The sequence below is a fragment of the Oncorhynchus gorbuscha genome, linkage group LG24 (genome assembly GCF_021184085.1).
Source record: "Oncorhynchus gorbuscha isolate QuinsamMale2020 ecotype Even-year linkage group LG24, OgorEven_v1.0, whole genome shotgun sequence".
Taxonomy (NCBI): Eukaryota; Metazoa; Chordata; class Actinopteri; order Salmoniformes; family Salmonidae; genus Oncorhynchus; species Oncorhynchus gorbuscha.
In genome coordinates, this window is record NC_060196.1 from 31979699 (window position 1) to 32121163 (window position 141465).

General features: G+C 43.0%; 10 protein-coding genes across 20 annotated transcripts in view; 3 read left to right on the forward strand and 7 right to left on the reverse strand.

Moving 5' to 3' along the window:
* Positions 1-24874: 24874 nt before the first annotated feature.
* On the forward strand, positions 24875-26648 carry LOC124012029 (cocaine- and amphetamine-regulated transcript protein-like). The gene is made up of 3 exons (XM_046325378.1): positions 24875-25199; positions 26049-26138; positions 26364-26648. Exons 1-3 carry the CDS (start codon positions 25053-25055, stop codon positions 26469-26471), a joined length of 345 nt encoding a protein of 114 aa, XP_046181334.1. The 5' UTR covers positions 24875-25052; the 3' UTR covers positions 26472-26648.
* A 3602-nt stretch (positions 26649-30250) lies between these two features.
* Positions 30251-35066, reverse strand: LOC124013166 (protein JTB-like). 4 transcript variants are annotated; one of them, XM_046327377.1, is made up of 6 exons: positions 34865-35066; positions 33727-33914; positions 33598-33638; positions 33155-33240; positions 32581-32657; positions 30251-32258 (listed from the first exon to the last, which is right to left on the reverse strand). In XM_046327377.1, the coding sequence occupies exons 2-6, from the start codon at positions 33822-33824 to the stop codon at positions 32102-32104; spliced, it is 459 nt and encodes a 152-aa protein (XP_046183333.1). In that variant the 5' UTR covers positions 33825-33914; positions 34865-35066; the 3' UTR covers positions 30251-32101. The 4 variants fall into 4 exon arrangements, with proteins under 4 accessions (XP_046183333.1, XP_046183334.1, XP_046183331.1 ...); XM_046327375.1 differs by having other exon boundaries at positions 30252-32258; positions 32581-32660; positions 34865-35065; XM_046327376.1 differs by having other exon boundaries at positions 30252-32258; positions 32581-32660; positions 34915-35063.
* Positions 35067-36241: 1175 nt separating this feature from the next.
* LOC124012340 (CREB-regulated transcription coactivator 2-like) lies at positions 36242-49811 on the forward strand. Of its 3 annotated transcripts, none has more exons than XM_046325842.1 (14): positions 36242-36501; positions 40284-40385; positions 42159-42272; positions 44515-44576; positions 44663-44725; positions 44808-44911; positions 45061-45134; positions 45296-45345; positions 45443-45654; positions 45752-46203; positions 46316-47317; positions 48195-48281; positions 48419-48575; positions 49029-49811. In XM_046325842.1, exons 1-14 carry the CDS (start codon positions 36328-36330, stop codon positions 49208-49210), a joined length of 2835 nt encoding a protein of 944 aa, XP_046181798.1. In that variant the 5' UTR covers positions 36242-36327; the 3' UTR covers positions 49211-49811. The 3 variants fall into 3 exon arrangements, with proteins under 3 accessions (XP_046181798.1, XP_046181800.1, XP_046181799.1); XM_046325844.1 differs by having other exon boundaries at positions 46349-47317; XM_046325843.1 differs by having other exon boundaries at positions 45076-45134.
* LOC124012341 (glycosylated lysosomal membrane protein-like) lies at positions 49576-56519 on the reverse strand. Its single transcript, XM_046325845.1, has 6 exons — positions 56380-56519; positions 53082-53357; positions 52543-52737; positions 52053-52271; positions 51596-51861; positions 49576-51377 (listed from the first exon to the last, which is right to left on the reverse strand). Exons 1-6 carry the CDS (start codon positions 56485-56487, stop codon positions 51179-51181), a joined length of 1263 nt encoding a protein of 420 aa, XP_046181801.1. The 5' UTR covers positions 56488-56519; the 3' UTR covers positions 49576-51178.
* Positions 56520-58655: 2136 nt separating this feature from the next.
* On the reverse strand, positions 58656-68078 carry LOC124013113 (T-complex protein 1 subunit gamma). Its single transcript, XM_046327279.1, has 13 exons — positions 67954-68078; positions 67018-67079; positions 66502-66552; positions 66331-66393; positions 66125-66221; positions 64820-64937; positions 63439-63625; positions 63068-63350; positions 62884-62965; positions 62508-62688; positions 62013-62258; positions 61717-61848; positions 58656-59516 (listed from the first exon to the last, which is right to left on the reverse strand). The coding sequence occupies exons 1-13, from the start codon at positions 67979-67981 to the stop codon at positions 59424-59426; spliced, it is 1623 nt and encodes a 540-aa protein (XP_046183235.1). The 5' UTR covers positions 67982-68078; the 3' UTR covers positions 58656-59423.
* Positions 68079-69382: 1304 nt separating this feature from the next.
* LOC124013068 (protein disulfide-isomerase A3-like) lies at positions 69383-77610 on the reverse strand. Its single transcript, XM_046327212.1, has 13 exons — positions 77333-77610; positions 76840-76918; positions 75896-76013; positions 75711-75818; positions 75369-75498; positions 74910-75023; positions 74609-74734; positions 74061-74243; positions 72376-72484; positions 72108-72236; positions 71810-71889; positions 71618-71675; positions 69383-71187 (listed from the first exon to the last, which is right to left on the reverse strand). The coding sequence occupies exons 1-13, from the start codon at positions 77491-77493 to the stop codon at positions 71098-71100; spliced, it is 1485 nt and encodes a 494-aa protein (XP_046183168.1). The 5' UTR covers positions 77494-77610; the 3' UTR covers positions 69383-71097.
* A 298-nt stretch (positions 77611-77908) lies between these two features.
* On the reverse strand, positions 77909-96456 carry LOC124012980 (GON-4-like protein). Its single transcript, XM_046327080.1, has 28 exons — positions 96315-96456; positions 95377-95660; positions 95132-95233; positions 94691-94896; positions 94414-94488; positions 94238-94288; positions 94088-94138; positions 93630-93725; positions 92852-92968; positions 92494-92691; positions 91753-91951; positions 89881-89982; positions 89715-89755; positions 89471-89589; positions 88799-89009; positions 86841-86927; positions 86495-86672; positions 86156-86306; positions 85767-85917; positions 83956-84072; positions 82450-83688; positions 82245-82329; positions 81697-81878; positions 80344-80541; positions 79985-80128; positions 79462-79790; positions 79214-79316; positions 77909-78960 (listed from the first exon to the last, which is right to left on the reverse strand). The coding sequence occupies exons 2-28, from the start codon at positions 95645-95647 to the stop codon at positions 78838-78840; spliced, it is 4926 nt and encodes a 1641-aa protein (XP_046183036.1). The 5' UTR covers positions 95648-95660; positions 96315-96456; the 3' UTR covers positions 77909-78837.
* Positions 96457-102716: 6260 nt separating this feature from the next.
* On the forward strand, positions 102717-106063 carry LOC124013127 (tripartite motif-containing protein 16-like). Of its 2 annotated transcripts, XM_046327309.1 has the most exons (7): positions 102717-103343; positions 104199-104289; positions 104484-104722; positions 104916-105017; positions 105320-105473; positions 105624-105683; positions 105897-106063. In XM_046327309.1, the coding sequence occupies exons 1-7, from the start codon at positions 102756-102758 to the stop codon at positions 105971-105973; spliced, it is 1311 nt and encodes a 436-aa protein (XP_046183265.1). In that variant the 5' UTR covers positions 102717-102755; the 3' UTR covers positions 105974-106063. The 2 variants fall into 2 exon arrangements, with proteins under 2 accessions (XP_046183265.1, XP_046183266.1); XM_046327310.1 differs by lacking the exon at positions 104916-105017.
* Positions 106064-109958: 3895 nt separating this feature from the next.
* LOC124013126 (tyrosinase-like) lies at positions 109959-114974 on the reverse strand. The gene is made up of 5 exons (XM_046327308.1): positions 114009-114974; positions 112347-112563; positions 111880-112027; positions 111564-111745; positions 109959-111392 (listed from the first exon to the last, which is right to left on the reverse strand). Exons 1-5 carry the CDS (start codon positions 114834-114836, stop codon positions 111139-111141), a joined length of 1629 nt encoding a protein of 542 aa, XP_046183264.1. The 5' UTR covers positions 114837-114974; the 3' UTR covers positions 109959-111138.
* Positions 114975-126598: 11624 nt separating this feature from the next.
* The window catches only part of LOC124013124 (integrator complex subunit 3), a 26904-nt gene continuing 12037 nt past the window's right edge, over positions 126599-141465 (reverse strand). For all 5 annotated transcript variants that reach the window (XM_046327302.1, XM_046327299.1, XM_046327301.1 and 2 more), the window contains exons 17-29: positions 141461-141465; positions 140686-140789; positions 140422-140586; positions 139915-140068; positions 136822-136890; positions 136640-136715; positions 136366-136479; positions 130483-130531; positions 130218-130385; positions 128373-128473; positions 128134-128206; positions 127837-127993; positions 126599-127612 (exon numbers count right to left, since the gene is read on the reverse strand). The exon at positions 141461-141465 is cut by the window's right edge and continues 50 nt beyond it. In XM_046327302.1, the coding sequence (XP_046183258.1) occupies positions 127535-127612; positions 127837-127993; positions 128134-128206; positions 128373-128473; positions 130218-130385; positions 130483-130531; positions 136366-136479; positions 136640-136715; positions 136822-136890; positions 139915-140068; positions 140422-140586; positions 140686-140789; positions 141461-141465 (1313 nt within the window). In that variant the 3' untranslated portion in view covers positions 126599-127534. The remainder of the gene's footprint in view (positions 127613-127836; positions 127994-128133; positions 128207-128372; positions 128474-130217; positions 130386-130482; positions 130532-136365; positions 136480-136639; positions 136716-136821; positions 136891-139914; positions 140069-140421; positions 140587-140685; positions 140790-141460) is intronic.

Consider the following 141465-nt stretch of genomic DNA (forward strand, 5'->3'; position numbering starts at 1 on the left):
CTGCTGGTAAAAAATTGGTCAAACTGATTTAAATTTGGCTGCATTAAAGTCCCCGGCCACTAGGAGCGCCGCTCCCCATCAGTCCAACTCAGTGAATGCCCTACTCCTTGAAGTTTGAAGTTGTGTCTAAAACACACTACTTTGTCCCCCAAAAAAATCTTTACCCTTTAGTGTGTGTGCTGTACTGTATTTATACTTGCGATTAAAAACATTGATGGAGGACGTCTTTAAGCTGATGCCTAATTAAAATCTCAGACACACTTGTAGGACTGTCAAATGTTTGCCTGCTGACAGTATTTAGCACCTCTGAACAGACCCCTATGGAAAAAGATTGCAGTCAGAGTGCAGTACACTGCAGTAATTCTGCAATTACTGCGTCCAAAATACCCGTCGACTGCAGTTACTGCACTTTTACTGCAGCTACAATGCTGCAATCTTTTTTTTTGTAAGGGGAGTGTTGGCAGTCAATCTCTTTTGTGTTCACAGAGCAAAGACCTTGGAAGTCGTCAGTCATTCAGCCTTATTAAAATACTCCAAACCAGAAGGTGGCAGTAGCGTTGTTTGGCAATGCATATCCGTGCATATTGCTTATGGTCTAGATTCCAAGCTATCTGCGCTAATGTTGCTATTTTGTAGAAACCCCTTGTTGGTACTAGCTAGATGGCCACAGCTGGATAACTACTTAGCAAGATGACGAAGAAACAATTAAATTCACCCTCCATAATCCCATAATGCCAGTGCAAGGCCAAAGCCAAATGTTTAACTAGCTAGCTAACGTTAGCATATTCGCTAGCTAGCACAACACTCGGCAGCTAACACAGGCAGTAGTTTCATGGAAACTCACTAGTCCATTGTAATTTAATTATAATGTCAACACTAAATACAGTGGTTAACTGGCTTGGAGGGAGTATTAAGTGTTGTGTGCATTGTGTCTACCATCCCATAGCCTACATTACATATGAAGTGTGACAGAGAAAATGCTCTACTTTTTTTATTTCAAAAATTGTTGGCTCCCAGTGTTTCATGCGAGGCAACATTTTGAGTGACTTCATTAATGTTCCCTGTTGGAGGGAGACATGAAAGGACCACTCCTTTAATAATAGGGTGTGTGAAAACGGTCCTTCCAGACCTTACTGTCTGTTTGCTAATATATTTTCCCCTACGGGCTTAGCATGTGATGTGGTAGGTATTCTGAACTTGTATCTAGTTTGGTATCAGAGCCCACTAGGTGAATCAGCTGAACCTGCAGCATGCAAAGCAGCAGGAGTGAGATTCTCTTCCCACAGTTCTTTCCCTGTACAACACATACAGTGACCACAATGGGACCGTGTCTTCCTAAACTGGAGGGCATGGTTAAAACAAGCAGCCTGTCTTCTCAGATGAAGCACAGTTCCACTTATACTCACTATTTACAGGGTTGTGTCACTCGTGGTTGTGTATGGGAGGGTTTTTCAACACTTGTTCATTGACTTTCATAGAGGTAGCATAAATCTCAGTCCTGAGAGGAGACTGCGACTCACAAGCATTGTGGAGGGATTGAATATAGAGGACAGGAGGCCACACACTGCCTCATTAATGATGCATGTGAGCTTCAACGTAGTTAGCCTTGACCCGAGATTCAACGGTTTTCTTAAGTGGTCCACACAATGGCAATGATACTAGTGCATTGATGTTTAGCTCCGCGTAGCACTCCGCTGCCAGTGGCGTGTTTAAGGAGAATGGGATTGTATATCTGAAGTCACGATGGCAGCCTGCCACAAGCTAAGGAGTATGGTTCATCTCTGGGTTCAACTTTTTTTCTTTTTTTTTAAGTTTCAAAAAGAGAAGCTAGAATCAAAGCCCATCTGATACTATTTCTTTGGTAATAACATTTCCCACGTGTATCTTATCGTTTTACACTGACCCTCCCCATCAGTCATTGTAATGTAGGCTATCTCTTATACTTTAAGGCAGTCATTATGACTTCACCAGAAACAGATGATCTGGGAGCGGGACTGGTGCATGATTTATTGGGGTCGGCTCAAGTAGACAAATTGAAGCAGGAGGATGTTTGGGGCAGTGGTTGCATGTGGGAAACTGGAATGAGGAGGGAAATTAGCACAGAAAAAAATGACCCATGATGATCATGATAAGTCTCACTGATGTAGAGAGCAATTGAACACATCTGGAAAAAAAGTTGATGTAAACTTCATAGCAGGGAGTCCCAGTTCAAGCACAGAGGCAGGCAGACACAGTATATATTGTGTCCTTGGGAAATGCACTCGACTCACAGTGAAACGAATACAGCTGTATAAATGAATCACGTGCAACTGGTGGATCCCTATTTACATAGACATTTTTTGGGGACAAGGAAGTGGGGGGGTCAGTTCAGTTCCCATCGTCTGTTCTTCAGAACCTCCGAAACACCAGAGGAGGGTCCAGAGCTTCTGTGAGTTCTAATAGTCCCAGAACCACCACAGCGTTGGCGGGTAGGGTGGCCCCTGTCCTGAGGTCTCCCATATCTCTCATGCGGGACAGCCTGGAGTTTTTTTAATTGTATTTTTAGAAGCAGCCAATCATGTCTTCTTTTCCTGAACTCTAGCCCTGGTTCGCATGGCCTAAGTGATGTGTGACCTTCCTAACCGTTTGATGACGAGATGTCCTCTGGCTGCCATCGTCTTTCCCTGATGTCCAGGTGACTGGATGGAAGTCCTGCAGCTTGAATGCCTGAGTGCTTGAGGAAGTTAGGGGTCCCAGTAACTTTGAGGTGGACAGATCGCTGGTGAAAAATGTTGGTGCAGTAAAGAAAAGTGTTTCAAAGTGTCACTTATTTAATTCCAATGTTTCGGCCTTACAATCTTCGTCAGACCTACAAAGGTAAACTAATCATACAAAATACTCTCAACTGAGCGAGACCGATTCGTAACTGTTTCAACACAACATTTGGGGATGCAGTGAAATGAATGACAGACGGATATTCTAACAAAACAATTATGTCAATACTTATATTGGGGTAGTACATTATTTCCTTGAGTGACATCAGTGCTGTCCAGATAAAAGCTGACTTCCTGTAACCCTTTTGCCACGTGTCCACCATCATGACTGACTGATAGAACCAGCTTTGCTGTGGCTTTTGTTGTCGCTTCCTTATTTATTTACCTGACCCACCTTAATAACCTGAGTTTGTCTCAAATATTGCCTTACCCGATAAGCTGTTCTAAATCAAGTTTGAGCAACAGCTGACAGAACATTTTATGAAACCACTGCTTTTAACTGTAAAAGATGCACAGATTTTTACATGTACGTACATTTTAGTAATTTAGCAGATGCTCTTATCCAGAGCGACATACAATTAGAGATGGCATTCAACACCCGGTATATTTAGGACATATCGTGAGAGAGAGAAATTTCCCTCACAGAAACGTCTGTTGGCCAGGCACGATTCATGGATCCCATGCTAAGCTCCCCACACACCACACTGCTTGTGTGACAAAACTAAGCATGATTTCCCTTGAGTCAGCTTCTGTTTTTGAGTCGATCAGCTTTGTTTAGCGCTGGATTCTACATACACGAATCGTCGTAAATTATTACGGCTGTCATTAACGTTCAACAGCCTCTGCTGAATCTTTACTGACCAAATGGCATTAGATTATTCAAAATATAAAGGTTCATCACATAATTTTAGTAGTGTTAATGGGGTGACTGTAAATACCGATTAAAACACTTTAATAATGCTTGACGATTAAAGAGCTCAGGGAATTTAGACAGAGGGCGAGATGGATTAACCCATTTTAAAGGTTTACTGAGATTTAGGATTGGCACCATGATCTATCCCCCCCCCCTTTTTTTTACTGTCCATTTGGGATCATTTACTCTAAAATCACTGTTTGCGAGACATTTTCAGACCTCTGAAGTCCCAAGCTATCGGTTGTATATATACAGCTATATGCCTCAACCCTAAATGAATATAAGATAAGCCCTGTCTAATTTACTGATTTTATTTGGCGCCTATCATTCTCATTCTTTTGGAATTGAGGCATATACAGTGGAGAGAACAAGTATTTGATACACTGCTGACTTTGCAGGTTTTCCTACTTACAAAGCATGTAGTGGTCTGTAATTTTTAGCATAGGTACACTTCAACCGTGAGAGGCGGAATCTAAAACAAAAATCCAGAAAATCACATTGTATGATTTTTAAGTAATTCATTTGCATTTTATTGCATGACATAAGTATTTGATTACCTACCAACCAGTAAGAATTCCGGCTCTCACCGATCTGTTAGTTTTTCTTTAAGAAGCCCTCCTGTTCTCCACTCATTACCTGTATTAACTGCATCTGTTTGAACTCGTTACCTGTATAAAAGACACCTGTCCACACACTCAATCAAACAGACCCCAACCTCTCCACAATGGCCAAGACCAGAGAGCTGTGTAAGGACATCAGGGATAAAATTGTAGACCTGCACAAGGCTGGGATGGGCTACAGGACAATGGGCAAGCAGCTTGGTGAGAAGGCAACAACTGTTGGCGCAATTATTAGAAAATTGAAGAAGTTCAAGTTGACGGTCTATCACCCTCGGTCTGGGGCTCCATGCAAGATCTCACTTCGTGGGGCATCAATGATCATGAGGAAGGTGAGGGATCAGCCCAGAACTACACGGCAGGACCTGGTCAATGACCTGGAGAGAGCTGGGACCACAGTCTCAAAGAAAACCATTAGTACATACTACGCCGTCATGGATTAAAATCCCACAGCGCACGCAAGGTCCCCCTGCTCAAGCCAGCGCATGTCCAGGCCCGTCTGAAGTTTGCCAATGACCATCTGGATGATCCAGAGGAGGAATGGGAGAAGGTCATGTGGTCTGATGAGACAAAAATAGAGCTTTTTGGTCTAAACTCCACTCGCCGTGTTTGGAGGAAGAAGAAGGATGAGTACAACCCCAAGAACACCATCCCAACCGTGAAGCATGGAGGTGGAAACATCATTCTTTGGGGATGCTGTTCTGCAAAGGGGACAGGACGACTGCACCGTATTGAGTGGAGGATGGATGGGGCCATGTATCGCGAGATCTTGGCCAACAACCTCCTTCCCTCAGTAAGAGCATTGAAGATAGGTCCTGGCTGGGTCTTCCAGCATGACAATGACCCGAAACACACAGCCAGGGCAACTAAGGAGTGGCTCCGTAAGAAGCATCTCAAGGTCCTGGAGTGGCCTAGCCAGTCTCCAGACCTGAAGCCAATAGAAAATCTTTGGAGGGAGCTGAAAGTCCGTATTGCCCAGCGACAGCCCCGAAACCTGAAGGATCTGGAGAAGGTCTGTATGGAGGAGTGGGTCAAAATCTCTGCTGCAGTGTGTGCAAACCTGGTCAAGAACTACAGGAAACATCTGATCTCTGTAATTGCAAATAAAGGTTTCTGTACCAAATATTAAGTTCTGCTTTTCTGATGTATCAAATACTCATGTCATGCAATAAAATGCAAATTAATTACTTAAAAATCATACAATATGATTCTCTGGATTGTTGTTTTAGATTCCATCTCTCATAGTTGAAGTGTACCAATGATAGAAATTACAGACCTCTACATGCTTTGTAAGTAGGAAAACCTGCAAAATCGGCAGTGTATCAAATACTTGTTCTCCCCACTGTAGCTGTATCTATACAACCGATAGCTTGGGACTCGTCTTAACATTAGACCACTTTTTAGGTCTGGAAATATCTGATAAACTTTGCATTTTGAGGGAACTAACCCTTTAAGCAATGCTGACGCTAGCCGTGTGCCAGTCAGCACATGGGAAATAAAACATTGTAGGTCAGCTTTCCCCCTCTCATCTTTGACCTTGATTTTCGTTAAATCTTTTTATTTATTCTTTTTTTTTAGACCCAAACACAATCTGTTCTTGACTCACCGCAATGACATAACCTTCTGTTTCTGCTCCTTCCCTACAGGCCAAAATGAATATGATGACTACGGTGACACAACGCCGACACCGGACTACGACTACAATGCCACCTTTGAATACACATTTTTCAGTATGTTAAAACATTTACTTTTATACATTTTGACCGATGTGTTTATCCCCGTTGGGGGCAACATAATTACAACAACAATCTTTCATCTGCTTCTTTGTGTTTGTGTTTAATTCTTTTGAAATACAGTAAGTACTGGAAAGTTACCTCACAAATAAAATGTTGTTCACTAGGTAACACTAGTACTGAGGACCTGGACAAGTTTCTAAGTGGGAGTGAAGAGGAGGATGATGAGGGAGAAGATATGGAGGAAGAGGAAGACACAACCTTCTCGACCACTTTGTCGACCACAGACAGCAGCATAGTCATGGCGAAGGTATCCCATCATATTGCTGTAGTCGCTTGTGTCTGATTAGACTCCCTTTTTTTATCTCCCAAATGAAATGGTTGACCTTTGAGTCATATATCTTTTAAGATGGAGGCTTAAACCAAAACCACATACCTCTGCCCTGAGAACACTAATGTCACACTGACCTGTTCCATGCCTGCGGACGTTACGAGGATGATCACTTGTGTTCTACATGGGTGTGTGGATTACCCAGGGGAAAACCAGCACTGGGGAGATTTGATGGGTTCATTCGGAACAATACATTTACTTGGAATCACAGCAATTTTTGGAGCCGCTTCTCCTGCTATTTCCACCACAGCACTTTGTTTTTGTTCATTTCAAATAAACAGCATTTCTACATCCAAATCTTAACTGACAGCAAGAACAAACTATGGCAACCCACTTTTGTTGAGTTAACCTGGTCCTATTTCAAAATGAGTGGATAGCTTTACCAAACTGATAACTGTACTTGATTATTGAACATGTTAAGTCCTCAGACAGGCATACTTTCCCCGGAAAGACAATACAACTTAATGATGACATCTGATACATATTGCTTTGAGGGTACTTATTTTAGAAGTACAAAATTCAGCCCATTTCAGTGGCTTAGTCAAGATCTCAACAGGTGGATCCTATTATCGATACGGGTCTGTCTGAAAGCCCCATCCGCTTTATATCTGTAAACTCAAGTCCAGGAAACCCTTATTAACAAACACCCTGGGATTTGTCCAAAGCCTCCCAACCATGAGAAAGCAGGAGGACCTTCTGCCAAAAAGCAATATCAATCCCCAACAGTCAGTGTGTGTGTGTGTGTGTGTGTGTGTGTGTGTGTGTGTGTGTGTGTGTGTGTGTGTGTGTGTGTGTGTGTGTGTGTGTGTGTGTGTGTGTGTGTGTGTGTGTGTGTGTGTGTGTGTGTGTGTGTGTGTGTGTGTGTTACTACTTTGTCACTATTTTATGTTGGTCCTCTTGTAATTCCTTTACCATTCATACAAACATAAATTCCAATAATAATAGTGATAAAAATACTAAAACTCCTTAGAGTTTACATTAAGAGATACCACAAACGTTTATGTGTAAGTTATTACAGCTGGTCAAGCACATTCACGCGCACTTATAACATCAATAAGATGTGATCACGTTATTGGTCAATTGCACACGGGGTCCAACCAAAATTTGACTTCCGCTTATAACCCAACCCCTCCGAAAGGGGAGGCACCCAGTGTGGTAGTACAGCCTGTCTAAAACCTGGTATATGTACGTGTATGTGTGTCTTTCGGAGGGAAGTCATATTTTGGTTGGACCCCGTGTGCAATTGACCAATAAAGTGATCACATCTTACTGATGTTATAAGTGCGCGTAAATGTGCGTGACCAGCTGTAACACCTTACACATAAACGTTTGTGGTATCTCTTAATGTAAACTCTAGGGGGTTTTAGTCTTGACATTTAAACAAACACTAGTATCATTGGAATTCATGTTTAGATAGAAACTCTTTCTGTGTCTGTGCAAGAATAAAGAGAGTGTGGGATGGCCACCTTGCTCAAGGCTCATACAGGACCTTTCCAAGAATTGTCTAGTATATATAACACTAAGGTTAAGTAACAATCCAGCGCCATTCTTTAGTGGGTGTGTGATTAAATCATTTGAGCGTTGCACATTCATATAGAGTTAGCACTGAAGATGCAGACTGCAATACACAGAATATAGACACTGAGTATACAAAATATTAAGAACACCTGCATTGGAGTCAACATTAGCCAGAATCCCTGTGGAAAGCTTTCAACACCTATGCCCCGATGAATTGAGGCTGTTCTGAGGGGAAAACGGGGAAGGGGTGCAACTCAATATTAGGCAGGTGTTCCTAATGTTTGGTGTACTCAGTGTATTGTATACATAGTAAAGTGTTATGTATGTACATACATGCAAACACATTCACATAACTGTATGAATGTTAAAGGCAACTGTTATTATTGCCTTCTAGCCCAACCAAAAACATACTGCATTTATAAGACAGACTTGAACCATACATCTCTCCCACAGTAGATTACGTCGAACCTTTCAGCTGAACATTCAGCTGTTCATGGCACTGGTGGACGTTGGTGGCAGTGGTTGCATCTCACTCCGTTCTCATCTGGTCACCTTGCCACTCCTCAGTTTATAACTCTCTTGCACGGTTATCTTCTGTTTTTATCCTTGGCAGGACTATTTTATCTTGTTACGGTTGAGAATGACTTACATTGGTGTTGTGTATTGGTTTGTCCAGGGCTCCAGGACCGCTCGTCCTTGTTTGCTGCTGGCCGTGGGCTTAACCGTGCACCACCTGGGCCAGCTCCTATGAGCGGGTCGGGACCAATGACGTTATAGGACACACACTTAGGAGGTGGGTCTGACCCATGCTAAAATACATGTACTGAATGCAAACCTGAACATACAGCATGTATACACATTGGCGGGTCAAGGACACTAATGCATAATAGTGCATACTACAGATTTAAGTGTGAAAGGTTCTAATAAGCGTGTTCTACATTTATAATAATAATAACATGGTAGGTAGATGTAGTGATACTTTTGATAAAGTTGATGGTGCTTTCTGCACACTAAATGTGGTGAATAGGTCTGATTGCTACAGAGCTATTTGCAACCTACGTGTTGATTATGAAGTGGACGCCATTAGTAGCATGCTTCTTTCTCAACCTATGTGCATTACACATTACATTGTGTATAGGGTGATGAGTTCATTCTTATTTGGCGGGAAAAAAACATGACTGTTTTTCCCTCGAACATTTCAGATATCCATGGATCGAAGCATGAAGGCAAGAGCGTGAAAGGACAGCAGTGACTCTGGGGGTCATTTCACCTAAATACTGTGAACTCAAACATTCGTATGTAAAAGAACCCCCCAGTCTATGACTGCGCCCCCCTCAGGACCTGAAGCCCAAACCGGGGACTCAAACCACTGCTCCCACTGGACATGTCACTGCAACACATCACCCGTAGTATTCTATAGCAGTCAAGAGACGAAAACCACTACATAGGATAAATCACTTCACATCCTGTTGTTTTTATGTCTTAAGACGCACGCAACACTGCTTAAGTAGCAAACGCTACCACCGCACGATATTCATATGGTTTTGCATCATTCAGGGAGGTAGCTGATCTGTGAAGTTGGTACAGCCAATATGAAGCTGATAGAAAGAAATGCCCAACGACGATGTATTAAAGGGAAGCAGGTCGTAGAAGAGAAAGGAGGCTAGGTTAATGAGAGGATATTAAAGTGTTGCTCGAAAAGTAAGAAACAGATTGGAAATATCTACAATATCGAAGCAACCTGCTACGCGCTTTGCCCATCAGGATGTTCAATCGTATTTTTCTTCTGTTTTGGAACTACTTTGCTTCACGTGGCTTTGTGTTGAGAAAATGTGTCATTCTGTTAACGAGAAGCTCCCAAAAGACCCGTTTGAAAAGATTGTGAATCTCGATACCATGAGCACAAATATATCTGATGTTCCGTTTTACACGTGTTCATTCCGAGATTCACTACTTCCCGTGTGTGGCGCATTTACCCTGGTTTGTCTGTGTTTAGGATGTAAGAAGCATCACACACAAACATGGCACAGCATCCTAATCTGAGCCATGCTGTTGACCACACACACAGGCACTTTCCTTAGAAAATGGCACTTCTGCATCACCAGTCACCCCCTCATAAGGGGCCGGTGACCCTCTGCAGCACACTCTTATTACCATGTTGTGTTTTCTATCATTCTTACAAGTGTTTTATAAGTGTTTTATAGACAGTGAATAAATGAACTCTACAGAGGCGGTCATACCGACTCCTCAAATGCACACAGGGTTAATCATGTCAACTGGTTAATGGTTTTGTCAATGTAGTGTATGCATTTATACATATTGTTTATATTTCATCATGAATATTTTTGAATACATTTGTTCTCCTTTTTAATGATTGTTATGTGTCTGATGGACCTATTCATTTTCACATTATATAATGCATTTTTGTGTATTCAAAAGATTAAACTCTGTGAAATTCCACAAAGATGTGTTAAATTCTGACTTCCTACATTGAGTAATCCACCCGGGTTTCATGTATTTGTTAAGGGAAGCATTTGTGAATTTCTCAACTGATACATTCAGCAAATTTCAGCGCCTGGGTACACTTGTGCACTCCACTCATGACAGCTTTCTTGAAGAAAAGTGGCAAATAATTGTTTGTCTTGACTTTGTTTTTATGAACATCAGTTTGTGCAATCATGTTCCATTTCTTCCCTTGACTATTCCACCAAACTATTGCACCATGAATGGTGTCTGAGGGGAGGGAGACTTGGTCAGGCTGTGCTGGGTAGAACTACAGGTCAAAAGTTTGGACACACCTACTCATTCAAGGGTTTTTCTTTATTTTTACTATTTTCCACATTGTAGAATAATAGTGAAGACATCAAAACTATGAAAAAACACATTGAATCATGTAGTAACCAAAAAAAAGTGTTAAACAAATCAAAATATATTTTATAATCGAGATTCTTCAGTCGCCTCCCTTTGCCTTGATGACGTCTTTGCACACTCTTGACATTCTCTCAACCAGCTTTCATGAGGTAGTCACCTGAAAAACATACAAATTAACGGGTGTGCCTTGTTAAAAGGTAATTTGTGGAATTTCTGTCCCTCTTAATGCGTTTGAGCCAATCAGTTGTGTTGTGACATGGTAGGGGTAGTATACAGAAGATAGCCCTATTTGTTGAAAGACCAAGTTCATATTATGTGAACAGCTCAAATAAGCAAAAAGAAACGACAGTCCATCATTACTTTAAGACATGAAGGTCAGTCAATACGGAACATTTTAAGAACTTTGAAAGTTTCTTCAAGTGCAGTCACAAAAACCATCAAGCGGTATGATGAAACTGGCTCTCATGAGGACCGCTGCAGAGGATAAGTTCATAATTTCAGCAAAACTGAAAGCGCAAATCACCGCATTTAACCATGGCAAGGTGACTGGAAATATGGCCCAATACAAACAGTGTAGTTATTCCCTCCATATGGCAATCATACAGGCAAAACATCAGTACAGAGACAAAGTGGAGTCGCAATTCAATGGCTCAGACACGAGACGAATGTGGCAGGGACAACAGACAATCACACATTACAAAGGGAAAGCCAGCCACGTCGCGGACACTGACGTCTTACTTCCTGACAAGCTAGACACCTTCTTCACCCGCATTGAGGATAAAAAGTGCCACCGACGCGGCCCGCTACCAAGAACTGTGGGCTCTATTTCTCTGTGGCCGACATGAGTAAGACATTTAAGCGTGTTAACCCTCGAAAGGCTGCCGGCCCAGATGGCATCTCTTGTCACGTCCTCAGAGCATGCGCAGACCAGCTGTCTGGAGTGTTTACAGACATATTCAATCTCTCCCTATCCCAGGCTGCTGATTCCACTTGCTTCAAGATGTCCACCATTGTTCCTGTACCCAAGAAAGCAAAGGTAACTGAACTAAATGACTAGGGCACTGTAGCACTCACTTCTGTCATCATGAAGTGCTTTGAGAGGCTAGTTAAGGATCGTATCACCTCTACCTTACCTGACATCCTAGACCCACTTAAATTTTCTTACTGCCACAACAGATGCACAGACAATGCAATTGCCATTGCACTGCACACTGCCCAATCCCAACTGGACAAGAGGAATACCTATGTAAGAATGCTGTTCATTGACAATACAGTGGGGCAAAAAAGTATTTAGTCAGCCAACAATTGTGCAAGTTCTCCCTCTTAAAAAGATGAGAGAGGCCTGTAATTTTCATCATAGGTACACTTCAACTATCACAGACAAAATGAGAAAAAAAATCCAGAAAATCACATTGTAGGATTTTTTATGAATTTACTTGCAAATTGTGCTGGAAAATAAGTATTTGGTCAATAACAAAAGTTTATCTCAATACTTTGTTATATACCCTTTGTTGGCAATGACAGAGGTCAAACGTTTTCTGTAAGTCTTCACAAGGTTTTCACACACTGTTGCTGGTATTTTGGCCCATTCCTCCATGCAGATCTCCTCTAGAGCAGTGATGTTTTGGGGCTGTTGCTGGGCAACACGTACTTTCAACTCCCTCCAAAGATTTTCTATGGGGTTGAGATCTGGAGACTGGCTAGGCCACTCCAGGACCTTGAAATGCTTCTTACGAAGCCACTCCTTAGTTGCCTGGGCGGTGTGTTTGGGATCATTGTAATGCTGAAAGACCCAGCCAAGTTTCATCTTCAATGCCCTTGCTGATAGTAGGCTTTGTTACTTTGGTCCCAGCTCTCTGCAGGTCATTCACTAGGTCCCCCCGTGTGGTTCTGGGATTTTTGTTCACCGTTCTTGTGATCATTTTGACCCCACGGGATGAGATCGAGCCCCAGATCGAGGGAGATTATCAGTGGTCTTGTATGTCTTCCATTTCCTAATAATTGCTCCCACAGTTGATTTCTTCAAACCAAGCTGCTTACCTATTGCAGATTCAGTCTTCCCAGCCTGGTGCAGGTCTACAATTTTGTTTCTGGTGTCCTTTGACAGCTCTTTGGTCTTGGCCATAGTGGAGTTTGGAGTGTGACTGTTTGAGGTTGTGGGCAGGTGTCTTTTATACTGATAACAAGTTCAATCAGGTGCCATTAATACAGGTAACGAGTGGAGGACAGAGGAGCCTCTTAAAGAAGAAGTTACAGGTCTGTGAGAGCCAGAAATCTTGCTTGTTTGTAGGTGTCCAAATACTTATTTTCCACCATAATTTGCAAATAAATAAATTAAAAATCCTACAATGTGATTTTCTGGAATTTTTTTTCTCATTATGTCTGTCATAGTTGAAGTGTACCTATGATGAAGATTACAGGCCTCTCTCATCTTTTTAAGTAGGAGAACTTGCACAATTGGTGGCTGACTAAATACTTTTTTGCCCCACTGTATCTCAGCATTCAACACCAAAGTACCCTCCAAGCTCATCATTAAGCTCTGGGCCCTGGGTCTGTCCCCTGCACTGTGTAACTGGGTCCTGGACTTCCTGACGGGCCACCCCCAGGTGATGAAGGTAGGAAACACTTTGCTGATCCTCAACACAGGGAACCCCTAAATGGTGCGCGCTTAGCCCCTCCTGTACACACGCCTCCAACCGAATCATCCAGTTTGTAGATGACGCAACAGTAGTAGGCAGCATACAGGGAGGAGGTGAGGGCCCGGGAAAATAACTGGACCAGGGAAAATAACCTCTCACTCAACGTCAACAAAACAAAGGAGATGATCGTGGACTTCAGCAGAGGGATGGGACCGCAGTGGAGAAGGTGAAAGCTTCATGTTCCTTGGCGTACACATCACTGACGATCTTAAATGGTCCACCCACACAGACAGTGTGGTGAAGAAGGTGCAACAGCTCCTCTTCAACCTCAGGAGGCTGAGGAAATGTGGCTTGGCCCCTAAAACCCTCACAAACGTTTACAGGTGTACAATTGAGAGCATCCTGCTACTTAGAGACTGCTACATAGGGCAGCAGTCTCTAAGGCTCAACTACATCGCCCGCAACTGTAGGGCTCTCCAGAGGGTGGTGCGGTCTGCCCAACGCATCACTGTGGGAAAAATACCTGCCCTCCAGGACACCTACAGCACCCAATGTCACAGGAAGGCCAAAAAGATCATCAAGGACATTAACCACCCAAGCCATGGCCTGTTCACACCGCTATCATACAGAAGGTCGAGGTCAGTACAGGTGCATCAAAGCTGGGACCGAGAGACTGAAAAACTGTTATGCAGGTGAATGAGGACCCAAAAGCGACTTAACAGAAACAGAGTTTATTCCAGTCTTTAACAAAAACGATAATCCTGGATACTATCACAGGTAAAGTCAAAACAGGAAAACTGAAACCCTCTAGTCAGTAGAGGGGAACAACTGGAGATGCGACCACAGACTGCAGGTCGCTTCGGGAAGGCGCAGGCCGTAGCTGATATAGACAGGTGTGAAAGAGTAAATGAGGTAGTTAGGAGAATGAGGAACAGCTGGGAGCAGGAACGGAACGATAGAGAGAGAGAGAGAGAGAGGGAGGGGGAGAGAGAGGGATAGAAAGAGGGAAAGAACCTAATAAGACCAGCAGGAGGAAACGAATAGAAGAGGAAGCACAAGGACAAGACATGACAATCTATGACAAAACATGACAGTACCCCCCCACTCACCGAGCGCCTCCTGGCGCACTCGAGGAGGAACCCTGGCGGCAACGGAGGAAATCATCAATCAACGAACGGTCCAGCACGTCCCGAGATGGAACCCAACTCCTCTCCTCAGGACCGTAACCCTCCCAATCCACTAAGTACTGGTGACCACGTCCCCGAGAACGCATGTCCATGATCTTCCATACCCTGTAAATAGGTGCGCCCTCGACAAGGACAGGGGGGAGGGAAGACGAAGGGGGGCGCGAAGAAAAGGCTTGACACAGGAGACATGGAAGACTGGGTGGACGCGACGAAGATGTCGCGGAAGAAGCAGTCGCACTGCGACAGGATTGACGACCTGAGAAACACGGAACGGACCAATGAACCGCGGAGTCAACTTGCGAGAAGCTGTCGTAAGGGGAAGGTTACGAGTGGAAAGCCACACTCTCTGACCGCGACAATACCTAGGACTCTTAATCCTACGATTATTGGCGGCTCTCACAGTCTGCGCCCTATAACGGCAAAGTGCAGACCTGACCCTCCTCCAGGTGCGCTCACAACATTGGACAAAAGCCTGAGCGGAGGGAACGCTGGACTCTGCGAGCTGGGACGAGAACAGAGGAGGCTGGTACCCAAGACTACTCCGTTCCCTCTCCTTAGTCGAGATGCGAATACCTCCCAGCTGCATGGGCTCAATCTCTGAGCCAGTGGGAGGAGATGGTTGAGATGCGGAGAGGGGGAACACCGTTAACGCGAGCTCTCTTCCACGAGCTCGGTGACGAAGATCTACCCGTCGTTCTATGCGGATGGCGAGTGCAATCAAAGAATCCACGCTGGAAGGAACCTCCCGGGAGAGAATCTCATCCTTAACCTCAGCGTGGAGTCCCTCCAGAAAACGAGCGAGCAACGCCGGCTCGTTCCAGTCACTGGAGGCAGCAAGAGTGCGAAACTCTATAGAGTAATCCGTTATGGATCGATCACCTTGACATAGGGAAGCCAGGGCCCTGGAAGCCTCCCTCCCAAAAACTGAACGATCAAAAACCCGTATCATCTCCTCTTTAAAGTTCTGATACTCGTTAGTACACTCAGCCCTTGCCTCCCAGATAGCTGTGCCCCACTCCCGAGCCCGTCCAGTAAGGAGTGATATGACGTAGGCGATCCGAGCTCTCTCTCTAGAGTATGTGTTGGGCTGGAGAGAGAACACAATATCACACTGGGTGAGAAAGGAGCGGCACTCAGTGGGCTGCCCAGAGTAACATGGTGGGTTATTAACCCTAGGTTCCGGAGACTCGGAAGACCAGGAAGTAGCTGGTGGCTCGAGACGGAGAGTCTGAAACTGTCTTGAGAGGTCGGAGACCTGAGCGGCCAGGGTCTCAACGGCATGACGAGCAGCAGACAATTCCTGCTCGTGTCTGCCGAGCATCGCTCCCTGGATCTCGACGGCTGAGTTGCGAGAATCCGTAGTCGCTGGGTCCATTCTTGGTCGGATCCTTCTGTTATGCAGGTGAATGAGGACCCAAAAGCGACTTAACAGAAACAGAGTTTATTCCAGTCTTTAACAAAAACGATAATCCTGGATACTATCACAGGTAAAGTCAAAACAGGAAAACTGAAACCCTCTAGTCAGTAGAGGGGAACAACTGGAGATGCGACCACAGACTGCAGGTCGCTTCGGGAAGGCGCAGGCCGTAGCTGATATAGACACCTGCTCACACGCAGCATCTGAAGAAGGCAAAAACACGACAGGACGGAACAAGGACACAGAACAGCAAACAAGGATCCGACAAGGACAGAAGCGAAAACAGAGAGAGAAATAGGGACTTAATCAGAGGGCAAAATAGGGAACAGGTGTGAAAGAGTAAATGAGGTAGTTAGGAGAATGAGGAACAGCTGGGAGCAGGAACGGAACGATAGAGAGAGAGAGAGAGAGGGAGGGGGAGAGAGAGGGATAGAAAGAGGGAAAGAACCTAATAAGACCAGCAGGGGGAAACGAATAGAAGAGGAAGCACAAGGACAAGACATGACAATCTATGACAAAACATGACAAAAACAGCTTCTATCTCAAGGCCATCAGACTGTTAAACAGCCATCTTCCACCCGGTTACGCAACCCTGCACCTTAGAGACTGCTGCCCTATGTACATAGACTTGGAATCCCTGGCCACTTTAACAACGGAACACTAGACACTTTAATAATATTTAAATAATGTTTACTCATCTCATATGGATATACTGTATTCTTTTGTACTATATTTTAGTCAATGCCACTCCGACATTCCTCAATCTAATGTTTATATATTTCTTAATTACATTCTTTTACTTTTAGATTTGTGTGTATTGTTGTGAATTGTTTTTAGATACTACTGCAATGATATATACTACTGCTACTGTTGGAGCTAGGAACACAAGCATTTCTCTACATCCGCAATAACTTCTGCTAAATATGTGTATGTGACTAATTCAATTTGATTTGATTTGGAGATAACTGCAATCTGAAATAAATGCTTCACAGAATTCAAGTAACACATCTCAACATCAACTATTCAGAGGAGACTGCATGTATCAGGCCTTCATGGTTGAATTGCTGCAAAGAAACCAAGAAACACAAGCAATGGACACTAGACCGGTGGAAATCTGTCCTTTTGGTCTGGTGAGTCCAAATTCCCGATTTTTGGTTCCAACCACTGTTTCTTTGTGAGGCGCAGAGTAGGTGAATCGATGATCTCTGCATGTGTGGTTACCACCGTGAAGCATGGAGGAGGAGGTGTGATGGTGCTTTGCTAGAGGCACTGTCAGGGATTTATTTAGAATTCAAGGCACACTCAACCAGCATGGCTACCACAGCATTCTGCAGTGTTATGCCATCCCATCTGGTTTGTGCTTAGTGGGATTATCTTTTGTTTTTCAACAGGAAAATGACCCAAAACACACCTCCAGGCTGCGTAAGGGCTAGTTAACCAAGGAGAGTGAGTGTAGTGCTATATCAGATGACCTGGCCTCCATAATCACCCGACCTCAACCCAATTGAGATGGTTTGGGATGAGTTGGATCACAGATTGAAGGAAAAGCAGGCAACAAGTCCTCAGCATATGTGGGAATTCCTTCAAGACTGTTGGAAAAGCATTCCAGATAAAGCTGGTTGAGAGAATGCCAAGAGTGTGCAAAGCTGTCATCAAGGCAAAGGGTGGCGACTTTGAAGAATATATTTTGATTTGTTTAACCCTTTTTTGGTTACTACATGACTACATATGTGTTATTTCATAGTTTTAATGTATTCACTATTATTCTACAATGTAGAAAATAGTCAAAATAAAGAAAAACCCTCGAACGAGTAGGCGTGTCCAAACGTTTGACTGGTACTGTATGTCTAAAGAAAAGCACACACACACATCACCTTTGACCGGCTAAAAACAGTCAGTGGCCTGAGCAACTGTCTGCCAAAATGGACATGAAAAGTCACACTGGAGAGAATGCCTGACATTGGTCACTTAGAAAATGACCTAGATACAGGCAGCAATTATAATCATTTCCCCAGCTTGGCTTTTTAATCTTCACTTTGCATGCTGCCTGTTGTCTGACCTGAACTTTCAAGCCAGGGGAACACACTGTGCTACCGGTGCCATAAAGAAATGACTCATCTTATGAATTTGTAGCAGTCTCACACTAACACGAGGTTTTGCCCATCTTATTTATTGTGGAATAAAGTTGCCCCATCTGAATTCTGTTATACACTAAAAGACGCCTCCAGGGCACACATCGACTCTTCAGTATTCAGAAACACGCCATTTTTGGGGGGGACTATTTCCAAGACAAACACCTAAATGTGGTTGAAGCGCTTGTTTTCAGGGCACGTTCACCATGACGTCTATGGAACTAGTCAGTCAACATGGTCTAATTAGTCAAACCTGAGAAGCTATTTAAATCATCTCTTTGCCTGATGGTAGGTTGTACATGTAAAAACAGCCACTACGGTGCATCAACTCACTGTCATAACGTCTATCTTTCTATATATTGTACTATAGTACATAGCTAGTTGCTGCCACGCCAGCTTCTACCCCCAAGCCATAAGACTGCTGAACAATTCATCAAATGGCCACCCAGACTACTTACATCGACACCCCCCCTGTTTTTACACTGCTGCTACTCACTGTTCATTATCTATGCATAATCCCTTTACCCCTACCTACATGTACAAATGACCTCAACTAACCTGTACCCCTACACATTGACTCGGTACCGGTACCCCCTGAATATAGCCTCGTTATTGTTCTTTTGTTACTTTTTATTTTATTTTTTACTTTAGTTTATTTACTAAATATCTTATCTTTCTTGAACTACATTGTTGGTTAAGAGCTCGTCAGTAAGCATTTCCTGTATTCGGCGCATGTGACAAATAAAGTTGGATTTGATCAGATAATTAAGAAACAAAACAAATGGGGAAATGGGCATTGAAACTGTACCGCTGCTTCGGAAATCGTGCGTCAGATACTTTCATTTGGGAGAGCATAATATTCATGACGCCCGCACTGGACTGGAGAAGCAGCGTCGGTGTCAATAGGTCAGAGAGAGAATAGCGGTGTCAGAGAGAGAATAGAGGTGTCAGAAGGCATTTAGAAACAAAAGCACACGGTAAGGTCAGCAGAGATGTACCTGGCCGGCTCGTTGATGTGGAGGAGAGATAACACGGGTCAGCCGGAAGCGTTTATTAATCAGCTCTTTTCAGCTGGATTCCTCTGAAATCTGAACATCGTGACAAAGCATTGTGCAAATAACTCAATATAAGCTCTATTACATCATTCATCTGGAGCTACACCATGTCCACATTAAGAAGAAGAAGAACCAAGCAAGACCTCTGGGTTTACAGAGAAATGTATTGCAGTCATGCTTTGCCCAAACCTAATTGTTGGGCAGAACACTGGACCCCAACTGAAGCGAAATGACTTTCAGTGTCCCCTCACATTGTCTCATTCATCTCAAGTCTCTCATACAAATATTTGGTTGTCTTATCTGCGGTCTGCAATTCCACTTTTGACACCAATGTTACAAGGGGCTCGTCTTGAAACCAGCAACCTCATTAATTTCCTATTTGAGAAACAATAGTGTAACATAATCTGTTGGTCCTTTTCATTGCCCTGAATGAATTGTCGTATTCCCTAGAACAATTGAGCACGTACTAAAAAAACTAAAACAAAATAGGTACAGAGTGGGCTGTTCTTTGGAGATAAATTAGTCTTTGTCTATAGTAGAACATCTAGACGTCTTTACTTACGGTAGACACCTATGGTAGAGATGCTAGCCCACAACAGATGTAGAACCTTCCCCCTTTATTTTCACACATGCTAATCATGTCATTATCGATCCACTTTCAGCAGAAAACCTCCCACACACACACATTGGAAACGGCAACATGACATGGCAGAGCATAAATTAACATTCGTATGCCATGGCATTCAAACTACAGTACAGGACTATGTTCCTCCATTTCCATGACATTTTTAGAATGCATCTCTACTCAAAAGAACATCTTTTAAGTTACTATCATTAGCTACTGGCTGATAGTGTGAAGAAATTCATTGTAGTTGTCCAACTGCCTTAAGTCAGGCTCCATCAACATTGAATACTCTCAGCTAAAACAGTACATGCGAGTGAACCAACAGAGACATGGAGATGTCCCTCTGATATACTTTTGTCTCTATTCACAGCTCCCAGACCAAGGTCATTCCTGAGGCAAGTTCTGGCCAGACAAAACAATACCTAGCATTTACAATAACAGTACAAGGAGGACTGTCAACAAAATGTTTATAATCATCGATACTGCCCACTGTACACTTCCAAAATAACTACTGCCACTACAGTAAACAATGGAATGAGTATTTCCGAATGTTGTTTATAATGAATAATAAGTGCCTAGAATTGATCCCTGTGGTACACCTGAAGGCAGGTGTAAAATGTCTGACTCATGGCCACTTGCTGATACAATGATTTTAATCAATAAGCCCAGGCTTGTTAAAAGAGACCGTCTTTGAGTTGGGTAATAAATCCCACCCACTAAGCACACGTAAATATAGGCTTGTTTACAATAGAATGCTATACGATTCAGAGTGATATCATCTCATGCCCTTGAATTACACAACCCGAACTGTTCATGTAGATGTGTCTCGTCAGATTACACAGTTCTTTAGGATTTTTCTTTGAAAACAAATAGCATTTAATCCACATTTCACTAGCTTCTGTTAGAATGCTGTACTGTATTTCTAGAGTCCGGAATTAAGGATACATATATTGAGACATGCTTGTGCCAGCTTTCAGCAGCTTTAAATCCCCACCGACTACATGTTAGTGTGGTGATGTGCAGACTAAATGGCTATGGCAACTCAGAAGTGAAGTGTAGTAAAACTCATAAGTCCTTGGTGGACAATTGCAGACTTGTTGGGTCAGTTAGTACTTCATAGAACCCAGTCCAGAGTGCAACTCCTTCCTATGTGAGAGGTCCTTGAGAGGCTTCGCACGATGCCAGTGACGCACTGCCTTTACATATTTCAGAGTGTTTGTTCCTCTGTGAGTGTGTTTCACAAGGTTATTGCGATAATCAGGTGAGGGAATGAAAAATGACCTGACATCTTGTAGACGGGGGACATGGCAGACCCCACACCTCTGAATAATGCAGGGCTGTCTGTCAAGGGCTCACACTCACACATATGTGCACATACAGACATGTAAAAAATCAAAATCGACCAATATATGTTGCCAAGTTTTAATTTACACTATGGTCTTGGTGAACAATCTTCTTTCTGCTCTTTGCCTAAATGATTCTCTTAGTGATCTTCGACTGCAAACATTTTCAGTAATATCTTCCAAATAGTTCAGCCAATTGCTCGGTGGCATGTTTTCTTTTCTTCCAGTGTTGCATTTCGACAGGACTGCATCACTGAAATTGAGTAGTTCATTTGTAAGATGGGTCACTCCAAAAAAAACGAGGGAGAGTGAGTCATCTAGTCAGTACAATTGTAAGTCATTTAATAATCAATAAAATGCTGGGGGAGCGGATCCATCTCTATTCCCTATACACGAGGATGCACTGCAGGCTAAAGACCAACTGTCCATTCCTATAGTATTATAATGAGCGGTAGTAAGGGTGGACCAAGAATTTACCTGGGAATCATTATTAGAAACTGGTTTGAACTGGCCAGCAAGGCCCTGGCCATTCCACATTCAGGGGAAGGAGAGATGTGGTTAGGAATTGTGATAGAGAGGTCAGAATGAACTCACAGACTGCCAACATGGGCCAGCATCCATGTGGAAAGCTTTCAACACCTTGCATGACGAATTGAGGCTGTTCTGAGGGCAACTCAATATTGGTGAGGTGTTCTTAATGTTTTGTACATTCAGTGTATATTGGGTGTTTGAAATGCAGAATTTTAGATTCGATTACACGTTGGTTATTTGACTTTGTTTCAATGTTGATAGCAAAATGGTATATTTTAATCATCGTTATTGTTTTAATGTCATTCTGTCAGCCTCAGCGACAATTATTAGAATAATTCAATGGATGTTTTGTGCACAAATGTGATGACTGAAGTGTCTTATTATAGGAGATTGTCTTTCTGGGCCCGGCGTCAGTTAAGCTGCAGTACCGAAGCAAGACTGTAGGAGCAGTCAAAAACGTGCTCCAAGACTGGATCCCTGGCCCCTTGGTCCAAACTCTGGCTCAACCCAAGCCCTAATTATGAGTCTTTTGTTCAACTCTGGCTCAACCCTTACCCTCACCCCTCTTAAACTCCCCCACATCCAAATACCCAATATAATCCCAAATTACTACATCAAGAACCACTGTGATGAGGCCAAGCGGTTCATTACTTACAACTTTACTTGACCTGTCAATTAGTCAACAATGGATAGCAGCAGCCCGAAGGTGACCAAATGTGAAAGTCCACATCACTTGCACAACAACATGTGCCTTTCTACTCAGCAAGTGCTAATTGCATGTCACCTGTAGCCACTTTCCCAATGGACGTCCATCATGGCTCAACACTGCAGTCCAGTTTCCACCTCCACTTGTCTGTGGCTGGGGAGTGTCAGGAAAGTAGGAACTTAATTACGCCTTGGTGATGGAGAGGGATCCTTGAGCTAAACCTTCTGCAGTGAATTATAATGAGACGACAGTGATGACAGCTGTTGAACTACAGTGGCAAGAAAAAGTATGTGGAAATTACCTGGATTTCTGCATAAATTGGTCATCAGATTTGATCTGATCTCCATCTGTCACAACAATAGACAAACATAGTGTGCTTAAACTAATAACACACAAATGATTGTATTTTTCTTGTCTATATGAACCAAGAAAGGATAATATGCTACTTTTGACAAAGACCTGGAGGCGAATATTGAGGACGAGTCTGTAGATGCCTTTATAACTTCTAGGTCTAATATAGGACGTATCAAGACCCACGTGGTGCGCACCATAGAGGCCTGAGGCTCCATGCACTTTGAGGTCCACGAAGCGCAAGCTGCTTTCTGACTCATCAAAGTCCTGATGCGAAGAGAGGCCAGTGCATGCTTGGTCCCGTTTAACGCTCCTCGGGAGTCCAATCCCAACGCGCCTTACTAAATTTGAGAAACGCACAACTTGCCCTCATTCTCTGAAACAAGCTGTGCACCTGACACCGGTGCTCTTCCTTCCAGATTTACATTGACGAAGGACAAAAATCAGTATTGACTGTAGGCAAGTTGTTTACGGACCAGAAATTGCTCAGACGTTACCTAGGCCTAGGATATATCTGCTGGATACCATAGATTGAGTCATTTGACATTTATGGTGGACCTATTCTCTAACCGTAGACTTGATTGCCCTTACACACTAGCAGATACTTATTGGATTCAATCACACTAGAATAACATTAAAGAGAGGAAATTCCACAGAGGCAATAATTCAAGCCTCAAAGCCTAGAGTGATGTCACCCTCATGCATGAAGTATCCCAGCAAATTACATATGTACCATTTGCTTAGGTACTTTCGGCACTGTAGGCAGAGTCATTCACACAACATTGAGAAACATCCATAAACCCATTTAGGCCTAGATATTGAAGAGCAATACGGCATTTGATTTAATCACACCAGTTAAGCCAATAGTAAAGGTGACTGTGGGGAAAGGGGAAAGGGGGATACCTAGTCAATTGTACAACTGAATGCATTCAACTGGAATGTGTCTTCCGCTTTTTACCCAACCCTTCTGAATCACAGAGGCGCCCGGGAACTGTGGTGTAGTGTAGGTCATTTTTGACTGACAATGAGATGATCAGTAATCTCACATTAGGCTACATTACATAATCTTGTCCTATTCGTGACGGTATTAGAAGGCACTTTATGTCCAAGTGATCCATAAATGAATTCACGTAATTCACCAAAATGAAACAATTGCAAAGGAAGTTGTGCTTGATATGCATTTGAACAAGGCATGTTGTAGTTTCCTTCCTTCGGACTGTTGCGTATTGAAGAAATGAGAACAACATCAATCATAAAGCATTATACAGAATGTTGACTTTTCTTATTTGATGTAGCACCATAGCAATATGGTAACATGACACCTTTCAACCTGGACTCGGGGATAGATGTAACAAAGTAAATATAAATCTCCCTCCATTTAGTATGATATGTTACATTTCCGTATGATATGTTACGAATTGCAATTCGTACAATATGTTTTAAAAAAGTGCAATACGTATGATATGTTATGAATTCCAATTTGTTGTGGCTAACGTTAGCTAGGTGGCTAACATTAGCTAGGCTAGGGTTAGAGGTTAAGGTTAGGTGTTAAGGTTAGAAGTTAGGGGAAAGGGTTGGCTAACATGCTAAGTAGTTGCAAAGTAGCTAAAAAGTAGTAAGTAGCTGCAAAGTAGCTAATTAGCTAAAATGCTAAAGTTGTCTGTGATGGGATTTGAACACGCAACCTTTGGGTTGCTCGACGTTTGCTTTACATGGCGTCCATCCTCCCCGACCAACCTCCCTCTTTTAGTTTTAGCATAAGTAACCCTCTGTCTTATGTAACTATAACAAAGTAACATATCATACTAATTTGAGTGTCACAGATTTACATGTACTATGTTACGTCTAATCTGAGGTCAGGCTGCAACTTTGGAGGCACAATATAAACATCATGGTAATATATGGATAGGCTCCTAAAGTTTCACCCTGGTCGATGAATTCCTTGGTGTCGCGTGAATGTTTAATATCATTGACAGAGATATCCATCTCACCCAATCCATGCAACAACAAAAAAAGTCTGAGGAGACGACGGTGTGACGTTTGAGCGAAACGGGAGCAGCACTGGGTTGGTTCTGTATAAATAGCCATCAAAAGTTTCCAAGCAACAACAGAAGCAAGTGCAGTACCCACGAGAAGAAAGAGTGAGGACCTGAGCTGTGAAATAGAAAGGGAGAGAATAATACAAAAGACACGGATAGTTGCCAAGAGAAATTAGCTGCAATTCGACTTGTTTCGCATTCTCTCAGTTCAAGCGCAAGATTTTGAGCACCATGGACAGCATCAGGGTTCGAGCGCTCTTCTACCTGGGCGTCTGTCTGTCTGTCTTCAGTGTTGTTTGCCAGGGGCAGATGTCAGATGACAACAGACTCTCTTCACAAGAGGAACAATTTCCACTGGGATATGTCACCAGAGATTTGGTAAGTCACTTTACTAATTCACTTGGTTTTGTCCTTTTTGAGGATTTTAGGATAAAGCAGTTTGTTTCGATTCAAACCAATCCAGAAATTGTTCAAGTTTGATCTATTGATCTATTATTTACCATCAACTGATGTGTGACTATTCTTTGATAGAGATGGAGGATAGTCTACTTTTACCTTACTTATTCAAATGAGCTATGTAGGCTATATGTTATCTACATCAGTGGTTCTCAACTGGTTTTGCCTAATTACCCACATTGAACCAGGTTGTCTCAGTAGTGGCCCAATATTCGCATAACGAAAAAGCATCGGCAAAATACAACCTGGAAAATAAATAAAAAATATATATATTATATTGATATTACCTCTTTCATTGTCAATAATAAAATTTGGCCCATATTCTTGGTGAAGAATGTTAGGAAACTCGCTGGTTTGAGACCACAAAATCAACCAAAATAGTGCTGCTCTATATTGACAATACTGTGATTGAAGAATTATTTTCAGAGAATACATTATTTAAAAATTACGTTAATTATAATTTCTACACACTTGAATTTTAGTCGTTTAACTTCAGACTGTAGTATTTTTTCAAGAAAAAAAAACAAGTTGTTTTACTCAGACACCAATGACCCATTCAAAACTTCACTCGACCCAAATGTGGGTCATGACCCACCAGTTGAGAATCACAGATCTACATGATACATTTGTACCCATTCTTTCCCAATGTAAAGTAGCCGATTCTATCGTCCCAACTTCAAGCTAATGTCGAAAAATCGATGAAATGCAATATTTATTTAGTCTGATAATGAAGATGGTTCTAATAATCTTTATTGGGGACTTTTTTTTCAGGCTAATGCGCTCGAGAGGCTTCTGGAAGGGGTACAGCAAGACGACAGGATAGGTCTATCAGTGGAGAAAAAAGCAAGTCTCATTCCAAGGGTAAGTAAATTAAGTCAAGAACCTTCGTTCTTTCACATCTACCTCATATCTCTCATTTCCAAAACGCAACAGGTTGTACAAGAGCCATCTATTTGGAGAGCCAGCATAGCCTATGGTGCTGTGAGAAGTTGTCTGTTACATTGAAGATGCTTTGATTTGGGAACAGAAATGTGCAAGTAGGACCTAATGAATTTAGGGAATTTCTCTCTTCTCTCATATATACAGTGTGATGTTGGAGAGCGGTGCGCTATGAAGCACGGGCCGCGCATTGGAAGGCTTTGTGACTGTCTGCGAGGCACCGCGTGCAACACATTTTTCTTGCGTTGTTACTGACCCGGGTCACATACCTATACAACGTTTCCGAGACCCAGGCTTGTGATACTCCCATGCACGCATGCCATTACCAATGTAAATGTCAGTCTGCATGTATGACTGTCATGAGTTAATTTGTCTTCTCGAAGTATAAGTAAATGTATTTCTTTGTTTATTAAAACGTCTTCTTAAGCTCCACGCGTCCTCTTGCATTGCAGAGTTCTAACCATTTGATGACCCATTGAAAAAAACAGTTCACTTACTATTTTCCTATTGCATTTGTAGCCCTACACCTACATTTGAATCAGTTTTGGTTAAACTCCAAATGGGTTGCTTATAATGACATTGACAATTGAAACATTGGATTAAGTTTCATCCATCAGAAATACTGTCAAAAATGCTATTTTTTTTTGGCCTACAGTTTTTTTAGGTCGGAATTTTGAACACATTTTAGTTCATGGATAAAAGACCAAGGTGATAACTGCATGTTTGGAAGTAATTTTACATTGTTGCAATAGATCCTAGGCCTTAATCTTGCCCGAGAGATGCATTCACGGCTGTCTTGCTGCAGATGTCTTCGCTCCATAATGACTAGGCCTATGACTAATTGTGCTACCATCATAAGACTTTTACAATCAAATATGAATCAAGCTCTCAAGAATTGAGTTGACCTGGATGGACAAGTGTTGATCTTTAATACCAGATGGATTTGGAGTCTGTCTCAGTCATTGGTTAATGGGCCAGTGTACATACAAACATTTCTATGATGCACATTTCTATCACCAATAGTTTATATCAACTTGTCTGACCTTTTGGCTGAGATAATATGAAAATAATGTAATAATGCGTGAGATATGAAGATGACCTATGGCCTTTTCAACTAGCAGATTTCAGATATTAAAGGCCAGGTGTCTTCAAAAATGTGATTCTCATGTATTATATATATCTACTTCCACACTATAAGGTTGGAATAATACTGTGAAATTGTTAAAATTATGATAATGCCCTTTAAGTGTAAGAGCTGTTGGAAAAGACCAACTGAAATATCAGCCTGTTTTGGTGGGATGGCGTTTTGGCCTGCCTGGTGACATCACCAGGAGGTAAATTAGTGGATAGACCAATAAGAAAGAGAGTTCCAAACCTCTCTACCAATAACAGCTAGTTTTCAGTTTCCCCTCCACTCTCAGACCACTCTGGCCAAATTCTTTCTAGAGAAATAGCTTATTTCTAAGAAGTTATTTTTTACCATTTTAATTGAAAACAATCATAGGAACCATGTATCCTTCAAATCTTTTTATGAAAATAAAATAGTGCCTTCAGAAAGTATTCATACCCCTTGACTTAATCCCATTTTGTGTGTTACAGCCTGAATTCAAAATGGATTAAATAGATGTTTTTATCATGACTCAGTATATGACCCAGATGCAGACACGAGAGGCGGATAGTTCGATTCTCAGAACATTTATTATAACAAAGAGGCAGGCAAAAGGCAGATCCAGGGCAGGCAGAGGTTTGTAAACCAGGTCAGAGTCAGACAGATACAGGACGGAAGGCAGACTCAGGGTTAGGACAGGCAGAAATGACAGAACCGGGAAGACTAGATAACAATTACTTGGGAACAGGAAAAACGCTGGTATGACCTAACAAGGCGAACTGGCAACAGACAGAAAACGCAGGTGTAAATACACAGGGGATAATGTGGAAAATGGGAGACACCTGGTGGGGGGTGGAGACAAGCACAAGACAGGTGAAACAGATCAGAGTGTGGCAGTTTTTCATAATATAATATAATAATAATATATGCCATTTAGCAGACGCTTTTATCCAAATCGACTTACAGTCATGTGTGCATACATTCTACGTATGGGTGGTCCCAGGGATCGAACCCACTACCCTGGCGTTACAAGCGCCATGCTCTACCAACTGAGCTACAGAAGGACCACAATCGCACCTATCTTCACACAATGCCCCATAATGACAAAATGAAAACATGTTTGACATTTTTGCAAATGTATTGAAAATTAAATACAGATATATCTCATTTACACTAGTATGACACTCCAAATTGAGCCTAGGTGCATCCTGTTTCCATTTATCATCCTTGAGATGCCACTACAACTTGATTGGAGTCTATCTGTGACCAATTCAATTGTTTGGACATTTAGAAATGAACACACCTGTATATATATATATATATATATATATATATATATATATATGGTCCTAAAGCTAACATTGCATGTCAGGGCAGAGACTATACCATGAAGTCTAATTTACTATCTGTAGAGCTCCAATATATACTTGTGATGAGGCATATACAGTATCTGGGGAACGGTATAAAAACAATTTGTAGATTGTTGAAAGTTTCCAAGCGCACAGTTGTCTCCACGTTGGGAAATTGAAAAAATATTAAAGTACCCAGACTCTGCCTAGAGCTGGCCGTCTGACCAAACTGAGCAACCGGGAAAGAAGGACCTTGGTCAGGGAGGTGACAAAGAACCCAAAGAACAGAGTTCCTTGGCTGAGACTGCAGAACCTGCCAGAAGGACATCAGTCTCTACAGCACTTCACCAATCAGGGCTTCATGGGAGAGTGACCAGATAGAAGCCACACTTGAGAAAAAGGCACATGACAGCAATTCTGGAGTTTGCAAAAAGATGTGAAAGGCTCAGAGCATGAGGCCAAAAGATTCTGGGGTCTAATGATACAAAAATGTAACTCTTTGGCCTGAATGCAAATCTATATGTCTGGAGAAAACCAGGCACAGCTCAGGGTAGCCTCAGGGTAGCCTGACTTGCCTAGTTAAATAAAGGTAAAATAAAAAATTAGCTTTCCTCCAGTTTTGGAACACAGTTTATCCCATCTTAAATTTGATTATTTACATTAAAAAATACCTAAAGTTGTTTGAAATGTTTGGACAAAGATTACGGGTAATTTATGAGATATTTTGTGGTCATGTTGCGTGAGTTAGAACCAGTATTTTTCTGGATCACACGCGCCAAATAAATTGACATTTTGGATATAGAACGACAGAATTATCGAATAAAAGGACCATTTGTGATGTTTATGGGACATATTGGAGTGCCAACAGAAGAAGCTCATCAAAGGTAAAGCATGAATTATATCTTTATTTCTGAGTTTCGTGTTGAGCCTGGTGGATTAAATTATGATTGTCTGTGTTTGTTTGGTGGGGTGCTGTCCTCGGATAATCGCATGGTTTGCTTTCGACGTAAAGCCTTTTTGAAATCTGACACATTGGCTGGATTAACAAGTGTAGCTTTAATTTGGTGTATTGCATGTGTGATTTCATGAAAGTTGAATATTTATAATTAAATTTTGGTGCTCTGCCATTTCACCAGATGTTGTCAAATCGATCCCGTTAACGGGATTTGAGCCATAAGAATCAGGAAGATTACTGTGCATCGAGGACAGTAATCGTGTCAGTAATCGACGTCGAGACAAATATTGTTTGGGGACAACGGCGTCAAACGACTCACCATTTGACCAGGAATCCGCTCAGCACCTTGGAGTTCTCGCGCATTGTGAATCGCGTGGCATGTACAGATCAGCAGCGCAACTGCCTGACCACTGTGGAAATTACCGTGAAATTCATCAGTGTATCGTTTCTGCTGTGTTGTGCACTTTCTGTCTGTTGGAGTAGAGGCAAGATTACCAGACGTCCTGTCGTTGAAAACGCGTGACTCACACGAGCATAAACTGGTAAATTAGGTTAGGTATCCTGGCTATGATTCAAACAGCATAGTCATTTGATAAGGCTAAGAGAATAACTTAATGCTACGAATCAATTGTCTAGTATAATTGTTTAATGGTAAGAGTATGATGATTTTTATCTGCTTCACAGAGCTGCTTTTTTGTTGAGCTGTTTAAAAAAAATAAAAAATTAAATATGCAGTTGGACAACTTGTTTTCAGTAGCCTAATCCTGTCTCCTTTCCTAATTTTTGTATTTTATAAACCAAGGGCCCAATCAAAACCTTTAACCAGCTTCCTGGGATATCCCAGTTAGGCCTACCAGCTTTGAGTAGGGCTCCAAGTTTCTCTAGTTGCCTTCAGTTTGATTCTGTGGTACTAGAGCAACATCTAGTGGTTACTCAGAAACCTACACCAACTTCAGTGCCCTTGTTTGGTTATTTCAATCGCTCACAAACAAAATCAACTTTGTCATTTACTTTTCTCTTTTAGTGCAATTCCAACATGAGCAAGTACTGTTCTGTCAAAGATGAAGCTCAACATGGCCACATTTTCTGCTGTACAAGAGCATCAAAAGAGGCTGTGGAGCTCAATCTAGATTGCCCATGTCAGTTGTGATGTTTTGTCTCCCTCCAACTGTATTGATTACAAAACTGCACATTTTCAAGTGAAAAATACAATGAATGCTTTCCTGGTACATCAAAGTGTATTGATACGAATACTGTAGGCCAAGTTGACTCCGGGAAGCATCTTTTTCATATTCTACTTGTGTTGTCGATTATATCCCTGAAAAGTGGACTTAATTACAACAAAAACCCAGATTTTTCCAGATTCCCCCCCCCATTTATTTTGTAATCTGTCAGCTGCTGAGGTTTGAAAACATCTTACACATTTCCTAAAAATACATTATTCACAGTTGAAATGTAAATATATGATAATCATTACTTTGAACAAATCTGGGAAATCACTAAGCTCAGAGACCAACATTAAAAAAGAGAGTCAATCAGTGGAAATCCAACAGTTTTTAAAATGAATGTGTGTCGTGTATATTGGAAACTCTATAGCCTATCAAAAACACTAGTAGTCAAACGTTAGTGTTTGCATTTAGAACCATGTCTGCAATGGAATCTCCAAACACACAAGATTTCACAACATAGTGATTGTAGACTTTCAGTAGAACACCAATACTGAAACTTGGAAATATGAAACCCACGAAGGTGAAAACAGCATTGCAGCATGACACTCTTACTCCAGTACATGGTAACACTATGCAAACCCACCCTCTATTTTTTTATGTAACCTTTATTTAACTAGGCAAGTTAGTTAAGAACAAACTCTTATTTATGCCCCCATAAGACTGATTTTTGATCCATTCGAGTCACAGACCTAGTTATTAGTCCATGTTTCCAAGTGAGACAGGGCATTTGACACGATATTATATTCTTGGTTCTCTCAGAGAACAGAAACATGCGCCAGAAACTTGTTCGGCATTTGTCAGACAATTCTGTATACAGGCAAAAAATAAATAAATACAAACGTAATTAAAGAACCATGTATGTGGCTTGAACGAATCCATCAATTGTCCTCTACTTAGAATGCAGCCAGTTCCCAACGTTCATCAATTTCACAGACTTTGTCAGAAGAGCCATTCCCTTTAGGGATAATAATTCCATTGACAAAACGCCAGACACTGTTCATCATTTGTCCGTTGGCAGGTTATAATTAGGGCTGGAGTTTCATTCTCAATCTTGATTTCATTTTCATTTCTTCAATAACAAAATTTAGAAACCGTTTTCCAGTAAGCCTGGCCCATTGTCGGATATACCGTTCTCCAGACCTCCATGCTGTTGAAATTCGGTGGCTCTGTTCATTCTTAAGAGTTTGAAATGAGCTGAGCAACTATGTTGAGGTCTATTAGTCTCTTCACTCTGGTGTACTGTGCTAGATGGACTCAATCTGCCTGCGGACTTTCTCGGAGGCAAGACGGTCCAGCGAACGTTGCCTAGCGACCACTACGAGGGCGAACAGTATGGTAAGGCCCAACATGGCTCCCTCAAACTTCCAGAAAAGGTGTTCCTCCATCAGGGTAGAGCGGCAGCTATGTGCAGGAGGGAAACAAGAATCTTTATTATGGAAATATTAGCTTGACTGAATAGTATTTCTGATATGTTAAAATCATAAATAGATCTTCATTCAAACTTAAATCAGTCTGTGTAGTAGTCTAAACATTTGAGTTTGTCTTCTGTAAACTATGATGAAAAAGTGCTTTAGAGCGTACTTTATATTATTAGTCAACTGTTTACGCAGGTTAATTACATCCAATTCACACAAGATCTGGATCCAACCTGTCAAATCAAGAGATCGCTTGGCATCACAGCAACGATCACAAAGAAATGTCAATAGCAGCTGTAGGGACTCACCTCTTGTACTCGTCTTTATTAGACTTGGTGCAGTTGATCCTCTCCACGTATCCCGTCTGAGTACATGCTGCCCATGACTTCTAGAGTGAGGACAGGATGGTTAAGGGTGCCTAGTCTACCAACTGACAAATGATGCATCAACAAACACAAAACAATGTTTTAATTACAGTAATGTGTTGGTGGAAGGTGCAAGGCAATTTAATGGGTTTACACCGAATTTACAAGTCCAACAGAAAAGTTGGGGAGAGGGTTCTATTTTGGCTGGGAAGCATCCTAAGCCAGATAACAATACCAGTCTTCTCTTTCACTGAGCTATCTCAAAACCCGTCCACTTTAAAATCAGATATGAGTATCTAAGTTTCTCTATAGTTAACAGTTAAAAGGCCTTGTTGCAGCTTGAAATCCACTGTCATAAGCAACCATTTGGACTGTGAGGTGGCATAAACCATGACTACATTCATGGCATACATTCACATCACCCAACAATAAACCATTAAGCAGAGAACTATCGGAGGATGAAAGGAAAAGTTGGCAGAAGTGTGGGGAGGGAGATGGACAAAGAGAGAGATCTCACCGACTGGAAAGCGGTACACTGGGAGCATTCCACCGCAACCACAAACTCCTCTATCTGCCAACAGGGGGTGGTTACCGGCCTGGCCACTAGAAGACAGGCAAAACAAAAAGCCTTGAATCAGTATCTGAAAAGGGCTGAGAATAGTTTTGACAGAAATTGTACTTAATGACAGAAATTGTGCTTAATGACACGAACAGAGGCACACATTTTCTTATCCTGACAGGAGTCAAGCAAACTGGAGCTTCTACTGGAACATTGATATATGTTGCAAATAGTAGATGCACATATCAGCCCCACGCACAAACATTTGCTTCTCCGTGAAACATGTTGCTAACTTGCTATACTAAAAATGTATGAGCACTCTCATTTGTGTTTGCAGCACCACATCAATCCTGTACTCAAGTTCTCTAACTCATTCTTAAATACAGATAAAAGTATAGTACCTGTGGTCTTCTCCTCACTCAGCAGAGCTGCACCAAACACTCTGAAAGAGACAGTAATGACAGTTAAGTTCTGAAGCAATGCAGAGCATAAAGCATTATCAGCAAGAAGTACAACACCAGTACACTCACCTGAGAGACACCAAACCCCAGAAGAGTGCATGCAAAGCCAGGACTCTGGGCCTCAAGCACAACATGGGGATTCTGCAATCGCTCTCCATCCTCCCCATGCAGGTGTGTGAGATGTGTGCCACAATTAGAATCAAGGCTGGAAGCTTGTCATAGTGGAATTATCCTCTATGGTCCAAAATGGCTGATACCTGTCACACAATCAAATGACCACTAAGAGACAAACAATGGGCAAGGGTGATGCTGATGTCCTACAACTAAACACCTCTTTATCCCTTTTATAATTAGCAACCACTAAGACACTGTTTAAAGGTCAAAGAAGCTTATCTAGTTGCCACTGTTAATCTCATTACATGTCCAATTGAATCATGCTGGTTCAAGTTCAACTGTGTCTAGAGCTGGACCTCAGACCTCTGTCTTCCAGTCATTTAAAACGACCCCCCCCCCCCAACAGTAACAGCGTAGGTCGACTGTGGACACCTAACGTTACTTCTGTGGGGAAGGTCTGCTGCTAAACAGCTGTAACCGACTTCATGATGAATACATTAGCCAGGTGTGATTTATCCAGCAATTTATCTCTGAACTCACCAGTGAATGAGACAATGCAGTAAATATTTCAAAAGTCAACTGGACTTCAACCCTGATCTCATCTTTCCAATAGCGATATTAGGTAGCTCCTTAACCTTGTGAGCAAAGCAGATAACGCGGGTCGCTTTTAGGGAGTGCAGTTGTGGCCAACTAACGTTAGCTGGCTAACAGCTGGAAACAGTTACAACGCTAGCTAAGTTAGTTAACTATTATCAGTTATATAGTGAGAAGATGGCGTACTAGCACACTTACCAAAAGCCCTTATACAAATGCTTAAAGCATTTAACGTAAAAACCACGCCTGACCAATGTATGCATCACAAAGCTAGCTAGCTACATGTTAGCTAGGTAACGTCAATAGTAAGCTGGCTTCTCTTTTTTTGACAACGTGAAGGTTAGGCACTAACTAACCAAGTTAGCTACATGACATACCAAACCAGATGATTAGCAGCTGGCTAGTTTGTTCCAAATAGTCTCGCTAGGTTAACTACTTACTCTACGTTAGCTAGTAACAACGTTATATAGTGAGAAGATAGCTGGCCAGCATAACTCACCAAAAGCCCTTCTCATACACATGCGGAAAGAATTTAACATAAAAATGTACCCTTAGATTACGATATTATTCGTTGAAAAACAAACATTAACAGATGTCGAACAAATTGTTGGTGTGATTAGGTTGCTTTTTCTTTCAGTTCCGGAGTAGGCGTCCAGTGGAGAAGAGCACAGCCATTTTGAGTCATGTTGTAAACGCTGATGAATACGCACGTCATCAAATGCGTTGCACCCGTTCCCAGTACCGACAGCGCCCCCTAGCACTCTTCTTGAAAGCAGGCCTTTAATAAACTGTGTCTAGGTCTGCTGCTAGTGAAAGAACTGGAAAACAATTTATATGACAAATGATGTTGGATAACTGAAATGACTAGGGGCCGGTCTGCCCAGATGATAACCAACTCCACTCTATTACACTTTCATTCAAAGGTATATTCTGGGCATACATTGGCCTTATATATAATATTGCTCTGTAGTATCTAACTTGATATTTTATCATGTAAGATCAAATGTAGGCCTACTTCATTTCCAGTTGACCGTAGCCAACGCACGTCCCCAATACCTGCCCTTATGAAAAAAATATATTGCTGTCGGGGTGCAGTATAACTAGAGTACACTGTAGTATAACTGTATTGAGAGTGCAGTGTAACTGCAGTATGCTTCAAATACTGCTTCCAAAAGAACAGTTTTTTTTACTGCATTAATTTTTCAGTGTGTCTGCAGTCACAGTGCACCATAACTGCTGTTCAACTGCAGTTATTCTGAGATTACTGCATCCAAAATACCACAGTTGACAGCAGATACTGCACTTTTAACTGAAGTTTCAAAACTGCCATCTTTTTTTGTAAGGGTGATACATAAGCAGGTACAGCAGATTATTGGAGATACAGGTCCACTGTGTCTCCAATAATGTTATATACTGCTAGACCATGGCTGTGTCTATTCATAAACAATGGTAGATACTATAATGGTAGATATAATATATAACTATAATGGTAGAAACAATGGTATATACTAGATTCTATAATACAATTATACCAGGTTGGTTGTGGCCAATGATTTGGAAATAAACTCACAAAAGAGAGGACTAAGTGATAAAAAAAGGAAAATTGTTCTATGGTGAGGTTGATATATAAATCTATAATAAATTAGCCATAGTTAACCTGTAAGAAACTATAAACAGGCACTATGTAACATCAATGTAATTACAACGTCGTCACAATGTCATGGGACACAACACTCAAAACCACATATCCCATATCCACAAAGTTGTTTTTGTCTGTGATGAAAGAACTAAGCATGGGTCTTGTAGTTTAATTTTGTTGTTTACACGCCTCCCGCTTCTATTAAAGAACAACATATCCCACAAAGCGCTTCGAAATTACGTGAATAAAGTCGTCCTTCTCGGCTTGGAACTTGTTCTCTGGGGGCTTGTGTAAAGTTAATTGTACACTAATTGTGATCCATTATGTTTATGGCAGGTACAGGTAACGGGGGCTGCGGGGTAGGCCAGGGGCCAGGCTCTAGTTCGGGGTCCTGCAATCCGCGAAAGTTTAGCGAGAAGATAGCACTCCTCACCCAGCGGCAAGCTGAGGACACCGCAGCCTTCCAGGAGGTTATGATGGACATCACTTCCACCAGGGTGAGTCAAGAGTACAGGCCTACGCGCTTTGTGTTGATAAAACTTGAGTAACCACAAAGCCGTGAAAAAAAATCAAACGTCAGTGATGTTGACCACCAGACAGTCAGGGGACTTTGTTTTTACTTTTCAGAGACGCAATAAATTCCAGGCCATATTAAGCAGCGCGCTCGATTTTGCAATATAGACTATCACCGCAAATAGTCTATACCCTGGTTGACAAATCTCAGTTTAATCCAAAGTGTCGATATAATTTAACTTCAAAACACTCTAACTGTAATCTTTAAACATAATATATGCTTTATATATACTTATACCACATTTATTGCTTTCTTATAACACCTGTTGATTTGCCATAGAGCTGCATGGAGTGCAGGCTTCCCACAACCTCCAAGGCAAGACTTACAAATTGCAATCTTGGGGTAGCCTGCATAGTAGATTTGAACAATGTAAATATGTTAAGAGTTATGGGCTATGTCCTCACGTCGCTATTCATGGGGGTGTCTATTAGGCTAGGAGTGTGCTGATTTGTTATTGTGTCAATATTAAATATAATTACTATTCTATTTCTATGGGAGTGTGTGTCATTGTCCCAGTACACAGTTGGAGTGCTACAACCTCAGAGTTCAGTGAGTGTATTAAGTAGTGGTTAATATGATACTTTATGTTATCGTTTTGGAATCTAATTGCCTTCTGTGAATTTGACTCCAGCTTTTTGCTGGGGGTGTAATAAATATATGTTTGAAACATGGTAAACGTATGTGTAAAGTGCGCAAGTTTGCGTTCCCCTATTCTGCGTTATAGAGCGCACTGTCCATGTTATAGCTGCGCTACATTGCACCTCAATCTTCAATGTTGTGAACACAATGCAAAATCCTATTGAATAAGCCTCTGGTGTCGCAACCTGGTCTCAGAGCATTTTGTATTATTCTGTATGTAAATCCGGGACACTCCATTTAGTATGATATGTTACGTTATTAATTTCTGGATGTCCATCACCTATTTCGTATGACATGATACAAATTACAATTGGTATGATATGTTAGGAATTTGCAAAACGTACAATATGTTATGAATTTGCAAAACCTACAATATGTTACGAATTTGGGAAACGTATGATATGTTACGAATTCAGGCTAGGTGGCAAACGTTAACTAGCTGGCTAACATGAGCTAGGCTAAGGGTTAAGGTTAGGTAAAAAAATAAAAAAACATTTCACCTTTATTTAACCAGGTAGGCTAGTTGAGAACAAGTTCTCATTTGCAACTGCGACCTGGCCAAGATAAAGCATAGCAGTGTGAGCAGACAACACAGAGTTACACATGGAGTAAACAATTAACAAGTCAATAACACAGTAGGAAGAAAAAGGGGAGTCTATATACATTGTGTGCAAAAATGGGTGGGCTATTTGCCGATAGACTATGTACAGCTGCAGCGATCGGTTAGCTGCTCAGATAGCAGATGTTTGAAGTTGGTGAGGGAGATAAAAGTCTCCAACTTCAGCGATTTTTGCAATTCGTTCCAGTCACAGGCAGCAGAGAACTGGAACGAAAGGCGGCCAAATGAGGTGTTGGCTTTAGGGATGATCAGTGAGATACACCTGCTGGAGCGCGTGCTACGGATGGGTGTTGCCATCGTGACCAGTGAACTGAGATAAGGCGGAGCTTTACCTAGCATGGACTTGTAGATGACCTGGAGCCAGTGGGTCTGGCGACGAATATGTAGCGAGGGCCAGCCGACTAGAGCGTACAAGTCGCAGTGGTGGGTGGTATAAGGTGCTTTAGTGACAAAACGGATGGCACTGTGATAAACTGCATCCAGTTTGCTGAGTAGAGTGTTGGAAGCAATTTTGTAGATTACATTGCCGATGTCGAGGATCGGTAGGATAGTCAGTTTTACTAGGGTAAGTTTGGCGGCGTGAGTGAAGGAGGCTTTGTTGCTGAATAGAAAGCCGACTCTTGATTTGATTTTCGATTGGAGATGTTTGATATGAGTCTGGAAGGAGAGTTTACAGTCTAGCCAGACACCTAGGTACTTATAGATGTCCACATATTCAAGGTTGGAACCATCCAGGGTGGTGATGCTGGTCAGGCGTGCGGGTGCAGGCTGCGAACGGTTGAAAAGCATGAATTTGGTTTTACTAGTGTTTAAGAGCAGTTGGAGGCCACGGAAGGAGTGTTGTATGGCATTGAAGCTCGTTTGGAGGTTAGATAGCACAGTGTCCAAGGACGGGCCGGAAGTATATAGAATGGTGTCGTCTGCGTAGAGGTGGATCAGGGAATCGCCCGCAGCAAGAGCAACATCATTGATATATACAGAAATAAAAAAAGGGTTACGCTTAGTGTTAGCTAAAAGGGTTAAGGTTAGCGTCAGGGTAAGGGTTAGCTAACATGCTAAGTAGTTGCAAAGTAGCTAAAAAGAACAATGGTAAAAAGGTATACCCAAATGCGCTTCGGCACAGCTTAAACAAAAAAGGGGGGGATCAGGTGCTTGACTGAAGGACTTGAAAATGCAAAAAACATCCCTTACCCTATGGGAGAATAAAGAGCACTCTGTTGCTGCATAAACCGGATCGATTTATTGACGGGACAAACAAACAATAGGCCTACGTTTTGGCGTGAATTGCCTTCATCAGAGTGGCCGATGAAGGTGAACCATGCCGAAAGCATAAGCGATTCATGCAAAAACGTAAGCCTATTGTTTGTTTGTCCCGTCAAAAAATGTATTAGATTTACACAGCAACTGAATGCTCCTTTTTCTTTATTCTTTTGGATAGTCACCAGTTGAAGTATCCTGGGATAAGGAAAGTTTTTGGATAAAAATAAGTAAGTAGCTGAAAAGTTGCTAATTAGCTCAAATGCTAAAAGTTGTCCGTGATGAGATTAAAACACGTAAGCTTTCGGTTGCTAGATATTCGGGTTCCACCCAAGTTTTGTTTTTTCCTTAAGTAACCATCTGTCTTATGTAACCATACCAAATGGAAAAAACGTATCATACACATTTGAGTGTCCTGGATTTACATTTACTATGTTACGTTTAGTCAATGAGACCAGGCTGGGTGTCAGGTGCAATGAGTTGCAGCCCACTGCTCTGGCTTGAAATGGAGGAGCCTAGACTTCATGGCACTTGTTTTAATGTAGATCTTTGACCTCTTGCATAGCCTACACTTTACATATCATTAATACCCTAATTCGACATGTTACCTAACCACCATGCAACACTATCCTTAAAATAGAAGACGGTAGTCAGCTACACTTATTTTTTTTATTTTTTTAACCCTTATTTTACTAGGCAAGTTAGTTAAGAACAAATTCTTATTTTCAATGACAGCCTAGGAACAGTGGGTTAACTGCCTGTTCAGGGGTAGAATGACAGATTTGTACCTTGTCAGCTCAGGGATTTGAACATGCATCCTTTCGGTTACTAGTCCAACACTCTAACCACTAGGCTACCCTGCCGCTGGTTTATTACACATTGGCGTTTGAAGTATGCCAGGGTATTTCTCCTGCAGTATCTGATTTCCATGTTCATGCCAAGGGTTGGCAGTCAGGGGGTATTCTTTCCGAGACTGAGCCAACAGTAACCTTGACTCACTCTTATAGTGTCACTATATACGGAATATACTTTGTCTCAGTTTTACAATTACCAGTAATTCCATTATACAAGTGAGACTATTATACGATTGACTGTAAATGCCATTAGCTTTTTCTGGTAATTAACCAAATGAAACTAGTTGTTGTCTTTATTCACTCCTCCTTTATCGGCCAACTCTTTCCGGGTCTCAGATTCAGGTCCAGAGAGCGCGGCAGGCCAGAAGCTTTGGCACCTATTACGGAGGCTCCCTTCCCAATGTCAACCAGATTGGGAGAAGCACCTCAGATGTACAGGTGAGAGTTATTACTAACATATGACTTTTAACTACATGACTTACTATTTACAACCATTTGTCTATTTATTAGCCTATTAACATATATGTAGGCTATAGCAATGGTTATATGATGTACAGTTGAAGTCGGGAAGTTTACATACACCTTAGCCAAATACATTTAAACTCAGTTTTTCACAATTCCTGACATTTAATCCTAGTAAAAATTATCTTTCTTAGGTCAGTTAGGATCACCACTTTATTTTAAGACTGTGAAATGTCAGAATAATAGTAGAGAGAATGATTTATTTCATATTTTATTTCTTTCATCACATTCCCAGTGGGTCAGAAGTTTACATACACCCAATTAGTATTTAACAGCATTAACTTTAAATTGTTTAACTTGGGTCAAACTTTTTGGGTAGCCTTCCACAAGCTTTCCACAATAAGTTGGGTGTAACTGAGTCAGGTTTGTAGGCCTCAAACTTCGCACACGCTTTTTCAGTTCTGCCCACAAATTTTCTATAGGATGGAGGTCAGGGCTTTGTGATGGCCACTCCATTACCTTGACTTTGTTGTCCTTAAGCCATTTTGCCACAACTTTGGAAGCATGCTTGGGGTCATTGTCCATTTGGAAGACCCATTTGCGACCAAGCTTTAACTTCCTGACAGTTGTCTTGAGATGTTGCATCAATATATCCACAGAATGTTCCTTTCTCATGATGATATCTATTTTGTGAAGTGCACCAGTCCCTCCTGCAGCAAAGCACCCCCACAACATGATGAGGCCACTCCCGTACTTCACGGTTGGGATGGTGTTCTTCTGCTTGCAAGCCTCCCCCTTTTTCCTCCAAACATAGCAATGGTCATTATGGCCAAACAGTTCTATTTTTATTTCATCAGACCAGAGGACATTTCTCCAAAAAACCATCTTTGTCCCCATGTGCAGTTGCAAACCGTAGTCTGGCTTTTTTATGGCGGTTTTGGAGCAGTGCCTTCTTCCTTGCTGAGTGGCCTTTCAGGTTATGTCGATATAGGACTCGTTTTACTGTGGATATAGATACTTTTGCACTTGTTTCCTCCAGCATCTTCACAAGGTCCCTTGCTGTTGTTCTGGGATTGATTTGCACTTTTCGCACCAAAGTACATTCATCTCTAGGAGACAGAATGTGTCTCCCTCCTGAGTGGTATGATGGCTGTGTGGTCCCATGGTGTTTATACTTGCGTACTATTGTTTGTACAGATGAACGTGGTTCCTTCAGGTGTTTGGAAATTGCTCCCAAGGATGAACCAGACTTGTGGAGGTCTACAATTTTTTTTCTGAGGTCTTGGCTGATTTCTTTTGATTTTCCCATGTTGTCAAGCAGAGAGGCATTGAGTTTGAAGGTAGGCCTTGAAATACATCCACAGGTACACCTCCAATTGATTGACTCAAATTATGTCAATTAGCCTATCAGAAGCTTTTAAATTCATGACATAATTTTCTGGAATTTTCCTAACTGTTTAAACGCACAGTCAACTTTATGTATATAAACTTCTGACCCACTGGAATTGTGATACAGTGAATTATAAGTGAAATAATCTGTCTGCATAAACAATTGTTGGACAAATTACTTGTGTCATGCACAAAGTAGATGTCCTAACCGACTTGCCAAAACTATAGTTTGTTAACACAAAATTTATGGAGTGGTTGAAAAATGAGTTTTAATGACTCTAACCTAAGTGTATGTAAACTTCCGACTTCAACTGTAGGCTACTGAAAGTCAAATGAACCATTGATCTGTCTGACTGTTAGGTTCAGCTCCCCTGTAGTCCAGACAATGGCTGCCCCATAAGACTTCACCCAATGGCAGAGCGGACACAAGGAGAGGGGCGGCTCAGTTTCCCAGTCAGGCAAAACAGGAGACATGTATCCTTTATGCTCAGTCAAGGGCAGGCAGTGACGGGTCACTTAAAGTGACAAAGTGAAGTGAAGTCACTGCTAGTGTAACAATGTCTGTATTGCTTAGTTGATCCCATAGGACAGTGGTCACCAACCAGTCCAGCCAGTCCTAGTCAATCACCAAACATTTAATTAAAAAAACAACGATAAAGCCTTTCGTTCCTATTTTCGTATTTGTTTCGTGCTGTTGACGGTAGGTGCACTTGATTCAGCAGCATCTATGGAAGGTAGAACTCCGCCTACCCGGCAGGCCCAGCCTGCATAGTAGATAGCAAATCAAATGCACCTATAGGCCAATCAGATAGCTCAGATCACTGTGTCCCAAAAGTTTCCTCGTGCCATAGACTGTAAAAAGAAGCCTCAAACGCACAGCGAAGTTGATCATGTGAAATTTCAAAGCTTTTAAAACCATGACTAGAGAGAGAATCAATGAATATAGCAAAGAGCTGCTGTTTTCATGAGTAAGTTCATGTTTATGTTGTTATTCAGCACTGTAAACACTTTGTTCAAAAGTTTAATAAGCCATAAAATGTTTGTTTCGATAAAATTGCGTTATTATTTGCGGCTTGTGTCTTTTTTAATATCGAGGAATATTTCACTTTCTCTGGTCATAGGACTAACAACATGAATTGGTGCACAAGGCAGAAGTAATGCAGTTCGACTTAAGTTTCGCCATCAGCTGGAGGACTGTGTCCCTTTTCTCAGCGGAGGGAGAGAGAAGGGACAGGGAGTCCCCTAATTGACCTAGATAGTTTGTGTGTATGCATCGATATGTAGGCTACGTGTGCCTTTTTAAAAATGTATGTAGTTCTGTCCTTGAGCTGTTCTTGTCTAATGATGTTCTGTATTGTGTCATTCTGTATTATGTTTCATGTATTGTGTGGACCCCAGGAAGACTAGCTGCTGCTTTTGCAACAGCTAATGGGGATCCTAATAAAATACCAAATGCCAATACCTCCCCTCAGACTGAGCATCAGATGCAGGCCTTCGGTCCAGTAAAAAAACTGTTTTTCACAAGTAATACATTAAGTGATATATTACCAGTGTGATCATGTACCTTATATACCATTTATTTGAAATATAACTTCAAAAGGGTCTGAGAAGGACAACATTGGCAGGGAAATTCAAGCGTCACCAATATGCAGTGATAAGGTATTGGGCCTATAGCCTAATGCACAAACCTCATTGATACATAACTGTTTTCAATGGGTTAATGTTGTATAGGTTTATGTTTTTTAAGTCATGTTTTTATTTATTTTTTACATTTTTGTATTTTATTTAAATCTGAGTGGTAGATCTCGGCTTGCATTTTGACTTAGAAAGTGATCTTGACTAAGAAAAGATTGGTGAACACTAACATAGGACTGGCAGTGATTCATAGTTGGCTAAAGCACAAACAGAAGCTATTAAGGGTTTTCTAATGGTCAATGCTAACATTAGCCATTTTCTACTCTCGTAAAGTAAGCACACAGAAATTATGTTCGTCCTCCATGCACTTCAGATATCTGAAGTGCATGGAGGACGACAGTGCTTGACTTGGACTAAAATAGGGGCCTGTGCTCATTTTGGGTGCCAGCACTGTGTACATTTAGGTGCAGGATCTCCACAATACTTTTGAGCTAATATTCTAGAAGAGGAACAGGAGCTCAAACAGTAGTAAAATGGTGGTGCCAGTACTCAGCTCCGGTGAGCTCCTGCCCAAGTCAAGCACTGGAGGACGACCATAAAAGTGGATGTAAAGCAATAGTTATATATTGCAATAAAGGGGTGAACTATTGCCTTAAATCCACAGTAGCCTACTTCCTGCCTATTGCAAGATGACCAAACATCTATTGTGTATAAAAGCGGGCTGGGGTCAAATGCCACACTACAGTTCTTCGGCTCTCCCCATTTTGGTTCCAGGTAGAACCCTTTTTGGGTTCCATGTAGAACTCTCTGTGGAAATGGTTCCACCTGGAACCAAAAAGGGTTATTCAAAGGGTTCTCCTATGGGGACAGCCGAAAGAACCCTTTTCGGTTCTAGACAGCACCTTTTTTTCTAAGAGGTTCAAAGTTGACCCACTTAAGAAACCGATGGAGGGGATTAATCATGCACACAGCACAGTGCAGACAATGCCCTGTCAACTTTTCGTACCATTGTTTGCCAACAGTAGGTCTATGCCTAGGTTTTTCTAAGGACACTGTGTGTAGCCTTAACACTCCGAAACAGACTGACAACTCTCCCTACCGCTCAGTTCATCTGTCTCCACCACCCGAGCCCAGCTGGAGAAGGTAACGGATCCAAACTGATATATTTAGTTCACTTCGTAATAAATATCTTAATACATATTTTGACTCTGATTCTGTCACACGAAAAGGAACTGGTCAAGCACAGTGGACAAAAGCCAACAGATGCACCTTCCCATCACAGCACTTAATAGGTGAGCAATGTATCCATGGTGTTTCTCTGCTGTTCTTCTACGCTCTTGCTTTCCCCTCTAAGATGTGTGCTCTCCTCCCCAGAACTAACTCAGACTCGGCCCTGCACACCAGTGTGAGGAACACCCACACAGGGGACCATTTGAGCCCCAACCAGCAGGCTTTAACCTCACGGAACAGACGTGGTGGTAAGTCCACAATGCCTCCGGTCGTATTGAAATAGTCATAGCATTGTGTTCGGGGTTCTTGCGTTAGTCCTTAGTTAATTATAGCGAATGCCTTTATTTTCTATGCCATGCGTTAATCCAATTTGATGGTTTCCTCTTTGTCAACTCAGTTTTTCCATATCCAGTGCCTCCGATTGAGGAGAATGTCCTAGAAGAGGGAAAACCATTAAGAAATACCAAGAAGGTATTATTCTCCTTTTTCCTGCCAATGTAACCATCCACAATGCTTCATATTTCCTATGCGAACGAACGGGTGCGATATTTCTCTATTGAGTCTAGCAGATGCGTGACTATTTTCCCCATTGATGTAGCTGATGTTTCCTTGCTAATTGTTTCTCATCCTAGTGTCCTGCACTGCCCACTGGAATCGAATCACGTAAATTCCCTGGTGTAAAGTAAGTTCCGCTTTTCCAAATAAATATGGTAAAAAGGAAAGTCAACCCCTGGGCCCTAGCTGAATCTCCCATCTTTCCCTCTTGTGGTTTTCCCCAGCATCCTGTCCTCGCCAGATCAGCAGTTCAGTGCTCTCAACGTCCCGTCCGCTCTCAATGTGAGTGGCTCCTTGCCCGACCTCTCCAGCCTGCACCTCCCCTCCCCACAGCCAGTAGGTGTGGACCCAGACAAACCCACAGCCTGCAGCACTGGCCACCTACCTGGAACTCCCTCTCACCTTGGAGCCAGGGACCATGAATTTCCCTTGCCAGGTGTGTTTGTCTGTGTGCTAAGTTCTTACTGTATGTCGGTGCCAGTTGAGGTATGTTCACATGGTGATGATGGTGTCCATTTATTCTGTATTCTCAGGTTTGTCGTTGTCTCTCCAAGGCTCATACAGTAACCCATTGCTCCAGTCCTCCCACAGCATCCCCAATATCCAATCCTCTCTCAGCAGCCACTCCCTTTCCAGCTCTCTGAGCTCCACCTCCTTGAACTTCTCACTCAGCAACACTTCCCTGCAGTCATCCCCTAGCAACCAATCCCTCCAGTCCTTCCTCAGCAGTTCTTCCCTAAGCGGCCTATCCCTGCAATCCACAACTAGCCACTGTAGCTACAGCAGTGGGATTGGTGGATCCCGCTCTTGCTCCTCCTCTTCGCTATCCTGCTCCCCACGTCCAACGAGCCAGACGCAGGTGCCGCCGTCAAGGAGGCGGACTCCCCTCAGCCCACTGGTCGTTCCCACTGGCGGAGAGTCTCGCTGGCTCCAATCTAAACAGTTTTCACCGGTTGGGTCTCCAAAGTTATCTTCTATAACTCAGGTATCTCCAGAAAACTGGAATTTAAGTGACATCATTGTGTTCGTTAATACGATTATTTCATATAATTCCATATTAAGACAGTTTGATGTATTGCTCTTATTTAAATTCCAAGGGAGTTCTCCTGAACACCAACCAATTACCACAGGAATCAAGGCCACCAGGGTATCGTCACTGCCAACCTCAACACGAGGGTACTCCAGCAGCTCAGCAGCCCATGCATAGAGGCCTGCCACAGCGGCAGCATTCTCTGACAGAGGGGCAGCAGCAACCCAGGCAGGAACCGCAGAAAACGCCACCACCCCAGGAGAAATCCAGGGATCTACAACAACGAGGTGTACATCAGCAGCAGCAGCAACAACAACATCCTCAACAACACCCACAGCAACAGCTCCCACAGACACACAATCTCCAACGAGTGCAATATCACCATCAACAACAGTACCAACACCCAAATCAAGTATATCAATGCCAGATCCAGCATGTCCAGACAGAAGGTCAGGACCTGGACACAAAACAGCAACGTCAAAGTGGGTCAAACCAGTGTGAGAACTTACAGCAACAACACTTACATAAATTACAAAAGGAACAGCATCAACGACACCAAGAGCACCAGCAACAACAGAAACAAGTGTACCAAAACCTCCCACAGCAACAGCAAGAGAAGCAAAGGCAACAATACCAGCTGCACCCGCAACACCCACACCAGCAGAACCCACATCAGCAACAGTATCAACAACAAGCATGCCAAAGACAACCTCAGCAACACCAAGCACTTCGACAAGATGAGGTGCTACAGCAGCAACAGCAGCTCCAGCAGTTTCAACCATACCAACAGCAGCAGCGGCAAAATGGCAACCAGCAGCAGCAACAGCAGCAACATCAGTGGCATCTCCAGTGTGCATACCCGCCATCTCAGAGCCTCAACTTGAGTGGGCAGAACATGTCAAACCCACAAAAAGTACCAACGATGCAGATGACTCGTAAGCATCAGACCCAAGTCCAGGGAAGGAGCTGGGCACATCAAAAGGTGCAAGGTCAGAAGGACCAGATTCAGTCGACCAAACTCTCCTCACAGATGAACTCCTTCATGGACAACAATCCGGACCTCTACAATGTGAGAATAACCCCATCTGTTTTCACTCGTTTGAGTTTGTTTATTTTGACTTTGTGTCCGTGTACATTTTGCACTTTTATCAGCCTCTTTGTTTTGTCTGTGATGTAGGCTATGTTTAGGGTCAGTTTAGGCTATGTTTATGGTCAGTTTAGGCTATGTTTAGGATCAGTAAGAGGCTATTTGATGTTTGGTCTATCAGTAAGGGATGGTAATGTAGGGCCACACAATATGGGCAAAAAATGGAATTGCAATTTTTTTAATCCAATTTTGCAGTTTGATGTGCGATATAGATCAAAACACTTTGGTGAACTGTTGGAATAGAATGTAGAAGAAAAGTGGAAAACAGCATCGCTCTTGTTTGGAACAATCAGTTGAATGCATTTGACCTAACATAACTGCAGGCAAATTTAGATGTAGGATCTTAATTTGATAACCCTGTTGCAGGAGAACGTACCTGTAAAACTTGTATTGTATTTTAGGTTTAAAAAGGCATTTGAAGTTTGTAATTTCCACTTTGAAATTTCAGACTTGATTTTCCCTTACCATAAATGTATCAACCCCTACAAACATGTCCATTAATTATAATCCACACAATAATTCAAATGTCCTGTTGATGCAGGATTATTCTCCTACTGTAGCAAACTGACTCAAATCTGTATAGTGAATCTAACTGGGGAACTGTGCTGCTAGAGTGACAGGGTGCGGGCTTGTTGTGTGAGGGAAGCAGCCGCAAGATAGAAAAAACAAGTCAACTATCAAAACGGATGTATTGCATGCGATATCGATCTCTTGCGATATGGGTATTGCACACGTCAATATTGCAATTTCAATGTGCAGCCCTATTAATGGTTCACTCGCCCCCTTTCTGCTTTCTTAGGCCTCTTCCATACTGGATCATTTCCAGAATGAGTCCTACATGGGCCTACACCTCACACCCAGCCAGACTCAGGCGCTTTCCCAGCAGGTAACCTAAGACCTAAAACTGTAAATAATCTAACAGTATTGAAAGGACAACTCTATTTTACCTGTCGATTCATTCAGTGTCCATACTTTTCATCTAACGGTCTCTAATCTTTGTTGGTTGTCCACAACTCTGCCCAGCTGGGACAACTCAGTAAGGAGCCTCTCTGGGGAGATTCTGGGCCTCAATCTGTGGTTGGGAAAGATGGAGGGGTTTACTGTGGGATCCAAGTACCTCAGATGTCCGTCCACTGCCAGAACCAAAGCAGTGTGGACTGTCATAACATCCTTACGACAGGTAGGACCCACTCCTTCCCCCCTCTTATACTTTTTAATCGCTTGCTGCAGTTAAATAGTTAACATTTGGGAGAAGTGTTACCTTATTTTCAATTTACACAGGGTATTGTTTCATCCAGACAGTTACAAGTCCATTTCCTGAAATGTTGGACCGGGCAATTGAATCATAAACTTTTTTTTTAAATTGCCACTGTGATTTAAACCTTTTATAAAGCTTATCTTGTCTATTTTAAAACTTTGGGCGGGATTAAATCAGATTTCGGGTTACAGGCATTGCGGCTTTTAAAGGCAATTTCCGATTGAGCCGACATGTGCAGCATTTACCGTGAATGGGAACTCCGCGTACGGGAGCATTACCTTTAAAAGCCATAATGCCTGTAACCCGCATTTGAGATTTAATCCCGGTCATAATCTTTCTCTCTTATCCACTTTATTTTTGTTTCCCACTTAATAGACAAACTAGCTTTTGAGGATTTCTCTGGAGTTTTGCCCATGCTGGGATTTGATGCAGACCCCTTTGCCCTGGATAACCCCCTTCAGATCGATCCCCTAGACCTGGAGGAGCTTAACAAGCTGGCAGATGGAGACATGGTCGAGGACTCTGTGAAAGGACACTGCTCTAACCTACTTAGGTGACCTGGGGAATTGGATGCATCCAGGAACACTATTTTCAACTAAGATGGCGTTCTTGGTATCCTCTGATGGCAGCAATGTCAGTTGTAGATAAACTACAGCCAACTATGCTTTTCAGGATCTCTCACTGCTGGACATAATTTGATTGGACATGGTATTTCTTACAGCATCCTCATGTGATTGGACAGGTCCCATGTCATGGGATTTGAAAAGCATGTCACTGGACATTGACTGCCTCACATGACTGGTTAGCTGACTGCACTTTTTCTTAGTTGTAATTTAATGCTTGCCTGCAATGGAAAAATGCAGCCAAGAGCTGGCATCATCTTCGTCTTAGTGTTAATGTAGTTGAATAATGAAAACAGATGTGTAGTTTGTAAAGAAATTATATATTTTGTAATACAATTATGTACATTCTAACAGCCTGCCTTTTCCCATCTCTTGTAGAGATGGAAAAAAAAATATATAATCATAACAATATTGTGTATATAAAATGTGGCCAAGAAACCAGTTATATTTAGAGGTCCTTGTTGCTTTTTTAAAACATGTTGACATTTCTGTACCAGACCTTGTTTAACAAAGAAAATAAATGAGCAGTAAATAACTTGCCTATCCATTTCTTCTTCTTTTTTTTTAAAGACAATTGTATGGATTGAGGCAATACATTACCATTCAGTTAATTTAAAGGTAAATTCTCCTCAAAATAAAAAAAATGACCTGTGTATTAGATTGCATAATAATATTTCAGGTACTGGTGTTTTTGCATTACATTTTGCGTTTAGCTCTGAAATTAAGGTAACATATTGTTGCCTAATTGAAAAACACAGGTAAAAACTCCACAAGGTCATTTACTCTGATTACAACCTGATTATGAAGCATGTTTTAAATTCATTCCAAAGGAGAAGTTTGACCATTTTCTTTTGTGTGGCAACAATAAACACTGGGTGTCAAAGTAACATTAATTACAAGATCATACAAAACATTTAACCCCATACCGATTTCTAACTTAATTTAGCTGACACATTGAAGCTCAAATAAACATTAATCAATCATTTAAAACAAGCCTAAAACATTTTAGAATGATCACATTTCAGTTTACTTTGAAGAGCACATGGACCCAAACTATGCTTCCCATTTCCCCAAAGAATAACATCCAGGGGGTTGGGAAAGAAAGCAACAAACCTTGTTTCTATAAGGTTCTTCCCTGAGATTTATTTTCCTCTCACTGCTCCAGGTGTGGGTCTCCTTCAGGTGTAGATCCAAGATTAGCTTATCTTCACCAATTATTAAACCATTACAATAAAAACTGACCTCAGATCAGTGTTTGAAAAAAAACCTGCTCCCTTCTGACTCTTCTAATGTCGTCAGATATTTATATGTGCGTGAGTCGATCATTAGACAGTGTAGGACCCATGTCAGGTCAGTATATCCTATCTTGGCAGTGCCAAACAGACAGCTTCAGTGTAACATGTCATTGTGTACTGTTTGTTGAGCAACAATGATAAGATAATATACTGTTTTACACAGAACTGAACGTGTGTACTTAATCATGAGTTTAAAATAATTATAATAATAAAGTACAACTACAGTAAGACGCCTTTTCACAATTTGCCCTATAAAAATGCTCACATGGAATGTTAGGGTTGAGATGGGAGCCTTTGGCATTCACAAGCACAAATAAACGCACTCATAAATTGGCTCTCGTCCACAGGATGATTCAGCCCATTCCCAAATTATGCCAGTGGTTAGAAATGAGTTTCTGTCAAAGACTTATTGGTTGATTGTGCCAACAATGGATGGCCGTATTGGACAGAGCTCCGTGCAAGTGATGTAATCCACATGTATCAGTGCACCTCATTTAAAAAAGATTGACACCCGCCGGACACTTTCTCTATGCATTTAATCGTATCTGATAGAGTAAATCCAGATATCTTTTGAAAAATTGTGCCCAGAGATGTCTCTGTTCATTGGTTAAAGGTGGGACACATATCCTGGCTTGGCCTGGATTGGCTCGTAAACCTGCATTTGGGGCCTGTTCTTGCGGACGGACACACACACCCCGCCCAGCAGGATGATCAACATTGGAGTGCCCAGTCCCACCACCATGATGACCAGAACCAGAGGAGAAAACAAGTCCACAGGAGGAGAGCCCAGTCCCACCAACACAGTCCTGAATTAGGAAGAAGAAAAGGTTATGGAATAAGACAGAAAAATCAAGAGAAGGAAGAATATCATCAGTGATGACAATTTCATTATAATTTCAGGTAGTTGGAGGTGGTGTGAGATGATTGGTTAACAGTGGGGCTATAAACTGCAATTTACTGTATAATTCATTTCAATTTGCTAAAATGCAACATATGAACCAATAGGATATAAACAGTTACCTACCAGCTAAGGTAGTTGGTGGTGTTGTAGAATGGGTCTCCAGTGATACTGAAGGTCATGTTGAGCCCGGTGGTCTGGTGCTCCCCTCCAAAATAAGCCCGCACCAGGCCGGAGGGGGGAAGCTGGGCTACAGGGACAGGCGTTGAGTGCCGGCAGGGAGTGGCATCCTCAAAGACAGGCGATGGCCTGCGGTAGGCCACGGGCTTCCATTGGGCGTAGCCAAGAACAGGGGAGGTGGAGTTGACTGGAGAGGACACCCACTGAGATACCTAAGGGAGAGGAAAGACAAGATCACTGTAGAATCTGACAGCTTTAGTGAGTCTACAGAGAGAAGGTTTAGAACAGTGAATCAACCATAAATGATCAACCACACAAAATGTGTTGAAATATAAACATCTAAACACTCAGTAATATTTACTACAGTATAACTGAATGTCTATAACACACACACAAACATTACCTTGAATATGGAGGGTGTGTATTCGTCATCTATTGACCGGAGCATGTCCACTCTGCTCATGGGCTGGGTGTTTCCCACGGCCTGTAGCTCTAGGGAAAAGCGGGAGCGATTGGACCTCGGGGCCACGCCGTCCAGCCCCACCCTCAGCTGGGAGGAGTTAGCGTTGTGGAGGAGACTGGGCCAGCCTTGGTCACGCCCCTCAACATCAAAGGCTGAGAACTACGTTAGGAAAATAATGGTTGAATACAGGCTAGCTAACATGCAATAAAATGTACAATCTGCCTGATCAGTAGTACTCACTTCACTTCAGTAAGTTTATAATCATAAAATCAAAGTTTGTCAGACATTTTCAGAACTTTAAAAGTGGTGTAATGTAGAGATGAGACCATGTCCCATGCTATCTGTTGAGTGGATCCAGACAACGGTCTGAATCTCATGATGAAATGTCTAATTTCATCATGCAGGCTTTAGATGATCCAGTTCCACCTACCTTCAGACAGAGCGAGCCATTGCTGAAGCTCTCGCTGGCGTCTCTTCCACAAAGCAGGGCGGTGTGGCCTGTGTGGTCCAATGTCTTGTTCAGGTCGTCCCAGGTGAAATTCTGCAGCTCGTAGGGCTGGAAAAAGCTGGAGGGGGGTAGGTGCTCAGGGTCAGCTGTGTCGTTGACATCGTCATACTCCCACAGCTGATGACAGACAAATTAGTTGGTTTAGTGAAGGAGTTGCGTATGGCTGCACAGTCTGAAATCAACCTGTTTTTAAAACCCAGGTGTTTGTTAGAGCTATTACCATATTGCCAACAACCATCCAAACATTTATGATCTACAAGAAATGTCTAGAGCTAGAATTTGACCATGCAAATGATTACTTTCCATAACCTGGATTATGGTTCAAAACCTAGCACCTCGTATTTATGTTTTATGCATTTGGATGAAATACAGTCATGTGACCTATATCAGCCACCAGAATATCACCTCAACTGACACTTATGAAAACGATGACCATCCATTTAGAACTACTTGTGACTCACCCTGGTAAAGACAAGTGCGTTGCTGTACAGAACACTGCTCTCTGGAGTCACTTTCAGGCTGCCTGTGGTATTTTGCATGAGGAAGGCAGGCCAGTCTACCTCCACCTTGGATGAAATGGAGCTTGTGTGCACCAGTAGTAACGCGGGCGCCCCCTGGCTGCAGAGGAGGTAATGCAGTGTGTTGTTTTTGCCGACCGCCCGCACATGGAGCAAGCCAACACCAGGGGCCAGCGGTGTCAGCAAGGAGTTCAGACCAGGGTTCAGCTCCAGGGATACCTGGGAAGAGGTATGTAAAACAGAGAGTATGTTCTCATTTTTCTATAGCGTAACAGGTGAGAATCATACAAGCAAACTGAAATTGTAAACAGAGGTGATTCATGAATCAATAACAGGTTTTGCACTCAGTCCTGCTCAGGCCAACAACACTAAAAACATATTGATTGCTCCTGACTTGGTAAGAAAGCAGGTCTCAAATGAGATCGTTCCTAATCAATATTTATTCATATTTGACATGGCTGGATTGCCAGCACAGAGTAGTGTTTGGTTTATATTTGTTTCAGCACCATTTGATTTAGCCATCTCAGCAACTGGGACGGCAGGTACCCTCACTTTTAGAGCGTTGGGCCAGTAACCGAAAGGTTGCTAGAGTATCCCTGAGCTGACAAGGTAAAAATCTGTCGTTCTCCCCTGAACAAGGCAGTTAACCCACTGTTCCTAGGCCATCCTTGTGAATAAGAATTTGTTCTTAGCCTAATTAAATAAAGGTTCAATTAAATAAAAAATTACGAAAAATGCAAAACCCAAACTTTCAGCAAGTATTCAGACTCCTTGACTTTTTCCAAATTTCTCTCAATCTACACACAATACCCAATAATGAAAAAACAAAAAACAGGTTTTTAGACATTTTTGCACTTATCACATTTACACAAGCAATCAGACTCTTTACTACTTTGTTGAAGCACTTCTGGCAGCGATTACAGTCTCAAGTCTTCTTGGGTATGACGCTACAAGCTTGGCATTTGGGGAGTTTCTCCCATTCTTCTCTGCAGATCCTCTCAAGCTCTGTCAGGTTGGATGGGGAACATCGCTGCACAGCCATTTTCAGGTGTCGCCAGATATGTTTGATCGGGTTCAAGCTCCTGCTCTGGCTGGGCCATTCCATTCAGAGACTTGTCCCGAAGCCACTCCTATGTTGACTTGATCTGTGTGCTTAGGGTCATTTTTCTGTTGAAAAGGTGAACATTCACCCCAGTCAGGTCCTGAATGCTCTGGAGCAGGTTTTCCTCAAGGATCTCTGTACTTTGCTCCGTTCATCTTTCCCTGGATCCTGACTAGTCTCCCAGTCCCTGCCCTGTCACTGAAAAACATCCCCACAGCATGATGATGCCACCACGATGTTTCACTGTAGGGATGGTGCCAAGTTTCCTCCAGACGTGACTCTTGGCATTCAGGCCAAAGACTTCAATCTAGGTTTCATCTGACTTGAGAATCTTGTTTCTCATGGTCTGAGAGTCTTTAGGTGCCTTTTGGCAAACTCCAAACTGTTATGTGCCTTTTACTGAAGAGTGGCCTGATTGGTGGACAGCTGCAGAGATGGTTGTCCTTCTGGAAGGTTCTCCCATCTCCACAGAGGAACTCTGGAGCTGTCAGAGTGACCATCGGATTCTTGGTCACCTCCCTGACTAAGGCCCTTGTCCCCTGATCGCTCAGTTCACCTGGGCAGCCAGGTGAAGTAAGTCTTGGTGGTTCCACACTTCCTCCATTTAAGAATGATGGAGTCCACTGTGTTCTTGGGGACCTTCAAAGCTGCAGAAATGTTTTGGTACCCTTCCACAAATCTGTGCCTTGACACAATCCTGTCTCGGAGCTCTATGGACAATTCCTTCGACCTTATGGCTTGGTTTTTGCTCCGACATGCACTGTCAACTGTGGGAACTTATATAGACAGGTGTACACCTTTCCAAATCATGTCCAATCAATTGAATTGACCACAAGTGGATTCCAAGTTGTCAAAAAATCTCAAAGATGATCAATGGAAACAGGATGCACCGGAGCTCAATTTCAAATCTCATAGCAAAGGGTCTGAATACTTTTTTATAAATTTGCACACACAACAAAATACATTTTGCTTTGTCATTATGGGATACTGTGTGTAGATGGATTCAAATCTAATACATTTTAGAATACGGCTGTAACGTAACAAAATGTGAAAAAAGTCAAGGGGTCTGACAACTTTCCGTATGTCCCTAGTTCAAAATCACACCCACCACAACCAGAAGGGATTGTGTAGCCCCATGTCACTACAGTATGCATTGTTGGCTGGTCCAACAATGGGTAAAATGATAGTGGTGGAAAAAGAACCCAATTGTCATACTTGAGTAAAAGTAAAGATACCTTCATAAAAAATTACATAAGTAAAAGTCATCCAGTAAAATACTTCAGTGAAAGTATAAAAGTATTTGGTTTTAAATCTACTTAAGTATCAAAAGTAAAAGTATTAATAATTTCAAATTCCTTATATTAAACAAACCAGATGGCACGATTTTCTTGTTTTTATTTTATTTACAGATAGTCAGGGGAACTCTCACACATAATTTACAAACTAAGCATTTGTCTTTAGTGAGTCCGCCAAATCAGAGGCAGTAAGGATGACCAGGCATGTTCTCTTGATAATTGCATGAATTGGACCATTTCTGTCCTGCTAAGCATTCAAAATGTAGCAGCGGCAGCGTAGCCTAGTGGTTAGAGCGTTGGACTAATAGCCGAAAGGTTGCGAGTTCCCCGACTTGACAAGGTACAAATCTGTCGTTCCGCCCCTGAACAGGCAGTTAACCCACTACTATTCCCAGGCCGTCATTGAAATAAGAATGTGTTCTTAACTGACTTGCCTGGTTAAATAAAAATACAATTAAAGTAAAAGTAGTCAAATTTAAATAGTAAAGTACAGATACCCCCCAAAACATCTTAAGTACATTAAAGTATTTATAGTTAATTACTTCACACCACTGGTAAATTACAGTTTTATAGATTGTTGGTCATCATTACAATATGGCTAGAGCTATAAATACAAACCCAAACACGTATATCCAAAATGTTAGTAATCACCAACTAGCTCAAATGTATAAGTTGCTATTTAGCAGTAACGTTGGTTAGCTTGCTAACTAAATTCTTAAAGCGTCAGCTAGCTAACGTTAACGCCTTACCTGGTCAGCAAAATATTAGCTAACGTTAGCAAACTTTTATAGCACTTTATCACTGTACAAAATAAATGTAAACAAAAATGTACTACCCAACTTACATTCCGACGGTAGTTATCACCATTGCGGATAAAACTAGAAGAAAACCGAACCGTTAAAAGCAAAAATAAGACATAAACGTGGATTGTGTACAAAATCTCCGCCGCCATCTTTCTTTTTCGGCATACACATGGAGGAATCACGTGCCTCAGTACTTTATTTGATCAGCTGATTTGTATTCAGCTGACTCGTCAGTATCGAGTTCAGCAGTGGTGGAAAAAGTACCCAATTGTCATACTCTGGTAAAAGTGAAAGTCACACAGTAAAATACTTGAGCAAAAGTCTAAAAGTATTTGGTTTTAAATATACTTAAGTATCAAAAGTAAATGTAATTGCTAAAATATACTTAAGTATCAAAGTAATAATAATAATAATATATGCCATTTAGCAGACGCTTTTATCCAAAGCGACTTACAGTCATGTGTGCATACATTCTACGTATGGGTGGTCCCGGGGATCGAACCCAAAAAAGTATGAATAATTTCAAATTCCTTATATTAGGCAAACCAATAGGCACAATTCTCGTTTTTAAAATTTATTTTACAGATAGTCAGGGGCACACTCCAACACTCAAGACATAATTTACAAATTAAGCATTTGTGTTAAGTGGACACTGATGTCTAGCTTCCCGACACCTTCTTCTCCGCTTTGAGGATAAAACAGTGCCACCGACATGGCTCGCTACCAAGGACTGCGGGCTCTCCTTCTCCGTGTCCGACGTACAACCCAAGCTGCATCCTCAGAGCATGCACAGACCAGCTGTTTACTGACTCTCCCTATCCCAGTCTGCTGTCCCCACTTGCTTCAAGATGTCTACCATTGTTCTACCACTGTACCCAAGAAAGCAAAGGCAACTGAACTAATTTACTATCGCCCTGTAGCACTCACTTCCGTCATCATTAAGTGCTTTGGGAGGCTAGTTAAGGATCATATCACCTCTACCTTACATCCTAGACCTACTTAAATTTGCTTACCGCCCCAATAGATCCACAGACAATGCAATCGCCACCGCACTGCCCTATCCCATCTGGACAAGAGGGATACCTATGTAAGAATGCTGTTCATTGACTATAGCGCAGCATTCAACACCATAGTGAAATCCAAGCTCATCATCATTAAGCTCGGGGCCCTGGGCCTGAACCCCGCCCTGTGCAACCAGGTCCTGGACTTCCTGACAGGCCGCCCCCAGGTGTTGAAGGTAGGAAACAATATCTCCACTTCGCTGATCCTCAACACAGGGACCCCACAAGGCTGCGTGCTCAGCCGCCTTCTGTACTCCGTTTACCCATGACTGCGTGGCCACGCACGCCTCCAACTCAATCAAGTTTGCAAAAGACACTATAGTATGCCTGATTACCAGTGACGAGAAACTACAGGGAGGAGAGCCCTGGTTGAGTGATGCCAGGAAAATACATTCTCATCACTCAATGTCAACAAAACAAAGGAGCTGATCGTGGATCGTGGACTGCTCGTGGACAGCAGAGGGAGCACGCCCCCATCCACATTGACAGGACTGCAGTGGAGAAGGTGGAAAGCTTCAAGTTCCGACGTACACATCACTGACGATCTGAAACGGTCCACGCAGTGTGGTGAAGGCGGCGCAACAGCGCATCCTGTCGGGCTGTATTACCGCCTGGTACGGCAACTGCACCGCCCGCAACCGCAGGACTCTCCAGTGGGTTGTGTAGTCTGCCCAACGCATCACTGGGGGCACACTGCCTGCCCTCCACAACATCTACAGCACCCACTAGTCACTTTAATAATGTTTAAATACTGCTTTACTCATCTCATATGTATATACTGTATTTTAGTCAATGCCACTGACATTGCTCATCCTAATATTTTAGATTTTTCTTAAATCCATTTTTTGATTTTGTGAATCCGCCAGATCAGAGGAAGTAGGGATGAGCTCTTGATAAGTGTGAGAATTGGACCATATTCTGTCCTGCTAAGCATTCAAAATGTAAGTACTTTTGCGTGTCAGGGAATATGTATGGAGTAAAAGTACATTCTTTAGGAATGTAGTGAAGTCGATGTTGTCAACAACAAAAAAAATAGTAAAGTACATATAGCCCCAAAAAGATCTACTTAAGTAGGACTTTAAAGTATTTTTTACTTAAGTACTCTGGATTTCACGATGCAGCAAATGTAATGCCACCTTAGCAATTAATGAAACATTTCACCATAGGCTAAGCTACATTGTTAACAAAAGTGGTGAGAATCATAATCAAACACACATCATGGGCGTCAAAGTGAATGAAACAAACATAGGCCTGTGTCATTTGTATCCACTTTTATTGAGGTTGATTCGATCACAGGTAACCGCCCCAGGCAAAGGGTAATGGTCTGGTGGAGTAACAGGATTCAGAACCAGAGACACCGTAACTCCAACTATTTCTTGCAGAAAAAAAGCACTCACTCATTGAAATGCAAGACTATCCAATCCATATAATGCAAAATTTAAAAATGACCTTCAGAGGTAGACATTGCAGGCTATAAATAATTTGCAAGGTCGATTTTTCGATAGGATCACAATGCTTTAGTAGTTCATTCAAATGACTTCGTCACATGATTTGGTCACCATCCATTGGCAACCGTTATTCAACTCAAGTCACGAAGGAGCTCTTCCAAACAAAGAAATGCCTCGTGAGACTAACCGAGGTAAACCTTGATCCCAGGAGAACATATTAAGTCACATCTTACACTTACTGCTATAAATACTGCACAAACACACCACACACAAACAAACCAAACTAAACTTGAGTTCCTTGGTACCAAATCCAGTACATTCATACAGTATGTAATACATGCAACAACCCTATCCCAGTCTGCTTAGTGACCATAACAAATGTCATATCTGAGTGAGAGGTTTATAAAACAGTGCTGTTAAGTTATTAATCATATGTACAGGATACACATGGTATACACCGTCCAACAAAATGCTTACTTGCAGGTTCTTTCAACAATGCAACAACAAGAAATAGCTCAGACTGCCTATTCCTCCATTACCCTCTTCCTCCTCTTTGTTCCCAATCCTTCTACCCCTCTACTCGGCGCCCTGTCCTCCTCCTGTGTGCTCATCTCCCTTCTTCTTATGTCCAGAGACGATGTCGTCGATGCGCAGCAACAAGATGGCTGTCTGGAGAGAGAAAGAATGAGCCCAAGGGAGTAAAACTGCATAGCCAAACAATATGTACAGAAAGTATTCATACCCCCTTGACTTACACATTGTTACAACCCAAATTCAAAATCTCACCCCATAATGACAACATGTTTAGATATTTTAGCACATTTACACATGTTAGAATCACATTTGGCAGCGATTACAGCTGTGAGTCTTTCTGGGTAAGTCTAAGAGCTTTGCACACCTGGATTGTACAATATTTGCACTTTTTAAAATTATTTTTTTTATTCTTCACACTCCCTCAAGTTGGTTTTGGATCATTGCAAGACAGCCATTTTCAAGTCTAGCCATACATTTTTACACCAATTTAAGTCAAAACTGTTACTAGGCCCTCAGAAACATTCAATGTCATCTTGGTAAGCAACTCCAGCGTAAAAAACATTAAGAACACCTTCATAACCACAAGTGGCACCCCCCCCCATTGCCCTCAAAACAGCCTCAATTCATCGAGGAATGGACTGTACAAGGTGTCAAAAGCGTTCCACAGGGATGTGGGCCTGTGTTGACTACGATGCATCCCAGTTGAGTTAAGTTGGCGGGATGTCCTTTGGGTGGTGGACCATTCTTGATACACATGGGAAACTGTTGAGTGTGAAAAACCCAGCAGTGTTGCAGTTTGACACAAACCGATGCACCTCGCACCTACTACCATACCCCGTTGAAAAGGCACTTAAATATTTTGTCTTTCCCATTGACCCTCAACGGCACACATACAATCTTTCTGAAGGCTTAAAAATATCTTTAACCCGTGTCCTCCCCTTCATCTACACTAATTGAAATGAATTTAACAAGATACATCAATAAGGGATCGTAGACTGACCAGGTGAAAGCGATGTCACGGAAAATCGCAGGTGTTCTTAATGTTTTGTTCACTCAGTTTATATTTGGCCTTGTGTTTAAGTTATTGTCCTGCTGAAAGGTGAATTTGTCTCCCAGTGTTTGTTGGAGAGCAGACAACCAGGATTCTGCCTGTGCTTAGCTCTAATTACTTATTTTTTTTAGGATAAAAATAAACTGTAGTCCTCGCCAATAACAAGCATACCCATAACATGATGCAGCCACCACCATGCTTGAAAATATGAAGAGTGGTACTCTTGTGTTGTGTTGGATTTTCCACAAACATAACCCTTTGTATTAGGACATAAAACTAATTTCTCTGCAGTTTTACTTTTAATGCATGTTGATACATCTTCAGTTCTCCTATTACAGCCTTTAAACACTAACTGTTTTAAAAAGTCACTATTGGCCTCAAATCCTTGAACGGTTTCCTTCCTCTAAGGCAACTGAGGTAGGAAGGACGCCTGTATCTTTGTAGTGCCTGGGTGTGTTGATATACCATCCAAAGTGTAATTAATAATTTCGCCATGCTCAAAAGGGATATTCAATGTCTGCTTTTTATTTTATACCCATCAACCAATAGGTGTATTCTAGTCAAGGCTCATCCTATAAAACTACTACTGTACACACTTTTTCTATTCATATACTGTCCATAATGTCTATACACACACCATCATATAAATATATATTTATTTCGGACATTGCTCATTCTGATATTTCATATATATAGTTATGTTAGTTATTACTGCACTGTTGGAGCTAGAAACAAGCATGTCACTGCACCTACAAAATATGTTTACGCAACCAACATTTGATTTGAGGTGCCCTCTGTGAGGCATTGGGAAACCTCCCGTCTTGGTAGTTGAATCTGTTTGAAATTCATTGCTAAGTTGAGGGACCTTACAGATAATTCTATGTGTGGGGTACAGAGATGAAGTAGTTATTCAAAAATCATGTTAAATGCTAGTATTGCCATGCAACTTATTATGGCGCTTGTTAAGATTTTTTTTACTCCTGAACTTATTTAGGCTTGCCATAACAAAGGGGTTGAATACTCATTGCCTCAAGACATTTCAGATTTTCATTTTTTTTTTTTTGTAGAAATGACTAAAAACATTCCACTTTAACATTACGGGGTATTTTGTGTAGGCCAGAGACAAAATCTCAATTTAATCCATTTTAAATTTAGGTTGCAAAAAAAAAATGTGGAAAAAGTAAAGGGGTGTGAATACTTTCTGAAGGCACTGTAACTAATGAACACTTGTGTAGCGCATCAATGCCCTCAACATTGTATTGAGCAGGTGGTTGGAAGTCTCACCTCTACTGCAGTCTTGTAGGTCTGGGCCTTGACGGCCAGTGGCTCCCAGATGCCCAGGGAGATCATGTCAGCCAGGGTGCCAGTCTCTCCATTCACCCCCCACGACACACTGCCCTTCTGGGTGTGCTTGGCCTGGAGTGGGGATGGATCTCAGTGAAAAGGCCACTATAATGTACAGTAAAACCTCCATCTCCCTTTCACACCCGCTCTCACGCTTGCGCACACACGCTCCCATCGGTCTTCCTCCGAGATGGTATGAGGTTCTACCTTTGACTCAGTCTCTGTCGCTCTCTTACCCTGAGGGAGGTGAGCACACGGATGGTGGAGGCGCCACAGTTCTGGATGAGGGTGCGGGGGATGACCTCCAGGGCCTGGGCCAGGGCACGGTAGGGCCACTGCTCCACGCCAGTGAGGGTCTTGGAGAGCTCCATCAGCCGCTGGGACACAGCCATCTCGGCAGCGCCACCGCCAGGCAGCAGGCTGGGCTCCAGCAGCACATTGCGGGTCACCTGCATGGCATCCTGCAGGTTACGCTCCACCTCCTGGGAGAGAGACGTAAATGGGGGAAAGAGAAAGATTTCAGAACACAAATAAAACCTCATTTAGTCATCTTTGCGCTGGTAACTTGTGACTTACCAAAAAAAACAAGTTCTAGGAGGGGAGTGGAGGAAGCAGAGACTCATCCCATGAACGTCACTCTTTACATTATCATCCCTTTCTTTTAGCACTTAGTGATTGTTGCACAATACAAAGAGCATATTATTTTGAAAGCTTTATTCTCAGATTCTCACCGCCAGGATTTCCTTGCTGGCTCCTCTCAGCAGGATGGTGCAGGCTTTAGGGTCTTTGCACTCTGTGACGAAGGCAAAGTACTCGTCTCCAATCTTCTTGATCTCAAACAAGCCCGCCCCCAGGCCCACGTCCCCTTCGCGCAGCTCGTCCGTACGGCTGGCAATGCGTGCGCCACACGCCCTAAGGGATAACAAGGAAATAGGTTAGAGCAGTAGTTGTGAAGACTATACACCCTGTTAAAGAAGCCGAAATAAACCAATACGCAATGAAAGTGCTCGGTCATTCGCTAGCTATGTACATAGTAACATGACACAGAGCAAAACGGTGAAATTTAAACATGTTTTTGTTTGCGATAATTGCTTTCAATTGGCTTACCTGGCGATCCGATTGTTGTCAGTCTTTCTTACACGGCGAATAGCCGTGATGTTAGCCTTCATTAGGTAGTGCTGAGCCAAGTCTGAAGAGGCAAAATATAGTTGTGGTAAAAAAAAAAAAAAAGTCAGTTGCATCAGACATAGGCCTTAACAAGAACAATGCATTTTGAAGCAGCGTGGGATACCCGAGATGCCCTTCTCTGTGAAGATGAGGTCTGGCTTGAGGCGGATGATGTCTTCACAGATCTGCTGGATGTACTCCTCCTCCATCTGCAGGATGCGGGCAAAGTCCTCCTCACGAGTGATCTCAATATCAGTCTGGCTCTCTCCCTTCTTGTACTCCAGGGAGCAGTCCAACAGCACAATACGGGGATCCTTGATCATCCTGCGCATGCGCGGGTGGGTCACATCCTTGTTTACCATCACACCTCTGAGCACACACGAGTCCTCGATGATCCCACCGGGAACCTGGACAAACACATTAACACAAAGGATGAAGCAGAACTTGGACTGCACAGGAAAACAAACATTTAAAAAAAGACACTTTGACCATTACCTTTTCTACTTTGGCGTACTTCTTTATGTCGATCTCCTTGCGTCCGTTCTCCTCCATCTCCACAGTTTTGACGGCGTCCAGGGCAATTCTGCAGGCCATGTCAGACCAGCGGCTCAGAGCCTTGGTGTTGATGGCAGAGTTGATGATCTTCAGCATCATCTCCCTGTCACTCACGTCCACTGGGATGCTGGGAGGAGGAGAAGAGAGTTGTTAAACAAATGTTATGAGTGTGAAAGCGGTTGCCACCTAAAACAATGGTTCTCAAACTGGGGGTCACAAGAAGGTTTTTGTGGGGGGGTTAAAACTGAATGGGAAAAATACATATTTTCCCCACAATTTAATAGTCTACAGATACCATTTGTATTGTATATTTATACATTTGCCTATTCGATCTGGTTACTAACAAAATAATTTGGTACAATACTGTAGGCCTGTCTCAAAAACATCTCATCTGTGCCTCAAGAACCAAAAAGTGTCTCGACTCTTGACCAGTCATCAGCATTTGGCACACAAAGGCGGGCATGCATATCCAGGTTAATGACCAGAAAGCACTGGTTTCGTTTTCTCCAGTTTTTGCTGGCAAAAACAAAGTACGTTTAAATAAATAAAAAGTAAAACTATTCTGGCAAAGCAATGCATCTTTGCCAGAATAGGCTTTCTGGCGATTCACTGATCATTTTCATACTTCAGACAGATCTAGGCCAAGTTTGGGTGGCAACTGGCTATCTGTCTAAAGATAACATAGCTGTAACGTCGCACTGCCTTCAATACTTATGGGATGAAGATGTAATACATTTACCAGAATATGTTACAATATTTGTGAGGAAGAAAAAGGCCGCAGACAGACCATGCTTTCCAGCCGATCCTACAGATGTGGGACGGCAGGGTAGCCTAGTGGTTAGAGCATTGGACTAGTAACCGAAAGGTTGCAAGTTCAAATCCCCGAGCTGACAAGGTACAAAATCTGTCGTTCTGCCCTTGAACAGGCAGTTAACCCACTGTTCCTAGGTCGTCATTGAAAATAAAGAATAAGAATATGTTCAAAACTGACTTGCCTAGTAAAATTTAAAAAAAAAATACAACTCTGCCGTAACCTGCTTGCTCTGGACTCCAGAGAAGTAAGATGACAATGGCTGCTTTCACCTTAAAATGCAGGTCTAAAACATATCTTGCATTTTGAAAGTGGATCACTGTTTGACATGAAACATGCAGTGACCAGAAAAAGTATTTGGGCCAAATCTCTTCATATAAAAATCACAGATGAATGGCAATCACAGATTTGCATAAGAAGTGAAGTTATACAGATGTCAAGTTAGAATTCAGCCCTTAAGGATTAAAAGGTTGTGTGTGTGGGGGTGGGCAGTAGAGGCTGGAACAGTACCTGATATCTTTGAGCAGGTTGAGCATATCATCCAGGGCATGTCTGTAGGCGCTGATGACAACCGTCGGGTGCATCTGCTGCTCCAAGAACTGCTCTGACACGGACAGCATCTCACCCGCTAGAGATGCACAAAATGTATGGATGTCTCACCGGCCATGGCTGTCGATGCCCCCTTCTGTGGCCGAAACGCCCCCTAAAAAAAATCCCCGCCTTGCGGCCAAAGTGGCTGTTGTGCCCTTGGGCTGAATATAATAATACAAATTCCCTTCTCCCAGATGCCAATCGCCCTGCTCCAAAGCACCCCTCACTCACATGGCTCTCTCAGATATTTATATTCTTATTAGTCAATGCCCGTCACGTGATCAGGTCCTTTTCACAGGCATCGCAGCTCCGAAGTAGACTACTAGTGATGTAAGAAACATTGGGGATGCAACGGCGCGTGCATCCTTACGGAATTCCAAGGCACATATTGAAGACGTTAGATCTGTCCATGTTTACTTTGTCAGCTAACAAGATGAGTAACAAACAGCAAAAGCACTAACCTATGTCAATCTACTATCTCACATATTACATAAGTTGACCTATTCTATGGGTCAGCTTGTCGTTCTGTACAAGAAAGAAACATTCCAAACAGACGTTCTGGGACAGCTGTGGGATGATAAGACCCCAAATGAATACTACTACCATACATCAAAAAAACATTTTAAAAGCAATGAGGCTGATGCAACAGATCAGAATTTCTATATTAAAATGTTGATAACCTATTATTTCTTCACATTATAAGCGCAGCAATGCGCACACGGCAGCAGGCTATAAATGTTCCAACATACTATTAGCAGGAACGGTCTATCAGGTTGCGTGGAAAACACAACTAATGGGATGCAGAGTTGAAATGTACATTTTTAAAATGTTTTTTTTAAATAATATCAATCAGGCCCTATTCATTTCTGCATACTTTTAACTCGGATCTCGCACGTGGACAGATAATTGCGTATTTGGTACGCAAAACGCGTGCATGTTGGCAGGTCTGCAATTGGCCCAACATCACCCGGGTTTGGCCAGTGTAGACCGGCATTTTAAACACCATTTTTTTCTGAACAGATTTGCCTAGTTAAATAAATGTTTTTAAAAAATGTTTTTTTTAAAAGGCCTTGCCCGTAAAACCACTAAATTGTTGGCCTGGTTGAGACACAGGAGTAATACATGAAGAATAGGCTGGATTGGATTACTAGTGTACTACTACTATGAGAATAGACCTGATGGTGCAGTGTATTTATTCACAGTATTGGGCATGTGGTGACTCACCCAGGATGATGACAGAGGTGGTGCCGTCTCCCACCTCCTCGTCCTGAGTGCGGCTGATCTCAATCATGGACTTGGCAGCCGGGTGCTGGACCTGGATCTGTGGAAGCAGAGACAGGGGGAAGGAGGTGGGCTTTGTACTGGGGCACTGAACATTTTCTGCATGGAAGTAGACGTATTGGGAATCATAGCAAGTGTGCTCTTCTCACCTCTCTCAGGATAGCGTTGCCATCGTTGGTCATCACAATCCCACCCATGGGGTCCAAAAGCATCTACACACAAAGCATGTTATGGTTTCCCCAATTCAAGTGCTACCATAAAGTATGTTTCAAGCAAAACCGTGACAAAAACCTGAGGATAAAAATAAACCTATAGCTCACTTTCATCATGGCCCTTGGTCCCAGGCATGTTCTGATGACGTCTGCGATCGTCTACAACACACACACGAAAAAAGGTTTATCTATATAGTGTCAACAAGCAATGCATCATAGCTATCCTACATTCCTCATCAATTGAGCTACAGAAGCAATGTAATGGGTAGGGATGTGAAGATACCAGTATCGCAATATTTTTTCCATGGCAAAAATTAAAAAGCAGACTCTTTGGTCCTTAAACACCCGCTGTATGTAAAATAATGTGTGCTATAGCTTGGAAAATAAATGTGACTCTAGATGACAACATGTTCGTTTCCAACATTAGGGCTGCTTTCCAAAAGAAGTTTAGACTGCTTCATGCCCCCCCCATGCTAGCAATTATCACGATACTGGTATCATCCCAGCCCTAGTACTGGGCCCCATAGTCAGCAATTAAACATACAATTATGTTGAAATAACATAGCTAGAAACCATGTTAATTCAACCAAGTACAGTGGAAGACACTAACTAATGGGACCTCACCTTGGCTGCACTGATATTTCCGGTCTGAACCTTCCGTCCAGACTCCCTCTTCATATTCTGGCCTGTAGGGAACATGAGAACGGAGTTAATACTATATTGTGTAAAATATTGCTGCAAAAACACAGCCGACCAAAACATCATTACAGCAATTAGTCTAGTTACCTCTATGATCCAACCAGTCTACGTTTGTTCTACACCTTTTGATTTCCATGTACAAATTAAGGTCCCACATATGTAGCTCACTAGCTACCTACCTACATCATACAATAGCTAGCTAGGCGTATCGTGTGTGGATTATGGATGTCTCGCATTTTGGAAGGCTGACATTTTACACTGTAATAATATGCCTCGCAGCTAACAGATACATGGTTACTGAACGACACACAAATACAGCACCAAAGCTGGCTTAAATCATCTGACATGTTACTGACATGCAGGAGCTGTCTGATGTTGACATGCCTGGAAGCTCCGACGACCAGGTTCAAATTGCAGTGATTTGAGTCAAACTTTGAGTTTCACTAATGTTGCCGAAAAGATGGGCAGGACTCCCGTGTTTTTAGCCCCAATTATTGTCAATGTGTAACGTCATTGCAAATTGTATTCTTGAGAATGGACATTTTAGTTGAGCACTTAAACGTTAGCGGTTGTGTAAAATGTACTGTAACCAGCCAGATAGGTTTTTGTAACGTTACGGCCAAGAAAGTCATACAAAGAGCAAGTTAACCTACTAGCTAAATACCTTGCTAACGCTAGCTAGCACTGTCAGTGGTCGGCAAGGAAGCAGAAGCACATGCTTTGTTGCTGGCTACCTGTGTAGCCGGTACTGGCCGCTTGGATATTACAAACGACAAAAACATCCAAATGCGTCAGATTTCCACCGAAATCAAAGTTAAGATGTTACATTTCTCGTTTCTTATGGTTTTTCTATCAACTTACTCAGCACGAGAACCTGTTGGCCCATCATCGTGACAGTGTGTGTGGGACAACGGCCTGGAACCTTCTGGGTAGCACAAGAGGAAGAAGATCCAGATGCGGGGCGGATTTCTTCCAGTGTGTTAACCAATAACCTTCGAGCAAATCATAACGTACTGTGACTTCCACCAGTTGGGGAACCGGGGTAAACGCAACAGGATTGTGAGACACACCATGTACCATATATTCATTGCCCTGTACAAAACCAAGCAACTCCATATACAGTAATCCAATATTGGCCAGACCTTTTCTGAAATTCAAGGATACCTGTATTACAGGATGTTTCCCTTCTTGTTTTATTGAAGGGGAAAAAATGATATAATGACAATACCAAACCACTATGTTGTATTTATTTTACCTTTATTTAACTAGGCAAGTCAGTTAAGAACAAATTCTTATTTACAATGGCGGCCTAAACCGGACGACGCTGGGCCAATTGTGCGCCGCCCTACTAATGCAGGGGTCAACTAGATTCAGAAGCAAGTCATTTTTTCTGGAGCGGAACATAATTACAAATAATTTGTTGACTGCAAATTGACCGCAAGAAGCCCAAACATATATTTTTCTAAAACAATCATTTCAGACCTTCCTTACATTTCTATACGATCACGTCTCTCTATAATGTGTGGGAACACTTCGGAACAGATTTCTTCAAATTAAAATCACTTTGAGCTTATTTCCTAGTGTTATTAGTTTTTATACTGAACAAAAATATAAACGCAACATGCAACAATTTCATTGATTTTACTGAGTTACAGTTCATATGAGGAAATCAGTCAACTGAAATAAATTCACTAGGCCCTAATCTATGGATTTCACATGAATTGGAATACAGATATGCATCTGTTGGTCAAAGATACCTTAAAACATGGGCCTCAGGATCTCGTCATGGTATTTTGTGCATTCAAATTGCCATTGATAAAATGCAATTGTATTCAATTGTGTTCGTTGTCTGTAGATTATGCATGCCCATACCATAATCACACCACCAGCATGGGACACTTTGTTCACAATGTTGACATCAGCAAACCACTTGCCCACACAACGCCATACACGTGGTCTGCGGTTGTGAGGCCAGTTAGACAGAAAGCCAAATGTTCTAAAACGACTTTGGAGGTGGCTTATTGTAGAGAAATGAACATTAAATTATCTGGCAACAGCCTGGTGGACATTCCTTCAGTCAGTATTCCAATTGCACGCTCCTTCAACTTGCAACATCAGTGGCATTGCGTTGTGTGACAAAACTGCACATTTTAGAGTTGCCTTTATTGTCCAAAGCACAAGGTGCACCTGTGTAATGATCATGCTGTTTAATCAGCTTCTTAATATGACACCTGTCAGGTGGATGGATTATCTTGGCAAAGGAGAAATACAAAATTTGAGCGAAATAAGCTTTTGTGCGTATGGAACATTTCCGGGATCTTTTATTTCAACTCATGAAACATGGGACCAACACTTTACATGTCGTGTTTATATTTTTGTTCAGAGTATGTCCGACAATGACTATGTCCAACACAAAAAAACATGTTTGTTTAAATATATATATATTTTTTGGGGGGGGCTCGCCAGTTGGGGAACGCTGCACTGTGTCCAGAAAACAAAATATGAATTCACTGATGTAAGAAGTATGGTAACTGTGTTACTACGTTGTACAACAGTAGACTATTGTCTGATTGTTTTCCAAAAGAAAGTCAAAGAAACAACAAAGACCGATTTTTAAAAAATGGTACCAGAATCGTTTAAGTGAGAAAACGCCAAAGACATATCTCAATTTCTTAGCAGATCAAAAATAAATATACTGTAAGGATAATGGGTCCTCTGTGTGCAAAACTCTAGCAACATGTACATCAATAAATTATAAGGCCCTGTCCAAAAAGAGACAATTAAGATAGCAAATATCCTTTGTTTTCACACATTATGTACAAAGTATGTTGCTTCCTGTATACTCTATTCAATAAATATGACTACACACACACACACACACACACACACACACACACACACACACACACACACACACACACACACACACACACACACACACACACACACCTGTCCTTCATAGCCACATCCAAACATCGTATAGGCCTTTCAGAAGTTAGTTGCTCTAAAAATCCCTGGCAAAATGGCATATAATGATAGAAACATAAATAGAAACCTGAATATTCAAAAACATAGGGTGCAAACATTTGTTTTCAAGAACACCATGGTGGCTACTTGTAATTTTTGCCAATCTGAATATTGCCTTTACGGTATTTCCAATATGGTTAATTTGATATTGGCATGGACAAAAAAAAGAAGAAGAATAGGTTGGGATGTTTTGGGTTTTGTATGCAGTCAGATAGATCAGGAGTGAAGTGGTTGGTTGGTGCTGTCTGGAATGACACCAACTCAGTAGCTCAAGTGCACATATAAAAAGACCAGCGGGTATTTATACCCGTCTGAACGTTTTTTTTTTGAACTAGGAAATATGGAGCCATTTCAGAGTATTTTACACAAGCAAGCATCATTGGTGGAATGGATGGTACGGCTTATGATGGTAAGGAAGACGGATGGTTCTGAGATAGAGGAGAGACAATAAGTCAAGATCTATATAGAAATAGATGTTATTACAGTATCATTATACAGCATATATTAATCTCACGGTATTTGATGCATGACAAACCTGCAACACACTGATCCTTGGTGAGTTCATGCCGTTGATGTACATTTTGATTTAGCCTTTATACGAATGGAAATTGGGAAGGTTTGGTTCAGTCTTATGACAAGAAAATCAGCCTCATCTCTCTTCCAGGTCACTTGACATTAGAAGCTGGCAGTCCTCACTCATTGTTTCTCTTCTTCTGTAGAAATGCTATTCCTCCTCCTGATCAATTACAAGGGGCTCTGTTCCTGGAGAGTCAAACATGTAACTTGGATTTCATTCAAATCTGTTGTTTCAAGGGGGAAAAAACTTTGTGGGTAGAGTTTCTGGAGTGTTATTTCATCAGAAATAAAGAATCTCAGCAGAAGTTGTGACTCTTCAGGAACAGCGTATCCACAATCGCAATTCAAGGGGTCTCAAGCTACATTTCCCATCATACACCCCTGCCATCGCCTAACTTCTGTTCACAAGTCTTCTCTCACGCCGCTGACAACGGGGATGTGCGAGGCTTCTCTCTTCAAGTACTTGATGAAGTCCTTCACTTCACGGGCACCCTGGAATTACAGAGGAAAACATTTTAAGCTCCCTTTGTAACCCGACATATATAATCTTTGATACATCAGTATATGCAGTGCAAATCTAGTGGGCGAGCCATTGCTTTCAGTCATTGCGCTAACGCCAGTTAGCAACTTCCTTCAAACTGCACACAGACAGAAAAATGGTATCCATTAGTTTATTTTACTCAGTAAGTACAAAACGGGATTAATTGCGAAAATCGTGCACTATCCCTTTAAAAGCATGTTTCGGCAGAAATATCTATAGATGCAACATTTTTTTATATATATATATATATATAAATCTTTTAAATATATTTTTGGGGAGTGGTGGGACGCCACTGCTTAATGAATATAGGGGAAACACTGGTATATGACTAGTTTGTGTCTGCTTATGTAAAATGGAAATAACAGTTAAGGGAGATTTCACCTCATATCGTTTGGGTTGGTCCTTCTTGTCTGCCCGAGCAAAGTAGATGGTGGGAAACCTACAGAACAACACGAGAGAGCGAGAGAAACACAATGAATGAATGACCAGAGACAGGGTGAAAATGAATGGAAAGATAAGCGAGAGCTGATAGAAGGGAAAGGATAACCAGGTGATAAAAGTGTGGTATCTCACCCTTGCACATCAAAGCCTTGTGGAACATCATTGGCTGTAGCATCCATCTTGGCAATGACAATATTAGGGTCAGAGTAGAGCTGAGAAGAAAACAGGAGAAATAACCAATGAGAACAAACGGGTTTACTTGGCTTTAGTTCTTTTCCTTAGTTTACTGACAAATCACAATTTTCAATGCATACAATTGTTCTGAGGAAAGCCATAATAGTAAACAGTGGCAGTAAATAAAATATTCTGTTCTAGATTTAAATGACTTAAAACGTGGCATTGGTGAGTCTGTGCATGTAGTCTTTCTCACCTGTTCTGCCAACTCCTTGTACTTGGGCTCCAGGCTCTTACAGTGACCACACCAGGGGGCATAGAACTCAATCAGCACGTCCTTCTCAGGGTCATTCACAATCTCCTCAAATGACTCTGCTACCACTACCTGGGAGTGGGCGCGCACACACACACAATAAATGTGAATTGTCACGACAACAAAATCAGAAACACAAATGTACTGTGATTGAGTATTGAATAATAACACAGAAATACAGACACTCGTTCACATAGACTAACAAAGATACCTTGACGGGACCCTTGTTTTTCTCAGGGATGGGCTCCGACTTGATGTAACGTTTTAGTCGTCCAGCAAAGTAATCCTCCAGGAATCTTTCAAGGGACTTCCCATCTCTCCTGTTAAATAGGTTCAACAACAAACATACTTAGTAGGGTTGTACGTGGTGGAACTTAAAGGTTAGACTTAGAACCTCAACTAAACTCAGCAAAAAAAAGAAACGTCCTCTCACTGTCAACTGCCTTTATTTTCAGCAAACTTAACATGTGTAAATATTTGTAGGAACATAACAAGATTCAACAACTGAGACATAAACTGAAGAAGTTCCACAGACATGTGACTAACAGAAATGGAATAATGTGTCCCTGAACAATGGGGGGAGGGGGTCAAAATCAGAAGTAACAGTCAGTATCTGGTGTGGCCACCAGCTGCATTAAGTACTGCAGTGCATCTCCTCCTCATGGACTGCACCAGATTTTCAAGTTCTTGCTGTGAGATGTTACCCCACTCTTCCACCAAGGCACCTGCAAGTTCCCGGACATTTCTGGGGGGAATGGCCCTAGCCCTCACCCTCCGATCCAACAGGTCCTAGACGTGCTCAATGGGATTGAGATCCGGGCTCTTCGCTGGCCATGGCAGAACACTGATATTCCTGTCTTGCAGGAAATCACGCACAGAACGAGTAGTATGGCTGGTGGCATTGTCATGCTGGAAGGTCATGTCAGGATGAGCCTGCAGGAAGGGTACCACATGAGGGAGGAGGATGTCTTCCCTGTAAACGCACAGCACTGAGATTGCCTGCAATGACAACAAGCTCAGTCCGATGATGCTGTGACACACCGCCCCAGACCATGACTGACCCTCCACCTCCAAATCAATCCCGTTCCAGAGTACAGGCCTCGGTGTAACGCTCATTTCTTCTACGATAAACGCAAATCCGACCATCATTCCTGATGAGACAAAACCACAACTTGTCAGTGAAAAGCACTTTTTGCCAGTCCTGTCTGGTCCAACGACGGTGGTTTGTGCCCATAAGTGACGCTGTTGCCGGTGATGTCTGGCAAGGACCTGTTTTACAACAGGTCTACAAGCCCTCAGTCCAGCCTCTCTTAGCCTATGGAGGGATAGTGCGTTCCTGGTGTAACTCAAGCAGTTGTTGTTGCCATCCTGTACCTGTCCCGCAGGTGTGATGTTCAGATGTACCGATCCTGTGCAGGTGTTGTTACACGTGGTCTGCCACTGCGAGGATGATCAGCTGTCTGTCCTGTCTCCCTGTAGCGCTGTCTTAGGTGTCTCACGGTACAGACATCGCAATTTATTGCCCTGGCCACATCTGCAGTCCTCATGCCTCCTTGCAGCATGCCCAAGGCATGTTCACACATATGAGCAGGGACCCTGGGCATCTTTCTTTTGGTGTTTTTCAGAGTCAGTAGAAAGGCCTCTTTAGTGTCCTAAGTTTTCATAACTGTGACCTTAATTGCCTACCGTCTGTAAGCTGTTATTGTCTTAACGATCGTTCCATAGGTGCATGTTCATTAATTGTTTATGGTTCATTGAACAAGCATGGAAAACAGTGTTTAAACCTTTTACAATGAAGATCTGTGAAGTTATTTGGATTTTTACAAATAATCTTTGAAAGACAGGGTCCCGACAAAGGGACGTTTCTTTTTTTTGCTGAGTATGTCTGTAACTCACGTGAACTCCTCCCTCATGGTGTACTTGAAGCCCTGTTGTGTTCTGATGGTTACGAAGGGCAGATCTCCTCCGTCCGACGCACCCAGACCAAACTCCTCCTCTAGCTCATCCACAAAATCCCTGCGATTGGCCACGGCAAAACTCAGGCCCTGGGACGCAAACTGATAACCCACCTTCATCACTCTGAGAAGAGAAAATGAACGACATTTAATAATAATGTTAAGATACTTATATACCACCTTGTACAATATTTGGAATTCAGGTATTATATGTACTGTATGTAGGATAAAATCAAAATACATATCTACATTACTACTTGGTCACACTTTACGTTGCCCAATGACCATGTAAGGTAATAATAGTATCTCAATATCATCCCATAAAAAAAATGAGTGTAACAATTGTAACCAATACAATAATAACATACCTACTATGAATTCAGTATCAAATTAAAAACAGAACTGAACTAAAAGAGAAAGTTGCTATTAAGCGTGGGTCATCTAATATTAGTGTGGTGTAAAGTGTTGTGGTATTGTAGGTGTACCAACCTGTTCCTCCAATAGTTGGAGCCTTTGGGGTTCCGAAGGTAGTCCAAATCATAGTATGCAGTCAACAAGTCCTGCCCCTTCAGCTTATCTCTGTTCTCATTGGTCAGATGGGGGCACATTCCGAAACTGACAAAAGGAAACAGGAAGACCAATAACGTTAGACACTCAAGTAGAGGTAGAGGGAAAGAGAGATGGGGATATGAAAAAGAGAGAGTGATATGATAGAGAGAGAGAGAGACACTAATGTAACAGACATTCAGGTGATGGATTTAGAGTAGACAGACGGGAGCAGTAGTCTTACATGTTGTCTCTGATGAAGCGGCGCAGTGTGTGGGTAGTGATGGTCTCTGTAAAGCGCAGCACGCTCTCCTCAAACTTACCGCTCAGCCTTGGGGGCCTGAACAGCAGAACACTCCTGGACAGACGCAGGGGAGAGCGATAAGACAGTAGTTGATCAGTCTGTTGGTCACACCTTGTACAGTCACACTATAGCAGTGTTTTCAGTCCATTCCTGGGTGTACACAATTTTGCCATAGCCCAGCACTAAGACACCCGTTTTACCTCAACAGGGTTATCTTGATCTCACTCTCTATCACGCTCACTTCTTCCCATTCTCTTCCTATCCCTCCCCATCTCTCTACTCCTTCCTCCCACCCACCCACCCACCCACTCCCACCCACCCACCTCACCACTCACTCACTCACTCACTCACTCACTCACTCACTCACTCACTCACTCACTCACTCACTCACTCACTCACTCAGTGTCCACCCTGTGTTTGAGGCCCAGGGTCATGTTGATGGTGTGGGCGAAGCGGAAGTGGTCCCTCATGACGCCGGCCGCCTTCAGAAACTCTGCCAGCTGAGCACTGTCAGGCCCAGAGAAGAAACCTGGGAGGAGAGAGATAAGTATGGAGAGAAAGTACATTAGCCCTTTCCAACACTGCCAGTGTTGGCTTCCACCATGTTGCATTCACCTCTCACAAGGCTTTTCAGAGCAGTGGACATCAATTAAATGATGGCCAATGTGAAAAGTACAGATTCAGGGAACCAAAGATTCAGTTAACAAACAGGTAACTATACTCTTCTAGAGTATGACGTACCCACTACACTGGCGTCGAAGTGGTTGACAAAGGCCTCGACATCTGCTTCGCTGCGCAGGGTAACAGAGTTGGGCCCAGCTTGCTTCTTCATGTAGTGGACAATCCCATCTGTTTGTATGCAGACAAATGCATTAGTAGGCCTACGTGATTCGTGTACTTTAAATAACGCTTAAAATCACACACACCTGCTGAGCGTGGTCCGTCATAGGACGAGGAGTCTTCTCCGTTTCTGAATATCTTGAGCGTGGGGTACCCTGTGACTCCGAAACGCCCGCATGTGTCTGGGCTCGCTGTGCAATCCACCTGAGGGGTGAGAGAGTGAGATGGACAGAAGAGATACAGAGGATGGGGAGGTAGAGAGAGAGAAATGGATAGATAGTCAGAGTAAAACAATTATAGAAAGCAAAGGAGGAGTGAGAAAAAGTGGGAGAAAGAAAACGATAGGGAGATGCCAATGGCAATAGACCCATCTGTGTTTTCAAACATTGCTGCAGGAGGGCGATGTGCAGAGGGCGATATGCACAAGTTGGTGGAAAAACACATTGGAGTTCTTTTTTGGGGGAAAGGCTCTATTTGAGTGCATTTCACACTACTTTTGGATTACAATTATATTTTAAGGCTCGCGTGAATGTCCTGCTTAATATCATAGTGTCATCATTGCAAATAAACTGGATTATACTTTTTTTTTTAAACACTTCAACCAGAAAGATTGCTCTTTGGCTAGCTTTAGCTACAGCCTATGTAGCAAAACAACTGCTGCATCCAAGTTATTTTGCAAAGATCAAAACCAAACAGAAACTTAGCAACTTTTCAAGCAAGAATCGAAACATCATTGTAAGCGTATGAGAACCCCGAAAAGTGATTTAGTTTATAAGTAATAAAAACGTAAATCCAGGATGTTTCATGGGCGCATACATCGATGCCTTTCTTACTGCAGCCAAGAGTAGAGTGCATCTGTGCGTGAACTTCGACGTCACTGTGTCGTGCACTGGAAAGGGGTATATATAAAGTACATTAGCCCCTTTCATATAATGTCCCTGGGTTATATAAATAGCAACTGTACCACAAATTGGCAAACAAAATAAATTGGTAACTATTCTGATAAAGTGGTGTGATAGCTTTATCATACCTTAGCAAGTGGCACTGTCCCTTTAAGTCGACTAGCTGCGGTCTCAAAATCTGGGGCTAGTTTCTTACAATGTCCACACCTGCGAAGCAAATAATGATAAAATAGATTACTGGAGATATAATCCAAGGAACTGAATATGAAGTGACAGGCAATACAAATGTTACCATATGCGCGGGTATAAATGTGTTATACCTGTAAAACCCATTAACAAATTGGGGTTATAAAGACATCATATTGCCAATTTTGAAAACATAATAGCTCTGATACTATTTGCACAGAGCGGCCAACATGCTACTAGCTAGCTTGCATTGATACAGTAGCTACTTGCCTCGAGTTTGACAGCTGAAACAAAGAATATAGTTAGCCGGCTAACGGAACACGTCTTGGACAGTTACCTAGAGTAGATAATGTACTTACATATTTGCCTTAAATTACATTGCACGTCTATAAATGACAATGGATATAGACATAAGGGAATGTTTTCATTTCTCACCACGGAGCGTAGAATTTCACTAACATCGTCTCGTGCTCCGCTGCCAGGTAATCGAAATCCGCGTCCCCTAGCTCTAGCACGTCACCCCGTGCGACTACCGCGCCAGAAAATATTACAACCGATAACATGAAAGCAGGGATGAGCGACAAAAAGGAGGCCATATTTCTAAATCCTTCAAGTGAACAGGATTATCAAATACAATACAGAAACAAAGAGGACATATATTGTGGAAATAGAGGACCCTCACTGTCACCCTGCGGCTCCTCTTTCCGGAAAAAGACGAGTGGACGATTGAAAGGCGGGACATAAACGGAATATGAACGAAACTGACCTTGTCATTGGTCGAGGAGGACATACATTGATGCGATGTAAGTAGTACATCGGTCCACTTTGATGTCAATCATAGTGCAACCAAGGTCCAGATCATCACACATGACCAAATGACAGGCTTTCATACAGTTCAAGTACAGAGTACCTGTCCCAAATATACGCCATCAATTTACAGACATCAAATAGTATAAGTAAGAATCCCATTCATGTTTTATTTCAACACAACAATAAACTGGAAGGCACCACTGTAAAACAAATATGCACATTTTATTCAAATATACACAATTGCCCACCCACTCACTACCAGCAGATTCATTACAAAACACAATGGCAAACTGTACAATTGGAAAAAGAGCTGCCCTAGGCAAGAATGGGTTGGGGGGGCTGGTAAGACTAATTTACCAATCTAAAAATGGTTAGCTGACATAGCTAATTTAGTGACTGTCAGTAACTGATATGAGAAAAACTGCTGATGCACAACCAAATTTCGAAATTGCACCTTGTGTATTCTACTATTCTAACTCAACAGTAAGTTTAAGTAACAGTAAGTTGAGATCCCAAGGCGACCGACTATGTCGCTTATGCATGGGGCCTGACCTGGTTGTTGGAAATCAATTACCCGTTTTCCCCTTTAACAAAATATTACATATATATTTCAGCTGATCATTTCAACATGATTGTGCTACTGTATATGTGTCCATTTTCATTGAAATCCCCTCAACAGCAAACTAAATATTATGTGGAGCAACGACAAAATTAACACATTCTGCAATCGGTCTTTTTTATACAATCAAGACAATTGTACTTCACATTTGCTGCACCTCCTCCCACCTACATGGTTCATAGCACCAGGAACCTCATGTGGCCTGCACATGGCACTCATGCACATAATAGTAAAAAAATACTCTCATTAGTGGACCCATATAGTGCCATCAAAGGGAGACATGTCTTCGCAGTCCCCTATAGTGTTGAGTCAGAGATTCTTATACAGTCCCAGCCAAGTATTCAGAGATTGTTAAATCAAGTGCTCCTCCTTTTCTGTAGCTTGGACTGCTCCAAGGTCAGTCCAGCTGACTGTTATAACAGTACACCTCCCCTGGGCCACGCTCAGTATATGTCCATTTGAACGTTCCACATTGTTCCCCGCTGATCGCAGCCTTGGTGTTGGGTCCGGTTCAGTCCAGTTCTGGCTCTCTGCTGCTGGTTGGCTGCTCTGTGTCACTAACGTCCTCATCGGAGCAGACCCGTTGCGTGGAGAAACGGAACAGGCGCATGAGGTCCTGGAAACGGGCACCAACCTAGAGAAGACATGTTTAGGGAAGTTACAGCAAAGGGATAAAAGGGTCAAATGGCCACCTCCTCAAAGGAAACATCTTAAAATCACACACAGACCCAATTCCATTTTAGTACCCATTGGTCTAGCTGCTGGCCCTTCACAGATCTAAATAGGAAGTAACATGGTTATGGTTCTATCCTGTTCATTCAGCCCCATAGTGGGGCTATGGGAAGTGGTAAGGGGTAGAAATAGAAGTGGGTGTGGTTCTCGCTCACCTCATTGGCTGTCTTGTTGTCAAGTTGGGTGGAGACAGCCTGAAAGGTGCTTTTATTAGCCCCCTTCTGTTGGCAGGCGGTCAAGATGGCACGGTCCGCCTCCCTGTTAAAACATAACAATAATGAAACCAGATTTAATACAATATTTATATTGCGAAGCACCTATTTGACAATCCACCAGAATGGTAGAATACACTTTGCACCCCACACCTTAAACGAGCATACAACAGGAGGACAATGGCTCTAACCTGGTCCAGAGGATGACTTTCTCTCCACTGGGTGTAAGCGAGATGTTTTTGGCACAGACTGGGCGGTTAGAGCGATCCCCTTCTTTCTCCTCGTCCGTTTCATCCTCCCTTACTAGTTTGGCTTTTGGGGTTTTAGGACCTTGGCATCTCTTGGCATTTGCTGCTGATGACCTCTGGGAAGTGGAGTTTGTGTTGGTCACATCACCACAGCCTCTGTTCTCAGTCTGATACTGTAGTGAGGGCCGTATGTGGAGCTCGTTGAAAAAACCCCAGAACTCACCCTGCAGGTGGGTGTGACCTTGGAGAAGGGTGGCCACCTGCGCTTTCATCTGAAAGATAGAGAGACATCTAATGTCCTAATAAACTACCTTTCGAATCTGATGAATAAATGGACCCTCCTCCACTATGATATTTCACTCCCGTCTGCTTCGCTAGCTTTGATATTATCTTATATTGCCGTTTTCCAAGATAAAAAGTAGAACATGCTGCTCATGTGAAATCAATGTATCACCCCCCAGCACACCTCCTTGATGCCAGCAGGGCTGAGAGTAGGGCCTCCTTGAAGGACGCTCACTATCTTGCAATAGTGCGAGGAGGTTTCCCCAAAGCTCAGCTCCAGTTGTCGCAAGAAGCGCCGGCTCCGCTCAAATGCCTGCTGTTCTGCGAGCTACGGCAGGTGGAGGAGAAGGAATATTAACACGTACCACTGTCTGTCACACACAAATAACAGACCAGTGGGCTTTAGTTTTGATGAAATTACACACACACACACACACACACACACACACACACACACACACACACACACACACACACACACACACACACACACACACACAGTGTGTATTTACAAAGTGAATAGAAGGCCAAGCCAGCACATACCAGTCCACACTCCTGGGCTTGTTCGAAATGGAGGAAGGCAGCAAAGTCTCGGAGCAGCTCCGGCCACTCATTCAGAACAGGCTTTAGCCTGGTGAAGAGTTCCACAGAGGTGTGCTCATCTCCGTCCTGCTCAAACTCATAGAGTACCTCCAGAAACTCCTTCACACGCCCCGGCACCGCCTGCAGGGCATGGCACACCTGGTCATAAAGAGCAAGAGAGTTATATTTGTAGTAGGATTAAGGATTTCTTAACCTCTTAGCTGTTAAGTCCCCTATATAGGAGATTTTGGGCGGTTCTGGACTGGTTCCGACTGACATTCTGGTGTACAAAGTGCTCTGTGAATGTCGTAAGGTCCTGTTCCTTCTAGTGCCAGAAACCCCCATCTGTCTGCTCTGTGCTACCACTCTCTCAGCGGCGCTGACTTGAAGTGTCAGGTTTTAGACCCCACATTTGCATAAGGAGTGATTTTCTGGCCTATCCAGACAAATAATCGATTTGTTCTTCCTCTGAGTGACTGAGCCCAGCCTGGGAGACGGTATATGAAAGGGGACAGTCTAGCAAATACAACACTTGAAGTTTCATTTCACTGTGATATTCTCAGTCAGATTGACAGCTCTCAACAGGAAAAGACTACATTTCATAGAATTTAAACAAGACTACTTTCTCTTGGGTCACAGATGGCCAAAATTAATTCCTGCTTAAAGCTGCAGTTGTAACAAATCTGCACACATTTGAATGGCGTCTCTGCGCCGCTCAGTGGACGTTTAGGAGAAAGGTCTCTCGTCAGTTATATGAACTTGTGCCAATATTGTACTGTCACTAAGTAGGATCATTCACTGTTCTAAGGTGAAATATTATAGTAAGTCGCTTAAAATGGGATTGTTTCTATATTTAGAAATCATTATGAAAAATCTAATATTAGTGCAACGTACTTGAACTTGTGTCCTCAAAGTGAGTACACCTCAGCAATTTATAACTATTTTTTTTACCAGAAAGGTGAGTTCCAGACCTTTCTGAAACTACGCAACAGTTGTTAACAGCCATCTCAGGAAAAATAATCATGTTTGGGTATGTCTATTTAGGCAGAAATCTAAATGATGTTGATGAGAGGGTGGCTATAACTGTAAATAGTGCGACAACGTATTGCAAGTGATACACTGCATGCAATCGCAAGCTGCCTTATTCCGATGTAATATCGGATTGCATGCTACCCCAGTCCATTTCAAATGGTTATTTTGGCCAACTTCGCTCAATGCTAGGAGTGTTAATCAGACAGAAACTGTAGGCCAAAGCCTTTTAAGCACTTTGGGTGCGAGAAATGAGCTTTATAAATAAAATAAATTATTATTTACCCTGTTGAGATAATTCTGAGCGAAAGCCATTTCCTTCTTCTCCCTCAGGGGGTCGCTGTCGAGTACGTCGTCATAGTCACAGAAGAATGGTGGGATTTTGGACATGCCCTCGCTGCCAACTTCTCCCGTGTGATGCTGCTCGTGCTTTGAGCTGGGAGGGTTGGGGGTGTTACTACAGCAGCCTGGGAAGGACATCAAATCCAGCTGTTGTGGTTAGATGGGAGAAGAGAAAGACTCCCCCCCTAATTCCAAACAGACCCTTAGCACTTTGTAGAAATCTGATAGCAATTGATATACTTCATAAACCTATTCAATTCTATGTGAAGTGTTCCCCCCTATACACATTTAGCAGCGGCTGCTTCTGCAAAGTGTGGCCTATACTGCAAAAAATGTATAATATTTATAATGGAGACCTATAGATATGCCCCAGGAAGAGTGCATCCGCCGCCCTTGCTAACTTTGACACTGCTGCTGAAAAAGACCCTAGTGGAAAAACTGTGTGTGTCCCCCTACATGTTGTGGTTTTTAAAGATTGGTGGGACGCTAACCTGAGGGTGTGCCTGATCGCTCGCCTTCTTCCGAGTCCTCTGACCTCCCCCCCGACGCCAGCCATGACAGTTTCTCCATCGTCTCCTAAAAGGTAAGATAACACACAAACCAAAACTATGAGGCGTGTGATATATGTGTAAAGAACTTGGTAAATACAATTTATTAATATGTTGTAATATCAACGTGTCACATGATCTCACTCACTTGCAGCTCTGGCACGGACAACGTGGACACCTCGGAGGCTGGTGATACCGCTTCCTCTACCTCCTGATCTCCCATCCCCTCGTCACCCTCTCTCCCTCCATCCCCCATGCTCGACGGTCTAGGTGATTGTGTCAGCGTTATCTCCTGCACCTCCTCTGACTCCTCCATGGGGTCAATGCAGTCAACGCTCCCCGGGGGACTGGCCGAGGACTCAGACAGGGCCAGGAGGGTCATTCCAAAATCATCCCCATCCTCCTCTTCCCTGCCACAGTCCTCTTTCTCTTCATCTCTCCCCTCTTCCTCCATTACAGCTGTGACATAGTCGTCAGGGGTCAGAGCCTGGTCCAGGGCAGGGGGTTCCGGGGAGGCTGAAGGCTGGGGCTGACCCTCACTCTTTAGGCTGCTTTTGAGTTCCTTCGTCACCCGCTGGCTGGTCCTGGAGGATTTGTCCTTGAATTGTTCGATAGGACTCGTAGTAGAGACAGAGGTTTGGGTTTCGGTACTAGTGGAGGCGGTTCTACTATTCATATGTGAAAACCAAAAGAGGTTTGCGCCACTGTTAGGGGTCACAGTATTCAGGTTTGTTTGTGGAGGGTTCTTGTTGTTGGGTGGAGGAGCTGGCAGCAGCCTGGGCAGCCTGCGGAGGTTGGCGAACGTGCTGAACTTCCCAGCAACCTGGTCTTCGGCCAATGGAGCGGAATGGGACAATCGGGAGGCCAATACCCTGGCGGAATGAGCGGGACAAAGGACAGCTGCAGCCACTGGGGCAGGCAAATTGAGAATGACTTGCAGGGGCTTCTGGGAAGGTTTGGGTTGAGGCCTGAGGGGATGTTTCAGATGAGGCTTGGTGGGATGCTGAAGAGGAGGAGGTTTGGATGTTGCAGGGTGGATGGGTTGCAGTTCGTGCTGAATCACAGCACCCGTCTGCAAATTATTTTCTGAGCGTGTAGTTACACTTTTCAGACTGTGGGGGGCGATGTGCGATACAGCAAGGGACAGCGAGAGGTCACAGTCTGGTGGAGGGTGACAGCGCCTGAAGCCGCAGCGCTGGAATGAAAGGCTGTCGGGGAGTTGGGGCGGGTAGCGAGTCGCGGGTGGGAAGCTGTAGTCCAAGGTCCTGGAAGAACTGAAGAGAAGCGTGTTGAGTGGGGCTTTCTTTGATTGACAGGCCGACATGGTTTCTGTATCTGGCGAGCTGTTGAGATCTTCGATTGCTTCGTAGATATAAGGCAAACTTCTCTGTAGGAATAGAACATGTATTTAAATCAATATGAACTATTTAGTTATCCAAATATCCAAACAAAGTTGACTTTTATCTAAACTGATACAAACAAACTTTCAGTCCGAAACAACCTTTTTGTTAGCAGACAATAAGTGTTTGCAATACGGTAGAAGCTCCCCTAAGAAAATTGGAATGCTAGATAGAAACTATATTGTTGGCTAACTATTCTAGGTGTGGATTTGTGATTGGGATCAAGCAGTAGTATTCTAAGTGTTGGTTGGTACCCCCAGCCATCCGGGCATGGCTCTCTCCTCTCTCTCCACTGAGGGGCGCAGGTCACCCGGGTTCACTCGTTCACAGGCCACTGGCATGGGCTGAACCAAATTCTGGAGCCGGTAGGCCTGAAAAAGACGTAGGGAGAGGCATTTTTTGAGGCCCATTCGTTCGCATTGTTGATGGTCAACGCTAACATTTAGTTGAGTATTAGTTCATGTTAGTGGATGCAGTGGCAAGAGAAAGTATGTCAACCCTTTGGAATTACCTGGATTTCTGCATAAATTGGTCGTCAAATTTGATCTGATCTTCATCACAACAATAGACAAACACAGTGTGCTTAAGCTACCAACACACAAATGATTGTATTTTTCTTGTCTCTATTGAATACATCATTTAAACATTCACAGTGTAGGTTGGGAAAAGTATGTGAACCCCTAGGCTAATGACTTCTGCAAAAGCTAATTGGAGTCATGAGTCAACTAACCTGTGGTCCTATCAATGAGACGAGATTGGAGATGTTGGTTAGAGCGGTCCTGCCCTTTAAAAACACTAAACATTTGAGTTTGCTATTCACAAGAAGCATTGCCTGATGTGAACCATGCCTCGAACAAAATAGATCTCAGAAGACTAAGAATTGTTGACTTGCATAAAGTTGGAAAGGGTTACTAAAGTATCTCTAAAAGCCTTGATGTTCATCAGTCCACAGTAAGACCAATTGTCTATAAATGGAGATAGCACTGTTGCTACTCTCCCTAGGAGTGGCTGTCCTGAAAAGATGACTGCAAGAGCACAGCGCAGAATGCTCAAGGAGGTTAAGAAGAATCCTAGAGTGTTAGCTAACGACTTACAGAAATCTCTGGAACATGCTAACATTTCTGTTGACGAGTCTACGATACGTAAAACACTAAACAAGAATGGTGTTCATTGGAGGACAGCCCAGAAGCCACAGCTGTCCAAAAAATACATTGCTGCACGTCTGAAGTTCGCAAAAGAGCACCTGGATGTTCCACAGCGCTACTGGCAAAATATTCTGTGAACAGATGAAACTGAAGTTGAGTTGTTTGGAAGGAACACACAACACTATGTGTGGAGAAAAAAAGGCACAGCACACCAACATAAAAACCAACTGTAAAATATGGTGGAAAGATGGTTTGGGGCTGATTTGCTGCCTCAGGGCCTGGACAGCTTGCTATCGTCGACGGAAAAATGAATTCCCAAGTTTATCAAGACATTTTGCAGGAGAATGTAAGGCTATCTGTCCACCAATTGAAGCTCAACAAAAGTTGGGTGATGCAACAGGACAACGATACAAAACACAGAAGTAAATCAACAACAGAATGGCTTCAACAGAAGAAAATATGCCTTCTGGAGTGGGTTATTGCTGTCAAAGGAGGGTCAACCAGTTATTTTTATTTAACTATTAAATCCAAGGGTTCAACATACTTCTTCCACCTTGCATTGTGAATTTTTACATGGTGTGTTCAACAAAGACATGAAAAAGTATAATTGTTTGTGTGTTATTAGATTAAGCAGACTGTGTCTATTGTTGCAAATTTTATGACCAATTTATGCAGAAATCCAAGTAATTCCAAAAGGTTCACATACTTTTTCTTGCCACTGTATGTCTATGTGAAGAAATCTAGAGTGTAGATTGTAATCTCTCCTGGCCTATAGAACAGGTCCAAGTTAAAGAAACGTGCAAACTAACTAACTAGAAACAAGTCATTTAGAAAAATGTGTGCACTACCCCAAACAATAAATAGTCCCACTAACACTTACTTTAGTAATACTGTATAGAATTTGTAGATCCAGGTTCTACCTTGATGACGTTGTTGGCATGGGTGGGTTTACACTTCTCCAAAATGTGGTCACGGAGCTGAGAGACCTTCTTGGCACGGAGCAGGTAGTGACACAGCAGCTCCTTGGGCTGGAGGGTCTCCCCCAGGTTCCTCAGGCCCAGGACGATCAGGCTGAAAAAACAAAATGGCAAAGAGCAAAAGACTCAGCCTACAGACTTAGTTTATTTCTCAAAGGGTTGTTTACACAAAAAAAGCATACAGAAATCAATTTAATTTAGATTCCAAGTTTACGGACTACGGAAACAAATTGGTTTAGGACGGTGTGCATATAACAGAGCATATACAGTGTAATATGGGCATTCTAGGCGGGTATAACGTTTAGTCATTATATTTAATAGGTGATTCTTACCAGTCCTCTCCTGCGGTGAACATGCTGACGGAGCGAGCAGAATGCAGGGCTGGGTCCAGGCTGACGTGGGGCAGCAGCTCGGGGTACAGGAACACGGGCCGCGTGGCAAACAGCCATGCCAGCTGGGGGGGCATCGACGGATGCTTCCGGACTGGTAACACACAACGAACCAGTTAGTGTGAGAAAGATTAAAACAAACATGAATTAGGCCCAACATCCTAAGTGAGTCCAAATATTTTCAATTGAGACGGGTTTGTTGTAATGAAACAGAGTATGTTTGTCAGAAGTCGCCTTTACCTCATCAATTTGACTATCGCTATTGCTCTCGCAATCACTTACCTCTCCTGCGTGTTCGTGGCTCGTTAGGGGCTTCTTGGTAAGGGATTGGGGACAGTGAGAGCTCCTCTATCAGTGACAGTGCCCCCTGTAGGTTACAGGCGTTGAACACACTAGTGAACCCTGGCTCCACTGGGCCCCGGGTCAACTCTCCACGCTGGGCAAACATCTGTAACTCCATCTGAGGAAGAGGTAGGGAAGGATTACATTAACTATATATATATTTTGAGAGAGATGAAAAGGAGGGAGATATGGTGGGAGTATCAGAGAGAGAATGAGAGTATGTTTATAAGTTGGTGCAGCTGAAGGCATCAGTGAAAGTGTGTTTGTCAGTATGTTTCTCTCTCACCAGGAACTGCTTGGTGGTGGCAGCTTCGCTCTGCAGTGCAGCCACCGGGCTGGTCAACATTTGGACCTGGGTTAAGAGCTGGACGTGCTGCAGACAGAGGAAAATACAGTCATTACTGATCAAGAAACAAACAAAGGTTATCTTCATTGTGATTCCAGGATTGACCAGGATTTTACTACGTAGGTTGATTTAGATATTTTTGTTGTTGTTTACACCTTAGCCAAATACATTTAAACTCAGTTTTCCCAATTCCTGACATTTAATCCTAGTAAAAATTCCCCGTTTTAGGTCAGTTAGGATCACAACTTTATTTTAAGAAGGTAAAATGTCAGAATAATAGTAGAGAATGATTTATTTCAGCTTTAATTTCTTTCATCACATTCCCAGTGGGTCAGAAGTTTACATGCTACCAAATACTAATTGAGTGTATTGCCTATAAAATTGTTTAACTTGGGTCAAATGTTTTGGGAAGCCTTCCACAAGCTTCCCACAATAAGTTGGGTGAATTTTGGCCCATTCCTCCTGACAGAGCTGGTGTAACTGAGTCAGGTTTCTAGGCCTCCTTGCTCGCACACGCTTTTTCAGTTCTGCCCACAAATTCTCTATAGGATTGAGATCAAGGCTTTGTGATGGCCACTCCAATACCTTGACTTTGTTGTCCTTAAGCAATTTTACCACAACTTTGGAAGTATGCTTGGGGTCATTGTCCATTTGGAAGACCCATTTTCAACCAAGCTTTAACCTGACTGATGTCTTGATGTTGCTTCAATATATCCATATAATTTTCCATTCTCATGAAGCCATCTATTTTGTGAAGTGCACCAGTCCCTCCTTCAGCAAAGCACCCCCACAACACGATGCTGCTACCCCCGTGCTTCACAGTTGGGATGGTGTTCTTCAGCTTGCAAGCCTCCCCTTTCCTCTAAACATAACAAATGGTCATTATTGCCAAACAGTTCTGCTTTTGTTTCATCAGACCAGAGGACATTTCGCCAAAAAGTATGATCTTTGTCCCCATGTGCAGTTGCAAACCGTAGTCTGGCTTTTTTATGGCGGTTTTGGAGCAGTGCCTTCTTCCTTGCTGTGAGTCCTTTCAGGTTATTGTCGATATAGAACTCATTTTACTGTGGATATAGATACTTTTGTACCTGTTTCCTCCAGCATCTTCACAAGGTCCTTTGCTGTTATTCTGGGATTTGCACTTTTCGCACCAAAGTACGTTCATCTCTAGGAGACAGAACGGGTCTCCTTCCTGAGTGGTATGACGGCAGCGTGGTCCAATGAAGTTTATACTTGCATACTGTTGTTTGTACAGATGAACGTGGTACCTTCAGGTGTTTGGAAATTGCTTCCAAGGATGAACCAGACTTGTGGAGGTCTACATTTCTTTTTCTGAAGTCTTGGCTGATTTCTATTGATTTTCCCATGTTGTCAAGCAGAGAGGTATTGAGTTTGAAGGTAGGCCTTGAAATACATGCACAGGTACACCTCCAATTGACTCAAATTATGTCAATTAGCCTATCAGAAGCTTCTAAAGCCAAGACTTCACTCATGAAGTGGAGAATTTGAATTCAATTGGAATTTAGAATTGAAATTAAATATTTGTAAATTTCCCAGTTAATGGAATTTACGCACTTAGTATAAAACAATTGACTGCAATTATTTCAACATGTATTCCTATATTTCCAGTATAGCTAGGCTGTCTAAACAGTGACATAATTAGCCCGAAAGCCTGAGGCTATTTAATTCATACTTGTGTAATTGTTTGGGATAATATTTAATTGGGAATAAAATTCTTGGAATTGACCTAACATTGGAATTGAGAGGAATTGAATCATCTCTGAATTCAAAGACTGACCTGGAATTGGAATTGAATTAAATTAATTTACAGGGACAGGGAATTTAAATAGAATTGAATTTGTGGAATTAACCACAAAACAAAGACAAAGACCACAGACCTGCTGGATTTGCTGCTGCAGTTGGAGTCTCTGGCAGTGGGAGAGGGTGGGGGTGAATGGAGGTGGGGGCTCACGGGGCTTGGTGACAAGGGCCCTGGGGGCCAAAAGGCCCTGGCTCTCCAGCAGGGCCCGGTGATGCCGGATGGCGGCCAGCTGCTCCTTCACCGTACGGTAGCGCCCTGCTGTCACCACCGCCATGGGGTCCCCCATCCTAGAGATCAAACGTCAAACTGGGTCAGCTATACAGCGGTCAAATCAGACAAGGTTGAAAGTTGTCACTCAGAGGTATGAAGGTTGTGATTGGAGATTGAAAAAATGTCACTGGGTGGGTGAGTTGAAGGTATTAAGTTGGTGGGTGAGTTGAAGGTTGAGATTAGAGGTTGACATTAATATTCAGAATTACATTTTGAATGAATTCGTTATTCACTGTGTATTTATTCCTTGTGTCACCGTTTCATTTTTGTTGCTTCTTTAACACTGCATTGTTAGAAAATGACCCGTAAGTAAGCAATTTACTGTTAGTCTACACAATTACAAATTTGATTTGAGAAATGGAATTCAATTGACCCCAAAACTTCCTGCAGCAGAGTGTACTTGTGAAGATGACACCGTAACAAAAACAACAGCAGAACAGTGTGTATATGACGTGCACAAGTGTGCGGGTATACGAACGGGATATCTGGTGGTGTACTGAAGGCGGGCTTCCCCAGGGCAGGCGCCTCTTCCTCCCTCTCCTCCTCTTCCTCGTGTCCTTCCTCATCTTGCTCCTGAGCAGTGAGCTCATCCTGGAACTGGAACACACAGAGAGAGATAAATACACCACACATAGACAACATAAACACATAGACAACCACACAACAGAAACACAGGGGTAAAGAAAGAGGCTAACGAAACAACATAACACAGAATCTCTTACGGTCTCAAACAACTCCTCCATCAACTGGTTCACTTCCTTTTCTGAAAAATAATTATGAAGAATGGGAGATGAGGGTCAGCGCCCAACATGGTCACAGCCTAGATGAGTTGACTCCATCTCTTGGCTGCTAGGCAGCTCCGTCCCTAGGGTCTCCATGGTAACTCACTGGGGATGCGGACGGCTCGGTCATTACGGTAATCCTCAACGTCGGGTTCGTCGATCTCTGCCAGGAAGTTATACTCCGGGTCGTCATCATCGTCGCCTTCCTCTGAAAAGAGTAAGAGAAATGACATTTGAGAAAGAGGAACAGAGTGCAAGAGTTTGTGTGCAAGAGTCAGTAAATTGGAGAGTAGTAACACTATATATTATATAGATCAGAGATGGGCAACTTGTCCTCGTTCGTCTGATGGGTGTCAATTTTCCCTCAGCCCTTTAGCTAACACAACTGATTAAACTAATTGCATTAGTTAATTATTGGCGTCAGGAGTGTTAGCAGGGGCAAAAGTATGTCACCAATCAGGACCCTGAGGACTGTTGCCCATCCCTGATATATACTGAGCTATGACAGGGCTATTCAACTACTGAACAAAAAAAAAATATTGGTCCCATGTTTCATGAGCTGAAATAAAAAAACTCCCAGAAATGTTCCATACACACAAAAAACTTATTTCTCTCAAATGCACAAATATGTTAACATTCCTGTTAGTGAGCATTTTTCCTTTGCCAAGATAATCCATCCACCTGACAGGCGTGGCATATCAAGAAGCTGATTAAAGTGCTGGGGACAATAAAAGGCCATTAAAATGTGCAGTTTTGTCATACAACACAAGTTGAGGGAGACTGCAGGTATGTCAACCAGAGCTGCTGCCAGAGATTTGAATGTTAATTTCTCTACCATAAACCGGCTTCAACATAATTTTAGAGAATTTGGCAGTACATCCAACTGGCCTCACAACCGCAGGCCACGTGTAACCATGCCAGACCAGGACAACATCCGGGTGCTGAGGAGTATGTCTGTAATAAAGCCTTTTTGTGAGAAAAAAAAACAACTAATTCTGATCGGCTGGACCTGGCTCCACCCACCCCTGCCCAGTCATGTGAAATCCATAGATTAGGGCCTAATTTATTTATTTCAATTGACTGATTTCCTTCTATTAACTGTAACTCAGTAAAATCATGTTGCATTTACATTTTTGTCCAATATTTCTTTTTTATGTTTTATGTAAATATTTCAGCTTTTATTTGAATTTGTTTTTTTCCTTTTTCCTGTCTGAAATGTGCTGTATAAATAAAGTTGGATTTGATTCTAGATAGAATAGAATTGTCATAGTGCTTATATCCAGTCCTTTCACATCTGGGTAATTGTTTCCCAAAGTTTATTTCACCTTTATTTAATTAGGCAAGTCAGCTAAGAACAAATTCTTATTTACAATTTACATTACATTTAAGTCATTTAGCAGACGCTCTTATCCAGAGCGACTTACAATGACAGGGTTTTAACCTTGTCCGCTTGGGGATTCGATCCAGCAACCTTTCAGTTACTGGCCCAATGCTCTAACCACTAGGCTACCTGCCACCCCCATAAGTTAACTTATTTGCTTATAGGTCTTCAGAATTAGGTTTATATTTTCAAAACACCCCTTTTACCCCACTTGTCCTTCTCATTACAGAACTGGCTGAAGAGCTCAAATTGGGAAAAATTTCAATTTTATTTTCAGTGTTATGTTTAACTCATTAGGGGAGCAATGTACAAATTCTTAGGAATATTGATTTGTTATTTTTGGACTTATAGGATAATGAGAATTTTGTGAAAATGTTGGTAAAACATATGATAAAAAAACTATAATAAATTATGAAATAGATAAGTACAGATCCTAATCGCAGTGATTCAAGAGAACATTTTGTGAAAAATGACACTTGAGAATTGGTTTTCTTTTTTGACAGCTTTGTGAGAATGTCCCATCTACACTAGCTGCCGAGAATAGTTGCTTGGAGTGGATTTGGAATTGAGCAGCGCACACACGCTCCACCCCCTCACCATCGTTGTACATGTCAGAGGTCATGATGCCCTGAAGCCAGTGGGTCCACTCAAGGTCCTCGGGGGCGGAGCCACACCCGTACATGTCAGGCGTGATGTCGGGGGCACAGAGCTCTGCCTCCAGCTGGCCCATGGGGACGTCCCGGAGAGGCCTCTTGGAGCGAGTACGACACGCCATCAGACCGTCCGCCATGGGTGGCTGTGATAGGGGAAGGGAGACAGAGGGTGGTGGAGGGAGAGGAATAGGGAGGAACAGACATAGGAAAGACAATATGGAGAGGTGGACAGGGTTGGTAGAGCAAAAGCAGGAGGTTACCAGATCAAATCATACAGTCAGTATTAGCAGAGAGCCCCCACTGTAAATGTGATAGAGTATATTGTCCTCAGCAATATGTCTTACAATAAACAAAATCAATTAGGGTATTTGAGATATTAATAATTATAAATGCTGAATAAATGAATGTGACATCTTTTAGACATTTTAGAGCACAATATAAGGAGGATAATGACACCAAGAGTTCGTATGTATCATGTTCGGTTCACAAATCATAGGGAGGCATTTACAGGAGGCATGTACAGTATAGGTCTAAAAAGTAACCTAAAATTAAGATTTTCCCAACAAACAAAAAAAGCATGTGAAATATCATTCATCCCAATTAGGTTTCTATGTGAGAATTGCCCAATCAATCTGAGACAGCGCAAATATTTTCATCCTATCATGGCGTGGAATTGCCCTGGTACCTGGTAGGGCTCCAGGCAGACTGGACTGATGGCTAGCTCCTCCTCGACGGCATGGAGCTTCTCCAGGAAGCTGAAGTCTGGAGGGGCCCTGGTGGTAGAAGGACCCTGGGGGCCATGGGAGAAGGAAGATTGGGGGGGAGGGGGAGGGCCCATGGGGACTACCTCCACCGTCAGGTGTCTGGACCTGCTGCGTTGGACCTAAGAGGAAAGGAGGAGTTCCATAAACATATCTCACAAGAATAGAATAACAAGAGCATATTATGCTATTTACAAAAGGCAATATTCTGGATTTTATTACATTTGACAAATATTTTTACAAATAAAAAAATATTTAAAATTGTATTTTAGAGTGTGTCACCTGCATGGGGCTGACGCTCCTGTCGTCCCCCCACTGTGTGTGTATTCCCCTGTGGAAGCCTCCTCTGATTCCTCTAGGAGACGAGGCCATGCTCTCCATGTCACTCTCCTGAAATGTCTACAACACACACAAAGTTCAATACAGTCACACATACATACATATATACATACACACATATACACACACACACACACACACACACACACACACACACACACACACACACACACACACACACATACATACATACATACATACATACATACATACATACATACATACATACATACATACATACATACATACATCACACACACATACATACACATACATACATACATACATACATACATACACATACATACATACATACATACATACATACATACATACATACATACATACATACATACATACATACATACATACATACATACATACATACATACATACATACATACATACATACATACATACATACATACATACATACATACATACATACATACATACATACATACATACAGAGAGAGAGAGAGATAGAAATAACACATTTTCTATTTAAAGAACTGAAATATACTATCATAACGTATCTATGGCATTCTAAAGGTGATCCAGCGGAACCACTTTGTATAGGTCATTTAACTACAACAATGACTCCGTAAGCATGATGAATGCCTTAAAATGCATTAAAGATTAAAAAATAAATAATAATAATAATAATAATTCTGGCCACAAGCTCACAACAAGACACAGACAAATCCTATGAATCTCTTACATCTTCCGCTGTCTCGTCCTCCTCCTCTTCGTCGGGGCAGTACTCTTCATCAGAGGAGTCTTCCTCCGCTAGTTGAATGTCAACAAACTGTGGGGCCTGAAAATAGACAAGCACTTCAGCCTTTTCTAGTACGGTGCCATACTTTCCAGTCAGGTATTAAGTGTTTGATACTAAACTTTAACAGCATTAGCAGGACGATTGATGGATTTTCATTGGTGGTGACAGGTCGCCTAGAGGTTAAGAGCATTGGGCCAGTAAACGAAAGGTCGCTGGTTCGAATCCCTGAGAAGGCAAGGTGGAAAGATCTGCCATTCCGCCCTTGAGCAAGGCAGTTAACCAACAACAACTGCTCCCCAGGCGCCAATGACCTGGATGTCGAATAAGGCAGCACCCCGCACCTCTCTGATTGTGTTGGGTTAAATGGATTCAGTTGTGCAACTGAATAGGTATCCCCTTACCTTCTCTTTATTGACCTTTTTAATGGGTGAGATGTTCCAAGTGGGAATTACCTGAAATTACACAAAGATTGAATTTCAAGAGGCTCAATAGCATAACATGGCAAATCTAAATATATGCTAAAACGCACACACTAGAGGCAGTGAACTCACCACTCCTTTTTCTACCACTTCCTTGAATTTGGAACGTGTCATCTTGGGTTCCTAAGAGGTAGATGAGAAAGATGTTAAATGTAAGTGCACACAGAGACTTGAACGTGTCAATTCTCAACTGAAACCAACTGAAGAAGTCTTCATTTGGACATGGAAATGCCATGGTTGACACTCACAAAGACAGGCACGGCCTCAGTCTCATTGATTGCGGCTTTCATCATAGCCACCACATGCTCATTGGTGATCACTTCCTGTGGGTCAAAGGTCAAAAACCAGGCTTACAATCAGTCTGTCTGTATTTGTCTGTCAGTATGTGAGGTTGTAGGCAAATTGTTTTTGTAGGAAATCAACATTTCCACAGGCCACACTAGCTGCCTAAGTAACATTGGCAAGGTTGCAGCTATGAGTGAGTTAGTGGTAGGGTCGTAGTGAGTGGTACCTCTCTGCACTCACATGAATGATGTTGCGGACGTTGGCCGTGGTCAAGTTGTGTTGTCTGGACTTGTTCTCTAGTTCACGGTCCAGCTCCCTGTCAATCTCCAGCTCTGGACTGGCCCCTTCCTGCTCTCCACCCCCCACCTCTCCATCCGCAGCTCTCTTCTTCCTCTTTACCCCTCCCTTCTTCCTGCTGCCCTTGTGTCCCCCGCCCTGCCTGTCATCTGACAGAGAAGAGAGAGAGTCAATCAGTCTTGCCCTCCTACAGTATGCTTTACTCATACTATAAAAGGAAAATGGTTAGCTGAGATAACTTCAGGGTCGATTGTGGATAAGGTCCTGCTCCAAGGTCATTTTGTGCACCGTTCGTTATCTTGTTCATGTTGTATACAAGATGTGAGTACTGTTTCAGTATTAGTTGCTAAGGACGGGCAGTTAATAGATATAGGTTCTCCTCACCCATTGTGATGACCAGGTCTGTTTCCTCTTCTGTCTGAGGGGGGCACTGTGCAGGGCTGCATTGGCCTGCCTCCTCTTCATTCTCTACCTGACCTGGAGATCCTGCAAAGCCAAGAGCCTCACATATTTACCTATATATCAATTGCTTAGGTAGGAGGCACAAAACATAGATAAAACGTATCATTAAAATCTAAATGTGAAGTGAGAACTCCTCTCCTTTGCCCGTCTCCCTCTCCTCTACTTACCCTCAGCAACTAGAAGGTCTGAGCTGGGAACCTGGCCAATCAGGCCATGACTCTTGAACCTGGGAGACCGTCTCCATGGCGATGATGTCCCATGGATCTCCGGGACTCTCTCCTCCGTGGAAATGGTAACGATGGCACTGGCCTCTGTTCTGAGTGGTGATGATGCATTGTAGGATGCTGGTGTTTTAGTAGACTGTAGTTTCCCTGTCCTAATAGACTTGGCAGGGCCGCCTTTGAGAGAGCTGGACTTGCGTTTGCGGACCAGACTCATTGTGTAGTACCATCTGTGAGATTGATTGAGAACAACCATGGAAATAGTTTATGGTGTGCATGTACAACTAGTCTCGAGTATCTATCTCCCCATTCTTGTGTCCTCTGGACCCTTTGATCTGCACTGGTCTGACAAGATGGGGGGAAGCCATATGGCAGAATAGAATATCCTAGCTTGTAAGTACAGGTAATTCGATTTTACCTGTCCAGTTGTCAGATCAGATTGGTTTAAATGAGACGCACACGATGTTTTGTACACATATGGGCACGAGTGTTAGCTAACGTTACTCCTTATCCTTAATAACCTATCTGCCCAGCTCCTTCTGTAAAGTACTTACGTTAGCTAACTAGAGGTGGTATGTATATGAACACGTTTGCATACAGTTAGCTTTAGTTAACAAATGTTAGCTCTCATTGAGTGAGTGGTGTTGGCCATGGCATCAATCAGTGGCAATGGCATCCTCATAGTGCCAGTTGTGATGGTATGACGGCTAGCAACCTAAGCTAGCTAACTAACTAAGTAGCTAACAAACTGCCATTGATACTACCTTGGAAATTATTCTCAACAGAACAACATTTAAACAAACGAATTTCCCAAAAGGCGAATAACGTTACTATGTTCAAATGAATTGATGAATAGGAGTTTTCAAAACAACACTTCATCTTACCCGCCACAAAACCGCTAGCTCCATCAGCAGTAAACGCAGAAAACTAACATTATGTTTCCGGGTGCAACACTGAGTTAATTCCTGTCAGATACACGTTTGAGGAGATGGGAAACTCAATTTCGAATCGTATTAACTCCCATTGTGTCAGTTGCCCATGCGACGTCAATGGGCCGCGCGGTGCATTCTGGGCGATTATGTGACAAGGAGAGCTCTCCTTCAAAGATGGAATGGGAGTCTATTGAGCGCTAGCTCGAAAACCCAACATTAGCATGAATTTCGTCAACAAGAAGTACAACATTACAAATATTTTCAGAGATGTGAGATAATTGACTTGCTATATGTAATATAGTATATAGGAATATAGGCACTTTCCTGACTCATACACTGAAAAGGAATAGAGTCCCACAGTGGTGTCATTATACCCCCAAAAAAGGGAAATGGTCCACATTTTTTCCCCACCATTTAAGAAACACTTCAAATAAGGGTAGTGTTTTGTGTAGGCTTACCCTGGCGTGACGTTTTGATAACCATGTAAATCTCTCTAGGACAAGATGACTTTTATAAATGTATTCGGTTCTATTTTACTCTCAGATTCGAAAATGCTAATTAGCATCAAAGTAGACATAATCCCTGCAAGCTCCTGCATGTCATCTCTAGCTGACACCTTTGCTAACAGGTATTGTGACAATTTAAAACTTGCACAAGACAGTTCACAGAATTGTCCATTTAAAGAAATGTTGCCAATTTTTTTATTACTACATTTAGTTAATATTAGATGGTTAATCCAGAGATTCTTACTTTTGCCTCTATTTGGCAGTCTCATCCAGATCATCATAGCATTTGTAGTTCTTTATCATAGCCACATTAGCAGCTAACTAGCATTTCATTTTGGGGGGTAAGCGAATATATTGATAAGTCACCTTATCTAGAGAGATTTACACGGTAATCAAACTACAGCCCTTATTTGAAGTGTTTCTAAAATCCCCTATGGGAAAAATGAATGGTGGGAAAACGATTGGAACCATTTCCCTGTTGGCTGCTAGGTTGTATGGGTATTATGACTCATACTGTGGTACTCTATTGCATGATGATTAAATTTGCAACCACAACGCAACATGACAAGGTGAACACGATTGGTCGACAGTCTGCTGTGTGGGGCGTTATACGTTCCTTCATTTATTGGCCAATGGGATTCCTATCTCCTCCTTGATCTAATATCTCTGTTCCCACCCCATAAAGTGCCATACAATGCTAATTGCTGCCGCCACCGCCACCGCCGCCGCTGCTGCTTCTTATTCTTCTATAGAATGGTGGTCCTCAAACAATTGTTATAGGTGTATTCTGCCACCTACTGTATTGGCTGTGTATCAGCCTACTTTTCTAAAATCAGCTGCCACCACATCATCTATCATCTGTGATTTACATCCCATTCCTGCACTACAGTTGACAACCATGGCCACGAACGCCAAAACAAACAACCTTCTTGAAGCACATGTTATTCCTATCTCTCTCTATTGGCCTCAGCCTACTCACAAGGATCCTCTTAGGATCAGGCTGGTCATGGCTCACAACACCATTATCCCAGAAACCCTAGACCCACTCCAATTTGCATACCGCCCCAACAGATTCACAGATGATGCAATCTCTATTGCACTCCACACTGCAACACCTATGTGAGAATGCTATTAATTGACTACAGCTCAGCGTTCAACACCATAGTGCCCTCAAAAAGGCTCATCAAACAATAAGCTAAGGACCCTGGGACTAACACCTCCCTCTGCAACTGGATCCTGGACTTCCTGACGGGCCGCCCCCAGGTGGTAAGGGTAGGTAACAACACATCCACCACGCTGATCCTCAACACAGGGGCCCCTCAGGGGTGCGTGCTCAGTCCCCTCCTGTACTCCCTGTTCACTCATGAATGCACGGCCAGGCACGACTCCAACACCATCATTAAGTTTGCCGATGACACAATAGTGGTAGGCCTGATCACCAACAATGACAAGTCAGCCTATAGGGTGCCAGGACAACAACCTCTCCATCAATGTGATCAGGACAAAGGAGATGATTGTGCTCTACAGGAAAAGGAGGACTGAGCACGCCCCCATTCTCATCAAATGGGCTGTAGTGGAGCAGGTTGACAGCTTCAAATTCCTTGGTGTCCACATTACCAACAAACTAACATGGTCCAAGCACACCAAGACAGACGTAAAGAGGGCACAACAAAAACTATTTCCCCTCAGCAGACTGAAAAGATTTGGCATGGGTCCTCAGATCCTCAAAAGGTTCGACAGCTGCACCATCAAGAGCATCCTGACTGGTTGCATCACTGCCTGGTATGGCAACTGCTCGGCCTTTGACCGCAAGGCACTACAGAGGGTAATGCGTACGGCCCAGTACATCACCGGGGCCAAGCTTCCTGCCATCCAGGATCTCTATACCAGGTGGTGTCAGAGGAAGGCCCTAAAAATTGTCAAAGAGGCCTCCCGGGTGGCGCAGTGATCTAAGGCACTGCATCACAGTGCTAGCTGTGCCACCAGAGACTCTGGGTTCGAGCCCAGGCTCTGTCGCTGCCGGCCGCGACCGGGAGGTCCATGGGGCGACGCACAATTGGCCTAGCGTCATCCGGGTTAGGGAGGGTTTGGCCGGTAGGGATATCCTTGTCTCATCGCTCACTAGCGACTCCTGTGGCGGGCCGGGCGCAGTGCACACTGACCAGGTCACTAGTTGCACGGTGTTTCCTCTGACACATTGGTGCGGCTGGCGCATTGCAAGCATACAAAGGTTATCACATATATACACAGTAATCATGGCATTGGTGTAACACTCATAAAATGCACATGGGCAACTAACAGCTTACTACGCAACATACTTAATAGCTACAGTCTACATATCTCCCTGGCATATTACATAATTTATGCAGCAGCATACAATACATTTTTGGACTCACCTTTTGTGCATATTTTTTCATCAAACTTTCATAAAATTCTGTCATTCTCTGGATTTATGGTGCATTCAAGACAACTGGGTCGAATCATGACGTCAGTGATCTTCAGGTCGATGCTTTAAAAAGAGGAATTCCGAGTTGGATGACCGTTCAAAACTTTTTTTCCCAGTCGGAGCTAGTTTTCTCCCCAAGTTCCCAGTTGTCTTGAACTCACTGAAGTCTGAGATTTCCCAGTTCCCGAGTTTCTAGTTTTTTGGACGCGGCAGAAGTCTTGCTCAATTGACAGCATGGCAAATGTATTCAACCTTTTCTGATCCATGGTGTTGAATGTTTATCCTTTTTCAGCTTGGAAAAGAGACCCTTAAACCCACATTTGGACCACACACCCACTACACAAAATAACAGGCTAGTGATTGCTTTGCAACTCTTGCAGTTAGCCACTGATTCCTTTCAAACCACTCATTGTTGAATTTGCAATTTCCAACTTGTTGTGTAATGTTTATGTACAATGGCCGATGAGCACGGATACATTTTATCTATCATTTCTCTTCATATGACAAGGATTGAAATGGATTTGCCAGTAGATTGTCAACTCGGTTCATGATGATGACTGCTTGTCCAGCTTGCTAGCTAAGATTGATGTAAGATTGAAAGTATGATGCTGACATGATCAGTCCAATCAAAGCTACGGTAGATATAACGTGATTTGACGTCATTCTATCTGTGGCCATTGACCTCGAGACTTCTTGGATGGGCACTTCTAATGTACCTCTATGGCAGCACCCAAGGGGCTTGAATTGTCGAGCTCTCCCCCTAGATTCTGCGGGGACGTAGTGTCCCCATGTGTGACAGAACACTGAGCCAATCACGGCGCAACTAGAGAACATCATCAACCCCTACGCTCCGTATTTGCTGGATGGCTGACCCACCACCACAGAAAGCACTGAGCTAGGCTGAAACACCTGCCTTTTGGAGCTGCCTTACTCAAGAAAGCAACAAAAAAAAGAGACCATGCTTGTATGCAGCTTTATTAATTCAAAGATCTATTCTTTTTTTTGTTACATGGTTTGCAAACTGATATGTGACATGTATTAATGGCAAAATAACATGCAAAACAATGTATTATTATTATTATTTATTCATGTTGCTAAACAGGTGGGGCTCAAAACAGGTGCCCTGAATGATGGGTCCCCACTGAGCCTTGTACGTTCCAGTCTCAGCCCTGTGATTACACTTTCCTCCCTTCTCTCTTGACCTGATGACCTCGCTGCCCCCACCTTTTCCTGGATCTTATACAGGCACCTTCCCCTTTCTACAACTCTTGCCATTTGTTTTTTAACCTCTGCTATCATCAACCCCTTGGCTTCTGCTTTACTGGTGGACAATTCCATGTCAACATTAGGATGTTTAAAAAGAGCCTGCTTGATGATAACATCCACCTCCTCATTCCACTGTACTCCCACATGAGCTGGTACCCAGAGGAGCATCACAAATACAGAGAGGTTCATTGGGCAAAATAGTAAGCAGCATCATCTGGATATGTGTGCAACAACAATTCAACATTCACCTTCTGCTGCCATTTCTGTCAAGCCGTCTATGCATACAGTTTAACGCACATGTTCGATAAATCCAACGTATGCACCACACAGAACGCACACTACAACGCAATGCTGCAAGGCAAACGCAGCATTCCATTGGAAATAAGTGTACGTCCAGTGTACCAAAATCAATGACACTGTCGGTGTGATCGTAGATTTGTTTTTCACAGAAACGTTTGGAATGCCTTGGCCAGACTTCGGTCAATTAACAGAACCTGTGAAATTGTCTAATTAGTTTAGGTCATTGGTTAATTAAATTCACCTGGTGCTCCATTAGCCTAGTCTATGAAAATACCAGGTGGGTTGCCCAGGCAAATCTGCAATTGAATACTACGGTCATTACAACGTTTTTAGAAAAGGCTTTGTTTGAAAATATACAAGTCGGTTTGGCTCGAAGTCTGTCGCACATTGTTTTACCAGCTTAAGTTGAACGTTACGCACACCAACTATTGACGCTTTCTGACCATGCAAGCATCAAAGGCAGGTGTGTCTCTGCGTAACATTGCTCTAACTCCTGAAAGGATTCCTACCTTTATAATTCCGTCAAGGCTGCGATATCCCCGTACGCAGCTAGATTCAGAAACGGATCAGTCAAGACTGATGTCCCCGATTAGCCCCAACCAACACCTGTCCGCATCTACTCCGTCCTCTCGGCTCCCTCGACTACCATTGACACCAACTATGAGGGCCAAGCTTCACCGGAACCTCTCACCGGGAGAGGACCTATCTGACCCATCCACCCGAGCTGCAATGTCCCTGCCACACGTCGACAAAGTCACCACCTCATACGGCTTCCGTGCGCTCGCCCAGAGTCCATGTACGCGGCGAAGGGAATCGCTATTCCACAAGGGTGTGACGACCACAGGACCATCCTTTGAACCCAACATGGACTGTCTCTCTCGCACAACTCGTCCAAGTTATTCTGTAGACCTTGGAGACCAGCGCAGGACCACAAGCACCAACTCTAACCTGGCTGACGTGCCCCCAATCACGGCAGCCCCTTCTCCTTCTGTTCAGATTCTGAAGACCGGTAGAGTGGCTGGTCTACAGGTACTGTTCACCAAACCTCTCGCTGCTTTGAAAGCCTTAACACCAGTGCGTAGACGGAAGGACCAGGTCAAAGCCCATGGATGGTCGTAGGAGAGCTAGGGGCCCATTTTGCTACAACAGTGCCAGTCCAATTTGTTTCAATCCAAATGTATGTCATTTTTGTGAGCTTTGTCAAAATAAATGCATTTTAATACGTGTCTTATCTTTCCATTAAGACTAGTTTTTAATGTCTACTTTCATCTTTGGTGTATAGGCCTATTGTCAACATCTGAAAGTAACGTTTGGATTGTCGACATACAGCATGCCCTTGCTCATTTCCAGTAATGAGGCAAGCCCAGGGGCCATAGGCTTACTTATAAGAATCCCATGGAAAAAGTTGAAGTGTTTTTCACAAGTCTTATTTAAATGATTCCTGTGAAGACAAAATATCTTCTAAAGTAGAACTCTATTTCAGGGCTGTGGGATGAGTATTTCATATTCTGTTGCTTTATCCATTTATAAAACAACTTATTAATCTACATGACTGGAAAGTCTTAGGTTTATATATCACTGATTGTTCTTCCATGGCTGTGCAGTGCTGTATAGTATGTCTGCTTTGAGTCCTTTCAGAAAGGACCGATATACATTCTAATGATTTATATTTGAGAATGTTTTTTTAATGTTAAAAGGCCTTCAACCTAATTAAACCCCCTATGTCTTTAAGTTGCTTGCTCTTTCTAACCCCATCCCTCTGGCAGAACCCTCTGGCAGAACCAGGAAGTCGCTCCTACAAACTTTTCTCCCCCCCTTTCCGTTTTGAAAGAGAAACTGATTCGAGTCTGTCTTTGTGAGTGAAAAGCAGTCCAAATGGCTCAACAGGGAGTTCTGCTTGACCAGGATCAGTTCTGTTGTTCGGTCTGTCTGGATCTAAAGGAGCCGGTAACTACAGGCTGTGGACACAGTTACTGTAGGAGCTGTATTGAGGGCTGCTGGGATCAGGATGACCAGAGGGGCGTCTACAGCTGCCCCCAGTGCAGACAGACCTTCACTCCAAGACCTGCTCTGAGAAAAAATGGCATGTTGGCTGAGGTTGTGGAGAAACTGAAGCAGACCGGACCCCAGGCTGCGCTACCTGTTTTGTGCTATGCTGGACCTGGAGATGTGGCGTGTGATTTCTGCACTGGGACCAGAAAGCAGAAATCCCTCATGTCCTGTCTGGTGTGTTTGGTGTCTTACTGTGAGACTCACCTCCAACCTCACTATGATATTCCTGGCCTAAAGAAGCACACGCTGGTCAAAGCCACTGCGCAACTACAGGAAAAGATCTGCTCTCATCATGACAAACTGCTGGAGGTTTACTGTCGTACCGACCAGAAGTGTATCTGTGTGCTGTGTATGGATGAACATAAAGGCCATTATACACTGTCAGTAGCAGCAGAGAGGACTGAGAAACAGGTAAAACTAGATCAACCTGTGAATCTCTGATAAACATCTAATCAGCCCTGGCTGGGTTAATACTATTTACCAACCTCAAACCTTGAATGAATGTCGATTTTAACCTAGATTCTCCAAATGTATCACCATTTTACAAAGTCAAAAGCCATTGCTATTATTTTTATTTAACTGGGCAAGTCAGTTAAGAACAAATTCTTATTTACAATGACGGCCTAACAAAAGGTGAAAGACCTCCTGCGGGTACGGGGGCTGGGATTAAAAATAAATATAGGACAAAACACACATCACGACAAGAGAGACCTAAGAAAACAACAGCATGGCAGCAACACATGACAACACAGAATGGTAGCAGCACAACATGTCAGCAGCACAAAAATTGGTACAAGCATTATTGGGCACAGACAACAGCACAAAGGGCAAGAAGGTAGAGACAACACATCACGCGAAGCAGCCAGGAGTGTCCATGATTGAGTCTTTGAATGAAGAGATAACTGTCCAGTTTGAGTGTTTTGTTGCAGCTAGTTCCAGTCGCTAGCTGCAGCGAATTGAAAAGATGAGCGACCCAAGGGTGTGTGCGCTTTGGGGACCTTTAACAGAATGTGACTGGCAGAACGAGTGTTGTATGTGAAGGATGGCGGCTGCAGTAGATATCTCAGTTAGGGGGGAGTGAGGCCTAAGAGGGTTTTATAAATAAGCATCAACCAGTGGGTCTTGCGACGGGTATACAGAGATCACCAGTTTACAGAGGAGTATAGAGTGCAGTGATGTGCACTCTAAACTAATCTAAATAACTTGTTATGAGTCCACATTTAGTTTAAAGGGATATTTCACTGTAGCTCCACTTTTTCTCCACAGACACAGCTGGGGATGAGTCAGCAGAAAGCAGAGAGTCCAGAGGAGAGAGAAGGAGTTGAAGGAGCTCCAACAGGCTGTGGAGTCTCTCAAGGCAAGTACATTATTGTTGACCAAAAGAGATGCACCGTGTCACTTCCTTCTTCCAGTCAGCCAGTGAGAGACGACGATTCAGTTCCCCTTGAGCACCACTGTGGGGAACAGGCTGTCTTGGCTCCCAGTTAGCTAGGGAATACAGCATGCTGCTTAACATGGAGCCTTCTCTTCTCTGTCTGTGTGTCCTAACAGCGCTCTGCACAGGAAAGGAAGCTGCAGAGGACAATGAGAGGATCTTTACAGAGCTGATCCGCTCCCTGGAGAAACTGCACACCGAGGCGAAGGAGCTGATAAAAGCCCAGGCGAAAGCTCAAGTGAGTCGTGCTGAAGGACTCCTGGAGCAACTGGAGCAGGAGATAGCTGAGCTAAAGAGGAAAGACACTGAGCTGGAGCAGCTCTCACACACAGAGGATCACATCCATTTCCTCCAAGTAACTATACTGCAATTTGCCTTGTTAAAAGGAATAACCAATTCTGTCAATAACCTTTCAACTGTGTTTCTATCTCTCTCTGTCTCTCTCGCTCGGACTCATTTTTACTTGTGTACTTTGGAGCATAGGCCTAATGTCCATTTCTGAATGTAAATGTCTGCTCGCAAGTAACATTTGGATTGTCCACATACAGCATGCCCTTGCTCGGTCGCACACTTCCCGTAACAAGGCAAGGGCGGCAAGCCCAGGGGCCATAGGCTATCAAACACCTAAGAATCCTCCGGAAAAAGCTGAAGTAAAAACGTTCTTCACTAAAGTCTGTGATTCTTCTCTTCTGAACTATTACTGTATTTCAGGGCTGTTGGTTGAATATTCCGTTGATGTGTCAGTGCATTAACCTGTAGGCCATTGTTAATCATTTATTAATCTACAAGACAACAGGAAAGTCTGAGGTTTTTTAGAATACTGATGGCTTTTGTTTCTTGTGTCTGCAGTGTTTTAAAAAAAATATTCATTTCAGTACATTCTATACTTGAGAATGTTTCTACATTCATTTATTTCATGTTCTCCTTGTGTCTGTCTCTTGTGTTCTCTCAGTCTTACTCCGATCCTAGTGTATCTTCTTCAGACTTACCCGCTATGGTTGCTAGTCCTCATCAGTACTTTGGAGACGTGAGCGAGGCTGTGTCTGAGCTGAGGGAGAAACTACAAGGCTTCCTTAAAGAACAACGGACCAAGATCTCCAGCGCAGGTGGGTTAAACACAACACAGAAATAATCATAAATAATCATAAAAACATTCAACTTTAGACAAAAGGTCCCAGACTTAACGTTATACATGTGTAATATTGTAGATGGGATGGTAACATTCCCCCTCTCTCTGTGAACATGTTTGTGTCTAGTGAATACAGTGGATGTTCTATTACCTCCTGAGCCCAAGACCAGAGAACAGTTCTTACCATGTGAGTCTCTTCATCCTGACGTAACTTACAATTTTACACACCCTCGTATTGAATTATACAGCAATGGTAGATGTAGTCAAAAACGAGGTAGCTATCTGACTCCTGCACCGATTGGATCTCTGCTCTGCACTAATCAAACACAGGGTACAGGCCAGGGTACAGTATAATATTATAGTATTATTCTCCCCTCATTGGACTCTGTTCTTCTTCCAGATTCCTGTCAGCTGACTCTGGACCCAAACACAGCACATTCTTCACCCCCAGAAACCTCCTTTTACTCTCTGTTCTAGACAACCAATCCTTATTGCTTTTAGCCGCACCCTTATTCTACTCCTCCTATGTTCCTCTGGCGATGTAGAGGTGAATCCAGGCCCTGCAGTGCCTAGCTCCACTCCTATTCCCCAGGCGCCTTGGTTTCATGCATGTTAACACTAGAAGCCTCCTCCCTAAGTTTGTTCTATTCACTGCTTTAGCACACTCTGCCAACCCGGATGTTCTAGCTGTGTCTGAATCCTGGCTTAGGAAGACAACCAAAAATTCTGACATTTTAATTCCAAACTACAACATTTTCAGACAAGATAGAACTGCCAAAGGGGGCGGTGTTGCAATCTACTGCAAAGATAGCCTGCAGAGTTCTGTCCTACTATCCAGGTCTGTACCCAAACAATTTGAACTTCTACTTTTAAAAATCCACTAAAACCAAGTCTCTCACCGTTGCCGCCTGCTATAGACTACCCTCTGCCCCCAGCTGTGCTCTGGACACCATATGTGAACTGATTGCACCCCATCTATCTTCAGAGCTCGTGCTGCTAGGTGACCTAAACTGGAACATGCTTAACACCCCAGCCATCCTACAATCTAAACTTGATGCCCTCAATCTCACACAAATTATCAATGAACCTACCAGGTACCTCCCCAAAGCCTTAAACACGGGCACCCTCATAGATATCATCCTAACCAACTTCCCCTTTAAATACACCTCTGCTGTCTTCAACCAAGATCTCAGCGATCACTGCCTCATTGCCTGCATCCGTAATGGGTCAGCGGTCAAACGACCTCCACTCATCACTGTAAAACGCTCCCTGAAACACTTCAGCGAGCAGGCCTTTCTAATCGACCTGGCCGGGGTATCCTGGAAGGATATTGATCTCATCCCGTCAGTAGAGGATGCCTGGATATTTTTTTTTAAATGCCTTCCTAACCATCTTGAATAAACATGCCCCATTCAAGAAATGTAGAACCAGGAACAGATATAGCCCTTGGTTCTCCCCAGACCTGACTGCCCTTAACCAACACAAAAACATCCTATGGTGTTCTGCATTAGCATCGAACAGCCCCTGTGATATGCAGCTGTTCAGGGAAGCTAGAAACCATTATACACAGGCAGTTAGAAAAGCCAAGGCTAGCTTTTTCAAGCAGAAATTTGCTTCCTGCAACACTAACTCAAAAAAGTTCTGGGACACTGTAAAGTCCATGGAGAATAAGAACACCTTCTCCCAGCTGCCCACTGCACTGAAGATAGGAAACACTGTCACCACTGATAAATCCACCATAATTGAGAATTTCAATAAGCATTTTTCTACGGCTGGCCATGCTTTCCACCTGGCTACTCCTACTCGGGTCAACAGCACTGCACCCCCAACAGCAATTCGCCCAAGCCTTCCCCATTTCTCCTTCTCCCAAATCCGTTCAGCTGATGTTCTGATAGAGCTGCAAAATCTGGACCCCTACAAATCAGCCGGGCTAGACAATCTGGACCCTTTCTTTCTAAAATTATCTGCCGAAATTGTTGCCACCCCTAATACTAGCCTGTTCAACCTCTCTTTCGTGTCGTCTGAGATTCTCAAAGATTGGAAAGCAGCTGCGGTCATCCCCATCTTCAAAGGTGGGGACACTCTTGACCCAAACTGCTACAGACCTATATCTATCCTACCATGTCTTTCTAAGGTCTTCGAAAGCCAAGTCAACAAACAGATTAACGACCATTTCGAATCTCACCATACCTTCTCTGCTATGTAATCTGGTTTCAGAGCTGGTCATGGGTGCACCTCAGCCACGCTCAAGGTCCTAAACAATATCTTAACCGCCATTGATAAGAAACATTACTGTGCAGCCGTATTCATTGATCTGGCCAAGGCTTTTGACTCTGTCAATCACCACATCCTCATCGGCAGACTCGAAAGCCTTGGTTTCTCAAATGATTGCCTCACCTGGTTCACCAACTACTTCTCTGATAGAGTTCAGTGTGTCAAATCGGAGGGTCTGCTGTCCGGACCTCTGGCAGTCTCTATGGGGGTGCCACAGGGTTCAATTCTTGGACCGACTCTCTTCTCTGTATACATCAATGAGGTCGCTCTTGCTGCTGGTGAGTCTCTAATCCACCTCTACGCAGACGACCCCATTCTGTATACTTCTGGCCCTTCTTTGGACACTGTGTTAACAACCCTCCAGGCAAGCTTCAATGCCATACAACTCTCCTTCCGTGGCCTCCAATTGCTCTTAAATACAAGTAAAACTAAATGCATGCTCTTCAACCGATCGCTACCTGCACCTACCCGCCTGTCCAACATCACTACTCTGGACGGCTCTGACTTAGAATACGTGGACAACTACAAATACTTAGGTGTCTGGTTAGACTGTAAACTCTCCTTCCAGACCCATATCAAACATCTCCAATCCAAAGTTAAATCTAGAATTGGCTTCCTATTTCGCAACAAAGCATCCTTCATTCATGCTGCCAAACATTTCCTTGTAAAACTGACCATCCTACCAATCCTCGACTTTGGCGATGTCATTTACAAAATAGCCTCCAATACCCTACTCAACAAATTGGATGCAGTCTATCACAGTGCAATCCGTTTTGTCACCAAAGCCCCATATACTACCCACCATTGCGACCTGTACTCTCTCGTTGGCTAGCCCTCGCTTCATACTCGTCGCCAAACCCACTGGCTCCATGTCATCTACAAGACCCTGCTACGTAAAGTCCCCCCTTATCTCAGCTCGGTGGTCACCATAGCATCTCTCACCTGTAGCAAACGCTCCAGCAGGTATATCTCTCTAGTCACCCCCAAAACCAATTCTTTCTTTGGCCGCCTCTCCTTCCAGTTCTCTGCTGCCAATGACTGGAACGAACTACAAAAATCTCTGAAACTGGAAACACTTATCTCCCTCACTAGCTTTAAGCACCAACTGTCAGAGCAGCTCACAGATTACTGCACCTGTACATAGTCCACCTATAATTTAGCCCAAACAACTACCTCTTTCCCAACTGTATTTTATTTATTTATTTATTTTGCTCCTTTGCACCCCATTATTTTTATTTCTACTTTGCACATTCTTCCATTGCAAAACTACCATTCCAGTGTTTTACTTGCTATATTGTATTTACTTTGCCACCATGGCCTTTTTTGCCTGTACCTCCCTTCTCACCTCATTTGCTCACATTGTATATAGACTTGTTTATACTGTATTATTGACTGTATGTTTGTTTTACTCCATGTGTAACTCTGTGTCGTTGTATCTGTCGAACTGCTTTGCTTTATCTTGGCCAGGTCGCAATTGTAAATGAGAACTTGCTCTCAACTTGCCTACCTGGTTAAATAAAGGTGAAATATTTTTTTTTAAACATCACAACCTCTCTCTGTCTGATGGGAACAAAAAGATAACAGCTAAACCAGGCCATTCATATCTTGACCATCCAGACAGATTCACTGACCGCTGCCAGGTGCTGTGCAGTGAGGGTCTGTCTGGACGATGTTACTGGGAGGTGGAGAGGAGTGGGAGCGGTGTTTCTATAGCAGCCTCATATAAAGATATTAAGAGAACAGGTGGTAATGACTCAGTATTAGGACTCAATGACAAGTCCTGGAGTTTACGGCATCATCATGGTGGTTATCATTTCAGACACAATAATGTTGCCACTCAAGTATCAGGCCCTCTGTCATCCAGAGTAGGAGTGTACCTGGATCACAAGGCAGGTTCTCTGTCCTTCTACAGTGTTTCTGGTACAATGAGCCTCCTCCACAGAGTCCAGACCACATTCACTCAGCCCCTCTATCCTGGGTTTGGCTTTGGCTATTTTGGAGATACCGCAGAGCTGTGTAAGTTGTAGAGGTGGCCTTACTGGATGTGCTTTATCATGTACTTTAACCCTGTGCTGTTATTGCATTCTATGATTTAAGACGATATCTTGACGCTTGGTTGAGCTCGGGCGGTGTGCCGGTAGACAGAGATCCCGCTTTGGAGCCAACAGAATGACCCAAGAATGCACAATCCGATGTAAATCAAGCACATCTACTGTAAAAGGGTGCCTTTTTATTGTTTATGTTTACCACAGGAGGTTGGTGGCACCTTAATTGGGGTGAATGGGCTTGTGGTAATGGCTGGAGTGGAATTGGTGGAATGGTATCAAATACAAACACATGTCTCCTAATGTTTGATGCCAGTCCATTTGCTCCGTTCCAGCCATCATTATGAGCCGTCCAATGCAATACTCCTTTTTCAATATTTCATTACTCTATATTCCTACTAAAGTCAAAGGCAGTGTGAGTTGACATAGCACTGTAAAATATAACTATAAAATATGTTCATGGCACAACTCCTAACATAGTCCAATAAAAAGTATGAGCTGGAGCACCCCCAGAGTACATTATTTAGTGTTGAGGTGCTGACTAACGGAGAATAAACTGGAAGCTAGAAAAACAAAGAGTCGCACACTCTCATTGCTCATTGGGCTAAACAGTGTGGTAGTTGGGGCTAATCAGTGTGGTAGTTGGGGCTAAACAGTGTGGTAGTTGGGGCTAAACAGTGTGGTAGTTAGGGTAGTTGGGACTAAACAGTGTGCTCGTTGGGGTAAATGGGGCTAAACAGTGTGGTAGTTGGGGCTAAACAGTGTGGTAGTTGGGGCTAAACAGTGTGGTAGTTGGGGTAGTTGGGACTAAACAGTGTGCTCGTTGGGGTAAATGGGGCTAAACAGTGTGGTAGTTGGGACTAAACAGTGTGGTAGTTGGGGTAAATGGGGCTAAACAGTGTGGTATTTGGGACTAAACAGTGTGGTAGTTGGGGTAGTTGGGACTAAACAGTGTGGTAGTAGGGGTAGTTGGGACTAAACAGTGTGGTAGTTGGGATTAAACAGTGTGGGATTTGGGACTAAACAGTGTGGTAGTTGGGACTAAACAGTGTGGTAGTTGGGACTAAACAGTGTGGTAGTTGGGACTAAACAGTGTGGTAGTTGGGACTAAACAGTGGGGTAGTTGGGACTAAATAGTGTGGTAGTTGGGGTAGTTGGGACTAAACAGTGTGGTAGTTGGGACTAAACAGTGTGGTAGTTGGGACTAAACAGTGTGGTAGTTGGGACTAAACAGTGGGGTAGTTGGGACTAAATAGTGTGGTAGTTGGGGTAGTTGGGACTAAACAGTGTGGTAGTTGGGACTAAACAGTGTGGTAGTTGGGACTAAACAGTGTGGTAGTTGGGGGTATCACTATCACTGCTGATGATGAGAGGTTCCCTCTCTGGTAGGTGGAACGCTGAACTCTTCTCCCCGAGTTGCCATGGCCACGCATCCCAACACATCCGGGTCATAGTAGCAGCTACTGCAGCCACAGTCATGGTAACCAGCGCCCCCAGGGCCAACGCCCCTAGCAACCAGGGCCACACCTCCATCATTAGCTCCAGGTAAGGACTGAGAACCTCCGATATCCTCTGATCTGGAGGGGAGGAGCAAGGGATGAGAGGAGAGGAGAAGGGGAGGGGAAGAGAGGAGAGGAGGGGAGGAGTCCTTTAAAATCCTTCAGCCGTTCACGATTAAAACATGCATATTACTAAATTAGTCAGTCAAACAACACACACCCACGCTGACACTCACACACTGTACTTACCTGAGTTGAGCATGTAGGAGTATTGGTACCCCAATTCTTTGCTGGAGGTAAAGTATTCTATGTTTCTGTGTAGAGGTATGAAGGGCACCATGTGGTACTGCCTATTGTGGCCAATGGGAGCATTGAACTCTGGGTAGTGGGTCTGCTCTGGAGCATGTCTCCTCAACCACTGCTCATAGATACTGAAAACAGAGAGAGAGACCGAGAGAGAGAGAGAGAGAGAGAGAAATAGAAATAGAAAGAGAAACAGGGTGTGGGAGAGGTGTGTGTATGCGTGCGTGTGCATGTGTGTGCGTGTGTGTGCGTGCGTGCTAACCTGTCTACGTAGGCGTGGTGCAGTAGGAAAATAGGGTCGTTAGCTGACCCCTGGACTGAAGACATTGAGCCGTTCATGAAGATATGAAGAGAGGCGTGCATCCCCATCACCCTACTGTTACCCAGGCCTGTCTGAGGGTTCCCAAAACCTATAGGTCAGGGGTTAGAGGTTAGATGTCATCCCAACCACCCTACTGTTACCCAGGCCTGTCTGAGGGTTCCCAAAACCTATAGGTCAGGGGTTAGAGGTTAGATGTCATCCCCATCACCACACTGTTACCCATGCCTGTCACAGGGCTGCCGAAACAATAGAGGTCAGGGGTTAGAAGTCAAGGGTTAAAGGTCAGAACACAACACCAGAGTTAGGGTTAGAACAATGCTCTCTAGAGTGTTCTAGAACTACTGACTTTCTAGAGGTCTATAACTAATAACACAAACACAAACACACACACATACACCCCTACTTACCTTCTAGTGTGTTTCTGAAGCTGAAGTTAGCGGAGCGGTCCATGGCTCCCGTGTCGTAATCACGGAGACTGACCGTGAACTCCACCTCTGCTGCCGTCGGCAACCGCGCAACCAAGTTATGGTCGTGGTTTCCAGGGTTACGAAGCAACGGCCCCTCGTCGTTACCATCACACAGAACCCCCCTCACACTGTAGTCTTCCACCCGTGAACACATCACCTACACAAACACACACACACACACAAAAGTATTGAATCAGGACGACTGCATGCCACATGATTGTGTTAGTCTGCTGAGCTAAAGCCTAGGACAAAGCATTGAAGTAGCTGTCCAGTGAAACTCTCACTTTTAAAATTCCGTTAACTCATACCCAAATTATGTTGTTGACTCATTGTATACTTAGAAAGTCTCTTCTCTTCCTCACAACTTTCTTTCCCTGCTGAATTATTGGGTTATCTAACCAACCACCCATATATACTGGTGCTCCTCTCCTCTCTCCCACATGCGCACAGCCTCCCACCACGCAAGGAGAGAGAGAGAGGGAGTGTGTGTGTGTGTGTGTGTGAGAGTGTGTGTGTTAATCACAGAACATGGCCTCTGGCAGAAACATAAGGTTATCAGACTTTCTCCTGATCACCACCCTCCTCTACCCGTCTTCTCTCCTCTTTTCTCCTCTCCTTCCCTCTCCTCACTTCCTCTCATCACCCCACTCTCTTCTCTTCCCCTCTCATCTCATCTCCCCAGTCCTCTCCTCTTTCCTCCTCTCATCTCCTCTCCCCAGTCCTCTCCTCTTTCCTCCTCTCATCTCCTCTCTCCTGTCCTCTCTTCTCTCATCTCCTCTCCCCAGTCCTCTCCTCTTTCCTCCTCTCATCTCCTCTCCCCAGTCCTCTCCTCTTTCCTCCTCTCATCTCCTCTCTCCTGTCCTCTCTTCTCTCATCTCCTCTCCCCAGTCCTCTCATCTTTCCTCCTCTCATCTCCTCTCCCCAGTCCTCTCCTATCCTCCACCCCTTCTCCCTCCTATCTAGATTACAGCGGAGCTCAACAATGATAGTATATCATCACAGTATTCATTCAAGTCATCACATGAAAAGTAATGAAGAAAAGTTAAATAATGAAAATGTCTCTTCACATTTTGTGAGTTGAGAAGCATACACTGTGTGGTTGATTACATCTCGATAGTCGCTTCTCCTTGACCAAGTCAAGGGCCTGTACATAGATATAGTTAGACAGAGATTTGCAAAAGACGCCAAGCAAAGATACCATGAAACAACACTCTAACTTGTTTTCTGGGAGTTTGAGCCTCTGTGTCATTAGTTTAAGTTCAAGATTAAATTTGAGTTCAATTTGAGCTGGCACACATGTTGATGTGATACGTACAGATGTAGGCTCTTAATTTGATCACTCTTTTGTTGCTGTTCATGGAGCAGTTTCGACTACTGTGACTATTAATACCGTATATGATAAAACCTGGTTAGCGGACTCCTCTTCTCCAGACCTCCCGTAACCATGAATTAAAATGCAACACTTTGGAGACTATTGTGAACTTCTAAGAACAATGTCAAGATGAGAGTGAGATGAAGGGAGGAGAAAAGAGGAGGAGGAGTGAAGAGAAATGAGAGAGGAAGATGATGGAAGAAACAGGAAGAGGATGAAAGGTGTCTCACCCTCCAAGAAGAGAACACTGAAGCAGGGCTGATGAGGTTGGGATCTCGCAGGCTCTGGGCGCCCATCAGGTCTTCGGTGCAGATGTCACAGCCCTGCGCGTCTCTCCAGTCCCAGTACGGGATGGAGAACTCAAAGTCCCCGGTCAGTTTTCGGATCTCGCGCTCCCAGTGCAGCAGGTACACACGGTGCCACGGCAGAAAGGCGGGAGCCCAGTGGGCGAAGTCCACATCGGTCCAGACATTCCCCGGTCCACCGAGAAGAGCATTCCTGGAGACATAGTAGTGCATCCACACAAACACGTCATAGGTCGAGACGTCAGAGAACAGCGGGGTGCTCCCGTTATTCATCTCCCGGTAGGTCCCGGTGGCTATGACATAATCCTGGCTAACGGTGTGCTTGGCCAGGTTGAGGTAAGAGATGAGTTTCCGCCGTTCCGCTGCCGACAGGTGAAACACGTTCCGCCGCACGGACTCTCTCCTCTCCTCGCAGTTAGCCCCAAACAGTCCGAACTGGCACTCTCCGCAGTTGAACCCCATGTAGTTGGAGGCGCACTGGCAGGTCCGGTTATAAAATACCAGAGGCCACCTCTCTCTGTCGTCCAAGCCGGAGAAGGGGTAATTCAGCCCGTTGGGGAGATCCGATACCTCCACGTCCCGGCAGAACCCCCTGCCAGAGCTGGCCCCGCAGGCCGAACCATCCCCTTCCCAGACCGGGCAGCACTCTTTAGAGAGCAGGGCCTCCGTTGTGGCGCAGAGCCTTGGAAACTGCTGCTGGGAGAACCGCAAACACTGGAGGAAAAACACACCGTGGATGAGAAGGAGCCGCATCGCAATACATCACACACGTCCCGTCCCGTCCTGTAACACACACCAGCCCGGTGATGTGTCTTGATAGTAATGGAGAGAGGAGTTGGTAAGTAGAAGTGAGAGAAGGGGAAACACATGTGCCTAGTAGTCCAGCCATATCAGAGTCCCTGCGGCTCTTACTTGACTTCTCCTCCCACACCCGCCCTCCCCCCATCTCTGGCACGGCGGTCACATGCCTCATGACCCTGGTGGTGAGTTTATTTCATGGGTGGCTGGTTCCCTGAACACACACACACACACCGATGGTCTTTCTCACACTAAACAACGGATCTAATTTATTTAATTACACTTCAGGTTTCAAGGGGTGAATAAATGTAGAGAATAAGCATACACATAGTTTTTTTTAAATCACAAAAGCACTTGTCTACAGGTTTCAGTGAAGGCAACTGAAATGTGACTATAAAAATAATGGTATTTTGGTTTCTTCAAGTTTCTTTAAATCATAAAAGATGATTTCTTCTGACACTGTGCTTCACTGCAAGTTTCACAACCACAGAGTTATGTTGTCGTTTTTCCTTTTCTAATCCGTTCTGGTATTTCCCTGCATAAAGGTTGAGCAGCCAGGCGAAGCCAGGATCTCGCATAGCATAGATTAGACAGCATTACAGCCAGGTTGTAATGATTTGTCTACATTTTCGTTTGTTAAGGTTTTTGATTGCTTAGGTTTCCGTTCTACATGTTTGAGTTTACAAAAACATCGTCTAGTCTATAACCCAGATTTTCCAATTTTCCCCTCAGACAAAAGAGTCTCAGTTCAGAAGGCAAACTGTTATCATAGAGAGAAATAGAAGGACAATCATCTGGACAAGCATAATCATTCATGATTCATGATGGTGAATAAATCAGAAATTAATGTCTCAACACGACATCATCACACTTGAGTTACTTATTTGTTTTTTTCAGACACCTGGTGTGAACAAAAAATATCTCTTAATACAATATCGTTGAAGAATGATTCATATATTTTTTGTTTGGCCTAATAATAAATGTCGCTCTCTTACAAAAAGGCTTTCATTTTTAATGCGCTGTCTAGGACAACAAAATACACCAAAAACTCCAATCAAAACGTCATCTCTTCTAATTCCACCCACTGTGACCCACAGGCAAAGCAATCATCTCATTTGAGTTATTTTTCTCAACCCCTCGCCTGTAAATTCCTAGTTAAAGCCAAGTACAGGTTTTTACCGCTGATCTATGTACATATTCTATATGTGTCGATACCAGGATTATATTGACCCACCCGCCACAGCACGAGGCGTCGCCACATATACAGAGCATTCAGGAAAGTATTCAGACCCCTTGACCCCTTTTTCCACATGTTGCTAAATTCAATTGATTGGACATGATTTGGAAAGGCACACACGTGTCTAAATAAGGTCCCACAGTTGACAGTGCATGTCAGGGCAAAAACCAAGGCATGAGGACACGTTGTCCATAGAGCTCAGAGACAGGATTGTACCAAAACATTTCTGCAGCCTTGAAGGTCCCCAAGAACACCGTGGCCTCCATTATTCTTAAATGGAAGATGTTTGGAACCAGCAAGACTCTTTCTAGAGCTGGCCGTGCTGCCAAACTGGGAGGTGACCAAGAAATCGATGGTCACTCTGACAGAGCTCCAGAGTTCCTCTGTGGAGATGGGAGTACCTTCCAGAAGGACAACCATCTCTGCAACACACAACCAATCAGGCCTTTATGGTAGAGTGCCAGACAGAAGTCACTCCTCAGGAAGGGCAAATAACAGCCCGCTTAGAGTTTGCCAAAATGCACCTTAAGGACTTTCAGATCATGAGAAACAAGATTCTCTGGTCTGATGAAACCAAGATTGAACTCTTTGGCCTGAATGCCAAGAGTCACGTCTGGAGGAAACCTGGCACAATCCCTACGGTGAAGCATGGTGGTGGCAGCATCATGTTGTGGGGATGTTTTTCAGTGGCAGGGACTGGGAGACTTGTCAGGATCAAGAGAAAGATGAATGGAGCGAAGTACAGAGAGATCCTTGATGAAAACCTTCTCCAGAGAACTCAGTACCTCAGACTGGGGCAAAGGTTCACCTTCCAACAGGACAAGGACCCTAAGCACACAGGGTCTGAATAATTATGTAAATGTCATATTTTTAATACATTTGCAAAAACAAACCTCATTATGAGGTATTGTGTGTGAGGGGCATTTTTTTTGAATAAGGCTGTAATGTAACAAAATGTGGAAAAAGTCAAGGGGTCTGAATACTTTCCGAATGTACTGTACCTCTCTCTGCCATCACAGGACCATCACGCGACCGCAGCGCAGAGTGAAAGCGAGTCATCCGCTCGAGATAACACTAAATGCCTTTATTGTCCAAACCCAGTCTATGCACAGTGGTACAAGCTATATATATAAACTCCTGCACTTGGTAACATTTAAAGATGAACTGAGTCATAACAGTTGATTTCAGGGGCGTCATGCACCCCAAAAATCTGAGGGGGGACTAAGTGTGAGGCTGGAGGGTCATCCGCTGTCTGGAATTTGGAGAATTACACTGGAAATAGCTGATTCCTGCACTCTAGAGCCATAATCATTATGCTTAATTCTATGTAAAAAAAAATGTTTTTAGATTTTTCTGCCTATCTAAGCATGCCTCTGAGTTTTCTGTGTCCTGACTGGTGTCTCTTTTTTTAAAGAAACAAAAAATGTCTGCTATCTGCTCAAATCTGGGTAAAAGATTGAGAGGATTGTGAGTCTTATTCAGTACATTTAGTTATTGCTTGCTTTTCTAACGTCTACCAACCTTGCCAGCAGGCATGCCAGGTAAAAGATAGTTGAATAGCTACTCGTGTTTGATAACCTGAAATGGCTTCTTGGTAGCTAGTTATGAGGTTGGGAGATAGGTTCCCAATCTGTTCTAGCTAAAGCCAACTTTGCTAAAATTGCTGCGTGGCTAGTAGTAGGCCTATTACAGAGAAACATTTGTTTGAGGCGGCACATGCCCTTGTGCCCCCTGTGGGCATGATGCTTCTGTTGTGTTGACCAGATTTTGGTTTAAGGCCTCATTCTGAGGCAAAAGCCTTTTTATAGAAAGCAATGGATGAAATAGACACCTTCTGGGACACATACGTTCTATTTGACTACCAGAGACATTAATATATTTTTAACAGTAAAATAAAACACTTATGTATTTATTTAAGTCTATTTGAAATTTTGCACAATGGAATCTCTTGAGATGCACCATCTCGTTTTCTAGAGTCAGAATGAAAGAGAAAAAAACTATACTTAGTAGACACCGTATGTCAACTATTGTCTAATAATTATAACAATGAAATAATAATAATTATGCTTGCTTAACGAGTACCACTTCCCCCTGATTCAGTTCATACCGAGACTTGACCTCTGACTCGCAAACACACGTGACCTCCCCCCTGAAGTGTTCCAACCCACCGTGCGATTGAAAAAGGCCTTCTTTAATTGCTCAACAGAAAGTGTTGTTGTTGTGCAGTAGGCCTGATTTCGAACCCAGTCCTTTATATTGGTACAGTGATCTCTGAGTATGAGGTCAAAGGGAGGTTAAATGTAACTGAGGGGGTTTGATGAACTGTGCTTTTGGAGATGAGTAACCTTGCTGGAGATTGAAGACTTGTGTTAGCTTCCTGCACTCATCCCTTTGGGCTTTAGCTAAATGGACTAACACAGTCTTGTGACATGAAGGAGACTTGTTTGGTGGTGGAATGACTATCTTTAGAAGAGCTATGACAGTGCAAGATTAAATAGGTGGTGGAATGACTATCCTTAGAAGAGCTATGACAGGGCTATTCAACTACTGAACAAAAATATAAACGCAACATGTAAAGTGTTGGTCTCATGTTTCATGAGCTGAAATAAAAGATCCCAGAAATTTTCCATACGCACAAAAAACATATTTCTCTCAATATTTTGGCACAAATGTGTCTACATCCCTGTTAGTGAGCGTTTCTCCTTTGCCAAGATAATCCATCCACCTGACAGGTGTGGCATATCAAGAAGCTGATTAAACAGCATGATCATTACACAGGTGCACCTTGTGCTGGGGACAATAAAAGGCCACTCTAAATGCCACAGATGTCTCAAGTTTTGAGGGAGTGTGAATTGGCATGCTGACTGCAGGAATGTCCACCAGAGCTGTTGCCAGAGAATTGAATGTTAATTTTCTCTACCATATACCACCTCCAATGTCGTTTTAGAGAATTTGGCAGAATGTCCAACCTGTCTTACAACTGCAGACCACGTGTAACCACGCCAGACCTCCACATCCGGCTTCTTCACCTGAGGGATCATCCGAGACCAGCCACCTGAACAGCTGATGAAACTGTGGGTTTGCACAACCGTTGGATTTCTGTACAAACTGTCAGAAACCATCCCAGGGAAGCTCAGAGAACGCTGGAAAAGTGTGCTCTTCACGGATGAATCCCGGTTTCAACTGTACCAGGCAGATGGCAGTCAGCGTGTATGGCATCGTGTGGGCGAGCGGTTTGCTGATGTCAACATTGTGAATAGAGTGCCCCATAGTGGTGGTGGGGTTATGGTATGGGCAGGCATAAGCTACAGGCAACGAAAACAATTGCATTTTATCGATTACAATTTGGATGCACAGAGATACTGTGGCGAGATACTAAGGCCCATTGTCGTGCCATTCATCCGCCGCGATCACCTCATGTTTCCGCATGATAATGCACGGCCCCATTTCGCAAGGATCTGTACACAATTCCTGGAAACTGAAAATGTCTCAGTTTTTCCATGTCCTGCATACTCACCAGACATGTCACCCATTGAGAATGTTTTGGATGCTCTGGATTGACTTGTTCGACAACGTGTTCCCTACAATATACAGTGCCTTGCGAAAGTATTCGGCCCCCTTTGAACTTTTGACACATTTCAGGCTTCAAACATAAGATATAAAACTGTATTATTTTGCACGCCCAATTTTTCAGTTTTTGATTTGTTAAAAAAGTTTGAAATATCCAATAAATGTCGTTCCACTTCATGATTGTGTCCCACTTGTGGTTGATTCTTCACAAAAAAATACAGTTTTATATCTTTATGTTTGAAGCCTGAAATGTGGCAAAAGGTCGCAAAGTTCAAGTGGGCCGAATACTTTCGCAAGGCACTGTACATTAACTTCGCAAAGCCATTGTGCACAGCCATTGAAGAGGAGTCGGACAACATTCCACAGGCCACAATCAACAGTCTGATCAAGTCCTCTGGCAGAAACATAAGCTAGTCACACAGTCTTCTGATCACCACCCTCCTCTCACCCTCATCTCCTCCGCTTCCTCTCCTCTCCCCACCCCCCTCTCTTCTTCTCTCCCCAGTCCTCCCCTCTCCATTCCTCTCTTCTCCTGATGCCTCTCGTCTCCTCTCGTCTCCTCCTCTCACTCTATGTGAAGGAGATGTGTTTAGCTGCATGAGGCAAATCAAATCAAATCAAAGTTTATTTGTCACGTGTGCCGAATATAACAGGTGTAGACCTTACAGTGAAATGCTTACTTACATGCTCTAACCAATAGTGCAAAACAGGTATTAGGTGAACAATAGTTAGGTAAAGAAATAAAACAACAGTAAAAAGACAGGCTATATGCAGTAGTGAGGCAATAAAAGTAGTGAGGCTACATACAGACACCGGTTAGTCAGGCTGATTGAGGTAGTATATAGATATGGTTAAAGTGACTATGCATATATGATGAACAGAGAGTAGCAGTAGTGTAAAAGAGGGGTTGGCAGGTTGTGGGTTGTACACAATGCAGATAGCCTGGTTAGCCAATGTGCGGGAGCACTGGTTGGGCGGTCCAGTTGAGGTAGTATGTACATATGTACATGAATGTATAGTTAAAGTGACTATGCATACATGATAAACAGAGAGTAGCAATGCAAATAGTCCAGGTAGCCATTTAATCATCTGTTCAGGAGTCTAATGGCTTCGGGGTAAAAACTGTTGAAAAGCGTTTTTGTCCTAGACTTGGCACTTCGGTACTGCTTGCCAAGCGTTAGTAGAGAGAACAGTCTATGACTGGGGTCTGACAATTTTTAGGGCCTTCCTCTGACACATGCCTTCGATGTTGCAGCTGTAGAACTTTTTTTTTTAAAAATCGTAATATCCAATTGTTAGTAATACGGGCTCGGGAGAGACGAAGGTCGAAAGCCATGCGTCCTCCGAAACACAACCTAAACAAGCCGCACTGAGCTGTAGTCAATGAATAGCACTCTTACATAAGTGTTCCTTTTGTCCAGGTGGGAAAGGGCAGTGTGGAGTACAATAGAGATTGCATCATCTGTGGATCTGTTTGGGTGGTATGCAAATTGGAGTGGGTTTAGGGTTTCTGGGATAATGGTGTTGATGGCGCGAAAGCCATTACCAACCATTCAAAGCACTTCATGGCTACGGACGTGAGTGCTACGGGTCTGTAGTCATTTAGGCAGGTTGCCTTTGTGTTCTTGGGCACAGGGACTATGGTGGTCTGCTTGAAACATGTTGGTATTACAGACTCAATCAGGGACATGTTGAAAATGTCGGTGAAGACATCTGCCAGTTGGTCACCACATGCCTGGAGCACATGTCCTGGTAATCCATCTGGCCCAGCAGCCTTGTGTATGATGACCTGTTTAAAGGACTTACTCACGTCGGCTACGGAGATCGTGATCACACAGTCGTCCGGAACAGCTGATGCTCTCATGCATGCCTCAGTGTTGCTTGCCTCGAAGCGTGCATAGAAGTGATTTAGCTCGTCTGGTAGGCTTGTGTCACTGGGCAGCTCGCGGCTGTGCTTCCCTTTGTAGTCTGTAATAGTTTGCAAGCCCTGCCACATAAGATGAGCGTCGGAGCCGGTGTAGTATTATTCAATCTTAGCCCTGTATTGACGCTTTGCTTGTTTAATGGTTCGTGGCAGGGCATAGCAGGATTTCTTTTAAGCTTCCGGGTTAGAGTCCCACATCTTGAAAGCGGCAGCTCTACCCTTTAGCTCAGTGCGAATGTTGCTTGTAATCCATGGCTTCTGGTTGGGGTATGTACTTACAGTCACTGTGGGGACACCAGATACTGACTGGTTTTCTGATCCACGACCATACTTTTTTTAAAGGTACTGTATCTGTGACCATCAGATGCATATCTGTATTCCCAGTCATGTGAAATCCATAGATTAGGGCCTAATTTATTTATTTAAATTAACTGATAACCTTATGTGAATTGTAACTCAGTAAAACTCAGTAAAATATTTGAAATTGTTGCATGTTGCATTTATACTTTTGTTTAGTATATACACTATATATATATATAAAAGTATGTGGACACCCCTTCATATTAGTAGATTCGGCTATTTCAACCACACCCATTGCTGACAGGAGTATAAAATCGAGCACACAGCCATGCAATCTCCATAGACAAACATTGGCAGGAGAATGGCCTTACTGAAGAACTCAGTGACTTTCAACGTGGCACTGTCATAGAATGCCACCTTTCCAACAAGTCAGTTCGTCAAATTTCTGCCCTGCTAGAGCTGCCCCAGTTAAATGTAAGTGCTGTTATTGTGAAATGGAAACATCTAGAAGCAACAACGCTCAGCTGTGAAGTGGTAGGCCACGCAAGCTTTGCTGTCCTCGATTGTAAACACCCACTACTAAATTCAAAACTGCCCCTGGAAGCAACGTCAGGGGTTTCCATGGCCAAGTAGCCGCACACAAGCCTAAGATCACCATGCGCAATGCAAAAAACATCTGCTGGAGTGGTGTAAAGCTCACCACCATTCGACTCTGGAGCAGTGGGAACGTGTTCACTGGAGTGATGAATCACGCTTCACCATCTGACAGTCCGACGGACAAATCTGGTTTTGGCGGATGCCCGGAGAAAGCTACCTGCCCCAATGCGTAGTGCCAACTGTAAAGTTTGGTGGATGACTAATAATGGTCTGGGGTTGTTTTCATGGTTTGGGCAGGCCCCTTAGTTACAGTGAAGGCCCTTTCCTGTTTCAGCATGACAGTGCCTCCATGCACAAAGCAAGGTCCATATAGAAATGGTTTGTTTAGATCGGTGTAGAAGAACTTGACTGGCTTGTCCTCAACCTCATCGAACACCTTTGCAATGAATTGGAACGCCGACTGCGAGCTAGGACTAATCACCCAATGTCAGTGCCCAACCTCACTAATGCTCGTGACTGAATAGAAGCAAGTGCCTGCAGCAAAGGGGGAACCAACTCCATATTAATACCCATGATTTTGGAATGAGATGTTTGGCGAGCAGGTGTCCACATACTTTTGGTTATGTAGTCTATTCTTGTGGGCCAAATTGTGATTTTTGTGACACTCCCTTCTAAAGCGCTTGAGATCATCATAGAGGGGAACAGAAAGCACATCCACATTCCAGAGAGTCTTAGTTGATAACGTGCCAAATACTAGAGCCAAACTCATAGGAGAAAATAAATTAAGCATGCCACATTCACTTCAGAAACCACCAGAACCTTTCTTTTTTACCATAGTGAGCGTTTAATTATATCTGTTGTTCTCTAATTTTCCTGTCTGGCAAAGTACCAGCACAGAGTTTCTAAACCCAGAGGCGCAACATTGCAAACGCTTGCGAAGCAGACCCAACAGACTAGGCCGTTGTTTGGGTTTTGAGAAGTCAATTAGAGAAGTAAACAATTATTCCTTAGTTCCTTAGTTCATTTTCTCGAAATCTAAAGGCACAACCTAGGTTAGAGCCAATGTCTTAAGTAGTTTAACATGTTAATTACTCCAACCTCGGGAAAGTGACAAACTGACGCGTTTTCATTTTCGTCAAAAATATCTTTATTTCGAAGCAGTGCATTGATGATGGCTTGCACATGCGCAATTCGGCGCGAGACGACCCTTAGACCCAATGAGGTATTTCTACGTGTGAGTCACTGATACATTGAGAGTGTTCGTTTAAAAAAGCCTTTTACGTGAGCTTTGCTAGCCAATGTCGCCATGACATCGCTTGCAAGTGTGATCTGGGATTTCTATTGCAGAAGCAATTTTAGCCTATCTTCATACTGTACGGTCTTTGGTAGCAGGATGTCGTCTCTGTTTTTGAATCTGAATTTAGAGAACTAAATTGGAAAACTGAATCTGGCTGCATCTGAGAAGTTGAATATATGAAACTTTGATAAACTTGAAAAAGTCTTGTAAACTTGATACACGGTAAATTAATGCAATATCTACCATATTCAAACTGAATATATAAATATGCATTTGAATATTAAATTAAATGTAAATATTCACCCAATTCAGTTTAAAATCATGAAATACAAGTTAAATTTGTACAAATGAAAAAATATTACATTCAAATTCAATATCCTAGTATAAATATCCTAATACAAACAGACCCATTCAGCAGTTTTTACCTGATTAAGTACAATACAATTAGAAATAAACATAATTTAACCGTGCACTCTAGACTAGTGTCTGTGCAGCAGCCTGAATGTTTGACGTCCCTACATACAGACAGACTAAACATTGTACTAATTAAAAACAAAAATGTACGTTTTAAGTGAGAAGAAGGCATTGGTCTGAAGCCGAAAAATAAAGGAAATCCCCATGAGCACCACAATGCTTACTTCACCCACAATCTCCCTAAATCATACTCTTAGATTAGGTGCTCCCACAATAATGTGATTTGTACTGCATACAAGGTCAAGTATTGGATTCTTCACATACCACACTAAGACATTATCCCATTCCACTACATTTTATAACTGAAAAATGTATATATATTTAAAGATTTGCTTTTATTCTTATAATACCATCAGGCTTGATTGAGTGAGCCGTTTTGTCTTGTAGTATGTGGTGCCTGCCATTATTTCCTTAAACCTTTATTTTAGCAATACATGTTATATTTTCTGGTCAGTAGGTGTCCAACATAACAACAGGTGTGTTGGGCACAGTCACTCATGTTTGTATTTTTATTTATTTTTGCAATAAAGATGGTAACACTACAATAATACACATTTACAATAGGCCTGTATCTAAAAATACATACAGACTAATGATATATATATATATATATATACAGTGGGGTCTGAAATGATGGACACCCTTGATAAAGATAAGCAATAATGACTGTATAAAATGAAGAATTAAAATATTGAGCTATATAGTATGCAAAAAAATTGGAACATGTTATTATATACTAATACAATTGCTTAGCGCAATAGATTTGGTTTAACAAGTCATATTTTTTCTCAAAAAGGTAGGGGTCAAAATTGACACCCCTAAAGATTCTTATGAATGAAGTAGAAGTTGAGTATTTGGTCCCATATTCCTAGCACACAATGACTACCTCAAGCTTGTGACTCTACAAACTTGTTGGATGCATTTGCAGTTAATTTTGGTTGTGTTTCAGATGATTTTGTGCCAGATAGTAATGAATGGTAAATAATGTATTGTGTCATTTTGATGTCACTTGCGTTTTTAAATAAGAATATAATATGTTTCTACACACTTTACATTTCGGGCTCCTGAGTGGCGCAGCGGTCTAAGGCACTACATCTCAGTGCAAGAGGTATCACTACAGTCCCTGGTTCAAATCCAGGCGGCATCATGTCTGGCCATGATTCGGAGTCCCATAGGGCGGTGCACAATTGGCCCAGCGTTGGCTAGGGTAGGCTGTCATTGTAAATAAGAATTTGTTCTTAACTTGCCTAGTTAAATAAAAAAATGTGGATGCTACCATGACTACAGATAATCCTGAATGAATTGTGTATAATGACAAATGAGAAAGTTAGAGGGTCAACTATCACACCCCCAAGACATGCTAACTTTCTGCTCTTCACCCAGGTTTTCATATTCCACAACATATGAAAGGTGAACACTGTTACTGGGAGGTAGAGAAGAGTGGTCTGGATGTATATAGCAGCCTCATATAAAGATATTAAGAGAACATATGTTTAGGAGTTATCATGGTGGTTATCGTTTCAGACACAATAATGTTGAGATTAAATTATCAGGCCCTCAGCCCTCCAGAGTAGGAGTGTACCTGGATCACAAAGCAGGGTCTCGGTCCTTCTACAGCATTTCGGACTCAATGCCTCTCCTCCAGAGTCCAGACCACATTCACTCAGCCCCTCTATCCTGGGTTTTGGACATAAAAAGATAGAGCTGTGTAAACTGTGATCGAGGAAGCCTTACTAGAGAGATGCTTTATGTTCTTTAACCCTGTGCAATTATTGCATTTTGTGATCGAAGATGTGATCTTAAGTTTTGTCAACGTTTCAATCTTGTACATTCACCTCAATGTATAATTCGATGTACATACTGAATAACAACTTGATATAAACTTGTAAATAAGAATATGTTCTTACTTGACTTGCTTGCCTGATACAAATGACAATACTTTAACATTGATATCTTGAAACAAATGTCAATAAATGAAGACTTCTAATCTCAACCTCAGTTCTCACTGGATACATATGTAGTATTTTTAATTTTCATTTGTATTGTTTTGGAGAAACTCATCTACGGTCCAGATTAGTTTAAATAGCTACTGCTAAACTTAGCCAGATAATTAAATAGCCTACATTATGAGACATCTCTAAGCAGAAGGGTACTCCAGTAATGTCCTGGGTAGTGTTACAGCATTGACTGGTGTGAGCTGTGCTGCAGTGTGAAAACTCAACCATAAGCCTGAATCATACTTAACATGCAACATTCAATTTCTTATTTAAAAGATAATAGTCAAACACATGACATAAGACTATATCTCCACACCACAGTTATTTTTTAGCCCTTTTTTTATTAATATCATAATCATTTAACATAGTTATGACCTTTTTTATGAAAATAGTTCAGTAGAAAGACATTTCCATTAAAAAGTTCAGCGACTACTTCTGGCTCCTCCATTCATACAGTCTTTATTTCTGACCTCGCATACAGTCCAACCATCTGTGGTTAAAATGATCCAATGAGAGAGAGTGTGTATGTGTGTCCATGTTCTCGCTTCTGGCCAATCAGAAATGAAGAGTGAACAGGAACAGGCGACAGGTATGTTTATCAACCAATAGTTAAAGTTTTTTTCAGATGCAGGAAGGATTTTTCTTTTTTGTCTTTCTGGGGGGGTGGGATTGTGACAGAGGTGACTTTTCTTTCTAGGAACAGGATGAGTCGCCTAAACCTAACCTTCCACATGTGCCTCTGTTAAAATTGACTGGACTGGATGGTCTTGCTGGTTGGTCGGTCATCATGGCCATGGCTTATAAAATGCTTTGTCGGTTTGATGTCTCCAAGTGCATTGTGATAGGCGGACCACTAAGTGACAATAGGGCAACACGTTCTCTCCCCCTAAACATCATAAGTCTAGTCATGTAATCCTTTCCTCAAGGACACAGATGGTCTGGTAACAGTATTTCTGTCAGTCTGTGCCACGGCGACTGGCATTTCCCCTCGCTTCTCGAGCACTTTGGAATGCCCCCCCTGACCAATCCAGCCAGACCAACTGACACAAAGCAGCCAATGACCAGTGAGAGGAGAGGAAGAGCGTCTCCATGGCTCCGGCCAGTAGCATTAGAGTCCACGTGGAGGAGTCCCGCCCCCTCTTGTTGAGTGTCTCTGGGGGTGGGGTTTCCTCTGTGGTTTGGAGAAGCTGGTTGGCTGATGGTCCTGTCTTCGGGGATGTCACTATGGCAGGTGGGAGCGGGTTGGTTGTGGGGCTCTCAGTCGCTGTCCGAGGCCACCGCAGATGAGCCTTTCCTCTTCCTCTTGGGAGCTTTGGGTTTAGAGTCCTCTTCCTCCTGGAGTAGGGGTGGAAATAAAAAGGAGGTTTGAGGAACAAGTGGAGACCGAAATATCTATAATTACACAGCTGAGAGAGACACAAAATAGTTCCTGATTAACAGTTTAGGTTCTGTTAATCAGCAATTAATAGAACCTAAATCTAACCCTGGTGCTGGAGTGTAAAAGGTTATGGGACTTAACACAGAGTCTCTAAACAGGAAGTGGTTATAGGAGGACCTACTGAGGCACTGCTGGATGCGCTTTCTTCCTCGTTGCTAACAGGGGTGGCCGCTCCCTTACGCGACCGCGGAGAGGAAGCGGGGGCCTTGCGTCGTGACTTGGGAGGCTTGGAGGAGGGCTCTTCATACTCCTCTGCCAATGAAAACAGGTCGCTGAATCTGAGTGGCAGAGACAGAAAGAGGGGACACATTTACAATCCTGTCATACTCTTAAACCCCTATAGGACACTCCTAGTAACTGCGTTATTCATAGGCTTTAAATGATCCTCTGAGGACAGGAAGAGAGTCTGGGGTCTCACCTCATCTTGTGGGCCTCGTCACAGCTGGCCTGGACGTGCTGCAGTGCCTGCAGGATGGGTGTCTGTGTGAAGACTGGGGACACACAGATAGAAGGGTCAGAGTTCACGGTACGGTACTTATCACTGGGTTAGACATGTGTTTGGGGGATACTAAGGTAAGTGTATAAGGTGGTGTTAGTTTGTTGCTATTGCAGGAGAGATGTGTTTTAGAATAGTAAAACAGTTTGTGTGTGTCTCACAGCTGTTCTTGGTGTTGCTGAGGTTCAGCCTCAGGTTGTCCATGTGCTCCAGGATCTGTTCCAGAGTCAGCTGGGCCAGTTTACTGCTGGAGCTACGCAGACTGGGGGAAACACACAGGCAATAAAACACTCCAGTGAACAGGAACACTACTGTGACCAGGCTTTAACCTAACGGTCATCAACACAGTGTGCAGGCTTTTGTTCCAGCCCAGCATTTAAACAACCAACTTATAATCAAGACCATGGGTGATCACTCAGGCTATTTGCAGTGTAGTTAAAATCACCAAAAGCTCACGTCAATGAACAGAAACACTAGAACACCATTCTGAAGCATTTAAACCCATGTGTGTCTTCAGTTAGAGATTAAGACTATTACACCAATGATAATTGTTTTCCTTACCTCGAGAAAATAAATGGTGAAGTAAACAATGCATGGAACACGAGTATGAAAAGGTCTCCTTTAAATCTTTGGAAACAGTTCTGTCGAAAAATATTAAATTCTAAGTCGAACACAGATCTTCTGGAGTGAAAGTGTTGCGCTATAGGTTGAATCGAAGTACACTATATGACCAAGAGTATGTGGACATCTGCTCGTTGAACATCTCATTCCAAAATCATGTGCATTAATATGGAGTTGGTCCCCCTTTGCTACTTTAACAGCCTCCACTCTACTGGGAAGGCTTTCCACTTGATGTTGGAACATTGTTACCGGGACTTGCTTCCATTCAGCCATAAGAACACTAGGGAGGTCGGGCACTGATGTTGGGCGATGAGGCCTGGCTAGCAGTCAGCATTCCAATTCACCCCAAAGGTGTTTGATGGGGTTCAGGTCAGGGCTCTGTGCAGGCCAGTCAAGTTCTTCCAGACATCGACAAAGAATTGCTGTATGGTCCCCGCTTTGTGCACGGGGGCATTGTCATGCTGAAACAGGAAAGGGCCTCCCACAAAGTAGGAAGCCTAGAATGTCATTGTATGCTGTAGCATTAAGATTTCCCTTCCTGGAACTAAGGGGCCTAGCCCGAACCATAAGAAACAGATCATTATTCCTCATCCACCAAACTTTACAGTTGGCACTACGCATTGAGGCAGGTAGCGTTCTCCTGCCATCCAACAAACCCAGATTCGTCCGTCGGGCTGCCAGACTGAAGCGTGATTCATCACTTCAGAAAATGCGTTTCCACTGCTCCAGAGTCCAATTGCGACGAGCTTTACACCACTCCAGCCGACTCTTGGCATTGTGCATGGTGATCTTAGGCTTGTGTGCAGCTGCTAAACTATTGAAACCCATTTCATGAAGCTCTTGACAAACAGTTGTTGTGCTGACGTTGCTTCCATTGGCAGTTTGGAACTCGGTAGTGAGTGTTGCAACTGAGGATAGACCATTTTTATGTGCTTCAGCACTCGGCAGTCCCGTTCTGTGAGTTTGTGTGGCCTACCACTTCGCAATAACTGCACTTACAGTTGACAGGGCAGCTCTAGCAGGGAAGACATTTGACAAACTGACTTTGGCATCCATATGACGCCGCCACGTTGAAAGTCAATGTTTGTCTATGGAAATTGCATGGCTGTGTGCTTGATTTTATACACCTGTCAACAGTGGGTGTGGCTGAAATAGCCGAATCCACTCATTTGAAGGGGTGTCCACATACTTTGTATATATGGTGTAAGTGTCAGCTACTTTAGAACGTGTAGCGAACCAATACACAATTGGATGCCAACATTAGCAATATCCAAACAGTGGATTGACGTAACATCAAAGATCTTCTCTGAAGGTGAAGAAAACCATTAAGATTGGGGTAAAAACTCCATCTCTTTAAAAATGGAAAGCAGTGGACTCGTAGTCACCTCTGGCGTTTGCGTGGCAGGTTGTTGTTCTTGATGAGCAGGGCCTTGATGTGTTCCCCCAGGACGTCGTCGTGCTTGGCCGCCCAGTGGCGCAGGATACTGGTGGTGAACTGGTCCTCCGGGTGGCAGGGCCGACTGAGCACCATCTTCACCATCTCCCCACTGGGCCTAAAGTGGGAAGGAGCACCACAGGGATCAGTTCTGGTTCCACTGTCATCTTGTTTTTATTCATTTGCAGAGATATGTACCCATAACTATAGCTTACTTTTCCCTGCGTAGTTGCAACAGCAAACAGGAGAGTGCTTCTGGGTGTTCTGGAAAGGAAGAGATACAACATGAGCATATTATGCCAGTGGTAATATCATGAAAGAATAGTGTAGAAACATTAACACATTTTAGTGAAGGTCAATAGCATACCCAGCTGAAATATTCTAAAGATAAGCCGGTAGTAGCTTAACTGTCAGCTATTAACATAATATTAACACGCTATACATGTCAGAACTCAGGTTCTCCGCTTCACAGCACTGTGGGTTTTGACTGACAGCCAGTACAAACTTGAGCACCGTGCGCAACAAGAAGATGCCCACCCCAATAATTGGGCTACTTTTACACGTGTTGTCTGAGTGAGGGAAATGCCCCTGTAAGTCCAAATGTGCACTTCACATATCCATATTTGAAAAGTCATGTCATTTACAGTGTCAACATTTATGATCGCTATGTTTGAACCACAGGATGACATGCGTTATACCCTGGGTTGTCCTGAACAGAAAGAGCCGGTTTGTCATATTGTAGAGAACATTTTCCGCAGAACACACACACTTCAATTCACTCATGACATTCTATGCGCACTAAAATGACCATCTGATTGTCTGAAGTGACTTTTGAAAGCCTAACACTAAGACGTCATTTTTTTATAATGGTGCTGGAGGGGATGGCTGCCGTTTTACGGGCTCCTAACCAACTTTGCTGTTCGTGTGTTTTTTCACATTGTTTTTAAACTTATTTGGTACATAATGTTGCTGGTACCGTCTACTATGACCAAAAAGAGGTTCTGGATATCAGAACAGCAATTACTCACCTCGATCTGGACAAATATTATTTATTTAATCAGAATGACACGAAGGATATACTGCTTCTACGAGACCAGGCCCAAATCACCGTCATTCGCGTGAAGAAAAGACGGAAATACAGGGGGCGGAGATCTGAGTGCCTTTTGAGAATTCGTTGGCGAGTGGGTAACCTGCTTCTACCATCTGTTCAATTGGCCAACGTGTAATCATTGGAGAATTAACTGGATGATTTCTGCTCAAGATTATCCTACCAACGGGACATTAAAAACTGTAATATCTTATGTTTCCCCGAGTCATTGCTCGCCTGAGATAGTGTGGTCTACAGTTTATCATAAGTTACGCTATCAATATTTTTCGTGGCCGTCTATTTACCACCACAAACCGATGCTGGCACTAAGACCACACTCAACGAGCTGTATAAGGCCATAAGCAAATAAGAAAATGCTCATCCAGAAGCGGTGCTCCTTGTGGTCGGGGACTTTACTGCAGGCAAACTTAAATCCTTTTTACCAAATTTCTACCAGCATGTCACATGTGCAACCAGAGGGGGGAAAAACAATCTCTAGACTAGAGGTCGACCGATTAATCGGAATGGCCGACTAATTAGGGCCGATATCAAGTTTTCATAACAACATTTTTGAACACCGATTATGGCCCGATTACATTGCACTCCAGGAGGAGACTGCATGACAGGCTGACTACCTCTAATGCGAGTGCAGCAAGGAGCCACGGTAAGGTGCTAGCTAGCATTAAACTTATCCTATAAAAAACAATCAATCTTAACATAATCCTGCGTTTGCCAGCAGCTCTTCGCAACGCTTCAAGCATTGCGCTGTTTATGACGTCAAGCCGATCAACTCCCGAGATTAGGCTGGCAATGCTAAAGTACCTATTAGAACATCCAATAGTCAAAGGTATATGAAATACAAATGGTATAGAGAGAAATAGTCCAATAATAACTACAACCGAAAACTTCTTACCTGGGAATATTTAAGACTCATGTTAAAAGGAACAACCAGCTTTCATATTTTCTAATGTTCTGAGCAAGGAACTTAAATGTTAGCTTTTTTATATGGCACATATCACACTTTTACTTGCTTCTTAAACACTTTTTGCATTATTTAAACCAAATTGAACATGTTTCATTATTTATTTGAGACTAAATTGATTTTATTGATGTATCATATTAAGTTAAAATAAAAAAAGTGTTAATTGTTCAATCAGTATTGTAATTGTCATCACACACACACACACACACACACACACACACACACACACACACACACACACACACACACACACACACACACACACACACACACACACACACACACACACACACACACACACACACACACACACACACACACACACACACACACAAAAATCAGCCAATTAATCGGCATCGGCTTTTTTTGGTACTCCAATAATCAGTATCGGCATTGAAAAATCATAATCGGTCGACCTCTACGCTAGACCACATTTACTCCACACACAGAGATGCATACAAAGCACTCACTTGCCCTCCGTTTGACAAATATGACTGTTTTGCTAGCACAAACTGGAATATGTTCTGGGATTCATCAAATGGCACTGTGGAGTAGACCACCTCAGTCACCGGCTTCATCAATAAGTCCATTGATGATGTCGTCCCCACAGTAACTGTAAGTACATATCCCAACCAGAAGCCATGGATTACAGGCAATATCCGCACTGAGTTTATAAGAAATCCCGCTATGCCTTCAGACTGACCATCAAACAGGCAAAGCTTCAATACAGGACTAAGATTGAATCCCACTACACCGGCTCTGATGCTCGTCGGATGTGGCAGGGCTTGCAAACTATTACAGACTACAAAGGGAAATCCAGCCGCGAGCTCCCCAGAGCCTAGTGATGCGAGCCTAGCAGATGAGCTAAATGCGTTTTATGCTCACTTTGAGGCAAGCAACACTGGAGCATGCATGAGAGCACCAGCTGTTCTGGACGACTATGATCACGCTCTCCGTAGCAGGTGTGAGCAAGACCTTTAAACAGGTCAACATTCAGAAGGCTGCCGGGCCAGACAGATTACCTGGACAGTCACTCAGAATGTGCGCATCAAGTGTCCTCCCTGACCAAGTTTGTAATACCTACATGTTTCAAGCAAACCACCATAGTCCCTGTGCCCAAGAAAGTAAAGGTAACCCGCCTACATGACTAACACCCTGTAGCACTCACTTCGGTTAGTCATGAAGTGCTTTGAAAGGCTGGTCATGGCTCACAACAAACACCATCATTACGGAAACCATAGACCCACTACAATTCCAACAGATCCACAGATAAGGCAATCTCAATCACACTTCAAACAACACTTTCACACCTGGACAAAAGGAACACCTGTGAGAATGCTATTCATGGGTACAGCTCAGCGTTCAACACCATAGTGCCCACGAAACTCATCACGAAGCTAACACCTTCCTCTGCAACTGGATCCTGGACTTCCTGACGGGCCACCCCCAGGTAGTAAGGGTAGGCAACAACACATCTGCCACCCTCATCCTCAACAGTGGGTCGCTTCAGGAGTGCATGCTTAGTCCCCTTCTGTACTCTCTGTTCATCCACGACTCGTGGCAAAGAACGACTCCAACAACATCATTAAGTTTGCTGACGACACAACAGCAGAGGAGGTCAAAGACCAGGTGGTGCCAGGACAACAACCTCTCCCTCAACATGGGCAAGACAAAGGAGATGATTGTGGACTATAGGAAAAGGAGGGCCGAACACACCCCCATTCACATCGACAGGTCTGTAGTGGAGCGGGCCGAGAGTTTCAAGTTCCTTGGCGTTCACATCAATAATAAACGATCATGGTCCAAACACACCAAGACAGTCGTGAAGAGGGCACGACAATACCTTTCCCCCCCTCAGGAGAAAATATTTGGCATGGGTCCCCAGATCCTCAAAATGTTCTACAGCTTCACCATCGAGAGCAAACTGACCGGTTTAAAATGAACTTTTATTTACTAGGCAAGTCAGTTAAGATCAAACCCGGACGACGCTAGGCCAATTGTGCACCACCCTATGGGACTCCCAATCACGGCCAGTTGTTATACAGCCTGAATTCGAACCAGGGTGTCTGCTCAAGCTCTGAGATGCAGTGCCTTAGACCGCTGCGCCACTCGGGAGCCCCGGTTGCATCACCGCCTGGTATGGCAACTGCTCGGCATCCGGCCGTAAGGTGCTACAGAAGGTAGTACATACAGCAGAGTACGTTGCTGGGGCCAAGCTTCCTGCCATCCAGGACTTATATACTAGGTGGTGTCAGAGGAAGGCCCAAAAAATTGTTGAAGACTCCAGTCACCCAAGTCATAGACTGTTCTCTCTGCTACTGCACGGCAAGCGGTACCGGAGCACCAAGTCTAGGACTAAAAGGCTCCTTAACAGGTTCTACCCTCAATCCATAAGACTGCTGAACAATCAAATGGCCACCCAGACTACTTACATTGCCCCCCCCCTTTGTTTTTACACTGCTGCTACTCACTGTTTATTAACTATGCTTAGTCACTTTACCCCAACCTACATGTACGAATTACCCCGACTAACCTGTACCCCCACACAATGACTCGGCACCGGCACCCCCTGTATCAATATTGTTATTTTATTGTGTTACTTTTTATTTGATTTATTTAGTAAATAATTTCTTTACTTTATTTCTTGAACTGCATTGTTGGTTAAGGGCTTGTAAATTTGATTATAACTTAGATAGCCATGTTGGCAATAGAAAAAGCTTTTCAATGATGCCTACCTGATACAGATTGCGATTAATAATGGAATGTTTATGTGTGATTTTATTTTATTTTATTAGGATCTCTTTTAGTCCCCATCTGGACTAATCTTCCAAGAGTCCTTAACATTAAAATACAATTTATAATACAAACACACGTTCACATATAACACACTATTACAAACATAGATAATACACTAGAATAATGACCCAATAAATACTCAATCTAAAAAAATATTGATTCCTCATCTACTATAGTCCCACAACATTTCTATATACTATATTTAAATTGTTTTTAAATAATGTTTAAACTTATATATTGAAAGGTTTCTAGTTTGCTCAGTTAATTTATTCCATTTCTTTATTGCTCTAAATCGAAATGTTCTTTTGCCCATTTCTTTTTTCTGTCTGGATAACGCATAGATGGTGGACAATCTATTCCTAGTATTTACGGAATGTCTGTCTCTTACCAACTGAATACCATTGTGAATAGAACTTGGCCGTTTTAAACAATGTATATTATAAAATAAGATGAGCATGTTTTTTTCAATTATTTTGTCGATTGATGACCAACCAAGATGTGATGGTGGGGACGAAGGGCTGTGTTCCAAACAAAAAAACTACAATGGTGCCTTCTTCAGTTCCACGATGGCAAAGCTAAGAGCGCTCAAAAAACACCTTACAGTTGAAGGATCTTCCTTCAGTCGTAAAAGTGCATTGAAATTACTTAGGAACTTGTGCATGGTTTGGAGAGATGTGTGACCACGTGACGACACCAGTTAGACCTCTCACTCAAATCTTCGGCATCGTTTTTTCTTATCTATTCCAAAATGTCAATGAATATTCTTATTATGTCACTGAACGTATCCAGAGTATTATGAGATGTTGTTATTGACAAATATTGTGAAAAGTACAGCAAGTGTAAAATGCACATAAAATCAACATTGAAATATTTGGATTCAGTCTTGTGTAAGGTTAACTGTTGTGTCCTCACCATCATCATCATCATCATCATCTGATAATTACCCCACCCCCAAAAAGTTATTTCAATTGCTGCCATGGTCATGCATATGACTTGTGAGGTTCTTCTGTTGGAAACATTTAAACTTGGCCCCATCTATACAGGTCAATTTCCACGAGTGTAAGGGGGTCAACAGTCTTAGTGATTTAGCTAAGAATAGTGGAGAGCAGTGTCTAGGCCTTTGTGTGTGTGTGTGTGTGTGTGTGTGTGTGTGTGTGTGTGTGTGTGTGTGTGTGTGTGTGTGTGTGTGTGTGTGTGTGTGTGTGTGTGTGTGTGTGTGTGTGTGTGTCTCACCTTTGTACTTTAGGTGCTGCAGGATGGGGATAATGGTCTCCAGTGGGATGCTGTGGGCCAGGAAGAGCTGCCAGGTGCTGTACTGCTCAAACGTCTCCCAATCCAGAGACTGGACTGTAAACAATATTTCATACAGTGAGACACAAGCACACAGTTCATACAATACGGAGACTGACAACATTCAGCAGACACGAGCACTACGAGTCTGTGTTTTTAAGTCTGGGTGTGTGTGCCAGTATATGAGTGTGTGTGTCTGACGTTATACGTGACTCACTGAGGATATTGAGGACAGAGTCCTTGCGGAACATCACCAGATTGCCAATCATTACATGACACATCAGCTCCTGCAGCTGAAAAAAAGGAAACAAAGAGAGATGGAGGGAGTGAGATGGGAGGGTTGAAGGAGAAAAATACTATGCAGTACTGCATATTTTTGTGTGAGTGTGGTTGAATTACCTGTGTTGAATCGATGACAGCTACAATCATGTTGAGTAGCTCTGCGCTGCGCAATGTCTCATCTGGGAACTACAGAGAGAGGAGGGAGATAATCAGCAGTCAAACGGTGGTATGCTAGAGTGTGTTGGGTGAATGAGTGTGTTTTTTTAAATGTAAATGAGATGGTCTAGACCTCAACATATACAGTACATTTGGAAAGTATTCAGACCCCTTGACCTTCTCCACATTTTGTTAAGTTACAGCCTTATTCTAAAATTTATTTTTTGTAAAAAATGGTTTAAATCTACACACAATACCCCACAATGAAAAAGCAAAAACAGGTTTATACATTTTAGCAAATGTATATATTTTTTCTATAGATCACATTTACATAAGTATTCAGACACTTTACGCAGTACTTTGTTGAAGCACCTTTAGCAGCGATTACAGCCTCGCGTCTTCTATGTTGCTACAAGTTTGGCACACCTGTATTTGGGGAGGTTCTCCCATTCTTCTTTGCAGATCCTCTGAAGCGCTGTCGGGTTGGATGGGGAGTGTTGCTGCACAGCTATTTTCAGGTCTCTCCAGATATGTTATATCGTGTTCAAGTCCGGGCTCTGGCTGGGCCACTCAAGGACAATTAGAGACTGATCCCAATAGCCACTCCTACATTGTCTTGGCTGTGTGCTTAGGGTTGTTCTTCTGTTGGAGGGTGAACCTTCGCCCCAGTCTGAGTTCCTGAGCGGTTTGGAGCAGGTTTCCATCAAGGATCTCTCTGTACTTTGCTCCGTTGATCTTTCCCTTGATCCTGACTAGTCTCCCAGTCCCTGCAGTTGAAAAACATCCCCTAAGCATGATGCTGCCACCACCATAGGGGGGATGGTGGCAGGTTTCCTCGTAGGGATGGTGGCAGGTTTCCTCGTAGGGATGGTGGCAGGTTTCCTCGTAGGGATGGTGGCAGGTTTCCTCCAGACATGGATGCTTGGCATTCAGGCCAAATAGTTCAATCTTTGTTAGTACCCTTTCCCAGATCCGTGCCTCGATACAATCCTGTCTCTGAGCTCTACGGACAATTCCTTCGAACTCATGGAAACTTTGAGACCTTATATAGACAGGTGTGTGCTTTTCCAATCAATTGAATTGACCACAGGTGGACACCAATCAAGTTGTAGAAACATCAAGGATCATCAATGGGAACAGGATGCACCTGAGCTCAATTTCGAGTCTCATCGCAGAGGGTCTGAATACTTATGAAAATAAGAAGTTTATCTTTAATACATTTCCAAAATTGTCAGGTATAATCCTAGAGAAGAAAAAAACTATTTAACAAATGTTATAATAAGGCTGTAACATAATAAAATGTGGAAAGTGGAAGGGGTCTGAATACTTTCTGAGGAATATTCACACCCCTTGACCTTTTCCACATTTTGGTGTGTTAAAGTGGGATTAAAATGGATTTAAATGGTCATTTTTTGTCAAAGAAGAATTCTAACGGAACATAATTTAAGGAAAATAAAACACTGATATATCTTGATTAGATAAGTATTCAACCCCCTGAGTCAAGACATGTTTGGCAGTGATTAGAACTGTGAGTCTTTATGGGTAAGTGTCTAAGAGATTTGCACACTTGGATTGTACAATATTTACCCACCCAATCTACCTACCTCATCCTGTTTTTATTTTATTTACTTTTCTGCTCTTTTGCACACCAGTATCTCTACTTGCACATCATCATCTGCTCATTTATCACTTCAGTGTTAATCTGCTAAATTGTAATTATTCGCTCCTATGGCCTATTATTTGCCTACCTCCTCATGCCTTTTGCACACACTGTATATAGACATTATTGACTTGTTTATTGTTTACTCCATGTGTAACTCTGTGTTGTTGTCTGTGTCACACTGCTTTGCTTTATCTTGGCCAGATCGCAGTTGTAAAAGAGAACTTGTTCTCAACTAGCCTACCTGGTTAAATAAAGGTGAATAATAATAATAATTTTAAAAACTTAAGCTCTGTCAAGTTGGTTCTTGATCATTGCTAGACAGCCATTTCCAAGTCTCTTGCTAGACAGCCATTTTCAAGTCTCTTGCTAGACAGCCATTTCCAAGTCTCTTGCTAGACAGCCATTTTCAAGACTGTAACTAGTCCACTCAGGAACATGCAATGGCATCTTGGTAAGCAACAACAGTGTATATTTGGTCTTTTAGGTAATTATCCTGCTGAAAGGTGAATTTGTCTCCCAGTGTCTACTTGAAAGCAGACTGAACCAAATTTCTCTAGGATTATACCTGTTTATTTTTACCCTAAAAGAAAAACTCAAGTCCTTGCCGATGACAAGCATACCCATAACATGATGCAGCCACCACCATGCTTGAAAATATGAAGAGTGGTACTCAGTGATGTGTCATGCTGGATTTGCTTCAAACATACCGTTTGGTATTCAGGACAAAAAGTTCATATCTTTGCTACATGTTTAAAAATGTCTTCTATTCACTCTTATTTATGTTAGTATTGTGGAGTAGCTACAATGTTGTTGAACAATCCTCAGTTATCTCCAATTACCATTGGCCTCATGGTGAAATCCTCTCCGGCAACTGAGTTAGGAAGGACGCCTGTATCTTTGTAGTGACTGGGTGTATCGATACACCATCCAAAGAGATATTTAATGTCTGCTTTGTTTTACCCATCTACAAATAGGTGCCCTTCTTTGCAAACCATTGGAAAACATCCCTGGTCTTTGTGGTTGAATCTGTGTTTGAAATTCCCTGCTCAAATGAGGGACCTTACAGATAATTGTGTGTGTGGGGTACAGAGATGAGGTAATCATTTAAAAATCATGATAAACACAATTACTGCACCCAGAGTGAGTCCGTGTGACATTTTTACTCCTGAACTTATTTAGGCTTACCATAACAAAAGGGTTGAATACTTCCTGATTCAAGCCATTTCAGCTTTTCATTTGTAAACATTTCCTAAAACATAATTCCACTGACATTATGGGGTATTGTGAGTAGACCAGTGACTCAAAATCTCAATTGAACCCATTTTAAATTCAGCCTGTAACACAACAACAGTTGGGAAAAGTCCATCTTTGAAGATGGTGTTTGCGTGTACCTCAGTGTAGATGGATGGTGTGAGATAGCAAAGGAGCCTGATGTCGTCCTCCTGGCAGGCCTTCATATCCATCATCAGACAGGTGTGCAGGTCTCCTAGCGCTGTGGCCTGGGCAAAAGACTCATACAGACTCATCTTCCCCATCGCCGCTTTACTGTGGTGGGAGACGATGTTACAACAATGTTAGAACTAGGTTTCAGCTACGACCAAACAATGGTGCAACAACACTAGATCAAATGATGTTAAACCTACGGAGCCGTTAGATGGCAAAAATGTGTACAGACTCATGTCTCCAATGACAGCTTTATCGCGGTAGAAGGAGCATTACCAGCAGCATTAGAGAAACTAAAAAAGTGCACGGTTATAGGAAAGGAGCTAGATAATCAGTAACTTCAGGCAGACAACAAAATCTCTAATGCACGACTCGCTCAGCCTCCCTGAAGCCAAGGGGTCCTCATTCATTTTTAAAGCTAATGCTAAGCAGTGTGTTGGGCCCAGTGCCCTCACCTAGCCTTGAGGTAGTAAAGCAGGTGGTAGCCGATCTTGGGCTGTTTCTGGTAGAGCTCCGCCAGCATCTCCAGCAGCACTGAGAAGCCACTGTTGTCCTCCTGCATCTGACACAGGTTCCTGAACACCAGGCACACAGGCTTACACACAGACTCCTCCAGCGACCTGGGAACAAACGAACACTCAGTTAATATTTTAAAATACATTTTTTTAAATCCTCTCATGTATACACAAATGTAAGGCAGAGGCCGCACACACACTTACTCTTCTGTGATCTCGTCGGGAAGCACGTCTCCTCTGAAGTGGCCCTTGAAGAGCTCGGCCAGACAGGAGGCCAGAGTTGACATCTGCTCTGAGTCAAAGTCCTCCTGAGAGAGAGCGAGGGCGAGAGAGAGAGGGCGAGCGAGCAAGAGAGGGCGAGCGAGCAAGAGAGGGCGTGCGGGAACATCAATAAAACACAGAGAATTCTCATTTCCCCCCACAAGAGATACACTGAGTGTACAAAACATTAAGAACTCCTGCGCTTTCCATGACAGACTGACCACGTGAAAGCTATGATCCCTTATTCATGTCACTTGTTAAATCCACTTCAATCCATGTAGATTAAGGGGAGGAGACCGGTTAAAGAAAGATTTTTAAGCCTTGAGACGATACAATTGATTGTGTATGTGTGCCCTTCAGAGGGTGAATGGGCAAGACAAAATGGTAGTAGGTGCAAAGCTTCTGCGTTTTTCACACTCAACAGTTACACACAGGAATCAAGAACGGTCCAACACCCAAAGGACATCCAGCCAACTTGACAACTGTTGGAAGCATTGGAGTCAACATGGGCCAACATCCCTGTGGAACGCTTTCAACACCTTGCGGAGTCCATGCCCCGACGAATTGAGGCTGTTCTGAAGGCAAAAGGGCAGGGGTGCAACTCAATATTTAAGAGGTGTCCTTCATGTTTTGTACACTCAGTGTATGATGACCCCCAATAAATATCTGGATTTAAGCCCATGTTATTCAGACGACCTTATTCTTTTAGTTCACTCACCTCCA

Excerpts from the sequence above, each read along its gene's own strand:
- LOC124012029 (XM_046325378.1), top strand. The coding sequence starts at position 25,053 with ATGGACAGCATCAGGGTTCGAGCGCTCTTCTACCTGGGCGTCTGTCTG. Across the intron at positions 25,200-26,048 it reads GATATGTCACCAGAGATTTG|GCTAATGCGCTCGAGAGGCT; the intron begins GTAAGTCACTTT and ends CTTTTTTTTCAG. Across the intron at positions 26,139-26,363 it reads AAGCAAGTCTCATTCCAAGG|TGTGATGTTGGAGAGCGGTG; the intron begins GTAAGTAAATTA and ends TCATATATACAG.
- LOC124013166 (XM_046327378.1), bottom strand. The coding sequence starts at position 33,824 with ATGGGGAGGATGGAGAGCGATTGCAGAATCCCCATGTTGTGCTTGAGG. Across the intron at positions 33,639-33,726 it reads TGGGGTTTGGTGTCTCTCAG|AGTGTTTGGTGCAGCTCTGC; the intron begins GTGAGTGTACTG and ends TGTCTCTTTCAG. Across the intron at positions 32,259-32,580 it reads AATAAAGACGAGTACAAGAG|CTGCCGCTCTACCCTGATGG; the intron begins GTGAGTCCCTAC and ends TCCTGCACATAG.
- LOC124012340 (XM_046325842.1), top strand. The coding sequence starts at position 36,328 with ATGTTTATGGCAGGTACAGGTAACGGGGGCTGCGGGGTAGGCCAGGGG. Across the intron at positions 44,577-44,662 it reads CCCGAGCCCAGCTGGAGAAG|GAACTGGTCAAGCACAGTGG; the intron begins GTAACGGATCCA and ends TCACACGAAAAG. Across the intron at positions 44,912-45,060 it reads CTCACGGAACAGACGTGGTG|TTTTTCCATATCCAGTGCCT; the intron begins GTAAGTCCACAA and ends TTGTCAACTCAG.
- LOC124012341 (XM_046325845.1), bottom strand. The coding sequence starts at position 56,487 with ATGGCGGCGGAGATTTTGTACACAATCCACGTTTATGTCTTATTTTTG. Across the intron at positions 51,862-52,052 it reads ACACACCCTCCATATTCAAG|GTATCTCAGTGGGTGTCCTC; the intron begins GTAATGTTTGTG and ends CCTCTCCCTTAG. Across the intron at positions 51,378-51,595 it reads ACCACCAACTACCTTAGCTG|GACTGTGTTGGTGGGACTGG; the intron begins GTAGGTAACTGT and ends TTCCTAATTCAG.
- LOC124013113 (XM_046327279.1), bottom strand. The coding sequence starts at position 67,981 with ATGATGGGCCAACAGGTTCTCGTGCTGA. Across the intron at positions 63,351-63,438 it reads AGTACGCCAAAGTAGAAAAG|GTTCCCGGTGGGATCATCGA; the intron begins GTAATGGTCAAA and ends GTGTTTGTCCAG. Across the intron at positions 61,849-62,012 it reads GTGTGCTCACCTCCCTCAGG|GCCAAGCACACCCAGAAGGG; the intron begins GTAAGAGAGCGA and ends TCCCCACTCCAG.
- LOC124013068 (XM_046327212.1), bottom strand. The coding sequence starts at position 77,493 with ATGGCCTCCTTTTTGTCGCTCATCCCTGCTTTCATGTTATCGGTTGTA. Across the intron at positions 74,735-74,909 it reads CGCTTCATCAGAGACAACAT|TTTCGGAATGTGCCCCCATC; the intron begins GTAAGACTACTG and ends TCCTTTTGTCAG. Across the intron at positions 74,244-74,608 it reads TCCAACTATTGGAGGAACAG|AGTGATGAAGGTGGGTTATC; the intron begins GTTGGTACACCT and ends TTCTCTTCTCAG.
- LOC124012980 (XM_046327080.1), bottom strand. The coding sequence starts at position 95,647 with ATGAGTCTGGTCCGCAAACGCAAGTCCAGCTCTCTCAAAGGCGGCCCT. Across the intron at positions 93,726-94,087 it reads AAAAGGTCAATAAAGAGAAG|GCCCCACAGTTTGTTGACAT; the intron begins GTAAGGGGATAC and ends GTCTATTTTCAG. Across the intron at positions 89,590-89,714 it reads TGGAGGAGTTGTTTGAGACC|TTCCAGGATGAGCTCACTGC; the intron begins GTAAGAGATTCT and ends TGTGTGTTCCAG.
- LOC124013127 (XM_046327309.1), top strand. The coding sequence starts at position 102,756 with ATGGCTCAACAGGGAGTTCTGCTTGACCAGGATCAGTTCTGTTGTTCG. Across the intron at positions 104,290-104,483 it reads AGGCTGTGGAGTCTCTCAAG|CGCTCTGCACAGGAAAGGAA; the intron begins GCAAGTACATTA and ends GTGTCCTAACAG. Across the intron at positions 105,684-105,896 it reads CAGAGAACAGTTCTTACCAT|ATTCCTGTCAGCTGACTCTG; the intron begins GTGAGTCTCTTC and ends TTCTTCTTCCAG.
- LOC124013126 (XM_046327308.1), bottom strand. The coding sequence starts at position 114,836 with ATGCGGCTCCTTCTCATCCACGGTGTGTTTTTCCTCCAGTGTTTGCGG. Across the intron at positions 111,746-111,879 it reads CACCACGCCTACGTAGACAG|TATCTATGAGCAGTGGTTGA; the intron begins GTTAGCACGCAC and ends CTCTGTTTTCAG. Across the intron at positions 111,393-111,563 it reads CTCCTACATGCTCAACTCAG|ATCAGAGGATATCGGAGGTT; the intron begins GTAAGTACAGTG and ends CCTCCCCTCCAG.